General features: G+C 42.7%; 2 protein-coding genes across 4 annotated transcripts; one reads left to right on the forward strand and one right to left on the reverse strand.

Moving 5' to 3' along the window:
- The first annotated feature begins 21379 nt into the window (after window positions 1–21379).
- On the forward strand, window positions 21380–83925 carry CLUAP1 (clusterin associated protein 1). 3 transcript variants are annotated; one of them, XM_063315247.1, is made up of 13 exons: window positions 21380–21514; window positions 24945–25056; window positions 26862–26946; window positions 33984–34163; window positions 37718–37813; window positions 48808–48891; window positions 50952–51085; window positions 53108–53249; window positions 66067–66139; window positions 76794–76901; window positions 80771–80826; window positions 82757–82813; window positions 83650–83925. In XM_063315247.1, the coding sequence occupies exons 1-13, from the start codon at window positions 21493–21495 to the stop codon at window positions 83797–83799; spliced, it is 1299 nt and encodes a 432-aa protein (XP_063171317.1). In that variant the 5' UTR covers window positions 21380–21492; the 3' UTR covers window positions 83800–83925. The 3 variants fall into 3 exon arrangements, with proteins under 3 accessions (XP_063171317.1, XP_063171316.1, XP_063171314.1); XM_063315246.1 differs by lacking the exon at window positions 82757–82813 and having other exon boundaries at window positions 21383–21514; XM_063315244.1 differs by lacking the exon at window positions 82757–82813 and having other exon boundaries at window positions 21487–21560.
- Window positions 83926–85230: 1305 nt separating this feature from the next.
- NLRC3 (NLR family CARD domain containing 3) lies at window positions 85231–115678 on the reverse strand. The gene is made up of 18 exons (XM_063314751.1): window positions 115610–115678; window positions 107281–107426; window positions 104834–106574; window positions 103007–103093; window positions 101646–101729; window positions 101363–101446; window positions 101183–101266; window positions 100648–100731; window positions 98827–98910; window positions 97498–97581; window positions 95938–96021; window positions 94025–94108; window positions 93347–93430; window positions 89743–89826; window positions 88849–88932; window positions 87960–88043; window positions 87144–87227; window positions 85231–85379 (listed from the first exon to the last, which is right to left on the reverse strand). Exons 2-18 carry the CDS (start codon window positions 107285–107287, stop codon window positions 85289–85291), a joined length of 3018 nt encoding a protein of 1005 aa, XP_063170821.1. The 5' UTR covers window positions 107288–107426; window positions 115610–115678; the 3' UTR covers window positions 85231–85288.
- Between the last annotated feature and the right edge of the window lie 5238 nt (window positions 115679–120916).

The raw sequence follows: 120916 nt of genomic DNA on the forward strand, positions 1-120916 counted from the left end.
GGAAGGAGGAAAATCCCCAGCAGGGATTTAGAATTAAGGAGAAAGATCTCAGCTTGCTTCTAGAATGGTTTCTATTAGCTGTCCTCCCTCTTCCCTGTCTCTTTTTGTTTTAATCCATTGACTGAAATCCTAATCATGATGAAGTCTGGAAACTTGCTGTTTTTCATTAAAGATATACTTTAGAGAATCTCAGTTTTCTTTAATGAAGAACAGTTCAGTTGGAAAACCCATCCAAGAATTTCCCTCTAGCCCACCAGGTACATTTTCTGCCTTATAGGCACATTAAGTTCCACTCCTCCCCAGGTGAATTCTACCTCCTTTCACAACATACTCCATGAGACTTAACTGGCTCTGCCAGTTGTGGACAGGAAGTCCTGGTGTTTGGGTCCAGGAGGATTCCCAGGGAACCAAGCAAGCTCTTGCCATTTGGTGATCTGGCCATCTTACCTCCATGAAGATAGAGCTCATCAAGAGGAAGCCAATCCCTCTTGCTATATGATGGGAGAAAAACTCATCCTTCATCATGAGCCACAGCCTTAGCACATGAATCCCTCACCCAGCTATGCTCCTGAGCTCTCTAAAAAAACAGAAAAAAACATGGGGGGGGGGAGTTGTGTTGGCTTTAAAAAGTCTCAGAGCTGACCCAGCTCAAACTTTGGCTGACCTAAATCCTCCAAACCCATCTTAGATAACCTGTTGCCTACCCAATGAGTTGAGGGCACAGTGTCTAGATTAAGAAATAGCCAATATGGACTTTGGGAATTTTGGGATTTGATCCCAGGACATTTGGAGGGCAACGGGGTAGGGAAGAGTGTTGTAAATACAGCCAAGATTGATTGATTTGGATTGATTCAAAAGACATAGTAATGCTATACATTCCTTCCTGCAGGAGTATGCTGGCTAATTCAGATTCCTTTTGACAGCAGGGACTGATCTTGTCTGGGCTTGGAAGCTAAGTAGGATCAGGTCTGTCAACACTTGGATAGGAAACTCCAAGGAAATTCCAGGGCCATAGTTTAGACTGGGAAGTAAGAAACCAAAGCAAAATAAACAAAAACCAAGAAGAAGGTAATGGCAAACCAATATAATTGTTAAATCATCTACAACTCTGTGTAATGACCAGGAACTGAGTTTGACTCAAAGGAATGGGGTGTGCCTTGATGCCCAGCACAACTGCATTGGAAAAGCAAATCCAATGTAGAATTTAACTCTAATTGGAAACCATTCTTCGATTAGAGTTTTATACAGGAGAGTGTGCCACATTCATGTTTTCTAATGTTTAGAGTTAATATTTTAACTTGATGGATAACTTTGATAAAGTTACTATAAAAACTATAGACAGTAAACAGTACCGTCTGTAGTTTTTATTGCAACTTGTACTGTTAAGCAAGCATTTTCAGTTTAAACTTCAATAGATAGATTTGGATTTTGTCTGCAAAATAGGTAAGAAATACCTTATTATAAATGTCCAATAATACACTGGAATATATTTGTTTATGATATTTCAGATTTGTTGTCTGTCCACCTGTATTTCTCCACCTTATTCTTCTGCCTTTCATGGATTTTATATAATCTCCCTGCACACTTCAATCTCTAGCTCTTCTCCAGTCTTTTATCTCCAGCTTCGCCATCCACCGCAGCAACAGATTTTTACTCTCCTCTCCTCTCTCTCTCCAATTTTTGGTAAGACTGGCAACATGTGTAATGGTATGTGGGAAAGACCTTGGGAGATGGGATGAAGAGATGCTGCCTAGGGAGCGGTCAGGTAAGAGGCGGCTGGGCCCACAGCTGGAGAGTGGTCGGGGCAAGAGGCTCAGAAGGGACCCTCCCTAGTTTCTCAGGCTGTAAAGGAGATGGGGGGGGGGGAGAATTGTCCTTTCAGACTTGCAAGATTGATGTCAGCCTTACTAGGTAGACCAGAAAGGAAACACAACCCGTTAAGCTAATTCTACTTCTTTGTAAAGCTACATTAACAGAATCTCCACCTATATACAGTATCTCACTGCACCAATGGGATTGCTGACTCAAAATGGATGGATACCCTTTTAAAAAATAATATCAACTGGGATGAGGAGCCTGGCATGATATCAGGGGAAATGCCAGTGTTTATCTTCCCCATACCCACAGCTCAGCTTCCTTGTTAGCCAAAGTCACCCCTGGCCTACCCACAAACAGCAACCGGAGAACAAACCCAGAGTGGCATCCAAACAAAGTGACTCTGTTCCAGATTCCTGGAAACAGTTCTAACACAGTGGCATTTCATGAAAAGGTTGCCCAGCACTGATTTGCATATTGGAAGCCACTAATAAAGCTGCTGGCATAATAGAAAAGGGCTTTCTGTTGAAATAAAACAAATTATTTTTTTCTACATCAACAGAGTCAAGAGGATGGGAAAGAGAGGAAATCCAATTACTGGTACATGCAGAAATTACCTTTTCGAAGGAGTGGTGGAGAGTGTGGGGTGATCACATATCAGAGGGGGTAGAAAGGCAGGGGAGCACCATACTCCATGCCTCGGGTTCAGGCTGAAAGTGAGGTATTTCCTCAAAAGCTTCCTTCAAAGAACAGTGAAAAGATCTGTGGGTTTTAGGAGCAAATGCAGCCAGGCTAAACATAAAGGGGAGAAAAATCTTATCACATCTTTTCCTTTGTTACACCAACAGAGGGTTTGTATTTAAGATACCTCAAGAATCCTTGGCTTAGTTCATTCATTGCACCAAGGGATACATTGTCTGACCATGGTTTATTGAATCAACTACAATATGTGGGTTCAGCCAGCCTGCTAAACCAAAATAAATGAAGCCAGATTATGATTCTGGGTCATCTGTGGTAGTGGTGATAGTGCATCCCTGCTTAATTAATTAATTAAGCATGATTAGTATTTGCAGAATTGTCCTCAACAGCCTGTGTTGACATCAGTATTGGTATGACAAGATTCCTACATCATGCTAAGCCATAAACTAGACACTGTGGTTTGGAGACCCTAATTCATGGCTTAGAGTATTGTACAAACTCTGCCAGTTATGGTTCTTCAATAAAGCATATGCATATTTATGCAAAACTGTAGCTTAAGTATAATATGAAATCCAGGCCACTGTCTCTCTGGCTGTATTCTTACAATGCACTAAGTCACAGTTTCCTTTAAAAAGTCTAAGTAAACCATTGTGGCTGGCTCAAACAGCTGCAAACTATGACTCGCACAATACAGTGAGCTATTAATAAGCAGCCTGCATTTTGACTGTGTTGTATGAGCCAATTGTAGTTACTTAGTAAACCGTGGCTATAAAAATTGTGGCTTAAGCATGAAGTATGAGCTTGTCTTTCTACCTGTGTTCACACAAAGCATTAAATAATGATTTGTTTAAGCAAGGTTTGTTTGAATAAACCCTTGTTAGTGGAATTCCCACAACTCACTTGGCTATAAACCATGATTTACAACCTATACAGGTTGGGTTTGTATAACCCACTAAGCTAGTAATAAGCAGCTTATATTTTGACCGAATGTGTGGGGCAAATCTAGCCTTCCTCAAGTTTGGCTGCCTCACAGGGTGGTGAGGATCAATGGGGGAAGGAAAGGTGAGAGTCCATACCTGCCAAAGAATCTCAAATCGTGATGCCAGGAAAGTCAGGATGGACAAGAGGCTGTCAAGCAGCTCAGCCTAGTCCCAACCGGTTCTGTGTTGATGGGAATTTAGCATGAACAGGGTGTGGGTCTCTGTGAATGAGCTTTTGCAAAGAAGAGTTCTCATCTTATCTCACACACACAGCTGGGTCATCTGCTTAGCAAAGACTCAACCAAGAGAAAGCTACTAAGGTGCACACCCTTTGGGTTTCTGGTCTTCGTGACCAGGGAGGCTCATGGCATCCAGACTTAGAGGGACCTGTGCTCACCTATGAAGTTTCCTGGGTAAAATGTTGGACAAGTCACAAGCCTACCAGTTCACTTAACCCACTAAGCTATAACATGAATTCTTAAAGTTTGATTTAACAAGTTATGGACACCCACTTACTTGTAAACCATGACTTATGGTCTATTCCATTGAATGAATGCAGCCAACCCCAATTTCTTCATTGACCCTGACTAAACAAAAGAAGGCTTAGCAAACTGTGTGAACACAGCCATGGCCACTACCTTCCAAGCCAACACATGTTCAGATTTACAGATCATATTTTTACTTTTATGCAAATATATTTGGAAAATGTTGGATACTACAGGGAGATGCCTTGCAGGACAGATGGTATATAAATATTGTAAATGTACTAGTACGTTGCTCCAGCATTCAAAATATTCCAAGGCTGAGCCCTTTTCCCCTGGCTCAGACAAAGTCACTTGACTCTGACACTGAAATACACTTTCTACTCTTCCGCCGGCAGGAACAGGACCAAAGCGCTAAAGCATTGAAATACGGGGTGAAGTCATGACCCTGCAGGAGCCAGCTCTTTTGATTCCTGTGTGGGAAGTTTCCTCTGAAATGGAATCTCAGGACAAGCTCAGGGAGAGAAGGGTCATCCAGCAATTCTTTGAAGAAGCCTCTTTTGGCAGGACAGAACAGCACCTGTCCCTGACACGGAAGCACTTAATGCTTGAGTGTGCAAACTATACATAGAAAGTAGGGCAAGGCGTCAAGGAAGACTTTCTTGCGAAGAACTGGTTTACTCAGACCTTGCTCACAAATGATCTTTTTGGTCCCCAAAGGCTAGTGGACCCAAGCAGAATGCATACTGAGCCTTTGTTTCCGACGGGCTAAGTTACGTTCTCAACCACCTATTGGTGTTTTTCCAATAAGGTTGTGGTTTAGCATGTGGGAACACAGCCATAAAGTGGTTGGTTTGGTTCTGGCTTAGTATGATTGTCTCCACGCCCAGTTATGGTCTCTGATGAGCCCACACCCCGCCATTAAATAATGGAAAACAACGTTGCTGTTTAATAGCAATCCATTGTTTAATTTATTCTTTCACTCCAGCCACATGAACTGGGAGGCACAAGGGAGATTTTGGCTTCAAATTAAGCCTTAGTGACTCCTCTCCTGGAGCTGCGCGTGCAGATTCCCAACTCGCGCGTTCGGGATATATGCATACACACTACGTGCGTTTTCGAGGTCCTTGCCATGTCTCTGGAGCTCCATCTCACCCCACCGAGCTTCCCCTTGCCCCTTACCTCCTTGGCGACTCCTCGACAAGCCTGTTTTCCGCCTCCGGGCAGATGGAGGGCTCGCACTCGCCCCGCAGCCGCGCGTTGGGTAGCGCACGGCTCGGCACGGTTCACCACCAGCAATAGCTCAAGGTCTCCCGGGCGCCGCGCCTTTGGAAGAGGCGAAGGACCCGCGCATCTGCAGAGGACCGGGTCCAGGAGAGGATCGGCGCGCCCTCGCCCGGCCAGCCGCCGCCCCTCCCGGATCCACGTGCCGTCCTGCTTGGGGACGGCATTAAAAAAAATCTGGCTGGGGGGTGGGTGGAAAACGCCTCTCTTCCCCGCGCGGCGAGGTTCTCCTTCTGGAAGCGGTGCGCCTCTTTTTCCGCTGGTCTTGCAAAAAGTTGGGACGCCCAGCCCGCCACGCGTGCGGCTTGCACTGGGCTCCTCTCTGATGGGTTGGAGTGGCTCGGTTCATACAACGCTCTAAGTTGCCAGGCGGGAGCTGGACTCCCCAGGATTACTGAGCCAACAGGAGGGCGGAGGAGTGGGACGCATGGATGCAAATATCGGTTAAAGCAGCTTCTAACTCCTAGGCTTCGTTTCCGACGGGCTAAGTTACGTTCACCAGCACCTACTGGTGTTTTTCCAATAAGGTTGTGGTTTAGCATGTGGCGACACAGCCATAAAGTGGTTGGTTTGGTTCTGGCTTAGTATGATTGTCTCCATACCCAGTTATGGTCTCTGATGAGCCCACACCCTGCCATTAAATAATGGAAAACAAATGATTGTCGTTTAATAGCAATCCATTGTTTAAATCATTCTTTTACTTCCAGCCACGTGAACTGGGAGGCACAAGGGAGACTCTGGCTTTAGATGCTGAACCTTCAGGACCAGGTCTGAATTTGGAATTAGTTTGCAGTTGAGTGGGTCCTAAGAATATAGACCAGTATTTCTCAACCTTGGCAACTTCAAGCTGTGTGGACTTCAACTCCCAATTCTGGGTTGAAGTCCACACAGCTTGAAGCTGCCAAGATTTAAAAACACTGATGTAGACTATGACTGATGCAAACTATGTAATAAGTTGTAATACCACACATTTTAAACCACCCTGCATGCATTGGGTTGGCGACACAACCTTCAGACTTCAACAGCAGCTCATTTTTTCAGACCTCTGCTGCTCTCCTTTTAGTTTTAAACCAGTGTTTCACAGTCTCAGCAACATTAAGAGGTGTGGACTTCAAGAATTCTTAAAGTTAAACATCTTAAAGTTGCTGAGATAGAGAAACACTGTTTTAAAACATGGTTACTTTTCAGTTCAATTTAGACTAGACAGAGCTTTGAAGAGAAGATGCCTTCAAAAACGGATTGTCCATTGTGAAGTTGGACACAACTGCTCTACCCAAAACCTATTGGTATCCTGATATCTTTGTATTTACCCACAGATAAACTGAGGGGGCTACATTCAAACAGATCAATGGACAATCAAGGTCCAGTAGTTCAACTTAAAATGCATAGATGCAAAAAAGGACAATAACAGATCCCTGATTTGTTTTTAGACACTTCGTAGTTGTTCATGGCTATTCCAAAAATGAAGATTGGTAAGAACCAGATAATGATTAAAACACTGCAATTTTGGATTCCTTTTTCTTTATCTAGAAGGACCAAGCTATCCTTTTGTTCTGAAAAACGTTTGAATCACCAGCATGTCTTTGATTTTATCTTTCCTATTTATTGACTGAATTACATCAGGCTATCTTTTGAATGGTCTATTGGGCAAGCTTTAGAGATTGAAAAAGCATTCAGGGTTTCCCCCCCACATTATTCATGAAGACCACATTCATTTGTGTGCTTCTTTATTTTATTTCAAAATAAAGGAAAATAAACCCCAATCAAACCCAGCAGGTATTAGCTGCAAAGGCAGGAGGGAGACCTATATTGTTGACTGCTGCTCTTGATTCTTTGGTGATTTGGGTCAGTCATCAAAGACTAGTGCCAGATTTGTGCAAAATTTGCTCAGGAAGTTTTATTCACTGCAGTCTTTACTGAGGTTTCAATAATTTTGCTCCACTGATTGGTTTAGAGACAATTCGTTGTATTTCATAACCAGATGACTTGCTTTCACATGATACATCCCCATGGGAGTCCTGTGGGCAGAAAAAGAGATGGAGAAAATTATTTTAATAAGATTTTAATTTTTTTTAAAGATGGTGACCCCACATTTTAAGGGCATTTTTATCCTTCTAAGGTAGTAGAGGACAACTGGACATAAAACTGGCATAAATTCAAGATGTGTATTGGGAACAAAGTTGTACACTTGCAACCTGTAGAGTGAAGACTTGCTCAACTGTACAGATCCAGCAGCTCATTTTTCACATGAGAAGTCCTTTCTGCTCTTGCTTTTTTCTCAAAGCTTCTGCAGAAGCTGGAGATGTGGGGATTACAGGTGACAGTGGGTGGGACACAGCTAAGGAAGGGGAAGGTTGGTTCATGTGGTTTAGACACTTCTTGGTGTCCCTGGTCAATATTATTGACTACAGTGAAATGAAAAAAATTTTTAAAAATGAGAAAACTTCCACCTCAGCTCTCAAAGGATTTTGGGCCTTTACCAAAGGAGTGGGGGAGCTATAATGTTGCTAATTTTTCAGATGGTTCCTGTTTCTATAACTTTTGCTTGTTTTTCAGTAATTAGGAAGAGAGATTTTAAGAGGTGCAGAAGCTACAGGATTCTATTTACAGTTTCCTTGAAAGCTTTTGGGAGGAGATAAAGGTAGGATTCTAAATGTCAAATCAAATCACATTGATCTGGATGGAGTCAGTATTAAAAGCATGATGCCAGCTGTAAAGCATATCAATCTATCAATCTATCAATCTATCAATCTATCAATCTATCTATCTATCTATCTATCTATCTATCTATCTATCTATCTCTTGAAGTCAGTATTGACTCCTGGCAACCGCCTAGACAAGTCCATGCAGTTTTCTTGGGAAGGTTTTCCAGAAGTGGCTTGCCATTGCCTGCTTCCTAGGGCTGAGAGAGAGGGACTGGCCCAAGGTCACCCAGCTGGCTTTGTGCCAAAGTGGAACTAGAACTCATGTTTCCTGGTTTCTAACTTGGTACTTTAGCTTCTACACCAGACTGGCTCTCAAACACTAAATATAACCCTGTATTAAAGATGATAGGACCAGGACACTTCTTTGTGGGGCATAAGAAGGAAGTCCAAAAAGGTGAGATAGCCATCTCTGATTACCACAGTATGGAATTTAAAACTGAAGTTACTAATTCAAGCTTGTGGAAACTGCAATTTACAGTATCACATTATTTTGTAATTCACCAAGGTCTGCATCAGAGAATGGAGAAAAGGCTGGGACACACAGGTTCAGGACCATGGAGAGATGGCACAAGTATCTGCCCTAGCTTTAGCACCATGGAGAGATCTAATGGGTGGCAGCCATGGTTTCAGGACCACGGAGAGCAACACCACAGCTAAGATAAAAACCAACTGCCCCAACTCTGATTTGGTGCAAATGCTGTATTCATACAAAAACCCCAGCTACAATCTTTGATTAGGATACAGGCGTGTGGTGTCACTTTAACAGCCCCACAAATGACAAAAATTACAGGCTTACCCGGCCTAAACCCCAAACTGCCCCCACCTTGGACCAGCAGCAGAGGTACCATAGCTTTGTGGTAGGTTTGCAACCTCCCGATCATGGCAATCCAAAATGGCGGTCTTTGAGGTTAGGACACAAGCCAAACTCCAGTTCATGAGCTGTATGAAGTACACAACCTTGCTAACCAGCTTTCTAGTGGAGCTAGAGTGTTACACCTGTGGCATAAATATAGTGAAGACGGGGAGACAGCTGCCATGGGCCCTGCCAGCACAGAGGCCCATTGGACGGCCCTTGCCACCCAGTCTTTGCCCCATGTCTTCAACACACCTGACTGCAGGGGAATAGGATGGGAGCAGCATAACTGTGCTGCAAAGGTATGGAATGTCCACTAGATGACAGCAAAGAGGCCATCCAGACTTTTGCAGAACAGACCTGGAAGCTGGACCTTGATTGTTCATTGATCTGTTTGAACGTAACCCTACTAAGAGCCACGGCCAAAGTGGAACCCGGAAAGAAGGAGGCAGCGAACACGGAAAGAGCAGTTGCTGTTGCCAGGTTCTCGTGCTATCCCTTCTGAGTCAGCCATTGCCTCAGCAACATGTCCTGGAACAGGAGCCCTCAGAGGCTTCTCCAGCCACTGGCATTTTCTTCTTTCCCTCCTCCTCCTTCCTGATGGTGGGGGAAAACCAACTGCTCAATGGCAGCAAAAGCCTAGAGCTTTCTGTATTTCTTTGCAGCCACTTGGTGTATAGCTCAGAGGAGAGGTTTGCCTTAGGACCCAGAGAATTCTATTCACACCCACAGTTATTCTCTAACCAAGAGAGCCTTTTAAAAAAAAAGAAAATAACCGATATCCATATCGGTTTTATTATATCCCATACTTTCAAGTTCTTTTATATTTGTGTCAGGTAAAAGTTGGTTTTAAAAATCTTCCTTAACATCTTCTGCAGCATCAGTGGACCAGCATTTGATGGTGATTAAATGACATCAAACCATTTGCTGATGCTTGGACTGTGTTCACATAACACACTAAGTCTGGTTATTGCATTGGGGTTAGGGTTCCACAATACATTGGATCATAAACAATCCGAGCAGGCTGAGTTCACACAACACGTTAAGCCCCTAAAATACCTAACCAAAATTTAACAGTAATCAAGGTTAGCACATTGTGTGGATGCAGCATCTGACTTTACATGACCTTACATGTGCTGCATGAACACAGTCTCATAGTCAAATGATAATTGGCTAGATCCATACACCACTTTGGCCCAGAATGTGGTTTGTGTTGGAAGTCTTGGCAAATCCAGCATGCCTCATTAGCATGTGAATTAGCTTGTAAATTTAGTTGTCCCACAATGCAACTCTGAGGAAGCTGTTTGTTGCCACTCCCACTTCCTCTCTCTCTCTCCCTCCATCTTCCACCCAGGGAGAAGCAAGCATGCTGCTCTGCTCTCCATTCATCAGGGCCATGTGCTTGGGCCTTGATGAAGGATTCTGCCCCTTTCTTCCACGCAGCCCTTAGCAGCAAAATAGGGTTGAGGGTTTAGGGCAAAACTAAGTATTTAGAAAGAAAAGAAGGACAAAGGAACTTCATCTTTTCCACCAAGATGGATGTAACAGAAGCAACAATAAAGTCAGTAAGAAATTCTTTTACTTATCTTAACCTAATCTGTCTAAGCATGTGATTCTTTATGCTTGGGAGGGCTGAGTGTGTAAGATCCATAACCTGTATTTCTCTGGAATGCTCATTAAAGTTATTTTAAGATAATATTCTTTTTCTGTGTCAGCTTCTCATCTGTGTTATAAGCTCTGCTCCATTTCAGTGGTTCTAGCAGGCCACTAAATTGGCTTCAGTTTGTTGGCTTTGATTTAGCATGTTGTGTGAACCCAGCCATAGTGGTGTCTTAAACCATGGTTTGTGGCTTAATGTGACATGGATCCAGTCCAAGGTGGTTAACTGAACAAACCAGGATTAAGCAAATGATGCTTAGGTAGCCTAGTTACTATGTTAAACATATATCTCGGTGGTGTGCATTTGTTCCCTTCCCTTTCTGTAGGTGTCACAGGGAAGAAGGAGGTAAAATTAAATGGTGTTTCCTAGCTTGCTTCTTCTGTCATGTAGTCCCCATCTTCCCCGCCCCGATGGCTCTTTGTCAAGGGAGAGAGGTTGCAGCTAAGGGCACATGCTGCTTCTCAGCCTGGCCTTCTCCAGCCTTTGCTGAGGGCATCTCCAAGCACCAATTATGAAATACTATGAAATAGAGTTTTTTTGACTCCCTCCTTGCGGACATCCTTGTTCAGAGCTGAGGATGGGCCGGGATGTAATTTTTAACTGCTCTAGAATATTTGCAATGTATTATAATTAAAAATGACATTTTTCATTAGGGAGGAGTTGCTGAGACACATTAATTACTCCAAAGCATATGAATATATTTCAGGATGTTCAAATTACTGTAGGTGTAAAAAATAATTGGAGAGGAAAATGGCTATGAATACCCTATCAGTTATATGTCTTAAACAGCAATGGTATTATTCCCTCCCTCTGTGGAATCAGTATTTTTCAGTGCTGTTGGATTTTCTTCTATAATATGCATAGGTTAGACTGGGGTCCTATGTGCACTTCCCATGGAGTGAATGCCCCTGAATACCATGGGCTTATTTCTGAAGGAGACATGCGCAGAATTGTACAGTAAGGTCACTCTCTTAAAGGCTTACACCACATCCAATTTTCTGCATGTTCCGTGCCAAGGTAACTAACTACAATCCCCAAAAGTTACTGCTTGCCCCCAGAGCTGCTCCAACAGTTGCTGCCAAATCATAATTGCTAATGTGGCAGAAAGTGGAAATGATTAAAGACACGCTGCTGAATTGTCTGGGTGATGTTTCGTTCGCTAGATCTTTATCCTGGTCTCCCTCTGGCCAAGGATGATTGTCCGCAGCCTGTCGTAATAGAACTAAGTTCTGGTGAATTCCACTGGACATTCTTCACTACGTTTGAATGGGTAGCCGTGTCATGTAAATGGCCAAGGGAAGATTGAGTGGATAGGTTAGCCCCATGTTGGACAGGAACAGCTTTAAGGATGTATACAGGTCTCTGTCTGCTGGTGTCTGGTGTAAGCTTGACTCTGAGGACTTGCTTGTGACACCAAGATATTAGTAAGTAGGTATCAAACATTGGTTCCTGCTCAGCCTTCTTCTTACACACCTCTCAGCATGCCTTGGTCACCCTCAGCAGTCTTGGATCCCTCTGCAGTTGTGGATTCCACTGCAGTCTTAGATTCCCTCACAGTCCTGGATCCCATCACTTGTGTCCAGATCCTCCAGGTAGAGTATCTACAATTCCCAGGGTCCCCAGCTTGCAAGCTATCTAAGGAGATAAATAAGATAATGGCTGGATTAGCCACTGAAGCTAATTCTCCTGTAGGTAGGGTGGCACCCCATATGCTTCTGACTCGTGGGACAGCTGGCTGGCTTTGGAAGTTAGGACAAACCAGGGGGCACACAGGTCATCTGTCCAGTTCCACCACATCCGAGCACCCGCTGGTCCCCAAAATGCCATGATGTTCTTAATGGCTGCTGCTGGGGGAGTATTTTTCTTGGGCCTGCTATTGGAGAGAGGAGAAAGTTAACACTGTTCTCCCCAGCCAGCAAAAGTCTTCCCACTTTCTGCCCCTGGTTGCTATCCAGACCAGAAATTGCCTTCTGAGATTTATAAATGTCATTGCACAGTTATTGGAAGGCACCTGGGAGGGGAGAACAAGCTATTTTTGTCCCCACATGTCATGTTGCAAAAAAAAGGATGGATCCCCAAGGCAACAATGAGCAATTAAAAAGCAAGACGCCCACATAACAAAGCAATGGATTTATAGTGGGTTCAGCACCAAGCCTCATTCCAAACAATGGCAATAATAACTTTTTTCCCTTCGGCTGTTTCTTTCTGCTCTCCATTGGCCCCCTCATTCTCCTTTGATTGTCTTGTCTTTCTCTGCAGCAGGGCTGAGCATCCTGCAGTTTCAGAACAGAAGGCAGGTCCTGCGCAGCCATTTTCATCCCCCCTCAGACCCCCAAGAAGAATGAGCTGCTGTGAACCTTTATGAGCAAAATACTGATTTTCAACTATGCAAGTTTCACTGGGATCAGAGGAATGAGAATAAAAACAGGACAAGAATAATAAAAATAAAAATACACCTCTCTGTTTTATTGCATGCCCCAACTCTTCCCAAATTTCAGCCGCCCCTCACTCCATTGGCATGACAATAACATATATGATTCTCCTGTGTTAGTGGCTGGACAGCCTTCTGTCAGAAATTGTCAGCCCTTTAAGAACCCAGGTAACGCTTCCCGTTGCAAAGTTTGTTTTTGCAGCTTATAAAACTCATATTTTAGACAGCCAGTTTGGTGTAGTGGTTAAGGCACCAGGCTAGAAACTAGGAGACTGGGAGTTCTAATCCTGCCTTGGCCACGAAGCTGGCTGGGTGACCTTGGGCCAGTCACACACACTCAGCCCTAGGAAGGAGGCAATGGCAAACCCCTTCCAAAAAACCTTGCCAAGAAAACTGCAGGGACTTGTCCAGGCAGTTGCCAGGAGTCAATGCTGACTTGAAAGCAAAAAACAAAAACCCTCATATATTGCTGACAGCAAAATAGTGCAAGCAGAATTATATATTTTTTTAATCTTGGAAGCTTTATTTTACTTTGCATGTTCTACCATTTACTAATTATTAGTAAATAAACCCTACAAATTAGTCTGGGTCATTGACCTGTAATAAAGGACTTGACTTGACTTGTCAGCCATTCAAGGACTGTCAGGTCAGGAAACAAACACCACAAGGCCTGCTGGATCTCTGGTTTATTGCTAAAGGGTATAATAACAGAATCTTGAAAGCCTGACAGAATTTCTCCCGCACTGTTATACCAAGGAGAATCAAGGTGCTGCAATCTTGAGTTTCTTTCTCATTCCTTTCGCTCTTCCAGGACTAATCTGGTGTTTATGTAATGGCTGTTGCACACCTTCTTTAAGGCCATCTCCATACTCATCGGCAGGGATGCTTTAATTTGGTTTTGGGACTGAACACGGTTTGCATTGTAGGCCCTCAATGACCCCTTCCAAATCTTCAACAGCCTCGTACTCTGCCATTCTCAGAAGCTCCCCACCTTTTTTTTTTTTAAAAAGAAACTGTAACCCTCAGCTAGACGATCATCTTCAATCCCTTAGTATGGAGGACATTTTCACCTTGTGGGCTGTGCAGAATTTGGGATTCCAACCTTTGGAGCACACAGAGTAGTGAATAGTTCTCCTTTCTGAAGCTCCTTGTCAGCCTCCCCAGGTAGACCAGACAGGAAACACGACCAGATGAGCTAATTCTACTTTATTGTCAGGCCACATTGACAGAATCTTGCAAGTCTGAAAGTACAAACCTCCCGCCGTCTCTTTTCACAGCCTGATAACTTCGGGAGGTTCCTTTCTGAGTTTCTTTCTCTGCCCATTATGCAGCTGTGGGCTATTCCCTCTCTTATCTGATTGTTCCCTAGGCAGCATCTCTTCCCCCGTCTCCCAAGTTCTTTCCCACATCCCACTACACTCCTTTAAGCAAGTTGTGGACAGATGCTACGTTTGCACCCCTGCATGCTCAAAATGACTTTTCTGCCTTCAAATCCAAAGCACCGCACAGCCCTACTATTTTGTTAAGTGATCTACACAAATGGCTTTCATTGTCCACAGAGTAACGCATTATCTACAGTATCTGTTTCAAAAGCTCTGCGAAACCCAGGAGAGCAAAGGGAAGCCAAGGGAGGATGCTTCCAATGAGAAGGTGACAACCTATATGTTATATTAGCAGAACTGCCAGGAAGTAAAATTGCTTCATCCATCACAGTTCCTTAGCTAGCCAAAGGTTGAGTAAATAGAGTTGGTCAAGGGAGCCTGCCAATGCCTTAAGCTTTCATTTTTGTGAAACAATAATTAAATGCAGCAGCAGGGACAGTGGTAGAGTTGAAGGATGGGAGTGGGTGTGGACTCACTAGATCAGTGTTTCTTGAACTTGACCACTTTAAGGATGTGTGGACTTCAACTTCCAGAGTTCCCCAGCCAGCCTTGCTCAATCAGCAACCCTAGCTGATTGAGCCAGGCTGGCTGGGGAATTCTGGGAGTTGAAGTCCACTCATCCTAAAGTGGCCAAGGTCGAGAAACACTGCACTAGAGTGTTTCTTAAAGTGCCCCTTCCTAACCCAAACTCCTTTGGATGGGTTGGACAATATGCCCATCACTACAGCCAGCAAAGGCTCTGGGTAGGAAGTGTAGTCCAGTGCATGGGGCAAGGGAACACTGTCTTTCGGCAGTGGAACTTGCAAATGATGGTCACTGTCTTCTTAGGTGTCAGCCTTACCAAGTAGACCAGACAGGAAACACAACCAGATGAGCTAATTCTACTTTATTGTAAGGATACATTGACAGAATCTTGCAAGACTGAAAGTACAAATATCGCCCCCCATCACATTTACAGCCTGAGAAACTAGGGAGGGTCCCTTCTGAGGCTCTTGCCCTGCCTACTATCTAGCTGTGGGCAGTGCTGTCTTTTATCTGACTGGTCCCTTGGAGGTGTCTCTTTGTCCCATCTCCCAAGGTCTTTCCCACATGCCATTACATCAGGTTAGTGCTTAAATGTGCTTAGGTGTCCCTGCAGATTGGCCCTTCAGTCACATACAGTACCTAGATTTGTCCCTTGCACTAACCTTTGGTTACAGAACCACAGTTAATTGAATCAACCCTAGCTGATTGAGCTTGTGCAACATGCTAACCCAATGAATGAATGAAACAAGGTTACAGGTTAAGGCATTGTGAGAACCAAGCCCCTATCTTTATTATTTGGGTTTATTCAGCTTTTATGTGATGCTGCAGAATCAGTAGTGCTTGGCATTTTGGGAAGTGATGCAAAGGGGAGAAAGTGCCCATCTCATCCCCAAGCCTTCATCCTCCGTAGGTGTGGGACTGGGATCTGATTAATATCTTGTACCAAAAGTTGCAGCCAGTCTTTTAAACCTCCCTAGTCATTACTTTGCCTGCTGCTTGATGAATTGATGTCCTCATCTTATTAAGACATTATTGAACTGAAACATTTAATCAGTATAGCCTCTGTTGAATGTCTCTTGCCTACATGGACATCTGGGTTGATGAGCTCACCATGGATTCTTAGCCCCTGGCCTTCTTGGTTCTACCTCCCCTTCGTTAGGGCATAACCTCCCTCTTCCACTTCCTCTTCACAAATCATCTTTGAGGAAGACTGAAACACGTATCTGCCACCATGATCTGGAAGTAACTTATATTATCTGCTGGAATTTCCAGGGATTTATAGCAGAGTCTTGTACATACACACACCTTTGCATGTGGTATAATTTATTCCACCATCACCTTTTCCTGAAAAGTTCAAGGTGGCTTTCAGGAGTTATCTGCAAGCCACAGCCAGGGTGAGCAATAAAACCAGCAGTCATTAAAAACATTTGGAGTGGGGAGTGTCTTTAATTAATAAAACAGAACAATGAAAGAAGAGAAAACAAGAGAAAAAGAAAAAACAAAGGGAAAGCAAGTAATGTAATAGCAACAGCAGTAGCTTTCTCTCTGTCTTGGCTTCTTAAACATATATAGACGGGAAAGCAGTTATCTGCTTCCACTTGGGCTTCTTTGCAGCTGATGTTTATGTTCTGTTGTCTGTGGATCTGATGACACTAAACTGCTATTTAGGTCAGAAGTCACCAGAATCTGCCTTGTTTTTTAAGTCCCTTAAATTAAAAACAGCAAGTCTGGTGAATTTGCTGCTACCCCCATTGTCCTCTTCGACCTTCAGATCTGTTTTGTCCCTTAATAGTGTCTGTCTCTACAGACAGATTGTGTCTAAAAGATGTTATGGAAGAAGAACAAGTTGTGTCTGATAAGACTGAGACTGAATTGAAAATGGATTTAAAAATGACAAGCTACAAGAATGACATAAAAAAATGTTACGTTGGACATACAAAAGAAACTGGCTGATGTCTTAATAATTAAAAAGGATACACAAACCAAGAGAGTGACCTGGATAATTTTACTATATTGGATTTACAAAAGAGGCTTCTTAAAGCTTTGAAGAATTTTGCCAGAAGGGATGAAGAAAAAATGAAAAGAAATCAAGTTCTACAACATTGTTTGAAGGGACTAAAGATCAAGATGATTAGAAGTAAAAAGAAGGAATATAAAGTTGGTTTATTTGATCAAGGCTAAAATATGTATGTTTTTATCTCTGGTAACGCTTAATGGATTTTGCTGACATCAGGACTGAAATGATGAGGTTTTATGGATTTGTTTATAGATACAGTAAGAGATGGGATATGGGAAGAAGTGATCATTTGTTGTATTTTAAGAGAAGGTGATAAGTTACTAAAATTGCTTATACTTGTGATGAAGGTGGGAAGTCACTTCTTTATATATTTTTCTTTTTCTTTCTATATTCTTTTTTTCCTATTCCTATTTCTCCTTTTTCCCTTTTTTCTGCCCTTCTTCTTTTTTTCTTTTTTTTCTTTAGTTTTTGTTAGTTTGTATTGTTGTAATTATAATTCTTAATAAAATTACTATTAAAAAAAACAGAACAAAACAGATTTACATTGTCCCACAGCTCCTGGTTCCTTCCTAGTAGCTCGCCTTAAGCTCCTGCTTAAGGACCAAACCTGACATAGGTTAAAAAAAAAAAAGTAAACAATAAGAAAAAATTTCATTCTATTGATGGGCCAATTAGTTATTTATAATATTGATATACCACTAATTCCAAAAGGACCTCTGGTAGTGAACAAAACCAACCATATAAAACAGAAAAACAGTTAAAATTGAGCCTACTAATTCACACTGCAACCTCAGCATCTATATTAAGTGACCAAACCAACATTCCTAAGAATCAGTGAATACTGTGGAGTCCTGGGTGCTCTCTGAGCTTGGTTGTTTGCTTGCAGCCATTTCATTACCCAACCAGGTAACATCACCAGTGCATCATCATCATCATCAACATCCTCTTTCTCGAGGAAACTGAATTCTCAAGAGCGCTTGCAATCCTGTAGCTTCTCAAAAATGGTCTTATAAATGATTGCCTCTTTGTCCATCTGATCAAGTGTGTGAAATTGCTTTCCATCCTTTGAAGTTGCTGTGTGCTCAAAACCTTGCCTAGATGAGGACTCTAAATTACAGAGAGTTTGATAGGCTAAAACCACTACTGCACCTTGAGGCCTGCAGATGGAGCAAAGGCTGGACAATTGATTGAAGTGGACAATGGTTGGGATGTGGCACAGCTTCCCAGAGACCGTTGTTTCATCTCCACTCACACCTGTTGTGCTTTTTGCAATGGCCCCTCGAAGACCTATTTTGATCAGAGATGCTGCTGGCACAAAAGAAACTATATTCTGCTCTGCAGGGAACAAAGAGTTCCGCAGCACTCTCTTTGCTCTGCTAAAGATCTATTTTTTTAAATAAACTACCTGCAGAAAGCTAGTGTCATTGAAAGTTCTTTCTTCCACAAATTACTCCTAATTCGTCTTTAAAACTGTTCAAGCCATCCACCATCACCGTGTCTTGGGGCAGTGCAGTCTACCAGTTATCCGTGTTTAAAAATAATTTCTGTTCGTGATCCTTCTGCTGTTTTGACAGCTAGACTCTGTGCTGAAACCTGGAAGACTGGACCAAGAGGCATCCCAGGAATATTACTTAGTTGACTACAACCTGTATTTCTGCTATCCTGTTACTGACAATTTAATCTTCCATGCATCACGGAAAAGTTTTCTTTGTTTAGCATTTCTTTGCAAATTTTTGTATCTTCTACTCCTTTTATGACTTAAATTGATGATGCATATATAAGCCTATTGAATATCCTCATTCATTTTATGGTGCTTGTTTTGTTTGTGATAAAGTTTATTTTCAGCAAGGGAGAAAAAAAAATCCGCTACTTTGGGGGGATTTTTATACTTTTGGAGAAGTATAAAGTATAAATATATTCCCCATCGTATTTCCTTCTTTTCTTGCCGTTATTTTTTAAACTAAAAAGACTCACATGTTCTCTCCATTCCTCATAGGGAAATCGATCCATCAGTTGTCCTTTACTGCCCCAGGACATTAACAGGTTGGAGGTGGGGTAAATGTGTTTTCTCTTGTTTAATCTACCCCTATGCCCTTAATTGAAGTGGCTGCTTTTTTGACAGACGTTATCATTATTTCTTGGTAGTAATCTATTCTGGACTTTGCATTTCCAATTGCTTCTGTCCTAGCTGGCTCCTTTAGCATGCATGAGTTCAATTAGTTAAGCCTGGCCTTGGTGAATTTGTGCTATTAGAAATGGTTTCCAAGATTGGGGGAGATTAAGCAATGTCTCCAGTGGCATGTTTTGCTGGGTTTACTAATGACAGCGGTGATGAAAAATAAAGGCTTTTAGAGAAGTCATTTGGATATTCCTTAATTGTGCTGCATTTTTTTTTCTGCTGGGTCTCTGGAAAGTTTGCAGCAAAGCCTGACAGTTACTGATTCAACACTAAGAACTCTGTAGGTCAGTGGAAGACATGAAGCCAATGTCCATGGTTGGGTGATGCTTTTATTAGGTTGAACTATAATGGCACAAAGGATTGTATGAAAAATTTTGAGTTCTCCAGAATGCTTGTTCATCTCCATAGTTTAACAATACTAATAGGAAGGAAGGAAGGAAGGAAGGAAGGAAGGAAGGAAGGAAGGAAGGAAGGAGAAGGAGAAGGAGAAGGAGAAGGAGAAGGAGAAGGAGGAGAGAGGAAAGAAGGAAGGAAAGAAGCAAAGAAGCAAAGAAGCAAAGAAGCAAAGAAGGAAAAAGAGAGAGAAAGAGAGAGAGAGATGATGTGTCATTGCAGTGCAATACAATGCAATCATAAGCCTGAAAGAGACAGGGCCCTACCTTCCACAGCCCTTTTCTAGTTAGCAGATTGAATCATAGTTGGGAGAAAATGTTATTTCTTTGACATGCAAATCCACAGAAATATGATAGGGCTGCTAGTTTGTTCATTAATCCTGCTTCGGAGAGTGCATCTATCATGAGGATGAGTAATTCTACATGAGCTTTTCTGTATGTTATTAATTATAGGCCAGGGGTGTTGTAATGGCATGTGGGAAAGACCTTGGGAGACTGGGCCAAGAGACGCTGCCTAGGGAATGGTCAGATAAGAGGCAGCATAGCCTGCAGCTGGATAGTGGGTGGGGCAAGAGGCTCAGGAGGGACCCTCCCTAATTTCTTGGGCTGTAAAAAGAGACACCAGGAGATTTGTACTCTTAGACTTGCAAGATTCTGTCAATGTAGCATTACAATGACGTAGAATTAGCTTATCTGGTTGTTAAGCTAATTGGGAAGGCTGACATCAATCTTGCAACTCTGAAAGTAGGTAGGTAGTGAGGTAGGTGAGTGTTAATATTCCTGCATTTGTGATTACGGGTAGGACGGGGAGCTAAGTTAGTGATTCCTTGGCAGATGTGTCATTCAAACCAGATCCTTCCTCCTCAGTGCCTCAGCATCTTCCATGAAGATTCATAGGTCTGTTACTGAAAGAAGATGGCCGCTGCAACTTAATGCCTGCCAGCCCTTCAAAGTAGACCAGACTAGGAAAGTCGTGAATGCTAATACTACTTTTATTATAGGGTTACAGCAACAGAATCTTGCAAGTCTGAATGTGTAATGGAATGTGGGAAAGACCTTGGGAGACGGGGCAAAGAGATGCTGCCTAGGGAACAGTCGGATAAGAGACGGCTTGGCCCGCAGCTGGATAGTGGGGAGGGCAAGAGGCTCAGGAGGGACCCTCCCCAGTTTCTTGGGCTGTAAATGAGATGGCGGGAGACTTGTACTTTCAGACTTGCAAGATTGATGTCAGCCTCTCGGGGCAAACCAGAGAAGAATCACAACCAAATGAGCCTTTATTGTAAAGCTACATTGACAGAATCTTGCAAGTCTGAAACAATTTCTCTAATTAAGGGGAGGAAGAAAGGTGGGCCGGCCCTTCCTGTTTATATCTACTTCCTTCCCAACCTTCAACATTTAGCAAACGATCGGAAGCCAGCGAAATCCTTGCACAGCAATGCTGCATTATTATATTGGCACAACAAGCTTTCCTCCCCGCATTCAAGTGGCAATTACAAACTTCGCACAGGTTCTTCAAAAAGACAGCACCACAGTAACCAGGAGGCTCTTGAAACCTTCTTGCATCCTTCTCCCACTCAGAAGCACAAGCACAGCTCTTTGTGCTGGGAAGGTGTGACGTCGAAGCCTCAGAGGCAAACATCTGCCGCTCTGAAGCATCCCAGGAAGGTGTGGTTTGGGGTGGAAAAGCACTGTTCAAGCCTGTGAAGGATGGGGAAGGGTGACTCTTCCCTGGTGGAACAGGAAGGAGCAGGACAGATTTGGCTAAATAATTTTTTAAAAAAGGACTAGAAATACAGAACCTTTTAAAAGCAGGAGTAAGTCCGGCGATTTCATCGCCGGCTACGCTGTCAAAGGCGCACGTGCGTTTCAAGCGCTCCTATCGAACAGCTGGGCAGCCCCGCCTCCCTCCCCGCCTCCCATTGGCTTCCCCGCCCAGGACGTTCTACGCCGCTGCTCCGCCTCCCCGCTCAGCTTGAGCCCCGCCGCTCGCCGTAGCCCCGTTGCCATGGCTACGTAAGCGGTGCGGCCTACCTCTCAGGGAACTTGCCCATCGAACCGAGCCAGCCGACGGGGTGGGAGTGAGCCGTTATGTCGTTCCGCGACCTCCGGAGTGAGTCCAATGGGGCGGGGGGGTGGGGATGAGCGAAGGAGATCCGGTGTGTGTGTGTGTGTGTGTGTGTGTGTGTGTAGAGTCCCATCCGAGCCCTCTCCAACTTCTTCCATCGCCTAATGGCCCCAGCGGGGCGCCAGGATCACTGCTCCCCGTTCCCAAAGGGCGCAGGGCAGGGTATGTGACCGCTCCCCCTTGATCCAGACAACAACCCTGGCAGGTTGGAGTCCCAGGCAAGCTAGCATAGCTGGCCTGCAAGAATCATCCGGACCGCTAGATGGCAGGAGAGAGACGCGAGGAAAAGCCCGGCTCGCTGCTGCCATCTAGAGGTCGCCTGCGGGCATCCGGGAGAAGAAAGGCTTTTCTCCCTGGGAGCTTGAAGACTGTGTGTGGAGTCCCATCATCCCCAGCCAGCATGGCCCTAGGGATCAGAGTTTCAACACATCTGGAGGGCATCAGCTTTGGAGAAACTGCTGTAACGATTGTTCCACTTCCTAAATGAAAATAATAATAATAACAACAACAATTTTATTAAACTTGTATGTCTCTCAAGGATGAAAAGGGGGCTCCTGGTCTCTGTGCTCTATTATTCTATTATTTTCCCCTATTTTTAATGGTAAGCCACCCAGAGTCATTTGCAACCTCTAAATTTAATAAAATAATAATAAATAATGTGTAGGGTGCCTTTTGCTTCTTGTGCGGTGTTGCAGATACCTCATTTTAGCCTCCCTCCAAAGACCAATGTGATGAAAGCTTTCTGAGTCAGCTCACAAACTTGGCTCACCTGGATTTTATTTTATGATTGAAATTGTCTGGCTGAAGAGGTGAGTCAGCCTGTCTTCCTGTATTAGCAGCCCAAGAATAGGAGATTTCCAGTTTTTTGGGGCCAGTGTTGGGATGCAGTGATCAGATCAAAGCTGGTGCCACATGTGGTTGAAGATTGGACATATTTCACACATCATGTTTAACCTGGTCAGATAAAGGCCATGTAAAAGAAATAAATAATAAACTGCAGATGCAATTCTGCAACATGCGACATTTAGTTAGTTCTAACCTTGGTTAGTTTTCCCCTGGTTTAGTATGTTGGGTGGACCCAGCCACTGGTTAAAGTTTAAAATTAAATGTTCTATTTACCTTTTGAATAGTACAAGTTATTTACACAGGGCCATCAGATTGCCTAGAATTTATCTGATCTGTCCAATATATGTAGCTCAGGGTTGAACCGCTAAGCCCTTGGTGCTCTCTGAGCTTGGTTGTTTGCTTGCAGACGTTTCATTACCCAACTCATTACCCATCATTCATTATGGAGTAAAATTCAGTAGACGGGAAGCAGCGGATTGAGGGAAGATGAAGATGGGGTATAAATAAAGGAAGGAGGTGGGGCTAGTTTAGTCTTTGTTTCACTGTGGTGTGAGGTCGAAGGGATTGAGGAAAGACTTCAGTGAAATGGGAAAGATGGTTATATGGAAGTAGGTACCTGCAGGGTGGGACGCGGTGGCGCTGCGGGTTAAACCGCTGAGCTGCTGAGCTTGCCGATCGGAAGGTCGGTGGTTTGAATCCGCGTGATGGGGTGAGCGCCTGTTGCTAGTCCCAGCTCCTGCCAACCTAGCAGTTTGAAAACATGCAAATGCGAGTCGATTAATAGGCACTGCTTTGGCGGGCAGGTAACAGCATTCTGTGTCTACAGACAAACGCCGGCTCTTCGGCTTTGAAACGGAGATGAGCACCGCCCCCTAGAGTCGGGCACGACTGGACTTAATGTCAAGGGAAACCTTTACCTTTACCTTACCTGCAGGGTGTGGCCCTAAAAGTCAAGGTGGCAGTCATGATAGTGCAATCAAAGCTCTGCCTGTTTTTTATGTGCCTTGCATAATAAAAAGTTTTGATCTCATTATCCTGGCTGCCATCTTGACTCCTTTGACTGCACCCTGAGGACACCCCTGCATGGAAGTATCAGATAGATGAGGTGGTAGGGCCTGAATAGTACAGGAGAAGCTCTGCTCTGGACTCCGTTTGATTTTATCTGTCTCATGCTACTTTTTAGATTTTTAAATCCGGTATCTAAAAAGGCCAGCATGAAAAGTAAGGTGGGTAGATGGATCCTTTCTGTAATTTAGATTTTGTGGAAGGAGTACCGCTCCTTCAGGTAGCCATAAGAATTCATGGCCCACGTCTTAAGGCAATGTGAAGGAAGCCTGGCGTAATTCCGCTTTTCAAAAATTGGCAAGCAGCTGCCCCGAGCCCATTGCAGTGTCTTATTTTTCAGACTCATGGTACTAATGCTGGAGCTTATGACTAATTCTGAGTCATATTTTCTGACAAACACTGAACACTGTTTTCATTATCGAATCAGTCGTCAGCCTGCTGTTTTCTGTACTTTACCAACTGACATTTGTTGGCATGTCATGCTTTGAAGTGTAGCATGCAAAACGACTTCTGTTGTGAAACCTCTATTGCTGCCCTCTCCTAGTATCTTTTGCTCCCCCTGAGGAAAAATTATTTTATAGGTTCATTGTCTTGGGCTCTGTCTGCCCAGAGTTCACACACTGCACTACAGGTAGTCCTCACTTCACAACCACAACTGGGATCGGAATTTTGGTTGCTAATGAAGTGGTCATTAAGCGAATCTGACCTGATTTTACAACCTTTTTTGCGGAGGCTGTTAAGCGAATCACCGTGGGCGTTAAGCAAACGATGTAGTTGTTAAGCAAATCACGTGGTTCCCCATTGATTTTGCTTGCCAGAAGCCAGCTGGGAAGGTCAAAAATGGTGATCACATGACCACGGGATACTGCGATGGTCATAAATGTGAACCGGTTGCCAAGTGCCCAAATCGTGATCATGTGACCGCGGGGATGCTGCAGTGGTCGTAAGTGTGAGGACCAGCCGCAAGTCGTTTTTCAGCACTGTTGTAAGTCTGAACTATCACTAAACGAATAGTTGTTAAGCGAGGACCACCTGTAATCCGTAATGTGGTTTGATTTTGCCTTACTGTGTTGTATGCATCCAGCTGTTGTGATTTGTAAACTGCAGTTGGTGAATTAATACTCTGGTTTGTCAATTATTCAACAAACCAAGATCTGACATGATGTGCTAACCCAACCACTGAATCAGTTCTTTTGGGATGGACATGCCCAAGGGGTTCTTCCACGTAGCCTTTCAAAGAAGAAAATGGTGGTAGTCTTGTTATGACCTATTTTAAGCCTAACATTAAGTTCTACCCCATCAATTTCTCCGGTGAATGCCTGTTAGAGAATGTGTGAGAGTATAGGTTTGTACTCCATCTTTTTATCTACTCCTCATGAATAACTCTGTTAGTAGCAGAATTCTGTTGAATGGAATTTCCTGTTCAGCATAGAAGTGAGGGAATAAGATTAAGATGTACTGTACTTGAATTTATTAAAGGTTTCATATTTGTTTGTTGCCAAAGATTTTACTGAGATGATGAGGGCTCTTGGCTATCCCCGGCTTATCTCGATGGAGAATTTTCGCACTCCAAATTTCATGTTGGTTTCAGAGATACTCCTTTGGTTGGTGAAAAGGTTGGTACTTAACTTTAATTTCAAAGTAAATATCAGCAATTGTGATCTCAAAACTTGTGAAATGCTTGGAGGTTTCCAAAGGAGATGGCTTAAAGCTGAAATTTAGAGGCTGAAATATTCTGGAAGATTTCTAGTTTTTTTAAAAAAAGGTTGCAACTAAAATACCCTCAAAGCCTTTCTAAAATATTGATGTTTGATCATCAGTTTAAACCATCTGTTGTTCCTCCGTGGTAGCTCAGCATATTTTTGAGATTAAACTCACTTCCCTCAGTTTTCCATTTGAAATTAAGCATCAGAGTAATTTTCCACTAATATATTAAAAAGACATTGGTAAGATACATGGGGTTGGTAAAAAAAAGTGGATTTAAGATTTGTTGTGTATTTTGTAAACAAGTTATTCCAGCGATACACAACCTAAAATTCCTGGGTTATCTGTAGTCCCAGCCTTCAAGCTTTTGGGACAGCTCCCCAGAGGTTCTCCAAAAATTGCCACTTAAGTTGTAGTTTGCAATAGGACAGAGAAGGAAACTATTAAATTCACAGGGAGTGATCACATAAAATAAAATAAATTGAAGTGAAATTCAGTCAAGTTTAGTTCTAGGACTGGCCCTGCCCCGTCCTTTGTTCTCAACCCTTGTTCTTTTTGGTGTGTAGCCCCCATCACACCACTCAGAATCCAGGTGTGGTCCTCAGCCTATAAATTAATACATGAATTATTGCATTAAAGATGAAGCAAGAAGGAGATCAATAATGAGGTGTAGTGGTTAAGGGACCGGGCCAGAAACCGGGAGACCGTGAGTTCTAGTCCTGCGTTAGGCACGAAGCCAGCTGGGTGACCTTGGGCCAGTCCCTCTCTCTCAGCCCTAGGAAGGAGGCAATGGCAAACCACTTCTGAAAAACCTTGCCAAGAAAACTGCAGGGACTTTTCGAGGCAGTCTGCAAGAATCGGACATGGTTGAATGGATTAAAAATAAATAAAAAGATCAGTATGATTCAGTTTGGGGATTGTTCTGGTAAGAAAAATATTTCAAAGGAATTCGCTTTCTTTGCATTTAGAGAGACCTGTAATTTTCTTTGAAGAGCAAAGACAGCTTTATGCCTTATTTGGTTCTGAGTTTAAAATAGTTTTCAGGTGAACCTGTCCTCTTGCTCTTTGCTGTCATTATCAAAGGTTGGTACCAAAGTCTGTAAAGTTGTCCCTATTCCTAATCATCTGAACTGATGAATGTTGTTTCCTGCGTAAAAAGTCTAGTGAATTCCAGCTTGAGTGATTTCTACTGAACTAATCAGAACCTTGTTTCTGAATTGATCTTCCAGGAGAAGAGGTGCCTGATGATAAGGAAGTACAGCAGCAATGTTGTCTGCAAATAGTTCCTTCCTTTCTTCTCCTTGCAGGCTGAGTCTCATCACCAGCTGCTCAGATCAGCAGCAATCCTGCTTCCAGATGTGACTGATCAGGTGGTCTCAGCCAGAGTTGTGAAAAATCATATTAATAGTAATATCCCGCAGCACCTCTTTTCCATCTGGCACTTAACCTCTAGAAATCTTTTCCATGGAGAATCTTCTGTTGATGATTTTCTGGTAGCCAAGTAGAAAAGAATATTATATGGTGGATTTTCTCCCCTTTCCGCTGGCTCTGATTTGCTTAGTGTTAAGTGTTACAGTGTTTTATAGTATAGTATGTGTTCATTGTACTGCAAGCCATTTTGAACAGCTGTAACACAAATGGTGGGATGTAAATGTTCCAGCTCAGGTGAGAGATGCTGCAGGAACCTGCTTAATTCCACATATGTTTCCTTTTGCAGATATGAGCCTCAGACTGATATCCCTTCCGATGTTGAAACCGAGCAGGACCGGGTTTTTTTCATTAAGGCCGTTGCTCAGTTTATGGTGAGTTTATTTATTTAATGTTGAGGGCCCTGAAAGGTCAAAAGCAAAATATTAAATACAATACCAGAGTGCTCTCCAATTAATTTTATTTGTTTGGGTTTTTTGAATGAATACACTTAAGAAACAGACAGAGGTGAAAAACAGACCTGTGATTTGAGAATTGGGTCTCAGTATGGCTGAGGTTGAAGCTGGAGGTAGGTCCTGAGACTAATAATGCTGAAGACCCTCTTAGTATTAGATGAGTTATTAGAAATATACAGAGAGAGAGGATGTAATGGACATGCTGAATTCATGATGACTTGTCTGCCTGGGGTAGAGATTGCATTCATCAGCTCTCAGGTAGGTAGGCTGGTAAATAGTACTCGTAAATAGGACTTGTAAATTATATACAAGTCCAGTGTATATAATTGCCAACAGTACTGCATTAGAAGACAACCCCCTGGTTGCTGATGGAACTTCAAGGGAGCATTTTCAGAAATGCTTCTTACTTGATATATTGGGCCAAATAAACAGGAAGGTGTGGACTGGAGGAAGATTGGAGGACAAATTGAGAAGTATTAGGTGCTGGATACGTTTGGAACATACCAAACCTTGGATTCCAGTGGAAAGGAATTGATGACTTTTCATATCAAGCCTTATTTATTGTGGAACTTGTTAACAAGAATAAAGGATAACATAATGACTGGAATGGCTATAGGCAAAAGCATTTGGAGGGCATTTTAGTGTGGAGATGTTAATGTGTTAGGTACCTCTGAGCCAAAGGGTAAGAGAAGTGGAATACCATTGTGGGAAGCAGGATCCTGGTCTAGATGCTTAGTAAGCCTAAGGCTCTTTAGATTCTTGTTTTAAGTCAACAAACCCAGGAAAATAGAAATACTTCCTGTATTTAGTGGTGGTTTATAATACTAGTGGAACCTCAAATCATCTTTGAAAGAGGAAAGCCAGAAATTAGACTAATTTGGTTTTAGCAAGAATGCAGTTAAATGTTGCCCAAAGAGGGCCAGTATATTGCAGATATGGATTCCTTGTTATATTATCAAGAGAATTGTCCCTCATCGTCTTTGCTCTCAATTTCAGACAATTTGCTTCAGGAGCTCTCAAAAATTAATTATTCCTTTGTCTGTGTGGCCATACCAGGTCATTAGCATAGAACCACACTACTCTGTAATGTGAACCTGTTCTGCTATTTTTTAAACTTCTTTGTTGGTGTGGTGGTTGAAGGATGATTTAAAAAATCCACACCATCTCAGAAAATAGGATTGAGGTGTCCTAAATCTAAAAGGGTGGACCCTTTGCTTTTACTTAGTATAGCAAAAAATGAAGATAAACATCCTAAGCATGTGTAGAAGGAGAACGCATAAACATATTTCAACCAGTGCGCTCATTGTACGCAGCATAATTTTGTGTTGTCTTTGCTATATGCATAACTTAAGCTCTGAACTCCATAACTCTTTGCAAATGTTTCTGCTGATCAGTTACACAATCTGAGGATGGCTGCTGCTTTGGTATATTGCCTGTTTCTTCCCCTTTCACATTTTAGGGTGAGGTCCTCAGCTGTCCTGGGCACATCTGGATCCTTGAGAATAGGTGTTCTTGGGAAATTGCTGGTGAGGGAAGGCTCAGCAGGAGATGAAATTCCTAACAAAGCATTGCTATGGAAGAATGCTACCTGCCACCCCTTCCCGCTACCCCCAAGCCACCATAATGCTTGCTATTGTTCCTCTCTCCTTTGTTCTTGTGCCAGTTAGGTGGCATACTTCTGAACAAAGCAGTGGATTTTGCTCACTCATGTATATTTTCTAAAGAAAGAAGTATGGGGCTTAGAGATATTCTTGGAAATAAAGGTGAAGCCAGTGGATGGTATGCTGCAGCCTGTCAGCTTCCCCTTTTCAAAATTTAAAACTTTTAAAATATTAAAAGCAGATGGGGAGGAAGTCTGGTGGGAAGAGGGGTTTGCAGACACACATTAATGCGGTGTGTGATGCTGTATTTCTAGTTCAAATACTAAATCAGCCCTTGTGTTTGTTTTTTTAAATGTGTGTATGAATGTAGGATGGGATGATGATGGAGTAAAAGAAGAACAAAGAGCATAGCGTGGAATTCCGCAGTGTTTGCCTCTTGAAGACTGAGAGAGCTAAAAGAAATTTGATGAGCTAGTTCAAATTGCAGTGATTTATTTAGACTAAATACCAATTCATTCCCTACACTAATATTCAAATGGGTCGGGAAGGATGTGAAGCAGGTGAGGTCAAAGTGTGAGCCAGTGAGAGATAGTAAAAACGAATGTGAAAAATGTAAGACAAAAAAAGGGGAGCAAAAACAGCACAATAAAGAACAATCTTATTACAATATAACACCAAAATTATATTGTTTGAATGTGATCTTAGACTGAGAAGATATAATCAATCAATCACGTTTATTACAGCCCTAAGGCCAGACACAATAAAACTATACATAATAACAATCTTCCATTAATACATATATATACGTAAAAACAAAAGCCATCAATATACTATGATCCAAAATTTGTTTAAAATAAAAATACTAAATGAATTAAAATACTGTGTTAAACATTTCAAATCTAAGTGATGGTGCGACGTATTGTGCAGATGGTGGCACAAAACTGGGCAACCTGGGAGGATATTTTCGGATCCTTATCGGAAAGAAGTAGCATTAGGTAGAAGTCCCTCTCCCTACCTGGAAATTTCTTCAGTAATGGATACATAAGGCTCTGTCTAGAGTCCTTATATAGGGAACAATATAATAGCATCTGGCTTAGGGTTTCTTCTGAACCGTCTCCACATGGACATAGCCGAAGGTGCATGGGAATACCCTTAAAACGTCCGAAAAGGACTGCTGAGGGCAGTGCGTCCAGCCTGGCTAAAGTAAAAGCTTTACAAAACTTCAAAATTATGATAGATGATAGATAAGAAGCTGGAACGAACCCTTCCAGAAGCAATTGGCAGATATTGGGATATAATGAGCTTATTTGACAAGGTTTTTGTAGCAGTTGTAACAATTGCTCAAAATTGTGATTCCTGTGAATATAAAGTAGGAATTCTGTGCTATTTTCAGAAATATGGAAAGTATATTTTCCATTGTTAATGAAGTCAATACAGTCATTGATTTTTGGACCTGAAATACTTGAAATACTTTAATAATCATTTCTAATGATGCTTTCCATCTGTCTCCAGTGAAGCAGACATTGTAGATTTCTTAACAACTTTGAAATTACATTTTCTTTTCAATGCTTTGTACTTGCTGTTAGACATGCACACACAAAAGCTGCTTACGTTCTATCTGTTGCAAGATCAAAGGCAGAAAACCCTATGCGGGGTTTTCTAAAAAGACGTATGCTCTATTTTGGGACACTATGTTTTTCTTTGCCCTCAATTGTCAGCTATTTCTCCGTCTTCAGAGCCCTTCAATCTAGGATGAATGGATGGATGGGTCAGTTTAGTATCTAGCAATTGATTGTTTTTGGTCCAGAACTTCCATTTTGCCTAATCTTTCTTGGTGAAGTCGCCTAGTAATAGTGCAAAGGAATCGCCGATGAAGATGGTGATATTTTTATCCTGCCTATTGTCTGTCTGTCTGTATTTGGTCAGCTGAAGGTGGTGAGCATCCCTAATACTCCTTCTTCCTCCTATATTCCTTACAACAATGGTCCTGTGAGGTGAGTTGGGCTGAGAGAAGAACTGGCCAAAGGTCACCCAGCTGGCTTTCATGCCTAAGGCAGGCCTAGAACTCACTGTCTCCTGGTTTTTAGGCCAGCACCTTCACCACTGCCCCAGACTGGCTCTCATATCATATTTTCCCATCCAAGCAATCACCTCATTTTACCCCTTCTTCCACTTTTCTAAAATGGATTTTCTTTCTGTCTTTTCCTAAAGCTTTCAGCTACGCCCTGTTTAATTACCTGTTTTGATCAATCTCATGGACCAGGTTCTCCTGCTTTATCCTTTTCCTGCTGTCTTCAGTGAATTTCTTCAGCTTGGGGTGGCTTTTTTTTTCCAGTTATAAGGGAAGTTATTAATTTGGTGTCATGGTTAAGGCATCAGGCTAGAAACCAGGAGACTGTGAGTTCTAGTCCTGCCTTAGCAACAAAGCCAGCTGGGTGACCTTGGACCAGTCACTTTCTCTCAGCCCTAGGAAGGAGGCAATGGCAAACCACTTCTGAAAAACCTTGCCAAGAAAGCTGCAGGGACTTGTCCAGGCAGTCTCCAAGGATCGGACACAATTGAAAGGATTTAAAAAAAAATCTTTTTGGCAACACTTGTTACCTGTCACATTTCACTACATTGAAAGGTTACCTATGTGCTCCCATACTTTCCTTGCTGTTATCCACAGCCCTTGTCTTTTCCCTCTGCTGCTGCTTACACCTTTCTTTTTCCAGAGCCGTGTAGGTGACTTTAGAAAAAAGTAACAATAGTTTATAATCCTGAGTGGGAGTGCATTAGTTTGTTATTATTTGATTCCAAGCATAGCTTGCTGCTATTAGGGTATGAATTTTAATTGATTATAATCCAAAAATATACTCATTCAGAGGGTTGAAACCGTTCTTGAAGTTAGAAAGAGATGGAAGTCACTTTGATGGCATGTTTTTAACATCTCCGACTGTGGATTTTGCAAGTTGTTCCTCCCTCTATTTTCACTCCAGTAGAATTTTGGTGTGAATGTTTTTAGTGCCAAATTGATAATACGGTGTAAGCTGAAAAGCTTTAAGAATAAAGACAGGATTTTGTTCTAGTCTTTTCCTTGTACAGTAGTCAGATAATTTTGTTCAGATTTTTTTTTAATTGCTTCCATTTTGAGATATAGCAGCAGAGGTTTGCTTGGTGGAAGTCAACTGAATGTTCATAGATAGTAGGCTGTGTGGGGTGAAAATTTGTCATCTATTTGCCAAGAGTTTCCGAACCTTCCTGTCTCTTATCATTTCTACCTGTGAATTTAACTCCTACGCTATCCATTTGTGTCATGTTTTGAACTAAAAACACTCCCACCAGGGCTAAGATTTTCTTGAAGACTTCAGTTTTTATATTTGCGTTCTCAAGTTGATAGTTTTATTTTGGGAGGAATGGTAATGTGGAAGCACGCTGATGTCATTTGCAGAGCAGGAAGCTGGTGCTTTCAGGACACAGATGAAGGAGGCTGTTGATAACATGGCAAAACCAACAGAATAAGGATGCTGGTTTTTAAAATCTAAGATGATGGCAGCTATCCTTTCCACTGATGTTCAGAATTACTGGAGCTTTTAGCAGACCATTTTGAATGCAGGATGGCAGGAAACTGTGCTGCTGATTTTCACCAGCAGTTAGTGGGCTCCAAAGTCCACAAAAAGGTTGGACAGGGGTCACCTGCTTCCCTGCCATGGGGGGTGGGATTGTATGAGTACTAATTCCAATTATGGTTAGATTAAAGGGTGCTGTTTGGAGCATTGCCTGAAGCCTATGAATAAAAATGGCTGATCTGTCTATGAATATTTACATGTGAAAAGAGAGATTAGTTTAAAGCAGTGTTTCTCAACCTTGGCAACTTTAAGATGGGTGGACTTCAACTCTCAGAATTCCCCAGCCAGCCATGCTGGCTGGGAAAGTCTGAGAGTTGAAGTCCACCCATCTTAAAGTTGCCAAGGTTGAGAAACATTGCTTTAAAGACTTGCTGCATGAGATCAGTAAGCAGAAAGCAGGATAGCTGATAAAAAAGAGGTGTGTGTGTGTCTGTGTGTGTGTAGAGGGGCAGAGAGGCCAGGAAAGAGTGAAACTATCTCCTATTTGTGCCTTTGCCCAAGTCAAGAAGAGTATTCCATTTTCAACCAGGCCCTACCTCTTGCTCCTCCCCCCCATTGGCCCCTCCCAGGAATGCACCTTCCTCCAGGTATATTCCTCATTTAATTTCCAAAATGTATTAGAGGTTTTAGCATATGTAAATGGACTAGATTGGATTGACTTATGCCCATAGGGTGTGAAATCAAAATCGAATAATCATAGTTTAATGGATCCAGGATGCATTGTGGATCTACAAGGACTTTTGGAAGAGAAGTATCCTTTAAAACAAGTGATCCTATTATAGCCATTCTCAAAGAGAGCTCTAGCCTTTGCAAGAAATGAGGCCACATGGTATGGAGAAAACTGATGTGCCAATTAACTGACGAGCTGGTCAGCTGTAAATTTCGCCCTTGGCGAACTAGTGCAATAAAGTTCCTGTGCTGAATTTCTCTTCTAATTAATTAGGAACTGGCTGGTCCAGATGGCGTTTGCCTCATTGAGGTGGATCATTGCTCAAGCTTTCTTTTTCCCGCCTTTGTTACTCTCTTAGAATTACAGGGCCTCACTGAAGGTACCTCTGTTTTTAGGTAAAGCATATTTGGTATGCTCTTAGGATATTGGACCAGAACCAGAGAGCCCCAGACTCAGGTCTGCATTCAGCCATGGAGACATAGTTGGTGTCTTTGGGCCAGTTATGATTTCAGATCTCACAGGCTGGCTGCTGTGGGAATAACATGGGAGGAAGGGTTAACATGGATGCTGTCTTGAATTTCTGGAGAAAAGACAGATAAATCTAACAGATGAATAAATAAAAGGCAAATTTTCCCACTTGGATTTTATATTTATATTTATTATTTTAGTATGGTAGATGCTGATTTGGTGATTTTATGTGTTAAGGTTTTAAAGGAGAATTTTATTGTAAACCACCCAGAGTCCGCCTCTTGGGGGGAGATGGGCGGTAATAGAAATGTGAAAAATAAATAAATAGACGAACAAACAAATAAATAAAATTGGCTCTTGCAAAAATCTCTGGAAGCTGGTTCTAGATCCCAGCAGCTGCATGGCCTAGTCAGAAGGCATGCGGTATAGCATCGTTCTGGAAAGCAAAGCTGTCCTGCATCTGTCCTGCACCATTCCCAAATGGTTTCCATCTCATTTCCTGAGCTGGAAACCATTTGGGAATTCTCTGTAAATGGCTGTGAGCGACCTCATCCTGGAATATAAATACATTAATAGAGATAGCAGAGGATTCCTTTCTTCTTCCAACAGGCAACCAAAGCTCACATAAAACTCAATACCAAGAAGCTTTACCAGGCAGATGGCTATGCTGTGAAGGAGCTGCTGAAGATCACCACTGTGCTTTACAATGCCATGAAGAGCAAAGGGATGGAAACCACAGCTGTGGGTGAAGAAGACACGGGCAAATTCAAGTTTGATCTGGGTTCCAGAGTAAGGAGCTTTGACTTTCTTCTTTTATGCCTGAGTCTTGCCTTTCCTCCTAAGGGCTTAAAGCATCATTTAAATGGGACATAACGACCTTATAAAGAGGATTAGGTGCTGTCCTATGTATAATCATTGAAGTAAGCATATCCTGCATCTACATCCATCTAACCACAAGTTCTCACGACTTTTATTTAAAGAAGACAGTGTTTGTTTTTGTTTTAGAAGGCTGATTTTTCCCCCCACGTGGAATAAAATAGCTGTGAGTACAGTCATGGAACTGGGGGATGGAGAAGATAATTCTGCTTCCATAGTTATTCACAGAATCCAGTGGACATACCGACCTGGATTTATGCATTGTGCTAAACCATAGGTTGTTGAATAAATCATGGTTCTTTAGGCTTGTACATCAGGCTAAGTCATAAGCAGTAGCGTATAAACCACAATGGTGAGATTCACACACCATGAGAAGCCAAATCTGAAAAAAGCATTGTAGCCTGGCATGGTGCATGAATCTAGTCACTTAAATTACTGGTTACTGATTCAGTTATTACAGTGTTTCTCAGCCTTAGCAACTTTAAGATATGTGGACTTCAACCCCCAGAATTCCCCAGCCACTGCTTTAAAGGCTTGCTGCATGGGATCAGTAAGCATGCTGGCTGGGAAATTCTTGGAGGTGAAGTCCACGTATCTTAAAAGTTGTTAAGGTTTAGAAACACTGTAGTAATTGACTCTTTTTTCCAGCGAATCATGACAGTACAAAATATTCCTTAGCCATGTGGTTTTATACTTAAATTATACCATAATTTAACCTTCCCCACCTAGGTTGCCCTCTAGATGGGTGGAAAACTCCCAGGATCCCTCAGCTTAGCAGGAACATTACTGAGAATTCTGGGAGTTAGTTCATAAACTTGGAAGGCTCCTGGCCTGGGGAAGACAGTATTGGCATGCGTCAGGTGGATGTGTATTGAGCTGTTTACGAGGAAAAAAGTGGCCCAGTTGATTGAAACATCTGGGAAATTTGTGAGAAATGGCCCTAGATTTATGCAAGCATGGTTAGCTTGCTTTGGAGCAGATCTTAATGCCTAAACTCTGTTCTTCTTCTTCCGTTTTTTTAAACTGAGATGACCATGGAGTTCCCTTCTGTAGACTATTCTTGTTTCGTCTTCCTCTTTACTTTTGAACCCTCTTCTTTCTTTTGTTCCAATTATTATTTTAGTCTTTTTCTCCCTGCTGTAGGGATGAGTTACTCATGTTTAATTGCTTGTTTTACCTGCCTTCTTCATTGTCGCATCTTGTCTCTACATTAACCTTGCACTCTAGTTCGTTTGAACTCAGCGTTTTCAGCATTAACAATGTCTGCTAAATGAGTGATTCTAGATTTTTACCTGCATGTTATTTGTAGGTGGAAATCAGCAAATGGGAGCATTTTGACAATGTGTCCCTGCAGCCAGATGTGCACCTGAATTATTGTTCAGGCCAGTGTTTCTCAACCATAGCAACTTGAAGATGTGTGGACCTCAACTCCCAGAATTCCCCAGCCAGCCACATGCTGGCTGGGGAATTCTGGGAGTTGTGGTCCACACATCTTCAAGTTGCTAAGGCTGAGAAACACTGGTTTGGGCTGTTACCTGAGACCAGAAATGGCTATCACACAACCATTAATCAGCACAATGTTTTGTGTTGCTTGTAGAATATATATTTGAATCATAAAAAGCAGCACAAGAATTCCCACTTAGAATTGCTCTCACATAGGGCTTGTTTATTTCTTTTTGGTTTTGTTGTATACCACTGAGTTTCTCTTAACATAATGAGCAGTGTGCAAATTAGTTAACAGTGCGTTCGGTTGGAGGAAATGACCACGTTATACTGTGAAATTGACTGAGCCTCTAGCAAGACCTACCGGTCCTCTCCTTCGCCAAATTTTAGAAATGCTTCAGTTCTTTATAACTTAGGAGATGTTAACATTCTGATTTAACTGCTGCCTTCATGCTTTATCTTTGCTTAGCATTTCTGAAGTCTCTTCCAGACCTGCTAAATGACCTATGCATTATGTACAGTAATGCTTACAAAGTACCAATATTTTTTCTCTGCATCCCTCAGTGGATTGAGCCATCCTTGCAGTTAATTATTGCTCTTTCCCTTCTGCTGCTGCCATTTCAGTTTGGAAGGTTCAGGCTTGGCTGCACTGATCCCAATCTTAGAGAAGATTTAAGGTTCCCAGAGCCAGGCTTTGTATGTAGCTTTGCCTCATAGTGCAAGAACAAATCCCAACTATTTCTTCCCCTGGATGCGCATGTGTTCTGTGTCCCGCAAGAATCATAGCAATTGTCCTGGCCGGCACAATTGTCCTGGCCCCCGCGTTCACATGTGCAGTATTCCAGTGTTTCAGGACCCTCCTAACATAACAGGTGAGTAGCCCAAGGCAGGAAGGAGGCCCAAGTAGGTTGCGGGAAGAGCCTGACTTACAATGCATTGCCTGAACTCTTGGGAATAATGGTCAGTTGCCATTGGAGACCAAGAAAGGTTCAAATTTCAGCACCGAATCAAGCAGTTTTGAATATTTTATTCCTTGCTCAGTCTTCTCCAGTTCTTTGAAAACAGATGTGTTTCCTTCCCATCCATGCCCAACGCTAGCACCCCCCATTTCCTCCCCCTTGAGGAAATGCCATTTCTTAATAGGAGTACATTCAGTTTATAGACAGGAATTGATATTTCTGATTAGTCCAGGACTGTTGGCTCTTTTAGGCCAGCGTTAGGATGCGCGAGTTTTCACAAAGAAGTGCTCCAGCTACTGTATGTTCTTTCATTTTGAAGAAGCATCTGTTAGGGCTGTGCCATGCTTTACAAATGCTTTGGAAGAAGGGCCGTAGAAAGTGTGTGAATGCAAATGTGGCGCCGGTCTGCGATTCATTGAAACAGTTTAATCTTTTTCTAGGACCATGCAGCTGTTTCAGAGAAGGCTACAGCTGTTTAGATGAGTCCCAGACGTGTACTTCATTCATACTCCCACACTTTCTGAAGTGCATCTTCTAAAAAGCATTTGCAAAGCATGACACAACCTTAACATTTGCAGGATATCCAAGTTGTGGTATGCTCTGTCTGGATGGTGGACCATTCCCACGTTCTGGCCCTTTCCCAGAATTTGCTCTTTGCTCACTGAGATGGTGTTTTCGACGAATGATATTTTGTGGGGCAAATAGCATCCATGGTGTACTTTGGTAAGCAGGTGATGTGGCCCTTCCCCAATCCCCTCAAGCCAGGCCAGGAGCATCTTCCAGCTTGGAGCCCTATGCAGCTTTTTTTCCTTCACAATTGAAATGGTCGGCAAAAGTAATATAATGTGTAGCTTTCTGCTCACCAACTCATGAATAAATAAATTACTCAGATCCTCTGAAACCAGTGCACAAATTACTATACAGTAGTTATTAATCTGCTTTGAGACAGGCACTTCCAAATATATGACTATCTCAATACATAGTTTTAATTAGAAGTATTTCCTCTCTGCTCCTCACTACTAACCACTTTTTGAAAGGTAAACTGTGATTTCTCCAAATGTTTAGATCAGCGATTTGAAGACAGCCAGGCAGCTTGCTTCAGAAATCACTTCAAAAGGAGCATCTCTGTATGATTTATTGGGCAAAGAAGTGATGCTGAGGGTAAGTCTACAAAGAGTGCTCTGAAGCACAAAGAAGCATTTGAATGTCCCATCCTTGCATAAAAACTGTTCTCTATTTTTAATATTTCTAGGTATGTGATGCCTAGTAGGTGCTACTTTTCAGTAACAAATCTGTGAATATCAGTTCTCCTTACTCCTCTGTTGCTGGCGACCTTTCTAGCTCTATCCATTTGCAGTGCCCCCCTCAACCTGGGTCCCATTCTGTCTCTGACAAATTCCATCCAGCCATGTGCCTACGAGTAGAGAATAAGGAAGACGGCCTTGACGGAGCTATGCAAAACATATTAAACTTAATGTGTTCAACTTAAACATAGTTTACGTCCACAGCAGCCAGCTAGCATCAGGCGGCTCAGAGAGACACCTCCCTAATTCACTGAACCATGAGGAGGAGGAGGAACAAGAAAATCAGATTTGTAAGATTCTGTTATTATAGCCCATGTCAATACAAGTAGTTGATTACTTGGTCTGGTCTACTCTGAAGAGCTGACACTAAGCCAGATACTTCCTGTGTCTTTCTGGCTTATAGAGAAAAAAGTTTTGTTCTTAGAAAACAGTGGAACTGGCTTAGCAACAATTGGCTCCTAGGGGTTCCCCTGTAGTGCTCAACCCACTGGGAGGTTAGCCTAGTTTAGTAAGTAACCACATGTACAGGAGCACTCTGTTGTTTCAGCGTCAGTCTGTCGTCTGCACCGATGTCCTTGTTACCGGGTTTCCTGGGTTTATGACAGAAGGGTGGAGACTTGGGACTATGCCAGTTGCATTGTTTCCAGGACAGCTGCCTGGCTCCAAATGGTGGTTTCTCTGTCCAGCATGCTTCGGGATGCCTGAATTAGGTCTTTTTAAGACTGTATGATTCTCTCCTTACATAACATTCTGAATACATAGCTTTCAGGGATTAAACAGACAATCAGTACTGGACAGTTCCACAGTTGCAGTAATACATGTTGGATAATTGGTGTCCTCCAAGTTTGGCGGTTTTTCTGCAGAAGTTTTGTTACCAGGCTGAGCAACACCATCAATCTACGGCTAGGTAACATCATCCAGTGATGATGTTAGCTAGTATGGTAACAAAATGTCTACAAGAAAGCAACCATGGTTCAGCCATGAACGCCAAGTATCCCAAGAGTTCAACTCTGAGGTATGTATATTCTCTATTATTGGAGTAGTGATAAATACAGGTAATCCTCGCTTAACAACCACAATTGGGACCAGAATTTTGGTTGCTAAGCAAAGCAGTCATTAAGTGAATCTGACCTGATTTTACAATCTTTTTTGTGGTGGTGGTTAAGTGAATCGCCACGGGTGTTAAGCAAACCACGTGGTCGTTAAGTGAATCACGCAGTTCCCCAATGATTTTGCTTGCCAGAAGGTAGCCAAGAAGGTCGAAAATGGTGATCATGTGACTGTAAGATGCTGCAACGGTCATAAATGCGAACCAGTTGCCAAGCACCCAAATTGTGATCATGTGACTGCAGGGACACTGTGACAGCTGTAAGTGTGAAGACCAGTCGTAAGTTGTTTTTTTCAGCATCATCGTAAATCCAAACCATCACTAAATGAATGGTCATTAAGTGAGGACTACCTGTATCAAGAGGGAAAAAATCACCTGTTACTCAGTAGCCCTTCTTTCAGCCTTTCATTAGGAAGCCCTTCTTAAAATTGCACCTTCCTGCAGGGATTGTGACACGCTGCAAAGGTGTGTATATTTTTCATAGGAAGATGTTTCACTCTCTGGTGGGAAAAGATCCTTTTGAAAGCTTTAAACAGAATCAGAAAGAGGTGGCAGAGTCTCCTTGCTGTGACCTGTCTCAAGAGGACTGGTTATTACTTCTGCCTCAGGGTCAACAGGACATTTTCAAAGGTAAAGCCCACAAATCTGTTGTGTCAGTCTATGAGAAGGATCAAGTAACCTTTTTTAATGCTCTCTTCCTAATGATCAGTGCCTTTTTTCCCCTCCTGCTTTCTGGGCAATTAATTAAAATGATGAAACGCAGCTCCTACCAAGGCAGGGATGTTCAATACAGCTGTTATTGCTCTCTGTTGAGCTTCTGTTACTGATTCGGTTGTTGGAAGCCCCAGGAATGGCCATGTTAACAAAAATCCAGGTGTGAGTGGAATGCATCTTGGGGGTGATCCTGTAAATATTAAGGAGTTCTGACGTACACCCATCTAATAATCCTTGTCAGGCAGGTCCAGAGGAGTTTTGCTATACTTTGCATTTCCTAGAGGAGTAAATAACTTTCTTTCTCTGTTGGGGGGAAAGTAAATGATGCAACTGGGGATATGTCTCATTTTATGTGTGATAAACCTTGTTCTCCACTGATGCACTAGGTCATTAAAGTCTTTTTTTTTTTGGTCTCAATCAGAGTCTTTGTATGTGAATTGATTTTCTGCAACAAGAGACATAATGCCCATTATGGAATAATAATGTAATTAAATTGTTGTTTTTCATCTGAGACAGGGCAGGAGTAGAATATTCAATGTGTAGCTTCAGATGTTTTGAAATCCAAGGAGAACAGCTTGTGGGGCACCTGTGGCAGGTTTTCCATTGATGCTTGATTTATTCCTAGACCTTATAATGGTGCTACTCAGCTCTGCACTGGAACCAGTACAGATAGTCCTTGACTTACTACCATTTGTTTAGCAACCATTCGAAGTTACGATGGTGCTGAAAAAGTGACTTGTGACTGGTCCTCGCACTTACAACCGTTGCAGCGTCCCTGGGGTCACGTGATCAAAATTCAGGCGCTTGGCAACCGGCATATATTTAAGATGATCGCAGCATCCTGGGGTCACATGATTGCCATTTGTGACCTTCCCAGCCAGCTTCCGACAAGCAAAGTCAATGTGGGAAGCCGGATTCACTTAACGACCATGTGATTTGCTTAACAGCCACGGCAAAAAGTCGTAAATTGCTTCTCTTAGAATAGCAAATCTGGCTGGCTGGCTGGCTCATGTGGCATCAGCTTAGCGTGACCTTGGAGAGTCTCCCCGTTAATATTTCCAGATATCTTACTGAGCTTGCCAGATTTTAGGCAAAGGACTTTATTTAATTATTGCTCTAATTTATATGCGGTTTGTTTCTAGAGATTCTGATGGACTGCTTGTATTCAGTGCATATATGCAGTGTAGCTACTCTGCTCATAGCCCTTGCTACCCCTTTGCAGCCCAAGGTCTTCTGCTGGTGCTCTGTAGGCCAGGTTAATGAAGGTGCTTTGAAAGGTTGCGCTATCCATCATGCCAGGTTCCCTTCAGAATGGCAGCTGTGATAGGTGATGCTGAAGAAATCTGAAGTTCTGCAACATCTCAAGGGCTGCAAGCTCATCTGACAGAAGCTGCATGTAGACAACCCATCCATTTCACGTGCTAGTGGCTTTGGGTGGCAGCCTGCTCTTCAAGAAGCAGAAGTGGCAATGTGTGCTGTCCCCTCCTTTTCCTCTGCCATCTCAGAATGCCAGGCGATGGAGCTTGATTGACCACTTTGGAAAGTCACGCAGGTCGGCTGCTCAAAGCCATTTTCATCAAGACTGAAACTGAGTGACTTGTGCAAGACGAGCAGTGTCCTTATTTTGTCTTCCTAGGTTATGGGGAAAAAAATCAGTGCCAGCCTGAAGCAGACTTCGTACTTCATTTGAAAGTAATTTTGATATTTATAGTCTCCCATTCTTCCTACAATAGCAGTGCTGCATGAACATTTAGCTGTGCTTCTCTGCATTGAGAATGAAATCCACTCAGACTTGATCTGCCTCCAAAATATGCGAAGGAACTATAACGACTTAATTCTGTGCACTGTGCTCCTTGTCATATGTGTCATTTCCTCTCGGGATAATAATTTTCTACAATCCAAGGCATGAATAGAATGAATACGTTTTCTTACAAGACAGGATGCAATTAGACCAACTGCAGTTCATGTTGATAGTAGAAGAGAGGAGATCAAAGTGATTTGGGGGTTGTGTGTGGTGGGGTGAGTAGCTTGTTTCAGGTATCTTCTGATTTAAATTGCATAAAATACTATAGAGCAGTGCTTTTCCACCGTGGCCACTTGAAGATGTGTGGACTTCAACTCCCAGAATTCCCCAGCCAGCAATTCCCCTGCTGGCTGGGGAATTCTGGGAGTTGAAGTCCACACATCTTCAAGTGGCCACGGTTGAGAAAAGTTGCTGTAGAGGACAGGCAATGACCCTTTAGTATTCCTTGGTTCTAAAATGAAGGCCCTCTAAACTGGCCGTTGAGGACACCAGCCCCAAAGCTGCTGCTATACAGATGCATGAGACCTGAAAGAGCTTGGAAGAAGCGAATTAAATGTCAGATTTGTTTTTTAGGGCATACAGACAAGTCCTGAAACTCCGTCAGTCTTTCCTCCTAGGTGTTGTATTCTACTCTGAAGATCAAATTTATTTTTCTCCTCCAAATCAGTCCCAGGTTTCCCGTATCAGTTTTCTTCAAACCTGGTGTTCTCCAGATGTGTTGGGAGTAGAATTCCCTTCGGCCATGCTGGGTATAAATTCTGGTTCTTTTGCTTCCAGCTTTCCTTCCTGAATGCGTAAGGACTAATGCCATCTCTGTGGAATATTTGGCATGTATATTAATTGCTTTAAAATGACTTTCTGCTTTAGCTCATAAGCGTTAATGCTACATTGTGCTCCCCTGATTTCTAATGAGTAGATGTTGTGCAATATTGTAAGCAATAAGGAGCTCCTAGCCTCCTTGAGAAAGTTCCTCTTTTCTGTTTATTAATAATTCTGTTTATTAAGGTCTGATACATCTTTGAGTAGTTCCCATCTCAGAGCTGCTTTCAGGTTGTTTTTCTTCCTTCGGTCTGATCGTGTAAATCAAACACTTAAGTTTTTATGGTTCCCTCATTAACCAGAATTAAGTTTGCTTTATGTATAGTACATTTATAAATGTACTATAACTTTCTTTATATAAAAAAAGTTACAATACATTTTAAGATTGACAGCCCAATGACATATTTATCTATATCTATATCTATATCTATTTTTTTTTAATCTGTTCAATCGTGTCTGATTCTTGGCAACTGCCTGGACAAGTCCCTGCAGTTTTCTTGGCAAGGTTTTTCAGAAGTGGTTGCCATTACCTTCTTCCTAGGGCTGAGAGAGAGTGACAAAGGTCACCCAGCTGGCTTCCTGCCTAAGGCAGGACTAGAACTCACAGCCTCCCGGTTTCTAGGCAGGTGCCTTCACCACTGCACCAAACTGGGTGGCTCTCTCTGTCTCTGTCTCTGGATAGATATATTATAGGTATGTCCTGCATGACAATTTCCTATCGTTCCCAGTCAGTGTGGGTTTAGGTATTCAGTGGATACTGGGAAAGAGAGTTGAAGGGTGTTGGTGTATTAAACGGATTTGATGGCTTACACATCCCTTTTTCTTATCCTCTACCCAAAGCATAGCAGCAAATTTGGGGCTTGCTTTCAAGTAAGAATGTATAGAATTGCAGTCTTAGATCCTTTCTGGCCAGCTTGTATGTGTTTACCTGGACGGAAATTCGGCAGGCCAATTCAGTATGATTTTCCGATGGTATCCAGTTGGGTGGGGATTATAGCGCCCAGCATGTTTGAAAAACATTCGATTGGGGAAGGCCAGTCTAATGGTAAGGTGCGTATTGTCTGAGGGGAAAACAGGGACGTGATTGTCCTCATTCTAGCCTCTTCTGTGATAAACCGGTGTCACTGTCAGGTCTTTGCTCTTTCTCACCCTTTATTCCTTCAAACCAGTACTAACAATTGTGTTTGTGTTCCCATACTGCCATGGGGCAGAAGGCTGAGTTTTATACATTTATTGATTTGATTTAAGGCCACCTGACTCTGGAGCGACTGTGGGTGGCTTGTGCTATAAAATATTTTTAAAAAACAATAATAAACAACGAGAGTATACGTTCCCGGTCCCAAATTCCAAGCATTTTGCAAAATTTGCCCGAGAAGGTCTGAACAGCCACCCTGCCCAATGCCTGGGAGGTTCGTAGGAACTTCTGGAACACCATTAGGGTGTTTAAACATCTTTTTCTTCTCATCCTCTTTTGCTTAACTCTTAAACTTCATAAACTAATTCTACTGCCAGGATATAGCTGCAATGTAGTATCAGGGCTGCTAATCCCATCAGTGGTTCCCTCAGGATGTTCACTACTATACTTCCAATCCACTTCCCTAATTTGCTTTGCAATGTGCATTTCCTGCTGATGGAAATGTTTTTCTTTATCCTCTTTACCTCTGTGATGCACCAACAAATGGTAGAGGATTTTGCATTTTCAAAGAGCGCTCTCTGGCCACTTGTGATTTGGCCAGCCCAATTAAGATTCAGAAGCCATAATCCTATATTTATCATTCTGAAATGATACTTGTTGCCTGTTGCTTTGGACTAACTTGTCCACTGACGTTGTTCTACAATCACTTTCTAAAAGAAAAATCTCTGTAGGTGTAACTAAGTTTATGACAAGGATAAAAAGAAATCTACTAACAAATAATGCATCTTGCAGCCAGTACAAGCAGCTGGAAATTAACCGATCATCACACATAAAGCAGTGGTGGCAGCATTGTGGTTATGGGATCTGCAGTTTACTGTATGTGTGTATTTATTTATTCATTGATTTTGTATGGCCATCAATTCATAGTGACTCCTAGCCTCCAAACCAAAATAATCACAAAAACAATACATATCAAAATAAAGCAAATTGGCAACCAAGGATGCTAATCCATCTACTAGTATGCCTCCTAGAGGCAGCTCACTCAAGATCTGGCCCGCTGCCTATGGAAACAGCCAGGTTTTTAGAGCCTTAGGAAAGGCCAATAGGATCAGGGCCATCCAAATCTCATCAGGGTGGGGACCAAACTGTTCTACAGGGCAGGTGCCACAACAGTTCAAAGGTTTGAAAAAGCCTTGAGACAAACATGTTTCACTCCGCAGCTAAGATACGGTCAACAAGGTGCCAAAGCTGCCACCATTGAGAAAACATGGCTTCTGGCAGTCCTTCGCATAACTTCTTCTAGCTGAAAGGGTAGGACCTCCATTTATTATTTCAGAAGAGGCAATAAGTAACATATGCCAGAAAGAAATCTCTGGGGTACATTTAGGAGTAAAGTTAGCAACCTTTTCCTTTAAGCAGAATCTGTTGAGGGTGTGGTAAGCAGAGATGGAGGTAGTGGTTGGGCCAGAATCCAAAAGTCAAAGGACTGCCCTTTTTTTCTCTTTATTTCTCTCTCTCAAGCAGCAAGTTGGTGGTGTCAGACAGGATTAGCTACTTCTACTGTACTTTATTGTTAGGCTGCATTAACAGAATCTTGCAAGTCTGAAAGTACAGATCTCCCACCATCCCTATTTACTGCCCGATCCTTAGGGCAGGTCCTTTCTAAGTTTCTTTCTCTGCCTGTTATGCAGCGATGGGCTCCTCCCTCTTTTATCTGATTGTTTCCTAGGCAGCATCTCTCCCCCAATTCTTCTAAGGTCATTCTCACCTTCCATTACAGGTGGCAAGGGGCTGTTAGCTTTTATCAGAAGTCTGTTTTCATGCAAAGGAAGTTTGAAGATAAGCCAAGGGCTCTGGATTGCCCACTCCTGACCTGGGGTTCCATAAATCAGACTAGCCCCTTGAACTCTGCCCGGAGTTGCGGCTAAAAGCAGCACTTCAGATGGTACAAGAGGATAATGGATCTAGCACTTGGATGACAGCCATTTCAACTCTTCCCCACTTTCACATTCACCCACTGAATAAGAATAAGGAGGGGTGGGGGAACAATGATGGCCAATGATTTGGGATTGCTGGGAGTGGGAATCCAATAACATACTCCCCCCCCCCGCCCCCCGTGGCTTTTCTTGGGGGAGGGGGTGATCATATAAGTAGCTTCTGCCATCTTCAAGGAGACTAAATATTTTACCTGAGTTTTGGCTTGAGACTGACAAGTACAAAGTGTCTAAAATGGCTTTGGAGTACACCTGCTGTATCTTCTTGAGTCGGGCTCTCTTCAACTGCCATCTGATTTAAACAAACTACACAGTATTGGGATGCTTTTAGTATTGTGCTTAGACTCAAACTCAAAACTTAGATGCTGTAATGGGATGTGGGAAAGACCTTGGGAGACGGGGCAAAGAGATGCTGCCAAGGGAACGGTCAGGTAAGAGGTGGCACAGCCTGCAGCTGCATACTGGGCGGGGCAAGAGGCTCAGAAGGGACCCTCCCTAGTTTCTCGGGCTATAAAGAGGACAGGGGGAGAATTGTCCTTTCAGACTTGCGAGATTCTGCCAATGTAGCCTTACAATAAAGTAGAATGAGCTCATCCGGTTGTGACTCCTCTCTGGTTTACCCGCGAGGCTGACATCAATCTTGCAAGTCTCTTATCTGACCGTTCCCTTGGCAGCGTCTCTCTGCCCAGTCTCCCAGGGTCTTTCCCACATACCATTATAGATGCTAATCTTTTTTTAAAAGTTCTGGTCTCTTCTTTGAAGTGGTTTTCAAAAGAGACCCTTCTCTCGTTCCAGCTTTCACAATCCCTGGCTTCCCAAGCTTTTCAACATAACAGTTTCAACCTCTTTTCACAAAAGTTCTAACTGTACATTGGGTCCTAAAGCATAGCATAGATGTTCTAGGGCAGGAGATAATTCAGTGTTCCCCTGATGCTCTGGGCTTCTCCACATCAGCTGCATGGGAAAGAGACTGTGGGAGACTAGCCCAGCAATCTTGGAGGGCGATCAGGTTGCTTCTACCTGTCATAGGAGGTCATACAAACCAACTTAAATTCTTTGTTTAAGAAGTAGGAGTGAAGAGGGCTGTGAGCAGCCTGCCTGCTTGTCCTGTATCAAATCTTTCCCCAAAATAACTCAGTGCAGAATACAGAAAAATGATTCTATGCCAGTGTTCCTCAACCTTGGTGACTTCAAGATGGGTGGGCTTCAGCTCCCAGAATTCCCCAGCCAGCTTTACTGGCTTTCAATCGAAGAGAATCTTTGTAGCTCAGGGTTGAACTGTGGAGTCCTGGGTGCTCTCTGAGCCTTGTTGTTTCCTTGCGGACGTTTCATTGCCAGACTAGGCAACACCTTCAGCGTGAAGAGGGAGAGGGCCTTGCCCTCTGTTTATACACCGTGGCTTGCCCTGCCTGTGTTGGTGGGGGTGTTGTTCTCTCCTTGGGAGTTCCTTGATTGGGCTGTTGTTTGCTGCTTGGTTGATTGCCTGAGTTAATAGTTCCTTGATTAGGGTGTATTGTGCTGTTTGATGGCTCATCTGGTGTTAATCCTAGTTAATCCTAATTTACTGGCTTTACTGGCTGGGGAATTCTGGGAATTGAAGTCCACCCATCTTGAAGTCACCAAGGTTAAGAAACACTATTGTATGCATGTAACTACCTAGCTGACAATGGTGAGGAGACCAGAGTCATCCAGGAGCCACTACTGTATTGCAGTAGTTTATTCCTAAGGCTTATCAATCCAGATCCAACAATATAATATATGTAGCTACCAGGCTGGGCTAATGTCCCACATAGCCTGTTCATTCTTACTGCAGTCTTCTGAGATTGTGGGCATGAGCCTTTCCCTGTAGTGGCAGGAGAGCGGGGCTGAGCCAGGCACTGTCTGTTTGCAAAGCATGTGGTTGTAGCAGGCTGTGATGTTCCCTGCCACTGTTGTCACTTCAGCTGGTTCCTTAGTGCTTGGGGCAGCTGAAAAATAGTTTAAAAAATCACACTGCAGATGATGTGCTGTATAGCAGATAAAAGTGCTGTATTGATCATCTTCATCAATGTAGTGCCATATCAGTTGCAGATAATTAAAAATTACACTGCAGATGATGTGCTGTGTAGCAGATAGAAGTGCTGTATTGATCATCATCAACTGTAGTGCCCTATCAGTTGCAGAGCAGTATCACTTTGCTGAAATGGTTATCTCTTCCCTGCGTGATTTGTACTGCTCTTCATGTAGCTTGAAGGCACTTTAACAAAGTTACTTTTCATAATTTTATCAAGAATGAATGCTGCTGTTTGCAAATGTGGAAGTCATCCCTCCTTTGGTCTTCTGCCTGCTGGGCACTAAATAGATTTTCTTCCCTGCGCTCAACTGATGTGCTATTTCTTGTGTTCCAGTAATACCATCTAAGAATCTTTGGGTCTCTCTGAAGCTGTTAATTACAGCAGAAAATATCCTTGAGGCCTGTCTCTCTTGGCTTCATATGCTAAATTTCTTCCCTTAGTAAATCCTTTTCAGGAATTGAATGAAATGCCAAAGCTTTCAGCTGCTGTGCTATAGAAACAGCACTGAGCCTTCAAAATGAGTGATGGGCCATAGTCATTGCCCTGACAAATAGCTTAGTTCAAGTTCTGAAATCAGGAAATCTGGAATGGAGGCACTGTCACTGCAAGGGCTGAGCAGGAGTTTAAGATTTAAGAATTAAACCTGTAACATTTAATTGATTATTTGCTTATTAAAACTGGAGACAGAGAGGCTTTCTCTTTCTCATAAGAGAAAAGGCCACCTGGTTTTCACATCACACTAAATCATAACGCTGTTTGGCTTCTTATAATGATTGAATCCAGCCATTAGGTTTATTCAGTAAACCCTGGTTAGTAAAATTGTGACTTAATTAAGATGTATTCCCAACTGGTGACTTCTAAGAGGATTCCTGCTGTGACATCTGTGGGTCTCATCTGAAAGCCAAGGGAGCATATGTTATGCTTCAGACTTTTTGCCCATATTACTTCTATAAAGCATCGTTTAAATTGATGTTGATGTGCTAAGTTTTTAATTGTTAATAAAGAGATTATGTAAGGAGGGTTGCCAACTTTAAGATATATGGGAGCAATTAAAGGAAGTTCTGAGCAGCTCACCTGTATATTTCCTTCTCTAAGGATCCCTAAGTTTGGATCCTAAATCAGACCTGCCAAGTAAGAAAACATATTTAATGTTTGTAACAGTATTTTTCTGGTTTTGTCCTTGGTTGGTTTTTGTTCCATTTTGTTTTGGTTTTGCCTGTCAGGAACTGAGAACAGAAGCAATTGCACGACCGCTGGAGATAAACGAAACCGAAAAAGTGATGCGCATTGCCATCAAAGATATTTTGGTAAGGATGATGGGTTTTTTTTTAATGCAATGACCTTGTTAGGTATTGTCAGTAAGATCTTGCTTATTTTTTACAGTTAAAAATTATATCCCACCCATATATGTAGAGAAAAAGGTTCATATTAAAAACTGGTAGACATTGTAATTTCAAAAAAATACCAGGTAAAATGTATGGTCCTTGGGGAATACACTTTCCTCAAAGTTTTAATCAAGTAGTCATCCAAGGAGGACCAACTCAACCTCTTGGGATGTGAAACCCTGCAACTTCCACTGTAATAAAACAGCCCTTGAGCATTATCAGGGCAAATTTGGAGGGTAAAACCCGTTTGCTTCTTTTGTTCCTAAGGAAAAGGCTCGCAGGAAGAGAGGTAAACGTGAGAAGGCTGTGCTTAAACTTTCCACCCTGACACTCTTGTGCTTCCGTTCACTCGTCATTCTTGTTGGTCCACAGAGGAACTATAAATGGAAGTAAATTGCACTTGAGATTGAAACTCAAATTTATATTACCATCCAAGTATTGCTCCAGACATTGTTGCATAATAGCATTTGGTTTCTTGGGCAATTTATCCAGTTTGGAAAACTCTCCCAACTAATTAGTTCCAAAGCTGCTGTGAATGTCAAGGGCCCCTTTTTTGCCAATTTAACCCTTTTAAAGAGTAACATGTTCAAAGTCCTCTGTTATCTCTGAGGCTACGCAATGTGTTTCTGGGTATCCCTCCGCTGCTGCCTTTTAAAATATATGTATATTTTCATCGCTTTCTTCTAGTTGGGGAAGGGAGCATTACACTAGGGTTGCGGTGAAAGAGGACCCAAAGAATGTCTTCTCCAACAAGCAGTTCTAGAGAAGTAGGATTCACACGAAACAATGTTGAACAGTTGCAGACTCTTCACACCTTGTTAATTTAGCACTGAACAAATAGTTATTCCTTTGGCGTCACCTTTGAACATCCTTGCTTTTAAGATGGTTTTCAATATCCTCCTCATTTTCCTTGAGGAGTTTTTCTTCTTTGACCTTCCTTCTCTTGACAGAAGGACTTACAACGGAAGCTGGAGAGCCCTTTTTTCGCAGCATCAGTCTAAAAGAGCGACCTCATGATCAAATGGGAGTGTTTTCTCTCATGTGTATATACCTTATAGCCATCTTTTGCCTTTACTTCAATGTATGAGGAGCCTCCAAGATCCCAGTATCTTTCTCAAGCATCCAGATAAAAATGGCATTTGTCACCCCTCATTGAAATGAGCAAAAGATCCTGGATGATTCTGGGAAGCTTGCTAATCAAACATAAAACTGCACCCATCAGGAAGTATAATTTTTGTTTTGCAAATAGAGCAAAAACCTATGATCTGAGGAATATTTACATGCCTAAAACAACTAGAGGTTGCTTGTCTTTTCCTTCAGGCCGAGGGGAGCTCGTTTTACTGTGGAATAATCATGAACTGTGTGGGCTGTCAGTTGTGACTGCTCAGGGTTCTTGAAATATTTGCTTATTAGTCCATTTTGTACTGGTCTAAGACCGTAATAAATAACGGAAAAAAAAGTCCATTTCTGAGCAGGAATTTTCTTTTCCTGGGACAGAGATTGCCTTGATATGCAATGTTAATGTATTAATATTTTAATGTTCGCTTTTTTCCTGCCAGTGTTTCAAGAAGCTCAGAGTGCTCCCTCCCCATTTCTCTTCACAGCAATCCTGCGAGGTAGACTAACCTGGGAGACACTGGTTGGCCTACGGAAGTCCAGTGAGCTTCATGGCTGAGTGGGGATTTCTTTGCTTCTCACTTAGCCTAGTCGTATATTTTGTTCTACATTGGCTCTTAGCACACACAGCCCTACCAAAAAAGAAATTGGGACAGTATTTGGAATCAATATTGAACGATGTTTGGAATCAGAAGCTAATTTTGGGGGTACCAACCAGAAATTTATTTATTTGTCAAATTTATATAGCTGCCCATCTCACGCCCATCTACAACAGAGTCATGGATGTGACTCTGGGTGGCATACAATACAAATGGCAGCTCATCTCTGCTGTGTTTTGTCCCTTCCCCCCTTTTTTTTTCTCCTAGGAGCAAGTCCAGAAAACAAAAGACATGCTGAACAATGTGGCCGCCGATGAAGCCAGTTTGGAGGCCAAGATTGAAAAGAGGAAAGCGGAGCTGGAGAGAAACCACAAGCGCCTGCAAACTTTGCAGAGTGTTCGGTAGGAGCTAATATCCTCTCTGTCCCTCGAAGGGTTAATTGAACATTCATTTGCCTGCTGTGAGGTGAGAAATTGCTGGAAAGCAGGACTTCCCTGGCTGGCTCCTCCTCATGTGCTCTGGTCGGCTGTTTTTAGTCATCCTTTTACCTTTCCAAATGACGGTGAAGGCTACCCCAAGCTTCACCCAAAAATTTTAGCTTAAGCTTTTCAATATTTCGAGTTTTAACCCCTGCCACAAATGATTTAAAAGAAAATGGGACCTACTGAGCCGGTACTTTGTTTTCAGTGCCCGAAGGCACCCTGCAAACTCACTGTGGCTTTGACTACTCTCTCTACAGGCTTCAGAGCCCCCAGGAACTCCACCCGTGCTTCCTGGCTTTTGGATCAATCAGTCTGAAGTTGGGCATTGAAGAACAGGTGGCTGTGTCTCAGCCATGCTATATATTTTTTTTTTCTTCAGCTATTAGCGTTGCTTTATGGGTGCCTTGTGAAATGGAGCTCTGTAATCACGCAGGAAAGAAATCTGTATTTTTGATAAACGAAAGCCAGCATGGATCCTAGAGTCTAAGTGTGATAGATGGAAAAAGTGCTTTGCGACCTGTACTTGCACTTACAACAGTTGTGCCACCCCTGCGGTTATGTGATTGCAATTTGGGTGCTTGGCAACCAGCTTGCATTTACAACCAGTTGCAGAGTCCTGCAGTCACATGATGGTGATTTGCGACTTTTTTTGCTGGTTTCTGGCAAAAACCTGCAAAAAAATCCATTGGGGAAGCTGGATTCGCTTAACGGCCATTTTTTACAATGGTTGTTAAGTGAATCCAGCTTCTCCAATGGATGTTTTTTGCGTAAAATTGGGTCTAGTCATGTGGTGAATTGACTTATGACTGCAACAACTTACGACAGAAATTCTGGTCCCAATTGTGGCCATAAGTGGAGGACTACTTATATTTCTTTCAAGTGAATCTTGTCAAAAAAGCTAGCAAGTGCCCCAAGAATTATAGGCATATTAGAATGTACAGTGTAAGCATTTAAACCTGTTAATAGGATGTGCAATGTGGGAATTACATTGTTTGAGATACAGTCATTCATTCATTCATTCATTTGATGCGCGATAACCCTGGGCGGCTTATAAAACAGCAATGAAAAGCATCCAAAAACCATAAAACCATAACAAAGACATTGCCTGCTGTGATCAAGTATTGATCAATGAGATTGTGCATTAAAAAGATGGTGAATTGTGAGGTAACCTGGTGAAACAATCTTACCAAACCTGGGCACCTTTCAGATGTCTGAACTTCCAACTATCAGAATTCCCAGTAATAGCCATGCTGCCTAGACAATTCTGGGAGTTAAATTCCAACATTTGTAGGGTACCCAGCTGGGGCAAAGCTGGGCTGGAACGTTTGTCAGATTAATCAGAGCAACTCCATTTTTCTAAGCTATGTGGAAAAAAAAAATTGTATGGTTGTGTATGAAAATGCACCAGTGTTTTATAATTAATATAGTTATTACTTTTAATGCCTTGTGGACTCTGTTTTTCATAACACTTTGAATTTTGCTTTTTAATTGATATATCCTTTTGCATTTGGTGCTTCCCACCATCTTCCATGGCCTACCTGGAGCTATATAGCCTTAAATGTTGGAGTTGGGAGTAGTTTCTTCATGTGGGTTAATGCAGGCACCCTCAAAACTATGGTTCAAACAAGTGAGGTGTTGGCAATGATATCTGGGGAAATAAACAGGAAGTAAGAGGGAATATGGCAGTTTACTGCCCAACTGCAAATGCAGTGTTTAACGTTGTCCTTTTCTTTGGTTGAGGATGTATCACACTAAGCTATAAAGAGGTTTGTTTGACTTTACCTTAGTGTATGTTGTGTGAGCCTATTTACTGTAGTTGGTAAATGATGATTTACATCTTAAAGTACTGTGCCGTGCCCAGCCAATTATAACCAATAAATCATGATCAGACAATCATGGCTTAGTGCAGGGTGTGAACCCAGCCCTTTTTGTCCTCACCAGCCCAGCCTTTATGGATGAATATGAGAAAATTGAGGAGGAACTGCAGAAACAATATAGCTGTTACGTGGAGAAGTTTCGTAACCTGACCTACCTGGAGCAGCAATTGGACGACCAGCACCGCATGGAGCAAGAGAGATTTGAGGTAAGAGTCTCTAAATATTATAGTACTTCAATTGCTTGAGTCATAATTTGACTAAAGCCATGTGGGGGAGATGGGCGGTGATAAAAATCTGATAGATAGATAGATAGATAGATAGATAGATAGATAGATACATACATACATACATACATACATACATACATACATACATACATACATTTCTACCATGCATGTCCCTGGACACCATTCTGTTATCTGCTGTTTTATTCTGGTTATTGGATATATTCAGTGTTGGGGCTTGACTCTGCCTATAGAATCCTCGGGGTACTAATTTACATCCTCTCAAAACTGCCCTCTTTTTAAAGAATAGTCAAAGATTTATAAAAATAAAATTATCCAATACATTTAAGAATCCCACCTGGGTGAAGAGATACACAGTGAATAAATGGAGCTATTATAGCAGAGTCATTTGTAACTGAACTGTGAGTACCGTTTTCCCCAGTGTTACCATAAAGTGTATCGCCCACGCATTGGACTCTGGTTGTGTAATTAATCTTTCAAGCTTTTTATTTTAAAAAAAGATACCTGCAGATATTTTAGAGAATTATAAAAATGCTCTGGGAATGGGTGGGTTAATGATTTTACATGTCCAAGCCAATAGTTTACTTTCGTCAGGGAGATACATCTTCGGCACATTAAACTTTTGCCTAGTTCCATGTTTGTTTGTTTGTTTTTAAATCTCATTTCACACCTTAAATATATATATATATTTATAAACTAGGGAAGTTACTTCTTCCAATCTTATCCTAGTGTGCCTATGGATTATGGTTTCAGCTTTCCAGTCAGGGGAACCATGGATGGAGAACGACATACGGGCACAAAAACAGACTTTTAATATTTTTATATCATGTTCTTATATAAACTTAGATGTCCTTAATTCTGCATAGAATAAGGTTTTAAGCATTATATCTGTGGGATCTCCAGTTTCATACCATTGGGAAGTGAAATCCGTTTGCCTGTGGTAGAATTATACTATTTCCAATAGAATCAAGGAACGTAATTTACCTGAAGTGGAATGGCAAATATATATGCAATTACAGCATCTGTTACTTTCTTTGTTCAGCTTGGATGCTTTAGCTGCCTGTAAAACTCTAGGAGCATTGAAAATATTAGAAAGGTTTTTTTTTTCAAACCAATAATTGAATACTGTCAGGTAAGATATTTGGAATGGAGAATCAGAGTACCCTATATTACAAAATCAGTGGTCCCAGATGTGAAATATACTACATTAATTTAAGGAGGTCTGATTATTGTCTTTCCACTTGAGATGTAATAAATAGAAGGCACTTCACTGCATATAATATGGTCATGTCTGCTTGTAGCCATATGGTAAACCAGGTTCTTGGGGAAAATGAAGATTTAAAGATGTTAATATTTTGTTAAATTATATCTTCAAAATATGGTATTTGTCTATGAGGAGCTTTGGAAATACCATATCTGTGCTATGGCAAAAAATATTGAAGAATATGGGATTCTGAAGGATGGCTTAATGAAATTTGACAATTTTCAGCGTTTGAATTGGCTTTATGCAAAGGAGATATGATGGAGTCATAATAGATTTGGACCAAATGATATGAAGTTTTAACTTGTTGCTTAACAGTTGAGCTGCATTATCTTGCACTAAGCTATTACAAAGAATTCTATACTATACCAATTTAGAATAATTTATTATTATTATATCTTTATGTTCTGTTTGGTTTCTTCATTTTATTCTCCCCCCCCCTCTTTTCTTTCTCTTTTTTCTAACCATGTATTGGTTTATTAGTATATAAAGTAGTTGGTCTACATTATTTAGGATTTGTTTTAATATATAGCTTTAGTTGAGTTGTTTAAATTATTTGTAACTTTAAGGTTATCAATAAATTTATAGAAGAATTTTGCAATTGAAAATTCAGATGCTTCCTTCAAAGAATTTCATCCCCGAAAATCTTAAAATAGATAGCCAAGTGTTTAAAATGAAACCTTTTTTCTTTCTTTGCCTTCCTAATTCCCTACCATTTCAATATATTTTCCAGAAATTAGCTTTTATTGCAAATGCTGGAAAGTCATTTATTTCAGCCAATTTTAGGAACTGCGCTGTTACTATTGTGCTTTGTAATTGTTGTCTCTTACTTCATATTAACAAAGGAAAATATTGACTTGCTATCGGAAATTAAACTATAATCTTTGTAATACCCATTTTTTCAGTTTAATGGGCTGATATTCTGATTTGCTTTTTCTGCCAGTTTAGCAAAGCTTTAGTAATCCTGATGCAAAGGCAATAACATCCTCTGGGCTCAGGAAACCAAGCACATAAGCAAATAACTCCAGTGAATAAGTTGATCTGAGAGGACCAGGATATTCACTGGAGTTATTTGCTTATGTGCTTGTTTTCCTGGATGTGTTTTTAAGAAATAGCGCTTTTCTCCATGCCTGTGGAGAAATGAATGTTTATAAGGTGATCTACTTATAATGTCTAAAGCGCTGGGCAAACACAGTGGTTTGTGTTCTTGGCTCTTTTTCCTCAGCTGGTGATATCGGGTAGATTGCATTTTTAATTAGAAAAGAGGGTCAGAGATTGAGCAAATATTTTGTCATTTAACTGAGGCCCTCTGGATTACGTGCATCACACTTTTGAAAATTTCCCCTTCCCATTTATGAAGGCCAAAGAAAAGAAATTGCATTCAGTATATAAGTATGTAATTAAACCTAATCTTTTTTGCTCTCTCCAGATTGAAAAAAAAATGGTGGTACAGAATGGTTCAGGCTATGATTATATAGATCAGGGATGGGCAACTTTGACCCATAGGATACACTTGATGTACAGCATCTCTCTCTCTCTTCATCTCTCTCTCTCTCTCTCTTGAGCCCTTCCAGACCACAATGGAATTTTAGAGCATAATTTTTGTTTTAACAAAAAGAAGAAGCAAAGAAAGATGATAATGGAAAAAGCCAGGGAGTTTCAGAAAAACATCTATTTCTGTTTTATTGACTATTCTAAAGCCTTTGACTGTGTGGACCATAACAAATTGTGGCAAGTTCTTAGCGGTATGGGGATACCAAGTCATCTTGTCTGCCTCCTGAAGAATCTGTATAACGACCAAGTAGCAACAGTAAGAACAGACCACGGAACAACGGACTGGTTTAAGATTGGGAAAGGAGTACGGCAGGGCTGTATGCTCTCACCCTACCTATTCAACTTGGGGAAGGACTGGGCAAAAGACCCCACGGGAGGGTCTTGCCCCAATGGAGAAGCAGTAGGTGCTGGGCTGAGCAGATCCAGGAGAAAGTCAAGCTGTGCTGAGCACACAAGAAAGTTCCTTTCTTTTCTTTCTCTCTTGATAAGCCCAGAAACAGGGGAGGGAGACAGAGTGAAAGGGGGAGGAAGCAGGAGAGCTAGAGGAGAATAAACTTTGGGAAGGAGACCTAGGAGGAAACCTGACATTGGGTGAACACCAGGATTGTATATATCAGGTACATACACTAGATCCTGGTCTAAACAGAGTTGGATTCCAGGATCAAGATTCAGACAAGCTTAAGGAGCTTGTGTGATAGAGTGTGAGGAGTTGGCCAAATGTTGAGTTCCTCTGTAAGTTCTTTCTGAAGTGTCTGCCAGAATCAGTGCTGGCAAAGAAAGAATTAATTTGGGAGCAACAGCAGACTGAAACTGAGATTTTAGCCTACTTCACACTAGCTTCTAGATCAGCCTTTCTCAAGCTTTTGACCCTGGAGGAACTGTTGAAATATTTTTTAGATCTCGGGGAACCCCTGCACATCCAGGCTCAGATATAGGCCAGAAGTTAGAAAATTATGATACTCATTTCATGGGTAGGCCTGTATATGTGCATTAACAGTGTTCTTAAACTAAAAATAAAGAATGAAACTTACCTCTCTAATGTGAAGTTGCCCGAGTTTTGAAATAATTTTTTAAATAAATTGTGATCTTCCAGGGAACCCCTAGAGACCTCTTGTGCAACCCTAGGGTTCCTCAGAACCCTGGTTGAGAAACCCTGCTCCAGACTGTTCTGGCTCTTATATGTTAAGAAGATACTTCTCTGAGTCTTCAGGTGTGACATTAACAGATGCTCTGTAATGTTGCCTTGAGGCTATAAGTTAGAACCAGTGGAAACAATGCACATAAGATAAGATCTTCTATCCCAGTTTTCACAGTTCCCTCTCCCCACCTTAAATCCTTGTTGCCCTGTCCCAGATGCACAGATGTCACTTCTGATATGCATGAAGATAACTGTGACATCCTAAACTAGTAAGATTTCTTTTATCAGGCCCTGAGAAGCCCCATCTGTTAAATTAAATCCTCTGTCTGAATTAATTTGCCTGACAAACTTTTTCAAGCATTGCAAAGTGTTCCTGTTTTTTATACCACAGATTCATCGGTTTATTCATATAAAGCCTGTGCATTCAACCAACTTGCCAAAGTAAACAATGCAATAGAACTTTAATGCATTAAGAGAATAGCAAATGAGCTTTTATTGAATCATTACAATTCATACTTTCTCTAGCTCCAGAGAGAAAAGTAAGCAAATAAATAGGAGAGCTGTTGAAGTAATTTCGGATACAATGGGAGCACACTTGATTTAATTGGAGATGTCCCTGACTGAAAAGCTTTACAAAGAGTTGGCCATTGAAATAAGTATTCATTATTAGCTTCAGCAAAGGATCGTTACCTTGTCGTGGTGTTGGAGCTTGAGCACCTCAATGATGCCATGAGCTAAACCGTGAAGGGCCACCCAAGACGGGAAGGTCATGACAGAGAGGTCAGACTAAATGCGATCCCTGGGGAAGGTAATGGCAACCCACCCCAGTATTCTTGCCGTGAAAACTAAATGGATCAGTACAACCAGAGATATGTCGGTATACCATCGGAAGATGAGACCCCCGGGTCGGAAGATGGTCAAAATGCTACTGGGGAGGAACAGAGGATGAGTTCAACTAGCCCCAGACGTGATGACGCAGCTAGCTCAAAGCCGAAAGGACGGCTAGCAGCCGATGGTGCTGGTGGTGAACGGCGAATCCGATGTTCTAAGGATCAACACACCATTGGAACCTGGAATGTAAGATCTATGAGCCAGGGCAAATTGGATGTGGTTATTGGTGAGATGTCAAGATTAAAGATAGACATTTTGGGTATCAGTGAACTGAAATGGACTGGAATGGGCCACTTCACATCAGATGACCACCAGATCTACTACTGTGGACAAGAGGACCACAGAAGAAATGGAGTAGCCTTCATAATTAATCGTAAAGTGGCTAAAGCAGTGCTTGGATACAATCCAAAAAACGATAGAATGATCTCAATTCGAATTCAGGGCAAGCCATCTAACATCACAGTGATCCAAATATACGCCCCAACCACAGATGCTGAAGAAGCTGAAGTAGAGCAGTTCTATGAGGATCTGCAGCACCTACTGGACAACACGCCTAAAAGAGATGTTATTTTCATCACAGGAGACTGGAATGCTAAAGTGGGCAGTCAAACAACACCTGGAATTACAGGTAAGCATGGCCTGGGAGAACAAAACGAAGCAGGACATAGGCTGATAGAGTTTTGCCAAGACAACTCACTCTGCATAACAAACACTCTCTTCCAGCAACCTAAGAGACCGCTTTATACATGGACTTCACCAGATGGACAACACCGAAATCAGATTGACTACATCCTTTGCAGCCAAAGGTGGCGGACATCTATACAGTCGGTAAAAACAAGACCTGGAGCTGACTGTAGTTCAGATCACGAACTTCTTCTTGCACAATTTAGGATCAGACTAAAGAGATTAGGCAAGACCCACAGATCAGCTAGATATGAGCTCACTAATATTCCTAAGGAATATGCAGTAGAGGTGAAGAATGGATTTAAGGGATTGGACTTAGTAGATAGGGTCCCGGAAGAACTCTGGACAGAAGTTCGCAACATTGTTCAGGAGGCAGCAACAAAATACATCCCAAAGAAAGAGAAAACCAAGAAGGCAAAATGGCTGTCTGCTGAGACACTAGAAGTAGCCCAAGAAAGAAGGAAAGCAAAAGGCAACAGTGATAGGGGGAGATATGCCCAATTAAATGCAAAATTCCAGAGGTTAGCCAGAAGAGATAAGGAATTATTTTTAAACAAGCAATGCGTGGAAGTGGAAGAAGACAATAGAATAGGAAGGACAAGAGACCTCTTCCAGAAAATTAGAAACATTGGAGGTAAATTCCAGGCAAAAATGGGTATGATCAAAAACAAAGATGGCAAGGACCTAACAGAAGAAGAAGAGATCAAGAAAAGGTGGCAAGAATATACAGAAGACCTGTATAGGAAGGATAACAACATCGGGGATAGCTTTGACGGTGTGGTCAGTGAGCTAGAGCCAGACATCCTGAAGAGTGAGGTTGAATGGGCCTTAAGAAGCATTGCTGATAACAAGGCAGCAGGAGACGACGGCATCCCAGCTGAACTGTTCAAAATCTTGCAAGATGATGCTGTCAAGGTAATGCATGCTATATGCCAGCAAATTTGGAAAACACAAGAATGGCCATCAGATTGGAAAAAATCAACTTATATCCCCATACCAAAAAAGGGAAACACTAAAGAATGTTCAAACTATCAAACAGTGGCACTCATTTCACATGCCAGTAAGGTAATGCTCAAGATCCTGCAAGGTAGACTTCAGCAATTCATGGAGCGAGAATTGCCAGATGTACAAGCTGGGTTTAGAAAAGGCAGAGGAACTAGAGACCAAATTGCCAATATCCGCTGGATAATGGAAAAAGCCAGGGAGTTTCAGAAAAATATCTATTTCTGTTTTATTGACTATTCTAAAGCCTTTGACTGTGTGGACCATAACAAACTGTGGCAAGTTCTTAGTGGTATGGGGATACCAAGTCATCTTGTATGCCTCCTGAAGAATCTGTATAACGACCAAGTAGCAACAGTAAGAACAGACCATGGAACAACGGACTGGTTTAAGATTGGGAAAGGAGTACGGCAGGGCTGTATACTCTCACCCTACCTATTCAACTTGTATGCAGAACACATCATGCGACGTGCTGGGCTGGAGGAATCCAAGGCTGGAGTTAAAATCTCTGGAAGAAACATTAACAATCTCAGATATGCAGATGATACCACTTTGATGGCTGAAAGCAAAGAGGAACTGAGGAGCCTTATGATGAAGGTGAAAGAAGAAAGTGCAAAAGCTGGTTTGCAGCTAAACCTCAAAAAAACCAAGATTATGGCAACCAGCTTGATTGCTAACTGGCAAATAGAGGGAGAAAATGTAGAAGCAGTGAAAGACTTTGTATTTCTAGGTGCGAAGATTACTGCAGATGCTGACTGCAGTCAGGAAATCAGAAGACGCTTAATCCTTGGGAGAAGAGCAATGACAAATCTCGATAAAATAGTTAAGAGCAGAGACATCACACTGACAACAAAGGTCCGCATAGTTAAAGCAATGGTGTTCCCTGTAGTAACATATGGCTGCGAGAGCTGGACCATAAGGAAGGCTGAGCGAAGGAAGATCGATGCTTTTGAACTGTGGTGTTGGCGGAAAATTCTGAGAGTGCCTTGGACTGCAAGGAGATCAAACCAGTCCATACTCCAGGAAATAAAGCCAGACTGCTCACTTGAGGGAACAATATTAAAGGCAAAACTGAAATACTTTGGCCACATAATGAGAAGACAGGACACCCTGGAGAAGATGCTGATGCTAGGGAGAGTGGAGGGCAAAAGGAAGAGGGGCCGACCAAGGGCAAGGTGGATGGATGATACTCTAGATGACGGACTCGTCCCTGGGGGAGCTGGGGGTGTTGACGACCGACAGGAAGCTCTGGCGTGGGCTGGTCCATGAAGTCACAAAGAGCCGGAAGCGACTAAACGAATAAACAACAACAAAATTCATTATTAGAAGCATACATTGCTAACACATCATAGTCCCTTAATGATTCTTTTTTCAAAAAAGTCAACAATAATGTGGTTTTCTGATCTCACTTAACAGCATTTGCATCTTGTTCCCATCCCTGTTGACCTTCTCTCCCAGCCATAATTTTAAATTTAAAGCTCATTGTGACTGAGGATACATTATGTTCAAGCAAAAAAAAAAAAAAAAGGTTAGAATGTGGCATTTCCATCTTCTCCTTGGACTCCATGCTTGTCTCAGTGCTGTTCAGTTGTTGTATAAGATTAATGTCTGGCATGCTAAATAAGGAAGGATTGTGAAGACTAGAATCCCTTTTGATTGAACTGTGAGGATATGAAGAGCTCCTCTTGGGTCACTGTGCTGAAGCCTAGGGAAATGGAACCCTACAAGGAGTTGCAAAGAAGCAAGAAGTATCAGCAACTCTGGTTCTCCTTTTCGTTGACTACTTTGGTGAAAGCGCCAAGGATATACACCTCACTCTCTGTGCTTTGCCTTTCCATTCTTCCCAGTTGTATTTTCCCACGTTTCATGTAGTTAAGGCCAAGGATTGCGTCATGAGTAGCAGTTTTCATCATGAGACTTTATGCCTAGGAACTGCCTCCTCTTTAGAAGTTCAAACATTTGGGTTTCCCTAAAACAAAAGGGCCACTTTGGTGCAGTGGTTAAGGCACTGGGCTAGAAACCAGGAGACCATGAGTTCTAGTCCCACCTTAGGCATGAAGCCAGCTGGGTGACCTTGAGCCAGTCTGTCTCTTTCAGCCCTGGGAAGAAGAAGGCAAGATCCAACCACTTCTGAAAATCTTGTCAAGAAAATTGCAAGGAATAATAATAATAGTAATAATAATGGATACTGCAATACCTGGAGACAGCAGAATAGTAGAGAAAGAATTAGAGAAAATCACAAAATATAAAGACCTGCAAATAGAAGTAGAACGACTGTGGCAAAAGAAAGCAAAGGTAGTACCAATAGTAATAGGCGCCTTGGGTGCATCCAAAACACCATTGGCATTGACAAAATCACCATCAGTCAGTTGCAAAAGGCAGCTTTACTTGGAACAGCTTATATCCTGCGATGATACCTTTAATATTGTTAAATAACAACATCTGCCTATCCCAGATCCTCGGGAAAGACTCAGGTGGACAAAAATGCCAAATCCAGTCTAAACATCTGGCAGACTGTGTGACCAACCATAATAGCCAGTTGGGGTAGAGGTTAAGGCACCAGGCTAGAAACCGGGAGACCGTGAGTTCTAGTCCTGCGTTAGGCACGAAGCCAGCTGGGTGACCTTGGGCCAGTCACTCCCTCTCAGCCCTAGGAAGGAGGCAGTGGCAAACCACTTCTGAAAAACCTTGCCAAGAAAACTGCAGGGACTTTTCCAGGCAGTTGCCAGGAGTCAGCAATGACACACACACACACACACACACACACACACACCCCAAAAGGAGAGAGAACCACTCAGCATTGGCATGGCTTGTAACAGTGATTCTCGTGTTAACTTTAATTGTCTCTAGTAGTGTGCTAAGGGGAAAGCCAGCCTTTTGTAGAGTAGGGGGAGCCCAAGGTATTTTGTCCCCTCAGGCACAGAGCAGAAGAAAGATAGCCACGGCTTCTGTAAATTGGGAGCCCTGAACAAGGCAATGCTACTTTATGGATGCGTCCAACAGTGACTTGAAGGGGCCTGGACACCATTGCAGACCCATCAAGTTTGCGAAGGCAGGTTTGCAGGAATACTGTGGGATAAAGCATGTTGTGCCTTGCAGAGCTCTGCTGTTGATCAGCCTAATTAACCGGTGTCTTTGTTTGTTTGTTCTGCAGCAGCCTTTTTTACTTACTTTGGGAGATAGTTATTCAAACTGTAATTCAACTTCCAGAATCTGCGTTCTCCTTTTATAACGTCCTGTAAAATGATTTATTACCTCAGCGCTTCCAAGTGTTTTTTCCCCTCCTCAGCCTAAGACTGAAGAGGTGACGTCTGGGGTATTAAGCAGGCTATTAATTAGTACACGATCAATAGAAATAAATGAATGTTTTCACCATGGCAGTAGAAAGAATGCCTGTGCAGTGTTTTGACACCTGATTGCTGAAGACTCTTCTGCTTTGCTGGAAGCCTTCTGTTGCGCAAATTAAAGCCCAGGCTAAGATAGGAGGAAAACAGATAATATAATGTATACTCGAAACAACCTGGGTGGGTCAGCTCTGCCCAGAACTTGCAGTTTTGATTGTTCTAGAAGCTGTGATCCCAGCACTTTGGAGAACATCAGCTTGGGGTTGGGAGGGAGACTCTCGGGGAGATGGCAGCGTTGACAGATTTCAGGATATTTGTCCACGCAGAGCAGAATGGACTTGCAGAGGCAATGCCTGTGATGTGCAGAACAGAGAACACACAGTTCCACTCTCCTTCTGCATCACGTTCGTTTATTTGTGTATGGTCGCCATGCTATCACAGATCAGGAGCTTTAAACAGTAGGAGCTATAGATCTGTTTTTCTTTCGATTACAGTTTAGTATGAATGCAGTTGAGTCAAGCCTCCCCATTATGTCAATCAAATTTTATATCACCAACCTCTCTGGCGAAACACAGCATTCTGTAAACATTTTGCCAGGATGACACACCAACCTCTGCAAAACCATAGAGTAGCAATTGTGATCTTAAAATGCTGACTCTCCCTGGCAAGACACACCTTCCTTGAATTTTTCCCTGTAACTTCAATTCCTACAGCTAGAAAATGTGACATTTGGCAGTCAGGCATCTTCCTTGCTTACAGAAAGATAAATTCTCACTTTAGTCTCCCACTTCTCAGTCCAAGATCTTTCTTAGGTATTATGCAGAGGTTAATAGATGTTAAGCGCCCATCTGTTTGAAGCCGTAAATATGCTTCAAGCATTGGATTTAATCAGTGATCAAAGATGAACAGGAGAAAACAGAAGCATGAATGGGATATGAAAAGTTTATTTTTCAGGCAAGATAGGAATCTTTTTAGAGGTCTTCTCATCCAGGGGATCTCTGAGCCAGACAGGAAGTACACAGGTGACACAGCTTGTCATATGTCTGCTAAAGGTGTAGGCATCCTGCCATTGTTTGTATCCAACCATCTCCATGTGAAGCGTGTGTGTTAAAATCCAGATTTCCCTGGTCTCAGGAGCATAGCTACTCTCTGCACCAACTAGTGACAACACAGCTGTCAACTCTGCTTGATACGTTACATCACACTCAGTAAGGGATGCAGTTATAACCCAGATAGGGTAACATAGCAGGAGTAGCTATGTTACCCTATCTGGGTTATAACTGCATCCCTTACTGAGTGTGATGTAACATATCAAGCAGAGTTGACAGCTGTGTTGTCACTAGTTGGTGCATCCATGCTGTTCTGTCTTTTCAGGAATTGCCATCTGTTTTTCACTCACTTTTCTTTTTTGTATAATTTTATTAAAGATTTTTTAAGAAGATAAAACTAATACAAACTAATATAAAGTGAGAAAAAGAAAATAAAGAAATCAAAGAGAAAGCTAAGAGTGCAAGAAAGGAAAAAAGAGTAAAAGAAAAATAGAAAAGAAAGAAAAAAAGATACCAAAAAAGTAGCTTCCAGTCTTCTTTACAGCAATTATTAAGTGCGATTCTAAATTTACCTCTTACTTGAGGTCACAAAATGACTCTCTTCTTTCTATAATCAATTTTGTCTAATCATCGAAACCATAAATCATAAGTTTGTTTTTTTTCCCTGTTTCATGCAAGAAGTCTATAAGGGGTTTCCAGTTTTTCACTCACTTTTCTGAAGTGTCAGAATGAAGTTTCTGAGTCACTGCCTTCCAGCTTTTGCTGCCTATCTTTGTGTGTGTGTGTGTGTATGTGTGTGTGTGTTTAGGGCTAACACATATTTAACATGAAACTTCAGTTCTGCTGTGAGCACACAACATTATAAAGGTTTTTCAGGACCCTTTTTCTTGAAGTTCTATAAATTAAGCATACTCCTTCCCTTTAAATGCTGGCTGTTACTGGTTGGTTAATCACAAAGGCGAAGGAATTAGGGTAGTCTAGCCATGAAGATAAAACGTTTTCTCAGGTAGGCCAGAAATAATAAAAATGGCATTTAATTATCCCTCTGAGTTTTTTTTTTCCTTCTTAGCTTAGGCAGCGTGCTTTCCCCAATACATTTGTAAGGATTTTTTTTTAAATATTCTTTTTACTGTGGAAGCTGAGCCTGTACGCCATGGAAAGTTCTGTTTGTGTGCTTAATGAGAATTACGTGCAGCTTCGTTTGTGCCTAGATTTTTGTCCAGAAAATGAGCCATATGTTTTCACTGAAGCACTTCCTTGAATCATTCTAGCTCCCTATTATTCTCCCATTAATGAATGGCAGAAGCAAAACATTTACTTACGCCTGCCCATTGTCCTGCAGTGTTTTGAGACTGTGGTCTACTTGTTGCTTAATATTTGCAGCTTTTCTTTCATAGGATCATTACAAAGGGGGGCCCATGAACAAGTGGTGGGGGGTAAATGATGACCCATGCGTTATGACATTATCATGCAAATGATGCAACTTGTGCCATACTTAATGATGCAACTGCCTCATTCTGTCATTGGCACGATGACACCATGGCTCACATGTTGCCGTTTTCATAACTTTGTGGCTTGCGATGGATATCTGTAGGGGGGTAATTAAATCAGGAAACAGCACTGCTGCCACTGGAATTCACGACCAGAATAAAATAGAATAATATAGAGGTTCAACAGTTTACCGGAACTGCTGATATTTTCACATTTTTGTCGAGTTCTCAATTTGTGGAGCTAAGCTGTCTTTCAAAAGCCTTTGATCTTAACTTTTCCGGCATCCTAGCGTCTGCCTCCTTTCTCCCCTAAGCTGAGGGATTCTGAAGCAGTAACTGTCCTGATTTTGATCCTTTCCCTTCAGGAAGCAGAAAACACTTTGCGTCTGATGCAGAATAAGCTGAAGGAGGAAGAGAAACGATTGCTGAAGAGTGGAAGTAAGTTACCTTTTCGTGCACTGGGGTAGCCCTGTGGAATCCTTCCTCGTCCAATTTACTGTAGCCGTTCTGGATGCTGCAGTAACTTAATACCAGCTGCCCAAGGGGTGTGGGTGGCCATACAATTTTAATTAAATAAATGAAACCCAAACAGCCCAACTGAGTTGACCTTGGAGGTATACTGAGAGCCGATCTCTCAGTCTGTACCCCCACCCTTGACTCAGCAAAGGCAACTGAATTAATTAAATGCATGCCTCTAACATTTCTGGCCTTCTGTCATATTAAAAATGACAACCCAAGAGTGTGGACTTTTGAAGTAGCTCTTGGAGCTTTTGAGGGCCACAGGAGGCCCTGGGATCTCTGATGATGCATTAGGGTTTTAACCAAATACAGTGTCAGAGACTTAGTTTGAAAACTTCTGCCTGCAGAAGTCTTGGCAGGGAAATAGGCAGCCTTTGGTAGTTGAACAAATAGGTATGTCTCACATTCTGGATCTTAGTCAGGATTGAAACTGGCCTTTTAGTAATATTGTTACAGCTAATGCAGTTAATTAACCATTTAATTAATCCAGGTTTGTAAATGAGTCCTCAAAAGTTACTATTTGCAGAAAGTGTTTCTAACCCTGTTCTTGCATGCCTAAGCGTTAGCCATTCATAGTCTAAAAGACCACTGTGAAAAGCAGTATTTGTTAATTCTCATTCATTCATTCATTCATTCATTTGATTTATATCCTGCAACGGACAGTTTACAATCTGGAATGAAAAATGGATAATCTTCTTTCTCTCTTGCACCTCTTGATCAAATCTGTTAGAAAATATCCCTTCTAGCAGGATACAATTAAGCTAGATGTTGAAATATATAACAATATAAATTATTAACATAATAACTTTTGACTGGAAAAATTAGTAATAGATTAGAATAATTTATTTAGGAGCTTCTGCCAACAGTTTTGAGTCATCTTAAATAAGACATCAGCAAGGATCCTTTGGATGGGTCCTTGTTTGCATCCAGTTTTAATATTGCCACACATAGTTAACTTATACTGAAAAGAAGATAAAGATGCTCCTTGGTGGGTCAATTAATTAAGGAAATTAAGCTGTATTTTATCACGCTAGTTGGTTTTCTGTTGGCTTGTGGCTTTCCTCTTTTCTGCTCCTTTCTTCTGTGGTGTAGAAACTAAAGTTACAGAAAAAATTACTGGCTGCAGACTGGTTTACTGAACCAAAGTGCATCAACTGCAACGGTCCTGTGCAAGAGCCCAAAAGGCCCATCCCTCTTTGAAACTCAGTTTTAAACAGCAAAGTTCTGGAATTGTTGGCTGGGAAGCTGGAGACTGTAACTCAATGCATATGGGGGGCAGCAGATTTGATACAGATGAAATACCCCTTTTTCAACTTTCATCCTGTTGCACAGTGGTAAGGGTGTGTGTCTGTGTGTCCAAATTTAGAAGGTAAGGGCACAGATGGTTTTGTTGAGTGGGGTTATAGTCTTCCTAGCACTCAGAAAAGAGGGAAGAAATAAGTTTCCATTGACTCAACATCCCCTCTTCTCAGCCATTCTGCCATTTACAGTGAAGAAATGGAGGCAGGCACAGTTGACTTTCAGTGTGTTTATTTTGTGTGCATTCAATAAACAATCTGAACAGCATATAATAAAAATGTACATCTGCTTTATGCAGTGCTCCTTTTCGTTATCTGTGTCTGGGAGGTGTTAATGGAAAGTATTCCCTTTGTGGACCCACGGGCCTTCTCCATCATCAGTATCTCAGTTTGAAAGCGCAATCTTCTGCACCTTCTATGGCCATTCTGGGTAGGGATTCTGGGAGTTGATGTCTAAGACAGAGGCTGGTATAGTGCACCATATACTGTATGAACTTGTATCCAAATTTGATGACGCAATCATGCTTAGCATTGAAAACAAAGCCTTTGGGCAGTCTGAGCGATTTGGGAGGAGCTGGGAGGGTCATGTCCATGCTTTTGGTAGGCTAGTGAAACGATGTGGGAATGTGTGGAGGAGGCTAGAGTTTGTTGTGGTCAAACCCTGGCTCACCTAAAGTAACCACATTACTTTGAAGGTGCAGCGTAATTTTATTAGCATGCAAACAATAAAACAGCATACACCGGACTCCCAACAAAGCATCAGCAGCTTGTCGGGCAGCCCCGATCAGAAGCAGAACCACAGCTCTACTACCGTGTTTCTCAACCTCAGCCACCTTAAGATGAGTGGGCTTCAACTCCCAGAATTCCCCAGTCAGCACGCTGGGAGTTGAAGTCCACACATCCTGAAGCTGCCGACTTTCGAAACCCTGCTACATTTCAAAGACAAGGCAAAGGAAGAAGGCAGGCACAGTGCAAATTACAGCATGGCATTGGAATGTTTTTTGATAAACCCATCTGGGTGACCTTATTATTATTCACCCCTTCCAATGTGTGATGAGGGTTTAGAGCGTTTCACCCCCACAATCTTAGGCTGATGAATGAGAATTTGCCGAAGGCCACAAAATGAGTTTCTGAGAGAAGCGAAAGTGAACCAGGGACATCAGGTGCTGGATTTGGAATTTTCCCCCAGAGCAATCATTCTCAGCCACCCAGCTGCTTCTTATCACAGACGTTCAGTCTGGGTTGTTTACTTGACTGCCAAATGCCATATGGATTCTGGCAGGGGGCTGCGTTCCAGAGTTGAGACCATTCAGAGGACCGTCTCGTAGATTTGCTTTGGGAAAGAAGCATTTGAAGCCCCAGGAAAGGACAAGAGCAGTGTGTGACTACCAGGGCACCACAATCCAAGGAAATGCGCAAGCTCCCTGGGCGAATGCCGAGCACGTTCTGTTCTTTGCCGGCAGGGACGCTTTATCGAGAAAGCGACGCATCTCTCTGTCGGTTCTTCCTGTTGCTAAAGTGGAACCAGAGTTTGATCAGGAAGGGGTGTATTTCGGGGATTAGGTACTGTAGCTGCTTTTCCTCCTAAACTGTTGCTTGACTCTTTACTGTTCCTTATTCTCTCTCCGAGACCGGCACACGCATTAAGATTCTCACAGAAGCTGTTGTTCATTTGTGATAGCACAAACAGATTGCTGCCTTCTGGAGGCTGTTTGGTTCAATTTTTCTGCACAGAGCCATGCAGAGAAAGCAGACAGCGTATCTGAGTTCGGTTGCACCAAGGAATTCACGGTCCTCCAGCAGGTCTGTTACAACTCTAGCTCATTCCTGTTCACTGGCCCTGCCACAGCGAGTCCCTGCCCCGGATTCTCTCCGGGATCCTGGCATTTAAGATCCTTTCAAGGGGAAATGCCAGGGATCGAACCCAGACCCCTCTCAGCATAAAGAGCATCTCGTAAAACTGTCTGGTGCATTTTCCCATTCTGTTCTTGAAGAGCAATAGGCGCTTTGCCACATATCAAAAATGGTCAGGTAAAGTCAAGACCAGTCTACCCTTTTGGGGGTCACAATATTTTTTAAAAATATTTTGGGCTCGAAAGATGAGGCCGGTGATTTATTTCACTATCGTGAGAGGACTGACATTCTCAGACCTTAAAAAAATGTGAGGGATTTAAGGGACAAACTGGTTGCACTAAACCTCATGAGTTTAATGCTGTTTAATGCCCCTATCTGCCCCTTCTGCATGAAAATAAAAGGGGGGAGGTTTGGTGAAAATCAGGGGCTTTGGCAGTTTTGGCTCTGGGAGCTTAAAAGTGGGACTGGGGGTCCACTTATGGGGTGCATATTAAAACTGATATTATTTGGCAGGAGTTCACAGAACTTAGGTGTTACTGGGAAAGCTCTAAACAAAACTCAGAAGGAAAATATAACATTGCTTTAACCACCGTCAGAGTTTGGACTATCGTAGTTTTATTTTAATAAGCTGAGGTATGAATGAGCCTTTTGTATGCAGTTCCTTTTGGGGCGGGAACAATCAACCAAAACAGCAAGATGAAATTCAGTAGATATGGGATTATATTTAGGTAGGAAGGACCTGGCTTGAAGGCCGACACAAACAAAGGAATGGAGCCTACACCAGCAGCGCATGGATGATGCTAAAAGGGCTGAGAGGTGAAGGAAGCATAGGGTCCTGCAGTTTAAGGACACTGGCACAAATAGAGTACAGTATGTCCAAAGAAGAAAGAATGGTGGGACAATAGGTACCCAAGTCATATGAGAAATTGCTGAAGAAAACTGAGTTAGTAAAGGATGCTGAGAGAGCCAGTTTGGTGTCGTGGTTAAGGCAGCAGGCTAGAAACCGGGAGACCGGGAGTTCTAGTCCTGCCTCAGGCACGAAGCCAGCTGGGTGACCTTGGGCCAGTCCCTCTCTCTCAGCCCTAGGAAGGAGGCAATGGCAAACCACTTCTGGAAAACCTTGCCAAGAAAACTTCAGGCACTAGTCTAGGGAGTCACCAGAAGTCAACACTGACTCAAAGGCACCCCCCCCCCCAAAAAAGGATGCTAACGTAAATTCTTGATGTGTAAATGATGGAGCCCAAATTTTCTTTTTCTTTTTTTTTTCCCCCAAGAGGACAAGACTAGAACAAAGACTTCAGTAGAAGGCATGTGAAGGTGAAAGGTCCCCTGTGCAAGCACTAAGTCATGTCTGACCCTTTGGGGGGATGCCGCTTTCGCGAAGTTTTCTTGGCAGACTATAGCGGGGTGGTTTGCCTTCCTAGCAATATATGTTGTTCAGCAATGGAAAAATGCTTTTTGGTGGGTCGGGGTGGAAATACTTGAATGGGAGCTGGGCAGCCATCAGTCAGGGGTATCAGCATAGCAAAAGTGCATTGATCAGGGATGTTCACTGGTTGGTCTCCAAATCTAAGGTTCTGCTAGTTTCAGCTGGTTTCTTTTCTTTGCTCTGTAAGTTGAATTTTCTTTTAAAAATGCTTATATGCAGACTTAGTTAATATAGCCATTTACTTCGTAAGGTCTAAATCTGCAGTTCTTTTCTTCTTGCTATCTGCAGTATATTCATTGTCTCTTTTGTGTCTCTGGAATGGACTTTTCTCTCTGACCAAGAAAAGAAGCTTTATTATTTTTATTTTAACATGGATTGGGTGCTATTTGTAATTTCTTTCATGACTGTAGAGAAACGAATGCTCTCTTGTGCTCTTTCTGTATCTCAAATAAGACTTGGCCAAATGTTGTCAAATATCCATGATTGTAAAAATGCATAAAGCATCAATAAATTAGAACAGTAGTGATCATTTTTAAAAGTTGCTGATTGGAAGTTCAATATATTTAGAAGGCAGTGGGATTGCAGAAGGCCAGGGAGAGGCAGAGGTTTTGTGTGTGTGTGTGTGTGTTTGTGTTTGTGTTTGTGTTTTTGTTGTTTATTCGTTTAGTCGCTTCCGACTCTTCGTGACTTCATGGACCAGCCCACGCCAGAGCTTCCTGTCGGTCGTCAACACCCCCAGCTCCCCCAGGGACGAGTCCGTCACCTCTAGAATATCATCCATCCATCTTGCCCTTGGTCGACCCCTCTTCCTTTTGCCTTCCACTCTCCCTAGCATCAGCATCTTCTCCAGGGTGTCCTGTCTTCTCATTATGTGGCCAAAGTATTTCAGTTTTGCCTTTAATATCATTCCCTCAAGTGAGCAGTCTGGCTTTATTTCCTGGAGGATGGACTGGTTGGATCTTCTTGCAGTCCAAGGCACTCTCAGAATTTTCCTCCAACACCACAGTTCAAAAGCATCGATCTTCCTTCGCTCAGCCTTCCTTATGGTCCAGCTCTCGCAGCCATATGTTACTACAGGGAACACCATTGCTTTAACTATGCGGGCCTTTGTTGTCAGTGTGATGTCTCTGCTCTTAACTATTTTATCGAGATTTGTCATTGCTCTTCTCCCAAGGATTAAGCGTCTTCTGATTTCCTGACTGCAGTCAGCATCTGCAGTAATCTTTGCACCTAGGAATACAAAGTCTTTCACTGCTTCTACATTTTCTCCCTCTATTTGCCAGTTATCAATCAAGCTGGTTGCCATAATCTTGGTTTTTTTGAGGTTTAGCTGCAAACCAGCTTTTGCACTTTCTTCTTTCACCTTCATCATAAGGCTCCTCAGTTCCTCTTCACTTTCAGCCATCAAAGTGGTATCATCTGCATATCTGAGATTGTTAATGTTTCTTCCAGAGATTTTAACTCCAGCCTTGGATTCCTCAAGGCCAGCTTGTCGCATGATGTGTTCTGCATACAAGTTGAATAGGTAGGGTGAGAGTATACAGCCCTGCCGTACTCCTTTCCCAATCTTAAACCAGTCTGTTGTTCCGTGGTCTGTTCTTACTGTTGCTACTTGGTCGTTATACAGATTCTTCAGGAGGCATACAAGATGACTTGGTATCCCCATACCACTAAGAACTTGCCACAATTTGTTATGGTCCACACAGTCAAAGGCTTTAGAATAGTCAATAAAACAGAAATAGATGTTTTTCTGAAACTCCCTGGCTTTTTCCATTATCCAGCGGATATTGGCAATTTGGTCTCTAGTTCCTCTGCCTTTTCTAAACCCAGCTTGTACATCTGGCAATTCTCGCTCCATGAACTGCTGAAGTCTACCTTGCAGGATCTTGAGCATTACCTTACTGGCATGTGAAATGAGTGCCACTGTTCGATAGTTTGAACATTCTTTAGTGTTCCCCTTTTTTGGTATGGGGATATAAGTTGATTTTTTCCAGTCTGATGGCCATTCTTGTGTTTTCCAAATTTGCTGGCATATAGCATGCATTACCTTGACAGCATCATCTTGCAAGATTTTGAACAGTTCAGCTGGGATGCCGTCGTCTCCTGTTGCCTTGTTATTAGCAATGCTTCTTAAGGCCCACTCAACCTCACTCTTCAGGATGTCTGGCTCTAGCTCACCGACCACACCGTCAAAGCTATCCCCGATATTGTTATCCTTCCTATACAGGTTTTCTGTATATTCTTGCCACCTTTTCTTGATCTCTTCTTCTTCTGTTAGGTCCTTGCCATCTTTGTTTTTGATCATACCCATTTTGGCCTGGAATTTACCTCCAATGTTTCTAATTTTCTGGAAGAGGTCTCTTGTCCTTCCTATTCTATTGTCTTCTTCCACTTCCGCGCATTGCTTGTTTAAAAATAATTCCTTATCTCTTCTGGCTAACCTCTGGAATTTTGCATTTAATTGGGCATATCTCCCCCTATCACTGTTGCCTTTTGCTTTCCTTCTTTCTTGGGCTACTTCTAGTGTCTCAGCAGACAGCCATTTTGCCTTCTTGGTTTTCTCTTTCTTTGGGATGTATTTTGTTGCCGCCTCCTGAACAATGCTGCCAACTTCTGTCCAGAGTTCTTCCGGGACCCTATCTACTAAGTCCAGTCCCTTAAATCGATTCTTCACCTCCACTGCATATTCCTTAGGAATATTAGTGAGCTCATATCTAGCTGATCTGTGGGTCTTCCCTAATCTCTTTAGTCTGATCCTAAATTGTGCAAGAAGAAGTTCGTGATCTGAACTACAGTCAGCTCCAGGCCTTGTTTTTACCGACTGTACAGATGTCCGCCACCTTTGGCTGCAAAGGATGTAATCAATCTGATTTCGGTGTTGTCCATCTGGTGAAGTCCATGTATAAAGCCGTCTCTTAGGTTGTTGGAAGAGAGTGTTTGTTATGCAGAGTGAATTGTCTTGGCAAAATTCTATCAGCCTGTGTCCTGCTTCGTTTTGTTCTCCCAGGCCATACTTACCTGTAATTCGAGGTGTCATTTGACTGCCCACCTTAGCATTCCAGTCTCCTGTGATGAAAATAACATCTCTTTTAGGCGTGTTGTCCAGTAGGTGCTGCAGATCCTCATAGAACTGCTCTACTTCAGCTTCTTCAGCATTTGTGGTTGGGGCGTATATTTGGATCACTGTGATGTTAGATGGCTTGCCCTGAATTCGAATTGAGATCATTCTGTCGTTTTTTGGGTTGTATCCAAGCACTGCTTTAGCCACTTTACTATTAATTATGAAGGCTACTCCATTTCTTCTGTGGTCCTCTTGTCCGCAGTAGTAGATCTGGTGGTCATTTGATGTGAAGTGGCCCATTCCAGTCCATTTCAGTTCACTGACGCCCAGAATGTCTATCTTTAATCTTGACATCTCACCAATAACCACATCCAATTTGCCCTGGCTCATAGATCTTACATTCCAGGTTCCGATGGTGTGTTGATCCTTAGAACATCGGATTCGCCGTTCACCACCAGCACCGTCGGCCGCTAGCCGTCCTTTCGGCTTTGAGCTAGCTGCGTCATCACGTCTGGGGCTAGTTGAGCTCATCCTCTGTTCCTCCCCAGTAGCATTTTGACCATCTTCCGACCTGGGGGTCTCATCTTCCGATGGTATACCGACATATCTCTGGCTGTACTGATCCATTTAGTTTTCACGGCAAGAATACTGAGGTGGGTTGCCATTACCTTCCCCAGGGATCGCATTTAGTCTGACCTCTCTGTCATGACCTTCCCGTCTTGGGTGGCCCTTCACGGTTTAGCTCATGGCATCATTGAGGTGCTCAAGCTCCAGCACCACGACAAGGTAACAATCCTTTGCTGAAGTTTGTGTTTAAGAAAGCCCAAATAAAAAACAGAGAAACTTCCAAGAATTTGTAAACAAGCAGATCTACTATCAACAGGGTTAGGTATCATTCTGAAATCAAACATTTTGGCTTCTATAATTGACAGTTTTAAAACCTGGTGATTAATAACCCTCCTGTTCATGTAATGTGGGGGTGGCCGGTGGTTCATCAAGTCCCCTAAGGATGGTTTGAGAAGGGCAAGAAAATCAATGGCATCATTTATCTGCAAGGGGTGAAGGAGCAGAAGATGACTTGGGAGCTGCTCGGCTGTTTCCCGAAGGCCTTCTTGCCTGGCTAAATTGAGCCCCAAGTGCCAATGCTGGGAACTATGTCAATGTGAATCTGTGAGTGGGACTACATAGGTCAGCATGACAGCAAATGCATCTGGGGCTTATCAACCCTGACCTTCTGTTTTCATGATGAATAACCGGCTGGAATGCAAGATGGCAAGATGGCACAGTCCGTGCGAGTGAAGCTTCCGCTTGATTTTGTAAACCTAAACAGTGCAGATAGCGCATGAAAAACGCACGGCATGATGTCACCCAGCGTGATACAGAAAGAGCAATTTATCTGATGTGTTGGGCATGTGGAAGAGCTCAGAAGTACTGAAAAGGAATACCCAGCATTATTCAAAAAGTTTTAAAGTTTGAATTGAAACCTCAGGTTTTTTCTACTAGGACTTGTTCCAGAACAAATGAATGAAAGATATCACAGTTTAATAAGATATATGCCGATGACTGTGAGGACAAATTTGGCTCAACGTTGGAAAAGAGACCATTTGCCAACAATATCAGACTGGGCAACCGATCCTGGGGAATATGCAGCAATGGCAAAATTAACAGGATACATTCAGAACAGAAATTTGATTAAATTTTAAGCAAGAATGGCTCCCCTGTAATATGTCACACAAGAGAAATTCAGGCACTAGAATTCTGTTTTTAAGAGGAAAATAACTGGCATAAAGATAGTAATAATTTCAATGTTTATAAATACGACATGCAATTATCAGTCGAGTACAATGGGAAGGAATTTAAAACTATGTAGCTTCTCAATATTTTTACTGTTTCTTTTTCTTTTTAATTTTCTTAACCCTTTTCCCCCCTGTGCTTTTATCCTTGGAAGAATAACAAATAGTGATGATATCAATATTAAATATCACATTCAGAGTTTTCTAGAGATTTCTAACTATTTTTTAAGATGACATAATAAACTTAGTTCTATGCACTTAATCACGGAATAATGGTTTTTAAATTTTGTGATAATGGTAAACTCCCTGTATATTTACTGATCTCATTCCTTATCCATTGTGTCTCTTTCTGTCTTCTTTTTCAAAGAAACATGGCTATTTATTCTGTTTCTTTAAATGTTTGAATAAATAAATTATAACAACAAAAGATACACTCAGCCTGGTTTGACCAGACAACCGTGGAGTCCCATGAGATTTAAACCTCCCGAATGCATGTGAGAAATTGCTGTTCGGAGCTTGGAAAGAGAGGCCTTCTCAGGAAAGGGCCACCTTCCTTTTGGAGACAGTGAGAGCTGACTTGAGTAGCAGAGAAGACCTTTTAACTCTCTCAAGCTCTATAGTTCTGCTTGAAGAAATAAAGAAACACCAGAATATCCTGACCATTGAGAGTTTCATTCTAAGATAAAGCCATCTTGGAATGAATTCATCCATTGATACCCCTGGGGTGGGTATTCTGAGCCTCTTGCACTGTGTGCAATCTTCCAGTCCCCTTTTTTGCCACCTGGGAAGGTCACCTCAGGCATAATTGCCCAAAAGCATTGGCTCTCTTTTCCTGCTGTTTTGAGGTAGAATGAACACAAAAACTAGTCTAAGCTCTGAAATAGGCTTAGGGTTTTTTCTTTAAAAAAAAATGCCTCCCAATTTCTGCCCAGCTCTTCTAGCTGAGGTCTTTTCACCTGAAGGCATTGGGCTCCTTCGCATGTTCTCCATGTTCTCTACCGCTGCGCAGTGGCCTCTTAGTGGACTGACGGCCCCTTTTGTTCTTCAGAAGGGTACAAAGAAGCCAGAGAGACACGATGACGTCCTCAGCCTGCCTCTCGGGCAGCTAATAACTTGAAGTGCTCTTATTTTTATTTAGGTCACGATGACTCAGACATGGAGATCCACGAGGACGAGGGATCGGACAGCGAACTGGAGGACCGGCAGCTGATCAAGCAACACACGGCTATGGAGATGCTCATGCAAGGTGGGTGTATCTGCCCCTCTTTCTTCTTCCCAAACTGCCTTCAGGATGCAGCTTGTTTTCAAAGTCTTCGGCCTGTACTCCTGCCCATGCAAATTGGGAAAACAGTTTTAAACAGATGTAGCGATGTCAATTTCTGTAAGCACAAAAAACATTCGTATTATTCAAGTTCTAAAGATTCCCTTATTCCTGAGCTGAATTTAGACTGCAGCCTTTCTGCAGATAGGAAAGAGGGCTACCGGAATAAGAAAAGTGTGCTTTGCTGTCAGCCCTTTGAGGTAGGCCAGGTCAGGAAACAAACCCCACAAGAAATACTAGAACTCTTTATTTATCATTATAGGTCAGTGTTTCTGAACCTTGGCCATTTTCAGATGGGTGGACTTCAACTCCCAGAACTCCTCAGCCAGCATGCTGGCTGGGGAATTCTGGGAGTTGAAGTCCACCCATCTGAAAATGGCCAAGGTTCAGAAACACTGTTATAGGCTATGATAACAGAACTTTGAACGCCTGACAGAGTTTCTTTTCCCTCTTAACCCAAGGGAGTCAAGCTAAGGCAGTCTTGAGCTTCTTTCTCACCGCCTCCTGCCTTTGCAGGCTAAGCTGATGTTTTTGTAACGGTGGCTGCATATTTTATTCAAAGCTATCCCCGTATTCCTTGACATTCACCCATCTGCCTGGTCCTTAAGCTTTTAACATAAAACCTCCAGCTTGGCCCTTTTTATGCAGATGCTTCCTTAAACACACAGAAGAAAGCGGGAGAAAAAAGACCTTCAGACCTCCTTAACTGTACTGTTTTTAGCTCTTACAACCCCTAGGCTGGGCCATGGGCTCAGTTCACCACATTCTGTTACAGAAGAATGAAAAAGAAAGGAAAGAAAGATGTCTCCTTTCCCTTCCAGCACAGCTCTGCGCTCCTTCTGCCAGCCGCTCTGTGATTATAAGATTTCTGCACAGGGGAGTCCAGCTGGGCCAGAACGGCACACTGGAGACATGGCGCCTCTTCTCTTCCTTTTCTTTTGGAAAAGAGAACTGAGTTGTCCCTACAGAAAAGGACAGCTAGTCTTCAATCATGCTGACCGAGTGAACGTATTTCTACATGATCGTTTCCTGAGCAGCAGGATTGACATGCTCTCTGGGGCCCTGGCGGGATCAGTGAAATCTAGGCTGGTTCGATCTTCTTTTATTGGCTCCCCCTTCTTCGTGCTTTGCACATCTACAGTTCTGTCACACACCCAGCAGGGGACAGGAAGCCTGCTAAACCTCCTTGATTGGAGACCTGCCTTTTGATACCAGCCAAGACTGTTTGGGATCAGCCTGCAGAGTATGGCTTTCCTGGTCTTGCCGTTGCTCAAGGCAGAAAACACGGCACCCTTCCTTTGTCCGCGGCACATGAGAGGGACCAGGGCTAGAGGCTGGGCTGAAGGGGTGAAATGAGAAGAGGTTTCTGCAGACGGCAAGGTTCTTCCTTCTCAAGAGCCAGCACGGGGTTAGTCAACCCAAGGTGGAGCTTCAGTGCCAAATTGGCTCTGCTTTCCCAAGCTCATAAAAGCAGCCTCAGCTGGCTGCTGTTGTTTGTGCTAATGTTTCCACCTCTTTATGACTACCCTGCACGGAGGGGCACTGTATCCTAAAACACCCCCATCTTTCTGTTTTCATAGCTTCGTAGATTTTTTTTTAAAGATTGAGCAAAAAAATAATAATGCACCAGTTCTGCTTGCCCGTATTACTGTTTTTCTCCACGCTTACATCTCGTCCCCCCATTCCCTGCCAGAATGCTGCCCCCCCTGCCTTATTTGCTTGCCCTCCTAGTTTCAACAGCTGGTGGGAGAGCAAGTGCAGGCACAAGCGTCTTAAAACGCTTGAGTTACTTTTCTCTGTGGGAATAATTGGTCACAGGTCCCTTGAAGTGCCAGTGGAGGTGAAATATGTATTTCTTTTCCACGAAGCCTGACATATAGAGTTATTAATTAGTTAAAAATAGAGTGTAGCCATCCCCCCCCCCCAGGCCGTTTGGCATAAAAGATGCACATCAGCCTGACTGACCTTGCAAGCCCTGGCCAGTTGTAGAGACGCTTGAAGTCATTCATGTATAAAAATAAGCAGATGAGGATCACTGCATCCTCCATCCATATCTGGCCTCCTTCCACCTGCTGTCCCTGGTCTCAAGAGCACTGGTCACAGCTAACATCTGGAGTATGTTACAATGTGAGGAAGTAAGCATTGAGAACTGCTAACTATTCATTATTTTTCTTTTAAAATCAACTCCTACCAACCCACTATGTAGAGGGCAGTTTTGGCATTGACGCACACAGAACCGCCCCTCGCTTCTCATTGTGCCTTTAGAGCAGGGGGCGCAGCCTGTGGCTCCTCAAGGGCCCCCCTCCAGGCACTGCTCAGGAAGGGCAGGCAAAACATGTTGAATTCAAACTGGTTTAAGCACAGAGCAACTGTTTGTGGAGAGAGACAAGGTGTTTCAATCCTTTTGGAAGCGTTTTGAGCATATGCCGAAATGGCCAAAGTGACTGTTTTGCACTTGAGGCATTTAAAATTTGAAACAGTTTGAATTCAACGTGTTTTGCATAATCTTTTGGCTCAGCTATCTTTTCTAATGCCTCAGAGGACAAAAATTATTAACTTCAGTGCAATTAATCATACGGAGTTATTTAACTTATTTGTTTGTCTGTTTGTTTCATTGCTTTGTAAAATAATAACAGAAAAAGAAAAAACAAAAAGAAATATACAAAGATACATACATTATCAAAAAAAAAAGGAAATACGTAACAGGTGCTTTAAAAAGTGAGGAAAATATAACAAAAAATAAGATAAAAATATGAAACACAGAAGATTATGTCATTACAGCAGTAAACAGTTAAAATTCTCTATATATTTGTCTAATGCAAATAGGATGCAAATGTATATATTTATTTCTAATACAATTATGTAACCATCATGCTTTTTCCTAAACTACTGTATTTTGCATAAATGAGTCCCATATTTCATTATCCTTATCCATGCAAAGTCTATGTCTATAGGCAATCCTCTCTTAGGTGGCAAGTGTAACCAGGTCTCCAGTCCATGAAGTAAATGGGGCCATACATTTATCTTTCCAATGTTGCAATATCAGTCTTTTGGCCATAGTAAGGGCACAGAAAACTTACTGAACATTCATTACATTTAAATCGAATCAGTTCATATTTAGTGCTAGTTGAGGCATGGTACGGTTTCCAGCATGTCCTGCAAAGGCCGAGGGTGACCTTTTGCCTGAAAAGGTCAGCCACCCCTGCCTTAAAATCAGACAGCTTGGCTCTTTAAAAATGACCTCTGTTGACCTAAAAGCTCAACTGTGAAGGCTTGGTTCAGAGCAAAAGAGACAGATGTACTCCTGAGCTCCTTAACAAATAAATGCCTTTCCAAGTCTAAAACGTATGTCGAAAAGAACATGTTAAATGCACATCGCTCCCAAAGCCCCCTATGCATTCGATCACGTGCTTCCCCCCCCCCCACCCCCCAAGTGCTGTTCAGGAGTAAAACACTCACTCATTGTTCCTTGTGGAAGGAACCACAGCTTCAGACTGTAACAGTGAAAGCGTTTGTAAGTAGAGGACCAACAGACTGTCCAAGTCAGTTTCCTTTGGTTTAAGCCCACTGTACCTAACTCAACCTTTTCTCAAAGGAAAAGATGCTTCTCGGAGGGGCAGATTTCCACCAAGAAGGTGCCCGTTCTAACAGGCATGGCCATTTGTACCTTTGATAGCTCTAGTGACTCTGGAAATACCTCTGATTTTGAGGGCTCAAAGTTTATGTATTTATGGTTCTGCCAGAGCTATGCTTATGTTTTTATTACGTTTTCTGATGCCTACTGTATGTTCTAGGGCGGCCCAGCAAGCGGATTGTTGGAACCATGCAAGGGGGAGACACGGAGGATGATGTAAGTGGCCGTGGCTGGCGTCCCACAATATGTGTAAACATGAGTTCACTTGCCCTTTTTGCAAAGTGGAAGAAAAAGTTATTTTCAAAAAGGTTTTCCTCAGAAAGCATGAATTTGCATTTATTTAGGATTAAGCCAAAAACCATTTCCTCTGCGTAAAGTTAAACCAAGTTTTAAATAGTAGTTAAATTATGCAAGGTTGGACCTTCTTACTGACATCAAAGGTGAGGGGGTAAGCTAGGATTGTGAATCATTCATAAAGGTAGATCAATAAAGATCAAATCCATCAATCATAAAGATCAACTATAAACTTATGATTTCTATAGCTTAAGTATAAGCTATATACTTATCCTCTCTGAATGATTTATTCATATCTATATTCAAATATACATGTGCTCTGCATGCTAAAAACATCTGGGTTTGTAAATAAGCTTTGGGTGATTTATAGAATTCACTTTTATTAAAAATGGTCTCGAACGCCGACAACAAACTGCTTTGCCGTATAATATCTTAAGTGGCTGTAACTGTGTATTTCTCAAAATTGATAGTTTGGGTCTGAATCTTATTTACATACTTAATTTTGCAATTTACTTCTTAGTCCCAATGGGGCTAAGAAGTAAATTGCAAAATTACTTCTTCTAAATAAGATTTATTTAGAAGAAATAATATTTTCTTCTAAATAAGATTTAGGCTTTCAATGGGATTTAGCCACTCTAAGTATTTTGCTCTGAGTATTCAGGATCCTGATGAATTTTTATACAGCCATTGTGTAAGATACCCTTTTGACTCTGTTGTGACTAGAAATAGAGGAGCAATATGACACTTACAATTTGCTTCTCTGCTGTACATATGGTATGTGTCTTGCCGACCAACTAATAGGAACCCCTTCCTTCTCTTCATACAATACATTCTCAAAGATTCATGATTTTTAATTATAGAAAAAGTGAGGTCTTCTTCACAGAAACCAGCTTCTCTCTGTTGTCCTAATATTTCAAGCACACCTCTGGCAGGTCACGCTACATGTCTTTGCAGGGATGCAGGAAATACAAACCCCCGTTTCCTTGCAGTAGTTGTGATGGATGGTTTTCCCTTTGAATGGCTGAACGAAAAGATCAGGCAGTATCTGTTTCAGCATCGATTGATCATAGCGCTAGTTTGAAAGTATTCTTCTCTGATTTATTTTGCTGGGCCCACTCTGGAGATCTCTACATCCAAGATAGATCTGTTCACCCTGGGCCAGATTTTGGGGACAACTTAGGTATCAGGTCTGAAAAGGCCTTGCTGGACTGGGCTGTAACAGCAGCAGCTGTCCACAAACAGCAGGCTACACAAGAGCCCCATGGAGATCACACGGCCTCTGTGTAAACCAGCCTTTTTCAACTTTTTCACCCTGGAGGAACCCTTGAAATACTTTTCAGGCCTCGAGGAACCCTGCACATTCAGGCTAAAATGTAGACCAGAGGTTACAAAATTATGATATTCGTTTCATGGGTGGGCCTGTAGATACGCACTAACAGTGTTCTGCTCTTCAACTAAACATAAAGAATGAAACTTACCTCTTTAATGTGAAGTTGCCCGAATTTGAAGTAACTTTTTAAATAAATTGTGGTCTCCCAGGGAACCCCTAGTGACCTCTCACAGAACCCTAGGGTTCCAAAGAATCCTGGTTGAGAAACCCAGGTGCAAACTAACCCTAAAGTGTCTGCCTTGAGTAAGTTTCCTCAAGCAGGTAGTTCCCCTCTTAGCTCGGTCCATGTGCTTGACCCAGCCATGCCGCTCAGCTGTCTTCTCCAGCCTTGTTTGGACTTGAGTTTTCTCTCTATTTGCCTTTTGCCCTCATTCTTTTATAACCCTCTCTGGTGTCATTCCTCTAACTTCTTTCTACCTCCATCTTGCGTCGCCTCGCATGCTGCTGCTCCGTCTGCCAAAGATCGGGGCAGCCCGAGCCCGAACCAAAAAGCACAGAGCTTCCCGAGCCAAGGCCAAGGTGCGTGCCTCTCTGCTCTGCCAGCCCTTGCTCCTCATTTCATACCCACACATCACTTGCCTCCCTCCTCTGGTCTTGGGGCCTGCTCACCATCAGAAGCCACGGGCAGTGGGAGGAAAGGACTGAAGGTAAGATGCAAGAGCCGGCGTGCCATCTGCCAGGGACACAGACAACCCAGGATGGCTTCCCCCCAACATCAGATTGTGTTTGTGGACTACCAGTGAGGGAGGTGGGGCTGGACCCGATGGGTGGATGTCACCCCGCAGTAAGAAGCAGAGCTTTCTCAGGACTAGTTTGCTGAACCGTGTTTAGCCACAATTTTCTGGGTTGTCACAGCTCACATTAAGCCTTAAATTGTGTTTTGGTCGACCTACTAGGGTTAGCCATAAAGCAGGTTGTGGGAACCAGGAAGCATAATAGTCCTATTTATGTTTCAAAGAAAGTGGAAAGGCAAGTTCTTGCACCCTCCTGACTTTTTCCCTCAAAATTCCCCTTTTTGTTGTATTTTACTGGAACTTTGTTACCTTCAAGCAAAACTTTTCAGTAGGATAGGAGATTGCTGTAGGGGAGGGAGAGGAACCCCCCAGCCCCCTCCCGTCTCTCTCTCTCTCTCTCTCACACACACACACACACACACAATATCAAAGTGCTTTGTCCTTTGGAATTACAGCTTTTATTCACAATAAACTAAAGATGGACTAAGACTATAGATTATTTAACTGGATAGCAACTGTATTCATTCAATGCTTTGGATAAATATTATCTATATTAATTCTTCAAGACCAGGGTATATTTTAAAAAAAAGTCAGATAACCAGTGCATGCATTTTCCCACAGGAGGACTCAGAGGACAGTGAAATTGATCTGGACGATGATGACGATGACGACGATGATGACTTGGAAGATGACAGCATGGACATCCCCACCAAGGCCAGTCGGAGGGTCAGGAAGCCTGAGCCGCTGGAGGAGAGCGATAATGATTTCTGAGGAACCCCAACAGGGCCACCAAATGACAGCTTGCCCATGACTCTTGCTACGCGTACTACAAGGCCATATTCAGGCAGGGTGAGCAGTCCTAGCGTGGTGACATGTTTTAGGCCTCAGATTCACTCCATGAATTTTAAAGGCTTTGAAAAGAAGTCATAATTGGGGAAACAGAATGATACTCAACACTGGAAGCCACGGAAGTTCTACCATGCTGAAAGTCAAAGAACCCCCAGCCCCACACCTCCAAGTTTACATCCTAGTAGCAAAATCTTGGCCGATACTTGGATGTGGGTCCCAATTATTTCAAAGGGCAGTTTAGGATGAATTAACAGCCTGACCTTGGGCCTATTTTACAGAGTGCAGCTGAGCCTTGAACGAGCCCAGTCTTTGTGACAGAAGAAAAATAATTGTTTTTTGTCAAAGATCAAGGCAAAATTGTCAGTTGAGCAAAAGTGGGGAGAAACCCCACAAGGGGAGGCTGATTGGTTTCGAGTTTCTTCTGTTGTGAACTCCCATTTGTCCTTGACCCTATTGGCACGCCCAATGTGAGTTGGTCCATTGAGGGGAAACTCGCATTTGGAAGAAACAAGAACTCTAGGAAAAACAGAGCTTATTTGAACCTAATTAATTATATAGAGACTTCTCTCCACAAATCCATGCTGGCACAAACCATATTTTATCAGTGTGATTCTCCTAAACAAGTTTTCATTCTTTAGAGGACGAAAATTGTGGTTCTGGCGTGGCTGCCTTCCTCTCACTACAGATCCAATACAATTCCTGGTACTTCTGTAGAAGCAACTCTTTTCAGATTCATGGAGGTATTTGATAGGCTGTTTTGCTCAAGCCAACAAGCATTCTGTTGACTTAGTTCTGCATTGAAGGTTCCTTGGTTCACAACTGTTGGCCAATGACACTTGTGTTTCCTTCTGAATTTCTTTGACTGTAACATTCCTGCATTTTGCAAATAAATGTACCCTTGTCCCCAATTACAGAAACACAAGAGTCATTATTCCAGAATCAGTACAATGGCCTCTTTCCAATCAGCTTTGGTAATGCCGCTTTATTTACTCGTTTATTTATTTCTCGCATTTATACGGCCGCCCGTCTCACACAAGGCGACTCTGGGTGGCATACAACAATTAAATAAAAATGACTGTGTAAAGAAACAATCATTATAAAAGGATAAAAGCGATTATTAAAAGAATGTTTGTTTATTGCTCACATTTACATGGCCGCCCATCTCACCCAAGGCGACTCTTTCATCCGAGCACCCTCCTCGCAGGAGCAAAAATCCGGAATGCCTGTGAGTGGTGGTGGTGGTGGGGCTTCTCTTTCATCCCTGTTTCACGGCTGGATCTCCCCTTCAGGCCTGTCCTGTGCCGTCAGGAAATCCAGCCTTTCACCGTGCCCGCCCCTCCGTCCGTGGGCATCCATCCGGGAGCGTGGACGCCACTCCCTCCCTCCAGCGTACTGCAGTCCCAGCCCTGCTTTATATCTCCACCACACAGCTCGGGGCGTTCGTTCGGATGGCGTCGGAAATCACCTTAGCTCCTGATTCACCAATTTTATTTCCCAGTAAGCTGTGGGAGGAAAAAAAGAAGAGGCAGCAGCATTAGGAGAAACTGCACCACAAAGACTTTGCTCAAGGTCAGACTGGTCAGCTATCCAGTTTCTTCAGCTTGGAAGGGGATGCGGGGAAAAGGTGCTTGTGGCTTCGCTGCTTGCTTTCAGCTGTTTACGGCATTGGCATATGGAGGTGGCCATTCGGTCACTTCTGCCTCTCCGTGACCAGAGAGGCATTATTTCGGCAGGACTGGCAGCTTCTTGGGCGCTCACGAGCTCCTGCTTGGGTCATCGGTGGCAGCGTTTAGCCACCTTGTCTTCTGTCACTTCTTTTGCAAGCGCCTTTGATTTTTCCAAGCATCAGACTCTTCTCTGTTGACACTTACCTTCGCATTGTGTGTCCGAAATATCTAAGCTTTAGCTTCCGGATCAGTGCTGCCACTGAGCAGGCTGGGGCTGTTTTTTTATGCAGGGTTAAAAAGACCCGGTGCCAAGAGTCATCCAGGGAGTTAGGACTGACTCAAAGGCATGTGTGCACACATGCGCAGACACAAAGTAGAAGCTGTGAGTGAATGCTGGAAGTGGGTAGTCCTCATCCTGCAATATAGACTTGGACCAGAACCAATGCTATGTTTTCTGGTACTTTACCTGTCTAAAGCTTGGATTGTCCCCGGGAAACTGTAGCCGTCTGACTCACCCAGCCAGGCAGAACCTGAGATTCAGTAACTCCTAAGATAGAAACTTTCCCTCACCCTTCAGCGGCTTCCAGGGAGGTGGCAAAAGATGAAAGCAGTGTTGTGATGTCACAACACAAGCTACACCCTTTTGTATGTGCATTGTGGCATCCACCTACTTACGGGAGGGGTGGAGCTGGGCCCGTGACACTGCAACTCTGTTCTCATCATTTTGATGAAAACATTGGTTCTGGCCTGTCCCCCTTATATCCTTCTGAGTATAACCTGATTTCAATACTCAGATTTTCAATAATGCTGGATTTTCTCTACTTTTTTGGAGGGGGAGAGCAAGCGATAGATAGGTTTTCAGAAAGATGGGCTAAGGGGGGGCAGCAATAAAGAAGGAATTAGGCAGGGCATCTTCTAATTTATTTTGAGCTCCATACTGATAGTTTACTAGAGACAGGTCTATAAATGTCAGACTTCCCCTCCAATAATGATATGGGCTAGAAACTTGGCTTTGAAGTTCAAAAATATTGGCTGAGAATATTGGGAACTGAACTTCTGCCTCCGTAATACATTGATGAGTAAAAAACTGTTCTTCATTTCACCATAAGCATGGCAGTTTGGTCTAGTGGTTAAGGCAATGGGCTAGAAACCAGGAGGCTGTGAGTTCTAGTCCCACCTTAGGCCTGAAAGCCAGTTGGATGACCTTGGACCAGTCAGTCTCTCTCAGCCCAACCCACCTCACAGGGCTGTTGTTGTGGGGAAAATAGGAGGAGGAGGGAGTATTAGGTATGTTCCCCACCTTGAGTAATTTATAAAAATAATAAAGGGGGGATAGAAAATAAAATAAATAAATAAAAAATTGGAGCTTCTGTGGCTTCTGCACCAACTTCTCCAGTGTGCACCACCTGGGGAAAGGCTGTTCTAGCTCAAACCCACTAGCTCAGGGTTCCTCAACCTTGGCAACTCTAAGCTGTGTGGACTTCAACTCCCAGAATTCCTCCCAGAAAAGCTGGCTGGGGAGTTCTGGGAGTTGAAGTCCACACAGCTTAGAGTTGCCAAGGTTGAAGAACCCTGCACTAGCTCATAAAAGGTACTTACTTGATGTAGGTGAGGTTGTGGCTCCCTGTCAGGGCTGTGGCAATGCAGATAGCCCCATCCATGCCCAAGGAGTTCTCCTGGAGACTGGGCAAGAGCACAGAGACACACGCTGGATACACATACAGGAAGTTCTAACGTTGCTCAGTTCTTGCTCGGCATGTTGAGCAAACCTACGTATTTCTCACAATTAGTATGTGTGTTTTAGTCTTTGGTGTGACTTAGCACATGCCTCATATCTGCTCTACGTTTGCTTTTATCTTCCACAAAAGGTCCTAAGAAATACCAAATGAACATTGGGAATCTATCAGGACTTATGCCTGAAGAAGAGTTGTGTGCAACTCTAAAGCTGTGTGTAAAAGATGCAACAGTCCTGTTTTGCATTTCCTGTTTCTTGGCGCTTAAGATGTTTCCTTGAGCTTAAGATGTTTCCTTGAGCTTAAGACATTTCAAGGCAGCCAGTTGCTTTAGGAACAAAGACGTGGTGTTCTTGTAATATCGATACGCCTTGCACTTTACAAATCTAACACCTGGCTGATGATAGGCACAATGCTGGTTAGAGAAGGCCCTTGAAGCAATCTGCTTCTTTTTTTGTCTGGATAATAAATGCAAAACCATTTCAGTCTGACCCAAACAGACTGAAATGGTTATACTTCAGTATATATATATGACCCAAATGTTAGGAGCTGAAACTTGCCATCAAAGCTAGGAAACCAATTCTTCCAGACAAACGATACCGGGACGCTGAAAAGATTGCCCCTAATATAAGCGACGGCATGAGCATCCTCCACAGCAGCCTTTCCCAGATGCACTACTTACTTCAGCCTGCGGAGGGTGCTGTTAACTTTCAGGGAGTGGGCCATTGCCTTGGCTCCTATCAGACCAATGGCATTTCCTCTCAGGCTGAAATCAGAAATAAGGAAGAGTTGCAATGAGGAGGCTACAGCTTGATGGAGTGGTTCACCCACCTCTAAGAAAGGGAGGGAAGACGCGATCCCCACAGCCCAGGTGGGGAATGACCCCTGATGTTTCTGGTGGCATCCAGGGAACACCATTAATTATTTAAAAATAAGTAGCAGGTACACAGGTGGACTTAGGACCGTTTGTAAGCATCACAAAACATCGCACCGCCACCCCCCCCACAGTCATATAATAGCATTTCAGGCACAACCAGGTCACATTTACGACTGGTTGCAGCGTCCTGTGTTCAGGTGATTGTGTTTTGTGACTTTTTTGCTGTTTTCCAGCAAAAAACACCCATAGGGGAAGCTGGATTCACTTAACGACCACTGTAAAAATGGTCATAAAATCAGGTCCAGTTATGCAGTGACTTGACTTACGACCACAACGACTTACGATGGAAATCCCAGTCCTAATTATGGTTGTAAGTTGGGGACTACCTGTATTTAAAGCTCAAGAGAAGTTGGGACAGCTGAAATCGAAGTAGGTTTCAGAGATTTCGGAAGGGCCCCAAGGCTGAACTCTTGAATTGGGACAGGTTGGCACAGCCTCTAGCCTAACCTGGTGCTTCCGGCTATCTCAGCAATTCCCGCTGGGCATCAAGGGGAATTGCAATCCATCACTCCTGGTGAGTGGCAGATTGGTGAAAGCTGGACTCTGCTAACCTGCTGGGGTCTGAGACGCACAAGTGTAATCCCCACTCCCCGCTTTGTCAGTTGCATCCTAAGGGATAAAGGAAGTTACTTACTCCAACACTGCAAGGCACTTGTTAACAGCCAATGCTTCTGCCAGGGCTCGGGCCCCGCTCACCCCGACTGCCGCCACCTGCAGGCTGCAAACACAGCACCTTTAAGAGGGCTGGAGCCTGGCCAGCCCGCCATTCAGCAGAGTGTCCAGGGCAGGGTTCCTCAACCTTGGCCTCTTGAAGATGGGTGGACTTCAACTCCCAGAATTCCCCCAGCCCCCCAAGCTGACTTGGGAATTCTGGGAGTTGAAGTCCACCCATCTTCAAATTGCCAAGGTTGAGAAACACTGGTCCAGGAAGTCAATGGAATAAATTGTGAAAAGAAGGAAAATGTTGTAGTTTTAATGCCAAGCGGGAATGAATTTCCTTGCAGGATTCTCTAACTTGGATGTCAAAATGATTTGTGCTTGTTGTTCCCTGTCCTCTCTGCTTTCCATGCCAACAAGATGAAACACATAGTTTGGAGAAGCTGGTGAGATCAGAACTGCCCTTGGTTGGTTCTTAATCTTACAAAGTTCCTCTGGAAAAGGAAACTCCCGTTCAGCATTTTTAAGGTGGTTTATGCTGTTCACTTTTTCCATGCACAAAAGTAAATACGGCAAGTTTGTTTTTTCTGGGATTTGATGACCTCCGGTTTACGGCTGGCATCTAATCATAGTTCATTAATGTTTTCTGGTGTTTGAAAGGCATCAGCCACTAAACATACTATCAAGGAAATCATCCACAGCAGTCCAGTTTCAACACACACATGCACACCAGCCACAGACAAGTCGTGAATCATCAGTTTTAGGCCAGATTTAAGACCTGGGCCAACAGTAACCGACCATGTCCACCAATGCCTTTGCTTGGCTCTCTCTTAATTGACGTGCTGCCCTTGGAGGTAGCCTAGAAACTTACTAGAGGGCCTCGAGTGTTGAGTTCACCCTCAGAGCGGAAGCCAAAGCAGCTGTTCCTTCATCCCCAATTGCATTTTCTTGTAAACTGAAAGAGAACAAACGCAAAGGATTAGTTTACGTCACAGCTCAAGGATGGTGGAGATTTTTAGGAACGCCAGGAATCCTTTGACCAAGGGAAAAAGAATATCGTCTGCTGTTCTCCAAGTAGACACAAGGTGTAGGGACTGTCCCCTAAACCACGCCACGACCAGAACAAGGTGACAGAGGATGCAATGGTTGAATGTGTGCAAACTCTATTCAGGTAATGTATCAAGAAGCCGAAAATTCGCAGGCTGGTGAGCACATCGGGCTACAATCTGCTTGCAGGGAACTATTTTATTTTAAACTCAGGAGAATATTTATAAAGACGCTCTCTGTAACTGCAGTCTGAACGGTCCAGTTGATTCCAAGGACTGGGCAACCTTGTTCTGCTCAATGTCTTGGACCAAGCTTACTTTTTCAAGAAGCTCACTCAAGTTGTGGTGTGTAAAACTGCTTTTCTCAAGAAGACGTGGTGAAAGAATGGGCACCAAGCTGGTCGTTACTAGCCTAGAAGGATGTGATGTTGCTCAGAGGGCAGGATGTGGCCTGCAGGAAAAGGGGTGTCATTTCTAAAATCTGCCCTGACTTTTAAAAATAAATTTGTCTGCAAGCCAAGAAATTATAAAAACTTACTACACCTTTTCGCCAGATGTGCTGCATTGCATTGCAAGGGGAAAAAAACTGTGTATATGTGAATACAATACAACCAATTTAAACTTGGTAAGAAACATGTTTTCAGTGTGATTTTATCACACCATTCCTCTCCTAAAAGCCTGGGGGAGATAGATAGATATGGAGAGAGAGGAGAGAAAAGACAACTGGGGGATAGGAGATGTTCTTAATTTCACATGCATCCCCAGACAGGCGTAGAAAGTGTCTTGTTTCCAAGAAAGCAATCTAAGAGCTTTTCACAATAGCTTTTAAGAACCGTGACTCTGTCAGGATGCTGGCAGGTCTTTTATCGGAGAATTCCCTGAGAGACAGACCTGTTATTCCAGAAGTTCTTTCAGACAAAGGTCACAACATTAAGAAGTTTAAGACGGGTTTAATTTGCAAAGTGGACGTGACAAACTGGTCTCTCTCCTCCTCTGTTACTTTCTATAACTCCCATAGTGTCAGCCTTACGAGGCAGTCCAGACGAGAAGCACGCCCAGAAGTACCAGCTCTATCTTTATTGTAAGGTTCCATTAACAGCATCTTGCAAGTCTGAAAGTACAATTCTGCCCCGTCGCCTTCACAGCCCAAGAAACTGGGGAGGGTCCCTTCTGAGATGTTTGCCACATCCCCTTTCCTTCTGTGGGCTCAGCTGCCTCTTCTCTGACCATTCCCCTGGCCGTGGCTCTTCCCCGTCTCCCGAGGTCATTCCCACATGCCACCACACATAGATAGGCTTCCTGCTTCCGTGGTATCTAGCCATCTAAGAAGATCTGGAAGGGGCGGGTTTCCTGGGGGTCTCTGTATCCCCTCCTCTGAGATGAAACTGGCACCATCCCTCTTGGGGTGCAAGAAAGCCATTAAGATTTGGATGTTTCGGCAGGTTGTTAAAGGAGGAAATGATCCTTTTTTGGCCTGGTATGAATTGCTGCGGGGACGTGGTGGCGCTGCGGGTTAAACCGCTGAGCTGCTGATCGGAAGGTCGGCGGTTCGAAACCGCGCGGCGGGGTGAGCTCCCGTTGCTAGTCCCAGCTCCTGCACACCAAGCAGTTCGAAAACATGCAAAATGTGAGTAGATTAATTGGTACCGCTTCAGCGGGAAGGTAACGGCGTTCCGTGAGTCATGCTGGCCACATGACCCGGAAGTGTCTATGACAACGCCGGCTCCAAGGCTTAGAAACGGAGATGAGCACCGCCCCCTAGAGTCGGACACGACTGGACTTTACGTCAAGGGAAACCTTTACCTTTACTATGAATTGCTGCATTATCACACTTTGCAGCAGTAAGCTACACAATAGCCATTAGTTGGTGTTACATTTATTGCTTTAATGTTTTCCACCGTAATTGCCAATGGAAGCTGCTTATAGTCAACCCCCCACTGCAGCTGCAATAAAATAAATACTAAATGGTGCCCACTGCAGATTTTTTTATCACCGCAATCATTAGCTTGGCATTTATATTGCACAATTAAGAGATGTGGTCAAGCCACTTTATACGCCATAACAGAAGCCAAGTAATAATTGGGCTGGTTAATTTACGTCCGAAAGCTTGATTTTTTCTTCTTCTAAAAAAGTTGGAAATAGCTACCTCAATCCAGTCTTAAGGGGGAAGGGGGCAGCACCGTTGCTTAGCTGATCTCAGAAAAATAATTGAGCAAGGTTAGACCTGGTTTGTACCTGAACGGGAGACCACTGGAAAATCCCTGGTTGGTAGGATCAATTGGGAAATTTTTAAAAAATCGTAGAAGACAACCATGAGGCAAGCTGTTTCTACACGGCTTCTATGTATATACGCATGTACGTAAAACTAATACATTCTAATACTCATTAGAAGCTCACAGTATTTAAGATATTTAATCAAAATCCACAACTCCCTGTTCAGTTTTAAGCTAAGAATGTTTGGTTAACACAGTTCAAATCGTTAAAAGAAAAAAGTAGAGCAGGGCTGCAACGAGGGTCTGTGTCACCTGGGGCAAACATGGATTCCATGCCCATTTTGGCCCCCCCTCAGTACGGCACCCGGGTCACATGCCCCGCTTGCCCCCCCCGCCCCCCCAGTTGTGGCCCTGCTGTAGAGAGTAAATAATGCATTAAACCAGTACTATAAATTATACATCAAGTTAAGATAGGGAATTTGGGATGGGGCACAATTCCATGTATAAGACTATAGTCCAAGAATGGTGTCCAAGTAAAATTCAATTCTACATCAGATTTAATTTTAAATACAAAGTTATTCTAGGTATCAGCGTCAAGGTCTGTTGGCTTTTCTGTAGCACAACCCCACCATTCAAAGCATCTTCCTTCACACTGGTGCCCTTCAGAAACTTGGAATTGAGTTCTCCCAGTTGAGAACTTGAAAACTTGGAATTGAGTTCTCTTGGAATCTCAAGGCACCTCAGGAATATCAAAACGGAGCAGGCCATTAAAAGATTTGCACATACATTTTCACATGTATCACGAAGCTGATGCCTTTGTGTGAAGATTCAAAATGGTGGCATAAGCTTTGCTGACTGTTACCCAGGCCTGTTAATGATCTAATGGTCGCCTTCACACAAGCTAAACTTGGTGAATGTTAGCCTTGGTTAATTTGCTTTGTGGATTAGCATGTTGTGCAACCCCTGCCATTTAATTAGTTTATGGTTTGGTGTGTTGGTGGAGCCCAGATGAGGGATTCTCAGGAACCAGGTTACAGGATCCCACTGCTCCTTGTATGTAATCTAAAGCTTTGGAGTGTAATCTCAAAACGTTCTGCTGCAACAGAATTCTTACATGTCTAGATCAATCCTGAGATTTTAGAAAAGCGGCCCGTGTTTTGTTTTGTTTTTCATTCGTTACAAAAACTGTTCATGTTAGATCTAGATGAGGACTTACTCCAAGATGGTCAGGCTCCTGTTGAATTGCAAAGCTAGATTCAGGGCCTTCGCTGCTTTGGCCTGAATGAAATTCCACTGCAAGCTAAAAGTAAAGAGAAAAATCGGAGTAAGAGCCAAGCCTTCTGGACTACATGCAGGGGGCGTGGGTCTGCACCGTTGCTGTCCCAGGTCCCATGTGTTGGAAAGGGAGAAGTTGCCTGGCACATCCTTGCTCCCAAAGCCCCTTTCCCAAATCCTCCCTTGAGTGACATTTGGGACTACTGTTATTCAAGGAGAAGGAAATGTTTTTTCGGTTTTTTTACAGAATCAGAAAAGCTTCTTGTCTCTTAGGAAGAATCTCATACGCCTGGGGAGCAGCATCAAATTAGCGAAGCTGACTTCAGGAGGCAGCTTTGCAAACGGACAAAGAGCTTCTATTTCTGACTGCAAGGTGTTACGGATAACTCCTCCCCTTTCGTGCAAGGTAGAGGTCGTGCCGTGAATCTGCCCCCCACCCCACCAGTTTTATAGTCCTGTGGAGGTAGGAAACTCGAGAGCTCCTGGGGGGGCTTCCATCCCTGGCTGGTGACCTGCACTTGGTTTTGTATTTCAGAAGATGCCCAGGCCTAAATCACAGGATGAGTCCATGCCAAGAAAGACAGCAAATGCCACCCTCTCACAAGTCCCTAGAACTCACTGCAGGGAAGTGAGGGCTTGGTTCTCCTTCAGCGCCTGGGCAATGGCGTGGACCCCTTCGTCATGCAGCAAGTTGGCCGCCAAGCTGGAAGAAGCGCCCAGAGAAAGGAGGGTTAAAAAGGTGCCTTGACGCCATTGAAGATTTAGCTTCATGGGGGTATTTCAAAATAATATACAGGGAGTTCTCACTTAGCGACCACAATTGGGACCGGCAATTCAGATGTTAAGTGAAGCAGTCGCTAAGTGAAACCACAGTTATGCTTATAATCTTACTTCAGCTTTCTTTTGCTTTATAGACCTGCAAAGGTTGTGAATGCGAGGATTAGTTGTAAAGTTACTCCTTCATGATCATCGTAGCTGTGAATGGTCGCTAAACGAGGCAGTTGCTAAATGAGGACTACCTATGAAATTTAGATTGCCTGCCATCGTGACTTATTCCAGAGTTCACCAAGATCTTTTGCCTCATCTATCTCTTGATCGTTTCTCAGGTTTTTCCAGTTCCCTTCTTTTTCTCCTACCTTTTTCTCCACCTCTGTCCCCTTGACCCATTTCCTGCTCAACCAACTGTCCACCATTTTTTAACCCAAGGAGTCCTCATCCCTGACCCATCTGACTGGGGATCCCCAAAATATTTTAACTTGTGCAACTTGCGCAAGTTTCCAGTGTGGTTTTGATGGCCAGGAATGCCTTTGAGCACCCAGTAAAAAGGTGTCGAGTTTTGCTTTGAAAGTTTGCCCCCCTGCCTGAAGAAAGGAGGAGGATAACGATCATCCAGCGGGAGAAATGGATGCAGTTGCCTGATTCTAAAATCCTAATTGCGCCTAGCAGTCCAAAGCAAGATCAGGACCCTGATGTAGCAGCATGTGAGCGATGGAAACAAATTTCCCAGATAATAATAATTAGTGCCTTCCACATCCCTTCCTCCCACTGAATGCTCCTCATCCTCCTCCTTTCTTTGGGGGGGGGCAAATTTTCAAGCACAACTTGACACCTTTTTACTGGGTGCTCAAAGGCATTCCTGGCCACCATTTTATATTTTGATATTTTTATTTAAGAGGTACTGTTTCTATTGTATTTTAATCTGCATTTAGCTTTACTTTTAGTTTAAACCACCCAGAGTCATTCTTTTGAGGGAGATGGGCGGTGACAAAATTTGAAATATGAATAAATACATTGTTGACTCCTGGGGACTGCCTGGACAAGTCCCTGCAGTTTTCTTGGCAAGATTTTTGCAGTTGGTTTGCCCTGACCTCCTTCTTCTCAGGGCTGAGAGAGGGACTGGCCCAAGGTCATCAGTTGGCTTTGGGACAAAGGCATGACTGGCACTCATGGTCTCCTGGTTTCTAGCCCAGTGCCTTTAATCCAGTGTTTCTCAACCTTGGCAACTTTAAGCTGTATGGACTTCAACTCCCAGAATTCCCCACCCAGCATGTTGGCTGGGGAATTCTGGGAGTTGAAGTCCATACAGCTTAAAGTTGCCAAGGTTGAGAAACACTGCTCTGATCACTATACCAACCTGGCTCTCAAATTAAAAATATCAAAGCAATAATTAAATATTGAGCTTAGAAAGGTTTTAATATGCTGCTGTTCCAAGAGACTTGCCCTTCTGCATTTAGGCCCACAGCAGATCTTTTTGGGAGATGCATCTCTAAGATTAAGTGCCCCAAATAAACCAATGAAACACATTTCTGCAAAGGCCCAGAATAGGAAACATGGCCCCTTCCCCCTTTAAACTACAATTCCCAGCATTCCTCTCCATTTTCCTTGCTGCGTGAGGCTACTGGGACCTGTAGTTCACAATATCTGGAGGGCCGTGATTTCTCCATCCCAGTGCCAGGCTGTAAAATGTTGTACTCTAGGCAAAATTTACAAATAGACTTGTGAATATTGAAGTTGAACAGGGAAGGGACTCACTCCAGATTCCTCAGGGTACAATTAGCTCGCAGAGCACTGGCGATGGCTTGTGCTCCCTCTTGGCTTATGGAATTTTCCCGTAGACTTAAAAAAAAAAAAAGGAAGAGAAAACCATTATTGATGTTTTCTTAATGCCTTCATTGGTTTGACACCCCAGTCTAACTTAAGTGATTGGAACATAGGAGGGGAGGGAGAAATGTGCAAGTCTGTTTGCTATTCCTTTTTGTGATGATTTAATAGCTAATTATTTTATTTATACAACCCAACAGAGGTATGAAGAGGTGGGCATGTGGGAGAAAGCATCCAGGTATCCCCAGCATCTGATAATCTTTGGGGATGTGTAATATTATGTGGGAATGACCTTGGGAGACAGGAGGAAGAGCCGCAGAAGGAAAGGGGCATGGCAAATGTCACAGAAGGGACCCTCCCTAGTTTCTTGGACTACAAAGGTGTAGGGGGAGAGATGTACCCCCAGAAGTACTGACTCTAACTTTATTATAAGGTTACATTAACCAAATCTTGCAAGTCAGAAAGTATATCTCTCCCCCTTTACCTGTACAGCCCAAGAAAGTAGAAGTGTCCCTTCTGAGATCTTTGCCACACCCCTATTTCTTCTGCGGGCTCAGCTACCTCTTATCTGACCATTGCCTAGTCTGTGGCTCTTTGTCCTGTCTCCCAAGGTCATTCCCACATAAGATTACACATCCCCAAAGATGTATGTAATGGTCCCCACATAACATTACAGGAAGTTAGATGACGACGTAGCAGAAGTTGCAATAACAATTTCACCAAGTCTAAACCAAAGTCGTTTTTCCTCACACTTATTAAGAGCCTATATGACCCTATGACTCATTAATGCAATGGATCAATCTTTTCCAGCCAGGTATTTTAGACTAACTCCCATCATCCCCAGGCACCCCCCCACCCCCCAATTTCCCAGGCTACTTGTTCAAAAGGTCCACTTGTGATCAAGAGGAAAGAAGGCTTGAAAAAGACAAATATCTGTGGAGTCCTTGTGGCTCTCTTGAGCCTGGTTGTTTGCTTGCTGACATTTCATTACCCAGCTAGGTAACATCATCAATGCAAACAGCCCACCTCAGAGAGCACCAAGGGTTCCACCGCTCAGCCTTGAGCTACATATATTCTCTTTTACAGAGACAAATATTTGTCAAACAGTTTAAGGAGAAAATTTCCATCTCTCTGAAACAGCAAGAGCAGAGCCCAGAGTAGAAGCTTGTAACCGTCCAGTGCTAACCACCTGCCTTTGTCACAACAGATGGCAGGACTTGGACCACCCTGGCTGGTCTCAGCAAGCCAGGGGGGCGGGGGGAGGCTGGTTTGCAACCTTCACTATGCAACCTCGCATGGCCCTGAGGCAGAAGAAGCGGCTCGTCCATTCCAAATCAGGAGTGATGCAGGATCATCACTGTTGACTTTGGCCCAGGTGGTAAAAAGTCATAGCCGGTGGCACGTTCCAAATCTCCCTGCTTTTGAAATTGTAGGCAAAGGACAGAAGACATCATAGGAGTTAGCACTGGGCACCCCGCAGTATGGACCTACTTGAGGCTGGTGAGACCTCGGTTGCGACAGAGAGCATGCGTGAGTGCAGTCACTCCGGTGTCACTGATAGAATTGCTCTGGAGACTGAAATACACACAAAACAGGGGGAAAAGATGAGAAAGGCCTGCCAGATGGAGCTCTTTCTAACTGCAATCTTCCCGTTCTATCTGAAGTTCTGTTTTCACTGGATCTGGAGAGAAAAAATCTCAAGTATCTAATCCTTACGATGGCGTGGATGAAATCTCAGCAAGAGTCAGCCATATTTACAGTAATACTAGCCGAAAGCATTATGCGTCTGGACTCAGAAGCAGGAGTTGGGGGCTTTTTATCCTCCCCCCCCCCTTTTTTTTTTTTTAAAAATTCAGAATATCTGTTGATGGACAGATAATAACTGAGGCTATACAAATAATGCTCAATATAACATTAATAAAAGATACCAAGCAGATTACATTGAGTTGTTTTCATGTTTGTGTGTGTGTGTGTGTGTATGTGTGTGAAATTTTGAGCTTAATAGCAAAATCTCCATTATATTATTATTATTCGTAATTGTTAAAAATAGAAGAAAAAGAAGGGGAAAAAACCCTTAAAATGATACAGGTAAATATTTAATTTCTGACTTCCCCCTTCTTTGTTCTCCAACTGATTTACAGTACCTATTGGTGTAAACTCACATCGGGGGCTTTTAAAAAATTGGTCTTAAAGAGGAAATTAGCTTTACAAGCTCCAAAGGAGTGGAATCTGGAGGGATATGGGAAGACATAATGCTCCAAAGGCCTGCTGCAATTTCCTGTGGTCCCAGCCTAGCCAGGTGATGCAGGACAGAGAACACCCTTTTTGTGCACAAAGTTTCAGGACCAGCTCAATCTGGAAATATCTGCTGCCTCAAACCCTGGAGGTTGCCAAAATGGGACCAGCTTGCCATGAGTACTGATGGTGAGCAGGAGTATCCAGGGGGAAAAAGACATGCGTAGTTTAGAGGCTTTGAACTTCCCTTCGAAGAAACTCAGAGCAGACCCGCCTTGATTTTTGGGTTTATCTGTAAGGGTTTCCCACGGTCTTTCAGTTTGGCAGGATTTTCTGTCTGATAGAGTAGAATAAACACTAGAGACCAAGCTACCATCTCAGCATGGTTCTTCGCTCTATGATAGGACACAGCTCAATTAATGAGCTGACTCAGGAGAAGGCATCTCTCTGTGCTCTCTTAACCAGCCAACTCTTCTGTGCTAGCTCTGTGAACTTTCTTGAACCTCTGAATAGTCCCTCTCCAAGGACAGGAGGAAAAGTAACCCCAACAGATAGAAACCAGCAGTGGGGACGGGGGCAACTTACTCCAGGGTTAAAAGGGTGTGATTCAACATCAGTCCTTCCGCCAGAGCAGCTGTGCCCATGTCTCCAATACAGTTCCCCGACAAACTAAAAGAAGAGAAATGGACAGATGTCAATGTGTCACTTGTTGATTTAAAACCCACAAAAGGACACTTTAAAAATTATTATAATTTAAGATTTCGTAGATTTAATTTCCATTCCATCAGATGCACAGAGTTATCATCCTGCAAAGGGAGAGAGATGGAGACTGACCGAGTGGATTCAGCCTTGGCACAGTGCCCACCCTGTTCCCAAACAGAACCCTTATGATGGCTTCACGTGTGGTCTGATTCCTACAATATGTCAAGAGAAGGCTGGGCTGTGACCTCGCTCAGCATTATTTCACCATCTACAGTTGAGGAATGGGAGAAGCCTTGCCCTGGCCTTCATTACATTGGGAAGGGAGCCCAGGAATGTTGGCCTTAAGATGGTCTTCCTTAGCCAGGAGTTTTGCAGATAGAACATAGCTGAGCTAGAATTTAGCAGAATCATGTTTCTTGCGCCTTAAACAGAGGCCCACCTTTCTGATCACAACATCTGTGGATCAGCTGTTCAATGGAGGAATGGCTGTATCACATCAGACACATCTACTGGACCCAGAGATTTGATTAGAATGACCTTCTGTCACAAGCTCCACCCCTTAAGTACATATGAGTGATGTCCTGACGCACATATCATAGGGGCAGAGTTTGCACTGCAGTACACACGTCATTATTTGCTCCCTCTGCAAATCCCCATGTGACACTCTGCTATCTTACGAATGGCCACCGTCTATTGTTAGGTATTATTGCCTACACCCCCTGCATTTCATTTCCCACTGTTTTCTCCTTTTATTATTCTCAGCCATGCATGCAGCCACCTGGGTTGTGTTCACACAGCATGCCAAACTAGGCTAAAATAGGCTTCTGCTGAGAGTTTGTCTAGAAAACTCAGCCATCGTTGTAGCATGCAGGTTTGGTGGTTTGACCAGAGGGAATTCCAAGGTCCACAAAATATAGGTTGGGGGCTGGGGCTGCGTGCCAAGAAGGGCTACAGGTTGCCCACCCATTTAGGATGCTTTTGAGACTTCAGCTTCCATCGGTGGAATGTTTGCCACAATGGCTGTTACCTGCCCTGAGAATGCCTTAGGACTATATTTCTCAACCTTGTCATAGCTTGCTGGCTGGGGAATTCTGGGAGTTGAAGTCCACACATCTTAAACTCGCCAAGGTTGAGAAACACTGCCTTGGGGGATGAACGTAGGGTTTGAATATGGCAGGAAATTAAATGCATGTTAAAACTTGCCAATATTATTTAGCCTTGCCAACTCAAGCAGGGCCTACAAGTCAACTTGGACGTCAACCCCACTATCAAAAGGATTAAACGCTGCTGATTCCCAAAGGGAGATTTTTGAAGCCAGCCCTACCATTAGACCAGTGTTTCTCAACCTCAGCAACTTTACGATGTGTGGACTTCAACTCCCAGAATTCCCCAGCTAGCATGCTTCAACTTCAATCCTGGGAGTTGAAGTCCACACATCTTAAAACTCGCCAAGGTTGAGAAATGCTGCATTAGACAGATCGGGGCAGCAATATCCGACAGTGGATGCTGGGCTAGACTGCCGTGCAGCAATGGACTGTCTCTCTCCAACCACTCCTTCAGAGGCCCCTGCACATTCCTGTATTGGAGGGCACAGGTACAACCATGGGTCTGCTGGATGGTTCCTATCTACGTGATTTCCACTCTACCCCAAACCTTCCTGCCACAACATGACCGATGGGAGGCATTCAGTTTCTCACTCCTCACATGAGGTCTCTGAGCCCCCAGTTCTTCTTCAGTGCTTCGGCCAGCTGCTTGGAACCTTGCGGTCCCACCCCATTCTTCTGGAGGCTGGGAAAGGAGGACGAGATGGTTAGTGGACCCAGAAATGAAGACCTGTCCTTCCAGCTGGAGCAGCGAGAGACTGTCTAGTTCAGAAGAGGGCAAAAGGGAGGGGAGTGCCCTGGACACTTGGGGTCAGGAGGAGGCCTTTTCTAATTTGGGCAAGGGCATGCCACTAACGCTTTTAAAGGGATGTCAAGAAGAAAAGTGGATTAAGGCCCTCTTCCCTGCAGAACTGCTGCTTTGAAATAGAGGCAAGCATTCCAGCATGCAAAAGCCGTTCGTCCTGTACTGTTGGAAAGGGCCAGGCTGGGTCGGGACCTCCCAGCACTGCTCCAGTCAGGACAAGTTGACAGTCTAAAAGGAAAGGCAGCTGATGGTCTGGCCTGGCCTGCCAGCTGTTGCCCAGGAAGGAGCAGGGTGGGAATGGTGCAACTTGGCAAAGATGGGAAAAACTCACTGCAGCGTCATCAGAGTTTGGTTGCTGATGAGCGCCTCCGACAGACCAGTTGCCCCTTTCTCCTTGATCAGGTTGCCTTGGAGGCTGAAGGGGGAAAGAGTGACCTTGTTATAAATAAGCCTTCTGGTCAAGGATACAGGACTAGCTGGTTCAAGGCCAAGAAAGTGAAGATCTTCTTACTTCAGCGAAAGCAAGTACTGGTTGTTTTTCAAGGCATCGGCGAGCGCCTTGGCTCCGCTGGGTCCTATGGCGTTGTTCCGAAGACTAGCAGAGGGGAGGGAGGAGAAAATTAGCTGCACGCTGATGACCTGCAGACTTGCCCTATCAGCTTGGAAGCAGGATAAAAATTGCTTTTAAAAATATGATGAATTTCAAGCAGAGGTGGGGGTTTCTCTATCGGGGCAGGCTCAGTTGCCGACCCCTCTCACAGGGCCCCTATGCTTTAAACACACAAAATACTTACTCCAGAGCTAAAAGGCTCCTGTTGACCATCAGGGATTTAGCGAGAGCTTTTGCTCCTTTGGTTCCAATCTGGTTCTCTGCCAAGCTGCCAAAAAGAAGTATTTTAAAAAAAATACTTAAAGGCATTTTTAAAAAATTGACTCAGTTCACCAGATGGGCAATTCTCTCCACCAGATGTTGCAATCATTCCAATTTAAGCATGTTGTTTTAATCTACCATATGGCTTTGTTGTAAACCCGGGAAAGGGACTGGACCTGGGTTATCCCAAATCTCTGAAATTAATTCAGAGTAATTTAGGCTTAGCACGAGCAGCAAAGGAAAGCTAAACAGGAATTTACTTTTGGGATTAAAAGGTCTGAAACAGGCTTCAATCTCTGTGGTTTCACCAAGCTGGAGCAACTGTTACCCTGGAATTTGTGTAACTCCAGGATGCTGGTTTCTGCATCTCAAAGAATTATGTGCTCAGTTACAGCAACTATAAACCAATCAATTACCAGTCATTGTCGATCCCCATCACTCCATCCTATCTATATGGAATTATTCCTCAATATACTGTCTTCTAGTTTGAATTGTGGTGTCGGAAGGGATAGCAAAGATCATCAATCATATGAAATTGCATTGTTGAAGATTTGTCCATACATTATTGTCTTATGACTAATACTATAAAAGCCTTGGGAAATCAAGGAAAGCAGCAATGACAAAAAAGTTTGTGCGTTGTGGCTCAGTTTGGCAATGCTAGAAATCCACTGCTAAAGGGTCCTTGATAGATAGACCCAGGAAGGAGAAGCAGAAAATGAGCAAATTCCCCCAGTCTCTGTTATGAGGTTGCAGTCTAATTATCAAAGTGGGACTGTTATGACTTTGTCCCAAAATAAGGATAATTTCTTCCCCACATAGGGGATAATCTGCATTTGAGGATAGTCTATCAGGGTTGCATGATGTCCTCCCTCCCTCCCTCCCTTTTGCTTTTATTTATTTGATAAAACAGAAAGAAACAGTGAAAGAAAAAAGAAAGCTGTGCAACGACAGCAAACATACTATTCTTGTATCTAAAACTGTACACAACAGTTTCAAGAAAAATAAAAGTTGTCCATGTTTCATCGCAATCATCCATGCATAATCTATATCTGCAGGCAACTTGGTCATGAGTTTCAAGGGACATCAGGTCTTCAATTCACTTGTTCTCGCTGCTTTTGCCTACTCTTTTTGTGAGCTGCCCGCACCTGCACGAAATTAGGCAGAGGTCTACCTGCAGCCCTTGGGGACCCTCTCCAGTTCTGTGAGCAAAGTCTGAAGAGTGTACAGAAGGCCAGCCAGAATGAAAAAAGAGAGAGCGAGAACTGCACTGTTGATGAGAAATACCTGATTTTTTGAATCTGACAGTCTTTTCCACTCAGCACACTGCCAAGGAGCTCCATGGCACTGTCTTTCAACTGGTTGCAGTCCAGCCTGGTGGGGAAGAGAAGGGGGGAAAAAAAGCATTTTCGATTAATCCAAGGTGTAGAGAAGAAGGAAACGGGTGGGTTACTCGAGCAGAGATGGAGAAATGGTGGGGTGTTCCTAGTGGCTGTGAGACCAATTGGCTCAAGGGGGTGGGGGTGGGGAATGCATAGGGTGTGAACCTAGGCTGCGTGATAACTTGTGTCACAACCTGTCTCGAATTGTGCATTTGAATAGGAAGATCAGTCATTTCATGATTCAGATCAATCTGGAACATCAATTTCCTTTGAACATCAAACCAAATCAGATCAATTCCGATCATCTTTGAATCCATTCTTTAAAAAGGCTATTTCTGGAACTTCACTGAAATACTGAAGTGGATTCATGACTCTCCTGTTCAATCATTTGGACTGATTTTCTGAAAACTGAGTAGAATATTTGCCTTTGCATCAATCATTTGCACAGCGCTGCCCCGAACCCAGCCACACCCAGGAAGCCACCTAGCAAAAAATTTCAATTTAGAACAGAAGCTACTCAATTTCTGCTGCTCCCACAACTTCTTCCTAACCTGCCAAAGCAAAGGAAGAACCCTACACTTAATATGAAAACTGGGATTGTGCACGAAGCTTCCATTCAAAAGTGTACCAATAAAAACAACCCTTCAAATCAAATTGGTGAATTGATTTGATGCACTGAAATAAATTCAGTCCCTTGGAATAGAGTCAGTTTGGTCTAGTGGTTAAGGTGCTGGGCTAGAAACCAGGAGACTGTGAGTTCTAGTCCCGCCTTAGGCATGAAAGCCGGCTGGGTGACCTTGAGCCAATCCGTCTTTCTCAGCCTAACACACCTCACAATGTTGTTGTTGCGGGGAAAAGAGGAGGAAGAAGGACTGTTAGGTATGTTCACCGTCTTGAGTTATTTATAAAAATAATAAGGGCGGGATATAAAATAAATAAATAAAATTCAGTGGATTTTTGCACACAGGCACGCTGACTTTATCGATGATGGTTCCCCTAAACAGAAAATCATTGAACAGAGTCAACTTATTGACTCAATCATTCAAATAAAGATTGTCTAACTGGAGGTGTAATCAATTTGGGGGTGACAGCCTCAACCTGCTTCTGCTTCTTAACAAAATCCTGGTGAGGAGCCAGAGGTGCTACAGGAAATCAACACCTGGCCATAATAGTAGACTATGAGATGAAAATTGGTGGGAGAATGAGTGAACAGGAGCCAACCTTACCCCGTGTATAGACATTGAGGGTGGACGTGGTGGGGGCGGTAAATAAGTTCAAGATGGCAGCCCTAACCATGTGTGTGAAATTGTGCCAAGACTTCAGTTGCATGGTCGTGGCCACCTTCATGACTTTTTGATCCTCTGTGTGCACCTCCTTGATCTGTGCTAGTTTTTATTTATTTATTTATTTATTTATTTATTTATTTATTATATTTAATTGAATTTTATCCCGCCTGCAAGAAAACAACAAGGCTCAGAGAGCAACAAGGACTCCACAGTTCAACCCTGAGCTACAAATATTCGATTCGATTTTTAGATTTGTAAGCCACCCAGAGTCGTCGTGTGCTAGATGGGCAGCAGGGAAATTTAATAAATCAAATAAATAAATAAATAAATAAATATGCACCACCTTGAGCTCCTGAATGAAAGACAGGGTATAAATCTAATAAATACTAATAAATAAGCAAGCTCTGGTGAGCCCTGTCTCACTTCAAATCCTGGATAGGACATACCTGAGACTGTTGCAATACAGAAGCTGGGAGAGAAGACTTTGCAAGATGTGGTAAGTGAGACAGTTGGAGAGATTTGCTTCTTCCATGCATGCCTCTGAGGTCTGCAGAAGGTAGGCCAAGGCAGAGCAATTGATTGGTGTCAACCTTCCGGCTAGGCTCTCAGTTTTCATAGCCTCCTCAATGCTGGCAGCCACCTCAGTTTGTTGAAGCTCATATAAGCACCGCATGAGGTTCACAGTCCTACAGGAGACAACTTGGTCCACTCCCAGGAAATTCTGGAAGAGGCTGACCACATAACTCTGGTAGCTGTGGTGTTCATCCCTCACCGTGAACCAATCAGACAAGACTTTGTTTACCTGGGGGGAAAGGAGGCCAGCAAGGAAGCGTACAAAAATGTCCAAGTGCCCATCCTCGGATTGTAAGGATCTATGGATGGCATTTTTTATATGGTTGACAAAGCCCAGCTTGGGCCAAGACATACCACTGTCAACAAAGAGATCAAATAGGGCACGTTTTGCTGCAGTATAATAATAAGTAGTAGCTAGAAATTCCTGAAATGTTAAGTGGAAGAAATAGTAGATGGTAGAAAATGGAGTCTCTTCCTTAAGCAAGATCCTATTGGACAAGCTGAAGTAGAGGGAAGAGAGGTCAACTCCGTAGGCTTTCATGTCCTGTTCAAAAAACATATACTTCCTCTTGATCAGGCCATAGAATGCCAGTCGGCCCAACCCATTCATCATCTTCTTCCAGTTGTTCACCACTGGTTCAATCCGGAGGACTTCCTTCTGTTTTCCTTGCCAATCACTGCACAACAGTATTTTAAAGTAATAGGAATAGATTTCCGACAAAGTCTTAGGAACTGCTGAAGTTTCGGGAGAAAGATCAGCACTCTTTAGAAAATAGCCCACTGAGGATCCACAGATGCGGCAAAATGCTGGTATGGTGCAGAGGGCATACAAGGACCTGTTGGTCTTGAGATGCTGCATCACACCATCTGCTAAACTTTGGTTTTCACTGAACATGTGATCTAAATACTTTTTGATTTCTGTATCTCCAAAACCTTGTACCTCAGTCATCCGGTCCACAAGGCCACCTGGGATTTGGCTGGTTGCTGTTGGCCGAGAAGTGATCCAGATGGACATCTCTTGCAACAGATTGCCTCGGATGATGTTGGTGATTAAGTTGTCCACTTGGATTTCCTTCTGGAGGTCTGTGCAAGCCATTGTGTTGGAAAAATCTAAACGTGTCTTAAATTCATCCAGACCATCAAGAATCAGAAGGGTTCTGGCACTGCTCATGGGAAGAAAGCTCAGATCAGTTAAATGGGGGGCTGCTAGCCGGACGAGCTTCTCGGCAGAGAGCTTTTCATAAGCATTCAGTTCCCGGAAAGTGAGAGGCAAAACAAACACAAAATTCCTGCTTATCTCTCTCTTTGCCCAAGTGTGGACGAAGAATTTGACCAAGGTGCTCTTGCCGATACCTGCCACACCAATTGTCACTGAGATCCTTGGAGGGATGCTGAACTTGGAGAGAGGCAGGAAGAGCTTCTCCAAGGCAATTTTTTTGGAAATGTTCCTTAAGCCGTTGGTGGTTTCAATCTGTATAAAATCATGTTGCTTCTGCTGGAGATCACTCAGTCCTTCCACAAGGAGGAGATCGGTCAATATCTCCAAAGGGATGAGTTCTGTGTTAGTACCACACCAGGTCTGAAGGCACTCCATGTGCCTTTGCACCACTGGTTCTGTGAAGAAGGAAGGAAGAGAATGACCAAACGACCCGAGAGGCAGGGATGTCGCATCAGGTATCGGGGTATCTGGCTAATAATCCAGTGGGAGGAGATGGGCGGTAACAAATTTGGTAAATAAATAAATAAAAATAAAATAAATAATAGGCCAAAGATGGCTGGTAAGACCTTTCCTATTGTTCAGTGACTAGAGTGGAGGCCTTTCTCCTTCTATACATACATTCCCTCTTTTCCAGGAATCAAATATCATGATGCTCAGCAATCAGAGACACAGAGTAAGCTAGCTTGATCTTTAAGGCTTCAATGGTTATAATAGTAATCCCCCCCCAATACTCTGAACTGAAGGGACTCTTCATACATCTATTAGAAGACGATTCTATCAGTCAGTGTTGGCTTCAGTAGGAAATGAAGGCTCAAGTTCTATCTCCTTTATATATTTAGAATCACCCATGTTGAGAAGAAACTTAAATCAATATCCATTGTTCATACAAGGCCAAGAATGGTTGGAGTATTTTGAAAGAGTCCATGAAGTAAAGTTTTTTTTTTTTGCCAAAACTTGTTCTCATTTTGAGGTTAAAGAGAAGCAGAACAAACTGTGCAAACCTGTTCAGATGACTCACATACAAAACTGCTTTTCAAAACACTCAGCAGTGGCTAATAATAATAATAATAATTGCATCTCCTAGTAAGACTATCTACTCACCATCCATCAGAGGTTTGCTGGGGTCATTAGCTACAGTAGAGGATTAACTGCAGGTGATAGACAGATTCCACCATGTCCACCCTTCACAGCCCTCTACTTGATGCACTGCATGGGAAGTCTTGCTGGACAAGCCATTATTCATGGTTCTGAAGGAGAAGAAAGAAAGGTTATTGCTAATGCAGCGGGATGAAAAGAGGGAAGAGAAAACCATCAACTCCATCTGTTCAGTTCATCACTATTTCCTCTACTTCTATTGTTGTCTATCCTTCACTAACGTATCTCTCACTCTCATACCCATCCATTGTCCTAATAGGGTCATCCAAATTTACCACCTGGGTGGCGCCTTACCGGAGAAAGTCAGAGCATTGGAAGAACTAAAGGACTTGATCAGTCCCAGATCTCCATTCTTGCTTACCATGGTTGCCTCCAGGAACAAAGTCCACAGTATGTCAGCTATCTCTGAGCCTTACTCATGAGATGAGATAAATACTTGGGATTATGGTCTTCATAGCAACCAGCTTTGCCTATAAACCTGGAGCCCAGCCGTTGCTAATGCAACATACGTGTGGCTGTGCTCAGCTGCGGACAGCTATGTTGATAAGATGAACTTGTTTATTGTTACACTTGGTAAGATACTCCACCAAGCAGAATTGGCTGGAACAGGACTTCCATTTTCTCCAGTGCCCTCACTTGCTCCTCTAATCCCCTCCCATTGTTTCACACCACTTCTCACTCCTTCACTGCCTTTTAATTTCACATTTATTTTGACCACTGATGTTTTTCAGGAAGTAAACTTCACAACACATCAAAGCAGCTGTTCCCACAGGGAACTGCAGACCTGTGGATTTCAATTCTCAGCAGTGGCCATGCCAGCTACAGAGTTTGGAAGTTGAAATTTACCCCGTTGGAGAATACCAGGGTGAGGATGGCAGAATGAAAAGCACGGTTGATCTGAGACACCCTGATATTGATGAAAACTGTACTGAATTGGGAGGGGAAGTGTATGCATCTCTCTCCATCCATGAAAATCACACCTCCCCATGTTGCAGTGATACCTCTTGCTTGCTTGCAATAATTTAAAGATTGTATTACACAAATAAAACCTATACAACTACAAAATAGAGAAATACATTTAAAAAATTAAAATTAAAAAGTGCAGAAAAAGAAGAGAGATAAAGATAAAAAAAAATAGAAAAAGAAGCCTCCCCCTTCATCCTCAGCAAGTATAATCAACATTGACAACTTACCACTATCTCTTAAAATACAACCAAACATCTCTTCATTCCATACCTCACCGCCATGTCTATAAACCCATCTCCAGAACCTCATCTCTCTCTATTAAACAGTGAAACTCCAGTAAGGGTTATTAGAAATAACAATATTAATTAGGCTGACCATATTTCCTTGAGACAAAAACGGGACATTGGGATGGCAAAACGGGACGGGGTTAAACTTATGTAATATTATGTAATATTCTGTATTCATGAAAAAGACGATAAAAAAGGTTATCAACGGTAAGCTGGGAAGGTGCGGGAGCGGGAGGTGTGGCAATGGTTGGGTCTGGAGAGGCTGGTGCAGGGGTGGCGTTGGGCAGAGAGGTTGCAGGAGGGCTGTGAGCTGGGACGGGAGGAGAGGAATGAGGCGGCAGGAAGCTGGAGAAGTGCAGGAGGGCTGAGGACAGCGGTGAACTGGACCGGGAGGACAGGAACAGAGGAGCCTAGTGAACGGTTGTCCCCGACAACCTGTTCCTCTCTGGCACGCCCTTTTATTTTATTTTCCTCCCACCATTTTGGCCTGAGAGCCAATCAGCTTCTTTTCTGCTGGGCGCGCTTTTCCGACTGGCTTCCACTGCACTGATTGGAGGCAGCGACTCTCCCTCTTGCTCACCGCCAATCAGCTGTTCCTGCGGTTCCCATTGAGAACTGCTGCCAAGTCAGCCTCCTTTTCAATTTCAATTTCAATTTTTTCCCGCTTTTCCCAATAACGGCTCCAACGTTTTAAAAAAACAGGACAAAATTGACATTTATATTAAAATGACAGGACGGTCAGGAAATGTTAAAAAAACGGGACTGTCCCGTTCAAAACAGTACATATGGTCAGCCTAATATTAATATTACAAATTATATCTATTAAACCCAATCTGAATCCTTCCTTTCCATTTAACAAATCCCCCCATTTCCTCTCTTTGAATAGCCAAAGTTCAGTCCCGCTCAAAAAACAATTAAGCATTACCAGAAATAACCATCATCATCCAGTCCTCATCAAGGAGCTGCTAAACATTCCCCAAAATAACAACCCATTATTTTAACCTTGATCAAATAAACCAATTCTGAATTCTTTCTTCTTTCTGCAAACTATCTTTCAATTCCTCAAAGAAAGTTCTAGCATCTGCCTTCTCATACTCCCTTCCTCTCTTCTCTCAAAGTTCTTGTCGTCATCTTTGTCAAGCCCCCTTTGTACTTCCAATGTGGCAACTCCAGCAAATCTCTCTTGTAAATCCCGTAAAAAGAAATAATCCAGATCAGTCATCTGATTTGTTATTTGTATATCATTTTCCATTTTTAAGTCATCATTCATTTGTAATCATCTTTCCATTATTTCCATCTCTTTCTTGTAAGCTGTAATTTTTAATTCCACTTGTAAGTTACTTTCAGTTTTATTCAATGGGGCTTGTTCCTCTGCAATAACACCTACCGATCTACTAAAGAGTTAAATAGTTTAAAAATCTTCTGTACCCATAGAGCAATCGCTTCTTTTAGGGTAACTATCTAGGGCCCTCTAGTGTCCGATCTTCAAAGTGGTGTTATGGGTTTCAGAGTGTAAACAAAGAGTTTTCCCTGAGAAAGGATCCTTCCAGTCAACTTCAATCAACTGTATATTCAAAAAGATACAAGTCTTTAAAGTTAAAACTTTTTTTAAAAAAAAAGGATTGAAGGACACTCACTTAGTGATTTCAATAAAACTTGCCAGTCCAAAGGTTCTCAATCTTAAAAAAAAAACAGCAAAAAAAAAATTAAATCCAAAGTGATTAAGAGATGAGTTCAGTCAAACTTAGAGTTCATATAGGTGATGTTCCCGGCTATAAGCACGATGGAATCCTGCGACTTCCAGCTGAAATCAAGCCGACCACAAAAATCCAGTTCCTGCCATCCGCTTGCAAAAAGACAGCTGTATGGAGTACATGTGAATAAGCTGACAATCTCTCTTTAACTCCAGAGAGATTTCAACAGCCTGAATCCTGCAATCGGGCACTGTTTCAGCCACGAAGTATTCTTCTCCCTTAGGGGAATGTCAGTTCTCCATTACGGCTCACCGGAAATGATTGCAGTGACACCTTTTTCAAAAGGTTCTCATTGGTTCGGTATCTACAGGGTAGTGGGCTTTGCACTTTCCTGTGGGCCATCAAAATCAGCAAGACCCCCATTAACCTGTTTTATTTTATTTTAAATAATAAAGTCGATTTAAAAGGTAATATCAAATACCCCCCAAAACAAGTATCTCTATTGCATTTTATTTATTTATTTATTTATTTATTCATTCATTCATTCATTCATTCTCAGTTTTGCTTCCCCCCCCTCTAAGTTTTGTAAGCCTCCTTGAAATTTAATTGGATGGAAAAGAAGTATTTAATAAACAAACAGGAATTCTGCCTCCATATGTAGGACTGTTTTATTATTATTTTTTGAATTATTATTACTATTATTTCATACTATCTAGTACATTGCATAAATAAGCCATTCATATACAACCTATTCAGCTCCATGTTGTTGCTGCCAAAGCCTTTAGAACAGCACTACTATCCTAGTTAATTCAGTCATGACTTCCCTTCTAAAAAGGACCATAGAATTGGCTGTGCTTGTCCCAACAGAACTCTCTGCAAGGACACAATCCCATTTTTAATTACTATTTCTTTGAAGTATTTGCCTGTCTGGTTTGCAAAACTATAATAGATTAAAGCATCACCCTGGGAAAAAAAATCTGCTAACCAAATAACCACTCTCTCTTTCTTTCTTTTAAAAAAAAAAGCTCACTTGGGGATTTAATTGGCACCTCATATTAAACAATCAAAAGATTGCTGGCTTTGCATTACTGTTGATTATGACCATTCATTGCAGATTAAGCTGAAGATCAGAATTCTACCATTTCCCTTCACCTACTGTAGACTGACGTTTCAGAGCTCCCTGGTTGGTGAGAAGGGTTGGCAAGGAAAAGGAAGAGAAAGAGTGAAGTTCTTTTCCCCCCTACATTGTTGTATCACTGGAAATACCTGGCATCATATCAAGAAAATTGGGACCTCTGTTGACTGATAACCAGGACAAAGCACCTTTTCTGATAGACTGTTTCATCAGGAATGCTACGCAGCTTTCATTAGCTATTGTTCCAACCTGTTAAGCAGTTTGGCTCAATCATCTCCTCCTCCTCCTCCTCCTCCTCTTCCCCCTCCCCCTCCTTCTGCTTTTTGTTTTGTTTTGAGTTTTGCACTGATTTATGATCCTCCCTTCCCTCTTAAAGTTGCAGGGTATAATCAGCAGGCACAAGATGTGATTGCCTTATTGAAGTGAAACTTAATGCCTTGGAAAATTCAGCCACAGGGAATAACCTTCCTTCAGCTTTATGGGAAAAAAAGGTGCAACAGTGCGATAAGCGATCAAATATTTTGAGACCACCATCAACAGATCTTTACCAAGTTTCGCAATCTACTAAGATAGGTGCTGGCAGTGGGAAGAACCAGTTTGGGACCACACTGGAAAAGTGATAAAAGAATGGGAGACCAGCATTGGAGCATATGCTGTGATGGTGAAACAGACAATATGTATTCATAACAGAAACTGAACTAAATCCAAGCAGGAATGGCTCCCTTATGTACGACGTATCACCCAGGAGGTTTAGACACTTGAGTTACGGTTTCTAAGAAAAAGCGTTAAGAGATCAGTTAAAGCATATCAGATGAAATCATTCAAATAAATTGAAGGAACAATCTCCAGTGACTGACAACAAAGGCCCGCATAGTTAAAGCAATGGTGTTCCCTGTAGTAACATATGGCTGCGAGAGCTGGACCATAAGGAAGGCTGAGCGAAGGAAGATCGATGCTTTTGAACTGTGGTGTTGGAGGAAAATTCTGAGAGTGCCTTGGACTGCAAGAAGATCAAACCAGTCCATCCTCCAGGAAATAAAGCCAGACTGCTCACTTGAGGGAATGATATTAAAGGCAAAACTGAAGTACTTTGGCCACATAATGAGAAGACAGGACAGCCTGGAGAAGATGCTGATGCTAGGGAGAGTGGAGGGCAAAAGGAAGAGGGGCCGACCAAGGGCAAGATGGATGGATGATATTCTAGAGGTGACCGAGTCGTCCCTGGGGGAGCTGGGGGTGTTGACGACCGACAGGAAGCTCTGGCGTGGGCTGGTCCATGAAGTCACGAAGAGTCGGAAGCGACTAAACGAATAAACAACAAAAAAATCTCCAGTGTTTTGAAAAAGTAAAAATACTTAAGTCATTAGTGGCTAGGGACAATGAAAGGGAAGGGGGAAATGAGCTATCGAAAATTCTTCTTTATTATGTTTTTTATGTTTTATTTTTTTCAGTATCTCACTTTTCTGTACCTATACTCTGTATGCTTTCCTATCAGCTTGAAGAATTTAAAGTGGTTGCATGCATAGGATAAAATTTCATATTAAAAAGAAAAAAGAATGCCACATATCTCTGTGGTGAGACAGGACTCACGCCTCCAAAAATAACGAAGACTAATTTGCATTTTGCATCATTTACATTTAAATGTAGTTACGATTCTCACTCTCCATTTCGTGAAGCTTCCCCAGGATTCTCTGATTCTTGTGATTTTGGGTCAAAGCCACAAATGTTTCCTGCAAACATCTTTAGTAATTTCCCCTGCTGTTACATTCAATTTAAAACTTTATGAAACTTTCCAAGCTTTGGGCAGGTCACACGCAGGTTGTACATCTCCTGTGTAAATCTGCAACATCGAGCACATCAGGGGCCTCATGCTACTATAATGTGGCAAAAGATTAATACGATCTGAAGAGAAACCACAGTAGACTTTGTATGGACAAGTATAATGAAATATGGGACTCATTTATACAAAATACAGTAGGTTAATATATATATATATATATATATATATATATATATATATGTTGTTGTTTATTCATTTAGTCACTTCCGACTCTTCGTGACTTTATGGACCAGCCCACGCCAGAGCTTCCTGTCGGTTGTCAACACCCCCAGCTCCCCCAGGGACGGGTCTGTCACCTCTAGAATATCATCCATCCACCTTGCCCTTGGTCGGCCCCTCTTCCTTTTGCCTTCCACTCTCCCTAGCATCAGCATCTTCTCCAGGGTGTCCTGTCTTCTCATTATGTGGCCAGAGTATTTCAGTTTTGCCTTTAATATCATTCCCTCAAGTGAGCAGTCTGGCGTTATTTCCTGGAGGATGGACTGGTTTGATCTTCTGGCAGTCCAAGGCACTCTCAGAATTTTCCTCCAACACCACAGTTCAAAAGCATCGATCTTCCTTCGCTCAGCCTTCCTTATGGTCCAGCTCTCGCAGCCATATGTTACTACGGGGAACACCATTGCTTTAACTATGCGGACCTTTGTTGTCAGTGTGATGTCTCTGCTCTTAACTATTTGATCGAGATTGGTCATTGCTCTTCTCCCAAGGATTAAGCGTCTTCTGATTTCCTGACTGCAGTCAGCATCTGCAGTAATCTTCGCACCTAGGAATACAAAGTCTTTCACTGCTTCTACATTTTCTCCCTCTATTTGCCAGTTATCAATCAAGATGGTTGCCATAAACTTGGTTTTTTTGAGGTTTAGCTGCAAGCCAGCTTTTGCACTTTCTTCTTTCACCTTCATCATAAGGCTCCTCAGTTCCTCTTTGCTTTCAGCCATCAAAGTGGTATCATTTGCATATCTGAGATTGTTAATGTCTCTTCCAGCAATTTTAACTCCAGCCTTGGATTCCTCAAGCCCAGCATGTCACATGATGTGTTCTGCGTACAAGTTGAATAGGTAGGGTGAGAGTATACAGCCCTGCCGTACTCCTTTCCCAATCTTAAACCAGTCCGTTGTTCCGTGGTCTGTTCTTACTGTTGCTACTTGGTTGTTATACAGATTCTTCAGGAGGCAGACAAGATGACTGGGTATCCCCATACCGCTAAGAACTTGCCACAATTTGTTATGGTCCACACAGTCAAAGGCTTTAGAATAGTCAATAAAACAGAAATAGATGTTTTTCTGAAACTCCCTGGCTTTTTCCATTATCCAGCGGATATTGGCAATTTGGTCCCTAGTTCCTCTGCCTTTTCTAAACCCAGCTTGTACATCTGGCAATTCTCGCTCCATGAATTGCTGAAGTCTACCTTGCAGGATCTTGAGCATTACCTTACTGGCATGTGAAATGAGTGCCACTGTTCGATAGTTTGAACATTCTTTAGTGTTTCCTTTTGGTATGGGGATATAAGTTGATTTTTTCCAATCTGATGGCCATTCCTGTGTTTTCCAAATTTTCTGGCATATAGCATGCATTACCTTGACAGCATCATCTTGCAAGATTTTGAACAGTTCAGCTGGGATGCCGTCGTCTCCTGCTGCCTTGTTATTAGCAATGCTTCTTAAGGCCCACTCAACCTCACTCTTCAGGATGTCTGGCTCTAGCTCACTGACCACACCGTCAAAGCTATCCCCGATATTGTTATCCTTCCTATACAGGTCTTCTGTATATTCTTGCCACCTTTTCTTGATCTCTTCTTCTTCTGTTAGGTCCTTGCCATCTTTGTTTTTGATCATACCCATTTTGGCCTGGATATATATATATATATATAGTCATATAAATATATTAAAAATATATGTGCATCTGAATATTTGAATTAGATAACTATATATAGATTTGTAATTGTTTATTGTTACAATGATATACTATGCCAAGTTTTTTTTCCTTTGTCATATTTTTTTCATTTTGTAATAGCACTTTTTAATGTTTTTTTCCTCTTCTTGATAGTGCATGTATCTTTATTATTATGTTTTGTTCTCGTTATTTTTTGTTATTAATTAAAAAGATAGATATATATATAATCTACCATTATGTGGCTGCTATGGGAAGACACACAACCGTTTTACACTTTGAAGGAACATGCCAGACCTTGGCTACTCAGTTGTCAGGAGCAGCTTTCCTTCTCATGTCTTCTGGCTACCTTTCTCTTAGCAGAGAAATTTAAAATAGTTTGCTTTCCCCTGTTCTTTTTAAGATTGCCCCCATACACACACACATGCACGTTTCATCCCCTACATTTTCTGCAAATACTTACATTTCTTGAGGCTCCCTCAGGATTCCCTGGCTCTGGCATTTTGAATGCAAAGTACAACTGCTAGATTTTGAGAGCTTATTTTTTTTTTTTTTTTAGTATGAGCCCTTTCCTGGAAGACCCAGACTTGAACGAGGATGTCCTGTCTCGATCAATTGCTTCCAACAGCTGAGCAGCTTCTACAATAAAGGGTAGATTCACATCTCTTTTTGGATGCCATCAGTCCAATGGGAACAAAGTTGTGACAAGGCTAAGTCATGCCGCAAACAACAGATTTTTCTCTTCGCTGAATTGCTTACATGGTTCCAGTGAACTTGCATTGTCTTTTTTTTTTTTTCAGTTTCGCTATTCACCTCTTCCTGTGCTGTGGGTCTAATTTGATCTTCCTTCCTGTTTGCTGCGTAGGCTACAAGACAACCTGGTGCAGCGGGGTGACCACTGAGGAGCAACTTTACAGAGACTGAGCTCCAAAGCGTTTTGGTTGATGCTACCAGACTGTGGCGAAAAAGGAGAGAAACCACCCTGCCTTTGGCCCAATGGACTGTTTTTGTTAATTGATGTGGAAAATCAAATAGGTGGGCCCCTGTTCAATTAATCCATACAGAGTATGGTTTTTTTTGTAAGAACCTTATTAAAGTTTCAGAAAAAAAATTAAAATACAAAATACAGAAAAGCCAGAGTACAGAATTAAAGAAAAAAGAAAGCATAAAAAGGTGCAAGAATAGCAAGAAAAAGGAAAAGGTGACTTCCGACCTTTTCCAACACAAATAGTTATTTAACTATCTTAATCTCTTAGTCTTAATTAACCTTAATCAACATTATTTCTATAAAAAGAGTGTGATTCACTTTGCAGGGGTCTTCCTCAAGCTTTTTATTTTCGCACAGCTCCCACCCATTTCCAATCTGCAGGAACATTTCCAGTGGATTTGAACATGCAGGTCAAGGCTGCTTAAAGCTCCCTATTCTTAAAAGAAACCAAGGTCTGCTATCTGAAGGTGTCTTCTTTCCATTTATGGAAGGGCCCTTATAAAGTTGCTGAACAAGCTCTTTTCTTTCATCTAACTTGCCTGATCAATACTTCCAGATTTGGAAATATTTTTTTTCCTGAATAATCCATGCAAAGTTTAAAAAAATTTTTTTTTACTGAGAGTTTCCTTTTTCCTGTTCATTTCATATTGAGAGCCATCCAGAGAATTAGTACGTTGAAACCAGACCTGGTTTGTCTTCTTTTTGCAGCCAGGAAAAATTAATCTCCGTGGGCTGAAAACTACTCGATTCCATCCTGTTTCGTACAATGAACTGTTAGCTGGTTATTTTTTTCACAACCCTTCATGAATCAGTGATCCAGGGTTCAGACACAGAAGGCAGACTGGTCTGCAGATTAAGCTCAGTTGGGGCTGATTCAGATGTTATCAAAAAGATGTTGTCCATCAAAGTTCAGCTACATGCTTTATCTCTCTTTGGTAATAAAACTACCCAACTTCACCACCGTTTTCCTGCCCCTTGGGCATCATCAGCTGTGCTTCTGGGAAATGCAGTGATACTCAAAGACACCCTGTATTAGACAAAGCTTTCTCTTCCTGGCATCCTCCAGATGTGCCAGCGCTTCAATGCCCAGTGGCTGGGAACTCTAGAAATTTTATTCATTCATTCATTCATTCATTCATTCATTCATTCATTCATTCATTCATTCATTCATTCATTCTGCAGGTGTATATGGCCACCATTTTAACCAAATAACTACACTAACAAGGCATAGAAACAAAAATGTATCTACAAAAACAGTACAGAGGACAATAAAAGAGAATAAATAAAATTGCAGAACCAAGGAACATGGATGGCACAAAACCAGAGAAATCGGTACTAAATTTCCAGAGGGAGAAAGAGAAACCAGACATGTGACTTGCCCATACACTTAGCTTTTCCTGCTGGGGTGTGTAATTTTTACACCATCACTAATGGCTTTTTTCTGTTTTCTTTTCTAAATTACATGCCAAATTAAACCAGGATGCCAACCTTTGGAAAGCAAATGCTGAAGGCTACAAAGCAAATGATGAAGATCGCATCACCCAAGTGGGCGAGGCTGTATAGTTGAACACTTTTTTATATTATTATCGTGGTGAGTTTATTTTAGGCCTTACGCTACAGTTTCCACCATCTCCCCACTTCAAAATGGGAAGAAATGGCACCTTCAGTTTTAATCAGTCAGAGTGTATTCATATCTGCAAAAAGGGGGTGTTAGAGGACTGCAGCTCACTCAGCCCTGAGCTGAACTGACTTCACCTAACTCAGATCAATTCAAGGTTGACATTGGGCATTAAAAACCAATGTGTTTCAAGTCAAATTCTACTGAATATTGTGCACACATTCTGAAAATGTCTGTCCGTTCATCCATCCATTTTAAGTTATCCCCCCCTCTCCCCCCCCTCCACCCTCCAAGGTCATCTCCATCCATCCATAGTCATCTATATCTATCTGTCTGTCTGCCTGTCCATTCATCCATCCATTGTAAGTCAACCTATCTCCTATCTCCAAGGGACTTGTCACTTTGCTCAGATGGTTACAGACTGTGGCATGGGAGTTCTTACATCAAATCAACCCCTAGACAGGATGCAGAAAACCACATTTAAAGAAAGGGGGGGGGCAGGGGCATTTTATGGCATGTCACTTGCTATAAAAGGGAACAAGGGGAAAAAATCGAACACTTTAAGTTGGCCACCCAATTTGATTATTCTGAGTTTAGGAGAGACCAGAAATGAAGTGTCTCTAAAGAAGTCTCCAACCAGACGACTTATTGCTGCCAGTTAGAAAACCTTATTAACATGTCAGGTATGTTACCCGGAACATCATCGGTTAGAAAACACCATTGCACCATTGCAGTGAATGTGGGGAAAATCCACTTCTAGAAATTCAGATGTTGGAAGGGTGAAAGGAGATTTAGTTGGCCGACATGCAGAGATATTGGAGGCCTGCGAAAACACCAAGGAGTCCGGCTTCTTCCTTAGGTGGGCATTTATTATTTATTTATTATTTAATTTCTATAGCTACACACCTCATCAAGTGACTCTGGGCAGCTTTTTAAAGAGAAGGCAGTTGCCAGCCCCACTAGATAGACCAGACCAGGAAATCCACTCCACAGGAAGGCTGACTGCTTTTACTGGGATTTGCTGTAAGAACAGAATCTGGCCATTCTGATTTCCTCCCCCTTCTTATACTCCAGTGAATCAGGGAGGCGTCTGCCCAAGCCACTTTCCAAGTGTTATCTTCTTGTTCTGGACTGAAAAAAATGTTTCAGCCCCTTTTGCTTAGCTTCCTGTGTTATTTCCATCAAGGACATCTTCCTGACTCTCTACAGCGGTGGGCTTTTGCCACTTTACTGGGCTGGGTCCAATGTACTTGAAAGAAACAAATTGCTGTATAGATTTGATTTCAGGGACCGAGATTAGGCAGCGCAAACTTTTTCTGGTGGGTGTTTGTGAGGTTGAAGAAGCTAGTTCCTGTGCTGATAGCAACTAAGATCAACCTCTTCAGAAAGCAGCTGCTCATTCCTTTTTCCTTCCCGGCTTCCTTTTAGACCTCTGACCTTGTTATATACAATAAAGATCTAATGAATGGGTGGCTTCATTCCAGGAAAGGTTGTAGCTTTTAGTACATGCTTGCCCTAGAAAGGTCCCACCTCTCCCCTCCTTAGCAAATCAGTGGCAGACAGGGTTTCTCTAGGGCAGTGTTCCCCAGCTTCAGTAAGGTCAAGATGGGTGGACTTCAACTCTCAGAATTCTGGGAGTTTATTTATATTTCAAATTTCTATCACTACCCATCTCTCCCGTAAGGGGGACCCTGGGCGGTTGAAGTCCATGCATCTTAATCTTACCGAAGTTGAGGAACCCTGCTGTAGAGCCATGTTTCCAGCCTCAGCAATTTTAAATGGTTTCATTGGGGTTAGGCTTGGGCAGAGACTAAATATGCCACTTCTTTTTAATTATTACATTTTAACCTAGGTATCCAGTAAAATGATAATAGAACCTTACAATGTTATAGAATTGTTTCAGTGGAAATAAGCAAATAAAACTACGGCCGTATTTTTAATAAGACGGAGGAGCTTGCTTACATTTGCATAATGGAAAATCTGGGTTCCACTTGGAAAAAATCTGCCTTAAGTCACTTTGTCTCCCGATGTTCTTGAAATGATGCTTCCAAAACACGGCGCATTGCCTTTGCTGCTATCCCAGGACAGCTGCCCTGAGGTGTCAGCTGTTCTCTTCCCTGCCATTGTAATTCCTTCTGCAAAGTGACGACCCCAGCTTTGCATCAAAGCAAAGCACGCTTAGTGGGATGGATTTATTTACTTATTCAAGAGAGGACATTCAGGCTTCGTACAGACTTTTGGAACCATTGCATTGTTTTATATTCTGCATATTTTTGCATCAAACTGGTAGGCCTGCTTGGAGAGGACTCCATCCATTGTCTCGGGGGTTGCCATCCCATTTTGAGAAACGCTGCTTTATTGAACAGACTACACTTTGCTGGGTTCACACAATACGCTAATCCATAACCCATGGTTTACAAAACCAGAAGGGCACTGTTCACGTACCACACAAATCAAAGCCAAACAAAACACATTTTAGCTTAGCAGCATGATGTCTGAATCCGGTCAATGAAACACAGTCAGTTTAAATCCAAGTCTTCTTGCTTCAGGAACCAAAGGAAGCAGCAACTAATTAATCATTCATTATGTAGATTGGGAAGTGTAATTCCAAGGCTGGCAGAAAAAGATCCCATTACTTTCAAGTATTCAGTTACAGCACAAGAGTCTCTGACGAGATAGTTGAAGAGGCACTACATTTAACTCAATTATCTTTTATTCAAATAAAATAGGAACAATTTTCACCCATAACGTTACAAGCAGGATAGGAGGGATCATCCACGAGTGACAAAATGTCAAGTTGCTTAATAGTGATCTAAACTGAGGCCAGATTTCAGTTTTAATACAGCTATAAAAGTCTGCTGACTCCTGTTTTGAATCTGTATGAGGGCGACCTCTCTGCTCACTCACTCCATACGAAATTGCCCGGCAGAATAGATGCAGAAATGGATCGAGGATTCATGTGCCATTTTCACACAAGAGGCCTTTTATGAACCGATGGATGCAAAATACGAATCCTGCAAGCCTGTTTCAAAGTTTTTCAGAGCTGTACAGGGGAACAGCCTACGTCCTCCCTGCCCAAATCTCTCTTTAGGAGCACTGCCTCATTTTACAACCGAACTTGGCCCCATTTAGAACCGGGTACTATGCCTTCTCAAGGCAAATGC

This window comes from Candoia aspera, chromosome 14, assembly GCF_035149785.1.
Source record: "Candoia aspera isolate rCanAsp1 chromosome 14, rCanAsp1.hap2, whole genome shotgun sequence".
Classification (NCBI taxonomy): Eukaryota; Metazoa; Chordata; class Lepidosauria; order Squamata; family Boidae; genus Candoia; species Candoia aspera.

What these genes read in the sequence shown, in the direction of transcription:
- NLRC3 (XM_063314751.1), bottom strand. An exon ending in TGTACCCTGAGGAATCTGGA is followed by an intron (nt 94,109 to 95,937) that starts GTGAGTCCCTTC and finishes CGCTTCTTCCAG; the next exon opens with CTTGGCGGCCAACTTGCTGC. An exon ending in CAAGCCCTCACTTCCCTGCA is followed by an intron (nt 93,431 to 94,024) that starts GTGAGTTCTAGG and finishes CTTTACTTTTAG; the next exon opens with CTTGCAGTGGAATTTCATTC.
- CLUAP1 (XM_063315247.1), top strand. Translation starts at nt 21,493, where the DNA reads ATGTCGTTCCGCGACCTCCGGA. An exon ending in AGTTTGATCTGGGTTCCAGA is followed by an intron (nt 34,164 to 37,717) that starts GTAAGGAGCTTT and finishes CCAAATGTTTAG; the next exon opens with ATCAGCGATTTGAAGACAGC. An exon ending in ACGATTGCTGAAGAGTGGAA is followed by an intron (nt 66,140 to 76,793) that starts GTAAGTTACCTT and finishes ATTTTTATTTAG; the next exon opens with GTCACGATGACTCAGACATG.